General features: G+C 37.2%; 7 protein-coding genes and 3 long non-coding RNA genes across 14 annotated transcripts in view; 3 read left to right on the forward strand and 7 right to left on the reverse strand.

The window, feature by feature from the left end:
• Positions 1–6,599: 6,599 nt before the first annotated feature.
• LOC132304162 (calcium-binding protein CML38-like) lies at positions 6,600–7,399 on the reverse strand. The gene has a single exon (XM_059801726.1). The coding sequence runs from the start codon at positions 7,190–7,192 to the stop codon at positions 6,758–6,760; it is 435 nt and encodes a 144-aa protein (XP_059657709.1). The 5' UTR covers positions 7,193–7,399; the 3' UTR covers positions 6,600–6,757.
• Positions 7,400–9,537: 2,138 nt separating this feature from the next.
• Positions 9,538–27,934, reverse strand: LOC132304159 (pre-mRNA-splicing factor ATP-dependent RNA helicase DEAH7-like). Of its 2 annotated transcripts, none has more exons than XM_059801722.1 (18): positions 27,649–27,934; positions 26,888–26,934; positions 26,637–26,772; positions 25,558–25,767; positions 24,287–24,357; positions 20,484–20,736; positions 19,377–19,550; positions 19,083–19,234; positions 18,789–18,886; positions 18,176–18,284; positions 14,038–14,218; positions 13,689–13,918; positions 13,406–13,582; positions 12,628–12,699; positions 12,363–12,539; positions 11,649–11,710; positions 11,404–11,556; positions 9,538–11,318 (listed from the first exon to the last, which is right to left on the reverse strand). In XM_059801722.1, exons 2-18 carry the CDS (start codon positions 26,891–26,893, stop codon positions 9,719–9,721), a joined length of 3,861 nt encoding a protein of 1,286 aa, XP_059657705.1. In that variant the 5' UTR covers positions 26,894–26,934; positions 27,649–27,934; the 3' UTR covers positions 9,538–9,718. The 2 variants fall into 2 exon arrangements, with proteins under 2 accessions (XP_059657705.1, XP_059657706.1); XM_059801723.1 differs by having other exon boundaries at positions 26,637–26,777.
• Positions 27,935–29,841: 1,907 nt separating this feature from the next.
• On the forward strand, positions 29,842–31,596 carry LOC132304161 (probable mannitol dehydrogenase). The gene is made up of 3 exons (XM_059801725.1): positions 29,842–29,868; positions 29,977–30,047; positions 30,238–31,596. The coding sequence occupies exon 3, from the start codon at positions 30,243–30,245 to the stop codon at positions 31,443–31,445; it is 1,203 nt and encodes a 400-aa protein (XP_059657708.1). The 5' UTR covers positions 29,842–29,868; positions 29,977–30,047; positions 30,238–30,242; the 3' UTR covers positions 31,446–31,596.
• A 132-nt stretch (positions 31,597–31,728) lies between these two features.
• Positions 31,729–36,659, reverse strand: LOC132304160 (receptor protein kinase-like protein ZAR1). The gene is made up of 2 exons (XM_059801724.1): positions 34,869–36,659; positions 31,729–32,714 (listed from the first exon to the last, which is right to left on the reverse strand). Exons 1-2 carry the CDS (start codon positions 36,394–36,396, stop codon positions 32,071–32,073), a joined length of 2,172 nt encoding a protein of 723 aa, XP_059657707.1. The 5' UTR covers positions 36,397–36,659; the 3' UTR covers positions 31,729–32,070.
• A 4,429-nt stretch (positions 36,660–41,088) lies between these two features.
• Positions 41,089–47,717, reverse strand: LOC132304163 (proteasome subunit beta type-5-B). Its single transcript, XM_059801727.1, has 8 exons — positions 47,569–47,717; positions 46,927–47,049; positions 46,693–46,822; positions 42,435–42,541; positions 41,844–41,978; positions 41,660–41,763; positions 41,464–41,564; positions 41,089–41,385 (listed from the first exon to the last, which is right to left on the reverse strand). Exons 2-8 carry the CDS (start codon positions 47,038–47,040, stop codon positions 41,258–41,260), a joined length of 819 nt encoding a protein of 272 aa, XP_059657710.1. The 5' UTR covers positions 47,041–47,049; positions 47,569–47,717; the 3' UTR covers positions 41,089–41,257.
• Positions 47,718–73,571: 25,854 nt separating this feature from the next.
• On the forward strand, positions 73,572–78,403 carry LOC132304165 (uncharacterized). The gene is made up of 3 exons (XR_009481512.1): positions 73,572–73,804; positions 74,087–74,198; positions 77,218–78,403. It is a non-coding gene; the product is annotated as an uncharacterized LOC132304165 (long non-coding RNA).
• A 5,422-nt stretch (positions 78,404–83,825) lies between these two features.
• LOC132305462 (uncharacterized) lies at positions 83,826–84,995 on the forward strand. The gene has a single exon (XM_059803102.1). It carries the CDS (start codon positions 83,826–83,828, stop codon positions 84,993–84,995), a length of 1,170 nt encoding a protein of 389 aa, XP_059659085.1.
• Positions 84,996–89,784: 4,789 nt separating this feature from the next.
• On the reverse strand, positions 89,785–92,047 carry LOC132305464 (uncharacterized). The gene is made up of 3 exons (XM_059803103.1): positions 90,730–92,047; positions 90,237–90,365; positions 89,785–90,149 (listed from the first exon to the last, which is right to left on the reverse strand). Exons 1-3 carry the CDS (start codon positions 91,373–91,375, stop codon positions 89,785–89,787), a joined length of 1,140 nt encoding a protein of 379 aa, XP_059659086.1. The 5' UTR covers positions 91,376–92,047.
• Positions 92,048–120,703: 28,656 nt separating this feature from the next.
• LOC132304167 (uncharacterized) lies at positions 120,704–128,848 on the reverse strand. The gene is made up of 3 exons (XR_009481517.1): positions 128,794–128,848; positions 128,630–128,687; positions 120,704–120,762 (listed from the first exon to the last, which is right to left on the reverse strand). It is a non-coding gene; the product is annotated as an uncharacterized LOC132304167 (long non-coding RNA).
• A 10,035-nt stretch (positions 128,849–138,883) lies between these two features.
• The window catches only part of LOC132304166 (uncharacterized), a 14,226-nt gene continuing 8,930 nt past the window's right edge, over positions 138,884–144,179 (reverse strand). For all 4 annotated transcript variants that reach the window (XR_009481513.1, XR_009481515.1, XR_009481514.1 and 1 more), the window contains exon 5: positions 138,884–139,210. This is a non-coding gene — a long non-coding RNA (uncharacterized LOC132304166). The remainder of the gene's footprint in view (positions 139,211–144,179) is intronic.

Here is a 144,179-nt window from a genome sequence, read left to right on the forward strand (position 1 = left end):
GTTAAAGTGCTACCTTCAACTTTGAAAAAGGTGTATGAATTTAAGTTTCAATAAAAGAATACTACGAGATTATATAAGAATTGTACAAGATTTGATTAAGAGTTTACGAGAAAGATAATGTTTTAATAATTAAAATTTGACAAATTTTGGTTTAAAATTTTAATTATTCGTTCAGTGTTTTCAAACATTGCTTAAGTGAGAATCTGTTTTATTTATTTATTATTATTATTAAAATGGACAATTCTGCTTTTAAAAGGAAAAAAAATTGCAAACTCAAACTTTAATATTTGCACTTGAAACTCGGTAATTACACTTTCGACACGGTTACATAACTTGATGAACTGTTGATTAACAAAAACTGTCAGCCCATAAACCAATGAAGGACTTGCCCCCCATGCATTTTCCAACTACGCTATCAAATCATGATCATGATCGGCAGGAATTAAATTATTGTGAAGCGTCGTTCTAGCCGATCTGCCTATTATCTCTATGACATTTTGCCAAAAAGGAATTTTCTTAGCTGATTTTCTTTATCCCGATTTTGCATTCAGCTCTATTGGCAAGACTAAATCATGCCCAAAATTCCATTGATCGGCAAGTATGACCTCACTATAATCGGCATGAGTCGAGATATGTCGTAAAATAACCTTTACCGATTTTACATTCGGTTCAATTGGCAGGACTGCATCATGCCCAAAAGTCCATTGATCGACAACCATGACCTCACTATAATTGGCATGATGAAATGGAGCGTATGGATCAACTAACTTTTGTTTGAGGTTTGCAATCACATGCCCCCCGGCAGCTGCTGATTTTTTTGCCAATTTTCTTTCAGTCGATTTTGCCTCAGTTGATTTTCTCAACCGATTTCTAAATACCCTTGTGAAATTAACATCGGCTAGTCTTTTTCTTCTTTTCTTGAAATTGGGCTGAGGACAGTGAGTTAAAACAATTCTTTCAGTCGATGATTATTTTTGCCGATTATTAGATGTCACAATCGGCAAAGAATTTTAGTACATAGGCCACTTTGCTTTCAGCCGATTTGTATCCTTCCATTCATCTGTTGGGATTTATATGCCCTGGCATAACAAATTCGTATTTGGATTATAGTGACATATGTTCCTGATGTTTCTGAAATATTTATGCTTGATACAATTGGTGAAGTCAATGTATTATGTTTTGATTCATTATAGAATTGATAGTATTCACTTGATTACAAGATATATTTATATATGTATGTGATAGCGATCAATACATGAATATAATTAGTAATCATAAATTGTTCATAGTCGGTAATTATGGATAGACTCATAATTAATTAAGACTTGAACTGGATCGGCGTTAGGTTGAGATATATTGCGAGAGCCGTCGTATGCAATTGCTCCCTATCACTGTCATGGCATTTGACTCTTAAGCAAGAGAAAAGTATAAATTCTTTTATTAATTAATAATTACTTTGATTTGTTCAACGGATACTTCGGGATCCTTAGATCGACACTTTGGGTAGTTATATAATTAATAGTTAGAGGGTTATATTTTCAATATTTGCATCATTACTACTTGTATTTATTTTGTATTGATTATGGTTGATCACAAAATAAATTCGAAGGCCTTCGTGTGTTTTTAGACAAAATGATTTATTATATATTTATTTATTTAAATTATTATGTTTGTCAAACAAATTTTTTATTGTAATCGAGTCAGAAATAATCAAAGGTACCAAAATAAATATATTAATTAAGTAGTCGGATTGTTGGCTTTATTTATCCGATAACTAATTATGCATAGAGGGGTCAATGTGCAACATTGACTTAGAGGTTATTTATTATTTAATTGGAGTTCAATTAATTTCTTTTAGTAGAGTAGAAATTAATTAATGAATTAATTGAATTGGGTCCATAGACCGGACCGATTATTAATTCGTTGTAACCAAGAAAATAATAAGTCTAATGGGATTCTCACTCATAGCCCAACTTGATATTGGAATCCTATTAAATTGAAGACATATGAATTAGAGATTGAGAATGATTTATTATTTCCTTTTCTTTATCTTTATGTTGCCTATATATATACCTGGTCTATATATATTTTAGGGGTGATTTTTGGAAGAAGGAAAAAGGAATATATTTTCTCTCTCTAGAAAATTAGGATTAATATTCTCATCTAATGGAGGCTCCCACAAGCCTAATTTTCTAACGTCATTCATGGAGGCTTATTAGTGATTCCTAAAGGTAAAATAATTACCAAGAAGATGGAGATCCGAGGAAAAGGCATCTTGGTAAGGGATCTACAATAAGTGAGAGCATTCACTTTAGAGAAAAGATTTAAAGGTTTACTCAAACCTTTGATGTAAGTATTCAATCTGTTAATTGAATGATACACCATATTTTATTTTTGCATAAAACTTGTCTCTATGTGATGAATCAAGATCTATGAATCAAAATCCCTTAAAAAGTTTTTTAAACATGCACATTTCCCAACATCATCAATAACATGCTAATAGTTTTTCCAACTTTGTTGTTGATAAGTCATCTGTTATGACTGATTTAGCGCCTGCCAATAATCAGCTGCTGGAACTTGCCGATAATCTGCAGTCGGTAACTGATAATATTCTGCAAACCTTGCTACCGATTTTCTGATAAAATTTCCTGCCGAGGTCGACAGGACTGGTCAATTTCGGTACTGGTTATCGACAGCCCCTCATGTAATAGATGTTGTGATACAGGGGTGACATGCTAATTTACCATCTGGTCAGGATAAGGTTTCCTGTACACAAACTAAGCACGTTTACGCCCTTGAGCTACCTCGGCCTGGATAAGCTGAGCCATAAATTCTTTAATCTCCTGATCAATCTCCCCTATTTCTTGTTATTCTCTTTGAGGGGGAATTGGCATAACCGGTGGGCGTTGTAGAATAACCTTTGCTGATTTTACATTCGGCTCAATCGGCATCAATGGTATTTCTGTTATTATCGGCAGATTGCCGATGGGTAAACTAATAGTTACACTTGGCTGGCTATGCCTTGCCGTTGTAGTCTATTGTACCTGAGGGATGTGTGTCAATGGCAAAGAAATATGTTGAAGAATTGATTCATGAGATGCCGAGCTTTCGGCTTGATTATGGCGACTCTGGGTAGCCGATATCTGAGCCATCATTGCTTTAATCTCCTTCCTCATTTGGGCAAATATCTTATTAAACTCTCCTATTTGTTAATTATAATTGGCTGCTGGTGACTGGTAATATTCTGGCAAACTTTGCTGCCGATTTTCTAGTAAAATTTCCTACCGAGATCGGCAAGGCTGGCCGATTTCAGTATCAGGCTGATAGTTTATCCAACTTTGTTGTTGATAAGTCATCAGTTGTGACTGATTTACCACTTGCCGATAATTGGCTGCTGAAACTTGCCGATAATCAGTAACTGGTTGCTGATAATTGACTGTTGGAACATGCCGATAATCAGCGACTGTTGGCGTCTACCAATAATCAACTGCTGGAACATGTCGATAATCGTTTGGCCAATCATATGGCTGATTAGAATACTGGTACATCGGCTGATTTGACCGATCGGAATATTTGTACATCGGTTGAGAAGCCGACTGCATATTTTTAATATAAATCACTCACCTAATAGGGTCCCACCGGGCGTGCCAAGAATATTGACGCTAAAATCGGCTCCTTAGATCTGATTCGGAATTGATATGATACGAGCATGCCAAAATCAATTGTATGGTTCGAGTGTGAGTTGTCAACTTGTAGTCTCTTTGAGAATACTGACTATCAGACGATGCAAGGATAAGGAGAATAGTAAAACTCCTCTTTGAGTTCAAGAATTGCCTTAATTAAAAGGACTCTACAATGAATAATTTATAGTAACGTTTTGAGAATATAAAGGGGAAAGAAATAGATATAGAAAAAAAATATAGAGAGAAAGATTAAGAGAGAGAGATAGAACGAGATAGAGAAAATAAAAGAGATACGGATGGAGAGAAATAGCAAGGATGCTATTTTGGAAAAGAGCTTGAGAAAACAAAACACAATAATAAAATGATTCTGAGGGTACTGGACCTCTATCTCAGCATGCCTCTTTGATTATTTATAGAATAAAACATAGAAACAAACTTATATATGCAAATATTTTACTTGCATTACAACTCTATCACTTAATCAATTATTAATTTAAATTAAACTAAACCTATAGATAAACATAAATATTTAATTAAAACCAAGTAACTGATAAATACTAGCACTTGATCCCTATCCATTAGTTAATTCAAAGTTTCTCCAATCTTCCACCTTTTCATGCAGCTTCTGTTACCTTTTTCACGTGTCAATTTATACCCAAATTGGTTGTCATGTTATTAATACAAAATTTACCAAAAAGGGTGTCAACAGAAGGTAGGGTCAGGATAGATTTTGGGTTAAACTTTTTATATGTCGGGTTGGGCTCAACTTAGACCTCTAGCCCATCCAAGTTGCAACCTAAATTTATTACTTTTGACTTTATATTAAATTTTATGCGTTTGCTCCACGACATCCCTAAGTACTTTCTTTTCCCCCATGTGTGACATAATTTTATTAAATGACAAATTTATTTTTTCTTTATGTAAAATACATATATTATATTATTATGATGTAAAATACATACATTATTGACATTTCATACTAAAAGTTACTTTTTGCCAATAAATTTAGGAGAAATGAAACTTAAAAGTAATAAATATTGAACTTTCACACTTCAATTTTTTTTTTTTTTGCTTATTTTGTTTTTCGGAATTTGACATATGAGACTTTAAGCAGCTTGGTTTCACAAACAAATAAAAGTTTGAAACTTATATTTAGAATGCACAAAGAACCGATGGAACCATTAGGATTTGGAACCGGAATCGGAACTGCAATTGGTGCTTTGGTTCCAGTTTTGGTTTCTAACGGTTCCGGTGCATATATTAATTATATAAACTATTATTTTTAATTATATAATTACTAATATATATGCCTATATTTACCATATATATATGTGTGTGTGTGTGTGTATTCATACTTGTTTGGATGTAAATATGACCTAAGTAATTGTCTTAGTCAAGGTATTGCTTTAAAAAAAGAAGAGAGAATTAGAACCATGAAATTAGTTCGGTTCGGTTCCATGCCTCAATAGTTTCGATTCTAATTTTTAGAAATCGTTAGAAATGATTTCAATTTTAATTACGCAAAAAATGGTATCGAATTAAATCGTGGAGTAACTTTAATTATTTAATTAATTAAGGTTAACTATATACGGTATATTTGTAAATGAATTTGAGAAACTAAAGCTATAGGGGTGTAAACGATTAATAAGACTCAAGATTGAAAATTTCGGGGGAGCCATTTTTGGACACCTTTAAATACTTCAGGGCCCCCTGGCCCCCCTGGCTGCCTGAGCCATATCCAGCTCCTCCGTTGGTCCCATTATAATTATAGTTGACCATGGCGTAGACATGTCTGCATCAATCCCCTTATCCATATCAAATATTAATTCCTCTTGGCACAATATAGTTGATAACCCAATTACAGTTCAAATTAGGTGCACACGATTCCGATTCCTATGGTTATGGCATAATTGGAATTAGAATCATTGTTAATGATTTTTAGAAATTGGAATCAGTTTTACGATTTCGGTTCAATTTTGATTTTTTTTCCTTTAAAATAATAATTTAATAACTCTAAATTCATTCTTAGTGCATTTTGATATATAATATTGTATATATATATATATATATATATATATATATATATATATATATATCTTTGTAGGCATCAATAGGCATATATATTAGTAATTTTATAATGTATGTAATTATTATACACCGGTTCCGGTTCTGAAGTTTGGAACCAAAATCAAAACCGTTCTTATTGGTTTTTAACAATTGAAATCGAAACCGAAACCGGTAGGAACTTTGACATATAATATTGTACATGAAAAAATACATTTATTATATATATATCTTTGTAGGCATCAACAGGCATATATATTAGTAATTTTATAATGTATGTAATTATTATACACCGGTTCCGGTTCTGAAGTTTGGAACCAAAATCAAAACCGTTCTTATTGGTTTTTAACAATTGAAATCGAAACCGAAACCGGTAGGAACCGAAACCAATTTCTAACAATTTTATCGATACTTTGTTCACCCCTACTTCAAAATTTCTTTGTACAAGTAATTTACCCTATCTTCAACAAAACATAAATGAAGTTTGGAAATAAAACCTTTCACTAATTTTTTACTTTTCTTCCTTCTGGTTCAACATTACATGCTTTAGGCCAATTCACAACACGACAAGTATGTAAAATAAAAATAAAATTGACAAATATATTTGCATATGGTGTTATAATTAACCGGGTCATATAATTTTAGATCATATAAAAATTTATTTGTCTTGACACACGCAGTATTCAAGTTCGGAATGTGGTTCGAAAGCGAGACGTCGATCACTTATCTTCTGAATCCCTGTCAACGCCACAATGTCCGTAAAAACATATAAAATTTATCCTAAAATACATGAGTAGAGGGAATCTCATTTATTATATATTTCACTATACAAAACAGATTAATTAACCCAATTAGTATTATTGAATTTCAGAGACTTACATGGATTACAAACCAATATGTGTTGTATTTCAAATACAACCACATTACATTCATCGATCTATAAACCAGCTAAGAAAGCCGCACACATCGATTCTAACAAATTAACACACACACACAAATACATACAAAACTCATGTTAGCATCATAACCTTGAACTCATCAAAGCTAAGCACACCATCACCATTAAGATCAAAATGATTAATCATGGTGACACATTCATCAACCGTCCTTGACTCACCCAATCTACTAAGCATCCTCTTTAGGCTCTTAGGTGTGATGCAATCACAATCGTCCATTTCATACATTCCAAAAGCCTCCCTCAAGTCCTTCACTTTCTCTTCTTCATCCTCAGTACTGCTCTCCATCAAACCAACAAACTCATCCAACCCCAGCAACCCATCTCCGTCCGAGTCCAGAGATTCAACCACCAGCTGCAACTCCTCCACCTGCAACCCTTCGTCTATCACCCCGACGCGACGTTGCAGCTCCAAAGGTGACAATTTTCCATCACCATTTTCATCAAAATAATTGAACATACGCTCATATTCACTAATGCTTTTGTTCATGGTAAAAAATAATAATTGAACGAATTTACTTACAAAAAAAAAAAATGCAAGAAAAAAAGAAGTAGGTTTTAGTGAAAATTGAGACACAATATATTGGTGTCTGCTTGGTTGGCTCAGTAGTTAGTTTGTACGAGGATTGTGTGCATGTGTGTGTGATATATATGTGTAATTAGGACGCGTTTCGGCGGGTTTGCATTGTAAAGTTCGTCTTAGCCACGGTTTTGTGTTTTTTTTCGTGGGCAGACTATAAATACACTGAAAGGAAGAAATAGATGAGAAATTGCTAGGTCGATGACAGTTGAAAATGTGGACTTTTGCAAGTTGCTAGGAAGCCACAAGTCATGGGCCTGGTTTTGGGTTTTTGTCTAGATTCTAAGAATTGGAAACATAGTTTTGGCCCAGGTAATAAAATATTTGTTTTATTTTATTTTTATTATATTTTTGACTGTTTTAACTTTTAATATGCTGTTGTTGGTGTTATCTATCCCCACGTATATTCCAAAAAATTGTGAGAATTAACATAATTGTCATAGTTAAAGTGCTACCTTTTTCACCTTTGAAAAGGGTGTATGAATTTAAGTTTCAATAAAAGAATAGTACGAGATTATATAAGAATTGTACAAGATTTGATTAAGAGTTTACGAGAAAAATAATGTTTTTATAATTAAAATTTGAAAACTTTTGGTTTAAAATTTTAATTAATCGTTCAGTACTTTCAAACATTGCTTAAGTGAGAATCTGTTTTATTTATTTATTATTATTATTAAAATGGACAATTCTGCTTTTAAAAGAAATAAAAATTGCAAACTCAAACTTTAATATTTGCACTTGAAACTCGGTAATAACACTTTCGACACTATTACATAACTTGATGAGCGGTTGATCAACAAAAACATGAAAAATATATTGTGCACGCATCTAACATTAACACACACACACACACACACACATATATATATACTCAATTTTGCCAATGAAAAGAGACTCCTTATATCGAGGTTCATCAAGTTTAAATTGAATTCAGATGGCAATGTCTTATGGTTACTATATTGAAATCTCAACTTCTAGTCTTAATTTAAGCATTCATTGGAGGCTTGTGAATCATTATTAATATTTGACTTTTAAATTGTAGCTCCGATTCAAAAGAATAGTCTAATGTGTATATATATCATTTATTTTTCTCAAAGGACATTTAGTTCAATGATATTATATCTCCATCTCAAAAGAGGAGAAGAGAGATTCGAAATAAAAAATTACGTTGTCGAACTTGAAAATCATACGAAAATTCATGAGACCTAATTTGCTACATCTTCTCTCAGATGAAATTGGTTGGAATTTTCATTTTTATTTATTTATTTATTTATTTTTTATTTTTAAATCTACATCTTTTCATATTTCCTTAAAATGGTCCTACACTTGGGACCCGGACGAAACTACCTAATGGTAAGTGAGGACACTTTTTTACATAAACTTTTAGCTTAAATATTTCATAACTATATGATAAAGTTTCCACGTAATTATGTAACGCTGGGAACTTGACTAAATAATTTCAAAGTAGACGCCATGTTCAAGCACCCAAAACTACTTTTCACATGTTCGAAGTAGAGAGCACTTTTTCATTCCATCTTATCCTTTTTCTCTCTCGTCTACTTCTTTGACTCAACTTTATCGTCTCTTTTGAATGCCAAATATCACTTTCCACAATGTTACAGAACTTTCAATGAAAATCAGAGCATATGGATTGGCCTTAAAACTTCATTGCAAGTTCCATCAATATTCACCCCAAAAAGAGGAGGACATTTCTTGAAGATTGTCCTTAATTTCATTGCAAGTTCCTGCGATATACACCCCAAAAAGAGGGGCATTTCATGAAGACAGGTCCTTAACTTGCACCCAAAAAGAGGGCATTTCTTGAATATGGCCCTTAACTTCATAGAAAGTTCCTGCAACATACACCCCGGCAAGAGGAGGGCATTTCTTAAAGATGGTCTAACTCAAACCCTAAAAGAGGAGGCTATAGGACCCCTGACCTCCTCAAGCAAAACTTTGTTCTTCACCATTGCGACAGAAACAAAGAAATAGTCAGAAGAAACCTGCATTGGCTTTAGTAATACGTGTTATAAAGTTTCACTTTAACACTTCCATCTAAAGATTAATTAACGTAGAGAATTTTTCCGGTAACCATATACACACAAAAATTCACAAATCAGATTAGTCAGAAGAAACCTGCATATTGGCTTTTAGTAAGTATATTCTCATGGAATGGTTTCACCCACAGAGAACTCTCTGGTTAACTAGGTTCTAACAGGAAAATGGATTTTTTAACAACTAGAATACCCCCAACAGACACAAAATACAAGATCTAAAATGTCATACTGTATATTATCTCATCTTTTAACCTGTATTCTGTACACTCTTGTCAAAATAGACAGATTCTTTCTGAAGTAAAGGTATCAACAAAAAATTGTTATTTACTAAAGAAAATATCTTGCTAATCTGTTTGATACAACATAACATAGATTACAATTACAAGCCAAACCTTTTAGGTCTGAGGTAAGTGGTAGAACCTTGACGCAAGCCGGGCATTGAGACTAGTTGCTGCTGCTTAGCCCTCTTATCCTTCTCCTTCTCCTTGTCCTCTTTCTCTAGCTCTGCTTGGACCTTCCTCAAATTTTCCATCTCCTCTTCCATGGCCGTTTTCTCTTGCTTCTGCTTCTTTTTGTGCTCCAACATTGATGTATCTGAGTCCTTCACTGCAAAGTACATGGGACCCAGCTCCGCCAACCACTGGGGCTCTACAGATGTTGCGCACTGCATGTACTCCTTTGTCGTCAAGATCAACTCATGATAAATCACATAATCTGGGGTGTAACCTAAACCATACAGAGCACTGCTTGGGTGCAAGTGGCATGGCATCCCATTCCGGCAATTAGCATACTCCCCAATACCTTTAAGCCTTGCTGAATTGTGAAAGTATGCAGAACAAATAGCCTGCCTCACAATATCCCAATCAGGACCACAGGATGTGAGTGGGATTTTCAGTGTTTTCAGAATATCGAGTAGCTGGGATCTCACCTCTCTTGCTTTCCGTAACCCTTTTACATGCAAAAAATGATCATTGCACCAATCACCCCGGTATTGATTAGATTTCCATTGCTGGTAAACATTTAATAGCGTGAGGTGGTCAGATTCTGGAACAAAGAATTTTTCCCTGGCAGCATCACTCTCCTCCGCCCTGTCCTTAGGCCTAAAGAACACTGATGGCACTGAAAGCATTGATACAATTGTCAAAACCTCATCTATGCATCCTAGTTGCTCTCCCGCCAAGAGCATCTTAGCAAGTGGTGGATCCAATGGGAACTCCACCATTTTCCAACCAACATCAGTTAGGTTTCCCACATTGTTAAGAGCACCCAAGACCCACAATTGGTACATGGAATTAATGATGTTATCCTGTGGAGGAGGGTCCATGAAGTCGAAATCTAACAAGTTCTCAATTTTGAGAGACTTCAGCAACAAAACCACATTGCCCAGATTTGTCCTCTGGATTTCTGGCACTGGACTTTGCAACATTTCATTCGCGTATGCACTCTCAGTATAAAGTCTATAACAAGTGCCGGGTCCAGTTCTACCAGCACGTCCAGCACGCTGGTCAGCAGCAGCACGGCTAATGGGGAAAACCTGGAGAGCATCCATTCCCATTTTTGAGTTGTACACCTTCATTTTACCATAACCAGTGTCAATGACATAGTATATTCCATCAACGGTCAAGGATGTCTCAGCAATGTTGGTAGCCACAATGCACTTGCGGGCCCCTTCTTCAGCTTTCTGGAATATTTTTGCCTGCAAATCAGCTGGCAGCTGGGAGTATATGGGAAGAATCAAAAGTTTAGAGACTGCTTGCTTTGTGGAGGATACGAGCTGCTCCATGCGCTCTGAAAGGGCATAACAGGTTGCCTCAATCTCATCTTGGCCGGTCATGAAGATGAGTATGTCACCTGGAGCACTTGTAATGTGGATAGTCATGGCCTGCTTCACTGCACCTTCAACATAATCTTCACATGGTGTTTTACTATACAAGATCTGCACCGGGAATGTTCTTCCAGGGATGGGAAAAATTGGTACACTGCAACAAAATCAATATTTACTCGTTAAGTGCATGGATGCAGTGGATAATAGCATAGTTCAAAATTTCAAATAATAATGTTTACCTTCCAAAAAAGTCTGAGAATTTCTGAGCATTTAGAGTTGCAGAAGTCACAATAAGCTTAAAATCACGACGCGTAGCAACAACTTTCTTGAGTATCCCAAAAAGCACATCGGTGTTTAGTGATCTCTCATGTGCTTCATCCATCACAATGACACTGCATCATTGGTAAACAATGCCTGTTTAGGCAGAACATATATATATAACCTTAATATTCCAATTTTAAAAACTAAAATGAAAATGTCATACCGATACTTGTCAAGATCAGAATCTTTCAGTGTTTCACGCAATAGTACACCATCAGTCATGTACTGTAAAATAAAATTGCAAATACTCATTGTAACAAATGTCCGTATCGGAAAAAGTAATAAACAAAATGAAGTCTCATATATTAGTCAAATAGCATCTGAACAAACAAATTTTTTTTCTTTTCCTAGTTATCTGAACAAAAAATTTCTCACTATTGGAATTACGAAAAGGAAATACTTTACAAAAAACAGGACCAGGACAAATAGTTTGGTATCAGTCCAAGAAAATCTCTAATTCTATGGCAACAAAGCTCCAAATTGATTTTCCATTTCATCCATCTTACTCTAATTCTACGGCAACATCCTTCATAAACTCTCAATACCCGTAGACGACAGGTACAAGAAATCTGAAAAGCCACTCTTATTTGACTATCAAGTTTCACTACCTTCACTTCCACTTTTAATTTTTCAAAGTTAGACTCCATATATTTTGGTCATAGTCTGTCTTAATATAAAGTTCTAGAATAAAACTATTTTTACGTATCCCCAACTTAATTTAACCTTCTCTAGTTTCATAAATTACAATGACACCGTCAACAAACAACATATACCAGAAAACAACTTATTAGAAATGCCGAACAAGCTAATCCATGGCTAATTAAGTATGAAAACAATAAGGTGGTTTCAACCAACAAAACCACTAGTTAATAGTTACCTTGATTACGGTTTTCGGTCCAGTCACATCCTCAAAACGAATGGCATAACCAACTTTATCACCGAGCTCAGTTTCCATCTCTTCACTAACTCTTTTGGCAACACTCATAGCTGCCACACGTCTTGGTTGGGTGCAGCCCACAATACCATTTATCGTGTAGCCATCTTCATGTAAATACTGCCAACAATTTCAAAAAATGAGACTAAAGATCATATCATACTTACTACCTCATTACTTGGCCATAAATATTACAAGTATAGCAAACCTGAGTTAATTGTGTTGTCTTTCCAGAGCCAGTTTCTCCAACTACCACCACCACCTGATTTTCACGAACTACCTATTCCATGGAAAGTTGGAATTGAATTAGAATATAACAGCAAAGACAAGGTTTGAACTGTCCAAATAGCATAGCCAATGAACAAAAAAGGAAAAGTCAAGGAACAGTCAGTGATGTCATCACTTCTTAAACCAACACATCGAGTAAGGACTAAGGACTAAGGACTAAGGACTGAAGGAGGACAATATAAAGCTATGAATATAATCAAGGATCACAATCATATTGCTTTGGACAAAAGAAAAAAAGACTTTAGACTACAGAAACAGCTGCAAAGCAAAGACAGTAAAATTTATGATTCAATAGTCTACATCTTGTGGTTTAGTTTAAGACTCCTAGTCTTTGGCCTCCCACCCACAAGATCAAAGAACTGACCAGACAAACCATTTGATACCAACAATCCAATCTTCAAAATTAAAACACCCCCTTCCCCAAAACCTCCCATAATAAAAGAAGTAAAAAATATATATATTACTAAGCAATCGATAGAATTAGATAACCAGAACTTGACAATCAGTCTTGTGAAGGCTAACCAATTTTTTTAGTATTCAAACAATGAGACTAGAAAAACTGAATATGATCCACAAATTCCTCAATATTACAAAGAGGAAGTCCTAGATGGAATTACTCGAGCAAAGTTATAAACAAGCAAATTGGTAGGCTTTCATATAAAAAAGAAGGAAAGCACACAAACGAACAAGTGTCAGACCTGCAACAACTCATCCCGTACGGAATATATGGGCAAATACTGCCGTTGCTGTGCTAATGTCTTTGACTTTGCAAAATCACTCACTGCTTCCCCCTTCTTCATGTGCTGTGCAAACTTAGCATCTTCCTTGAAATCAACTTCGCCATCTTCACCCACTACAGCAGTGTCTGCATCAATCTAAAACCAATATTTACAAGAAAAGCTTCAGATCCACACATTTGTAATTAAATATAGACCAAGTAAATAAGTATATAAATTCTATAAAATGTTGAAGGTATTGTACCTGTTCTGCTGTCTTCTCAACCCCAAGGATATCACCAAGTTTTGAGCCAGCAAGCTCCCAAAAACGTTGACGAGATTTGTTCTGACTTTGTTTTTCATGAATTTCCCGAACCAGGGCAGATCCTTTGCGTGATATTATAGCCATATCGGATGTGGGATCTTTTAATGGCATTATTGGCTCCGCTTGCGTTGTGAAAACAACCCTCCCATCAAGAAAAGGAGGTTTTAAATCTATGGAAAGAAAACATAGTGGAAACGTTAGGTAAAGAAAATCGCAAAAATCTTTGCAGGGGGGATAGATCGCATCATTTTCTGTCAATTGTTTGAAAGATTCTCATTAGTATACTAACCGTGAACAAGAAGCATTACTTTCCGTTCTTCCTCGTCATCAAATTCAGTCTGCACCTCCTCGGTACCTCGAACAGCTCCAGATCTCATAAGTTGCCGATTCTCCCACTGAGCATTATCAGCTGTGAGCTGTGACAACTTTTTGCTCTGAGCAAGTGTCATCTTGGTTCCATCCCTTCGGACCTGTAGTTCAGAAACCACAATTAGTTGAAGAGTTGCCATGTAAAAATGTCGGTGTAATTTTATCTAAAAATCACAATAATACAATATTAATCCAAAACATACAAAGATACTCATAAAGATCAATGTACTTATAAAACAAAACAGGCAATCAAATGTACAAATCTATGCATTTTTATTGCATGTGATATTTTGAATAACTGCTCACATTTTTATTCTGCTCACATTTAGATGAGATAAAAATTCAGTGGTCCATAGAGCACATCTACTTTATTTTCCAAAATTTAAGAGTTATACAGGTTTGAGGCTATGACATAACTGTTTTGACTTATCAAAACCAAATACAACGCTACTAGTTCAACACTCAATAAAACATAAATCATAAATGCGGTGTAACAAAATAGTGAATCCCCTACAGGCCATACTGGCTTCCTTAGCCTATTTGCTAAATTAACTACAAGGATTGAGAAAGCTTTACACACTCCAAAAAATATTTCTTTGTTAATGAATTTCAAGATGCGAGTCTATATTCTGTTCCACATTGAAAACGTGATAAGCACCTGCTGCATAAACATAATAAAATCTGGTGAACGGATGGAAAATTAGTTTACTACAAGGTAATAATACATGCTCAATATCTACCACTATTTGCCACTTGTACCTTCAAAATTAGCTAAGAGTAACTATTCTAAATTCTGATTTGAAAAGAAAGACCGTTTGTATTTTCAACTCAATTAATGCTTATATAAAAACTCTCTAATATTTTAGCAGAAAGTAGAAAATTTCAATTAAGCCCCATGGCAATGGTAGAACTAGGAAGAAACACTTCCATCCCACAAGGGCGGGGCTTGGGATGCAGTACTGTGTCCTTTTCCCCTTCCTGAACAAAGTAGCTAACCTCAAAACTGGCTTCTTCTTCTTTTTATAAAAAAAAATTATATTACAAAACTGAATTAATTTTCTTTTGAGGATAAGATGAAGGTGTCATATCCTTAATTTTGTTTTCTGATTTTACTTTCTAATATCAAAAAGAAAAATATTGAATTAATTTTGCTTAACCAAAAAAAAGAATTGAGTTATCCTAGTTTTTATGTATTAGGGTCAGAGTTACTTTTAGAAAGAGAACAACCGAATTTATCTAGTTTTATATTTCCCAAAAAAAATAGAATGTATGCCATTAATCACCCAAAATATCGGCATCATATTTTAACTTCTGTTATTATGAGAAGTAAATATTTTAAAAATGCATTTAATCCTTAGATTGTAAAAAGTTTTAAGTTTGAAGAGGTATAAAATTGTTGGATGCAGTGTAAATGTAATTCCTATATAAGATATATCTTTTAGGGGGATAAGGATCATTACATACTTCTAGCGAATATAAAAATTTAACAATAGCTATCTACCATTATATATTATAAAAGGTTCCATTAGTTAGGCCTATAGCTTGGTGCACTAGTGAAATGTTTGTACAGCCAAGCATGAGAATGAGGATGCAAATCTTAAAGCAGCCATTTTGCGCAAATAATGCCAAAGGTTACGTTTATGTTTAGGCCACCTCTTATAAGACCCTCTAATAGGAATACTGGGTAATGACACGCCGAGCATACTTTAATGCACATGGGGAACATTACAATTTTAAGGAGTTCGACATTGGGCAGACTGAAATTACAACATCCCCCACCCTGGAGAAAAAAAAAATTAAAGAAAAACAATTATTCCTCTTTGCTATGGTTGCAAGTAATTATTTAATCCTTGAATATTTTACCTAGTAACTAGGCTAGCGTTTGGGGGGACTTCGTGAGAGCTCAAGATGGGCTCTAAGCTCAATAAGTCCTTCCCCAATAATAGCAAGTGTTTGGTTTGAAAAAAAAAAAAAAAAAACATCTAGAAAAATCCAATGGTTCAAAAATCCGTTCAGTAAAAGCTATTGCAACTTGCTTCTTGAACAACTTTGGGTGGAGCAAGACTCATTTACGAAATAAAGACAAGTTACAATTTTGTCCGTGCATTTTTTTTTCTTTTCCCATATTAACCTTATTTCTTATCTACAGGTTTTATATTTCTCTATACACTCTCATTGACGTTCTCTCCTTGTAAGGAGCGGTGGAACGTTAGCTCTGCTGCAACAGACTCCACCGGTTTGAACACAATCTCCAGCCTCTACCAACTCTCCTCCTCCTCCTATGGATCAAAGTATAAATTCGGTCAGTAAAAGCTGCTAAAATTTGCTTGAACGGCTTCAGGTGGAGCAAGACTCATTTAAGTAAAAAATGCAAAAGTTGCAAATTTTCCTGTGTATTTTTGTACATTTGCCATATTAACCTTATTTCTTTACTTGCAAGTCTTATATTTCTCTGCACTTTCTTCCAATGTTCTCTTTCTATAAGCAATTGTGAAATCTCACATCTACCGAGACAAAGACCACCACTTTGAACACTATCTCCAGCCACTACCAACCCTTCTCCTCCTCCTGTGGCTCAAAGTATAAACTTGTTGAAGTTCATACAGTTCTTGGTGAAGTTCGGATTACACAGTTGCAGGGATGTCGCTGTTTACCATGCTGCTCGCGATTCCCATACTGTTATCTGCTAGAGCTTTGATTATCTTAGTCAGCATCATAAATAACATTTTCAATAGATATTCGTAAAAGTTTTATCCTCGCTATTGGTTAAAATCATCAACAATCATGAGGATTTTCAATTTTCTGGTCTACATGTAAAGGACCTCATGCTATAAACAGAGATCCGAACATACAATGAGAGCAAAAAATGTCCATTTGTTGTTCTTATTTGGTGTCTGGACTAATAGGGTAGGTAGCTGCAATTTACTTTTTCTCGATTAATATTTTTGATACATGAACACACGCGTATACATACATACATAACCCATTTATGTATAGCTGTCTCAAGACCTCCCTCCCCGTAACCCTGCCATGGCGGGACTAGAACTAGGTAATGCCCATTTTATGTTTGGGTAACCCATTGTGCCGCCATCTGCTAGTAGTGTTACCCCTCTTTTGTCACTATGTATGTAAAGATACAAGTTAAAAGGATAAGAATTTTACATAGGAGATCATAAGTCCAGTGTTATTAGCGTCATTTGTGTTTACAAGCTTATTTCATTTTTCATGGTTATAAGTGAGTTTTAGTGACATTTTCATATAGTAGGGTCAGGTTAGGTACAAAGAACATAAAAAGAAATTGGTTGTATTGAAACTGCGTTTCTTTTGTAGTGAGCCATATAATATTAATGGGTAATATTGTCAGGTGACAATTACTCTAAAAACATCTTTTCCCTATTAAATTCCCTTTAGATGGAATTTCTTATAAAAATTGCCTTTTGAAAGGACTTCGATACTAGGACGCGCTGCCAAACTTCCAAGTTTACTTCTCCAGGTCAAACAGCAATGTAGGTTACAAGGACAAAGCACAAGTAGACACTGCACATTATGGGTGGTCAAATAGTCAATTTGTTCATGACCATAAATTCCCAGGAACAGTTTGTAATCATTTAAAGTCTCAATCATCCACAAAACAAAATTGTTTTGATTAAGGAATGAATTTTCTGAACTTCATTTCCTTTACAAACTTTGGCCTCCCCATATGATCGGTCATGGAAGTTCATAGAGATTCAAGATCATCAGTTACTTTTATTAAAACATCATTAGTACAAGTATTACTTAACAGGACCGGAACAGCAAGAATTTCTCTGCTAAAATAGACACATTAACAAAACTCATGGATGCTCTAATAAACAGCCTTAATACCCAAATCAATAAATGAAAAATGTGTAGTTTGAATCAATGGTGACAATTTAACAAAACAGAAAACACAATACTCAAGTATTAACAGAACATGTGCACCCACCAGGATTATCCTCAAAATAAATAGTTACATATAGTGCTTATGGGGTAAAAATGTTGCCACAGTAAAACAATATTATAAACATTTCTACACATACCAGTCTTTTGGCCAATTCTGCCTCTTTCTTTTGGAAGGGAGCCCCGTCACCAAGATAAAATGATGAGCTATCCGCATCAAACATTGTATTGCCTTCTTCTCTATCATACCTATACAATGACAGTCATATTGGTTAAAGAATAATGAAAAAGCACCTAATTCTGTGACAGAAATTTTCTCATGCAATTATACACCAGTATGGGGATACTGATCCCCAACACAACAATGCCTCGGGAGCTGATAATCAAAAGAGTATGGAGAGATGAGTTCAAAAATTGATGTCGGTTAACATTTACCAAACTCAAAAAGGAGTTTGGAAAAATTACCCAAAAACAGAGGAGCAAAAACTGCATATTGAGCACAATCAATGTAATTAAAATGTCTTATGGAATTAATACTATCTAGGCTTTTCTATCTACGAAAAATTTTAAACATAGTCATCCCTTGAATAGGTACATCATAAATAATTGACATCATGTAAATTGCAAACAGTTATAGCCTGTCATTATTTTTTTATTAGTTATTGCCTGTCAACTAAGAACAATTTGCACTGATATTAACAAATTGGATATATATATTAACAATATTGGATGACAATTTTTTTAAAAAATTACCACGCACGATCGGAATTGTATTCCATCTCTAAGCGCATACTTTCAGTGATCTCTTGATTGTCATCTTTAGATGAATAGCTCTTATCAGCATCTCCATCCTATATATGAAAAAAGAAAAAGGGAAAATAAAGACATTGACTTGGTCGATAGCTAATAAATAAAATAGAGATACATAAACACAAGCATGATAGTCCACATTCAACCTTGGCCCTAAATCTAAAAAAGATGTGTACCTTCTTTTTTTCATAAAATTTTAAGGAAAACATAATTTGAACGAAGTGAGAAATAAAGTACCTCCAACGGTTGCGAACTTTCTGCAGAAAAATGAAGGTTGTGAGAACGAGATCTTCCTCCATATCGAGAACTTGAAGATAGAACTGAGGACCCAGAAGCCCGTATCGGAACTGGAGAAGGAGAGATGCTATCCCAGGGAGAAGCAGCAGGAGCTGATATACAGTGTGTAGAATATTATGTCCACAAATTAGCATTTAAAAGGCAAAAAAAAAAAAAAAAACAAAGGAACAAACAGTAACCAGTCAATTTTAAAAACATGAAACTTGAAAAAATATCACATATTCATTGACATACCATCAGAATTTGGTGTATGGCCACCCAACCATGGAGATACCAATCGTGCGTCAGGAGAGGCACCAAGAAACATTGGAGATGGTGAAGGTTGATGGCGCCTGCTGGCATTAGAGTGACTATCCCGACATGGTGTATCTTCCCATTCCCATCTCCCATCATCCCAGTCAGATCTGCCTGCAAGTTTTGCATATTTTAGTATGTGCAATAAATAAAAATTATGGACAATGAATGAAAACATATTCTTTCAAGTACAAGTTCAATGATTTAAGTGAACAAAATGTGAAAATAAGGGGCTTGTTTGGGTATATTAGAAAGTTTCAGAAATCGTGAGCTCTAAAATCAATAGAAAATGATCTGAGAACCAGTTATTCTTGATTCTGAATTTTGCAAAGGGAGGGAAGGGGGGAATATGGGAATTTTTTTTTTTTTTTTTTTTTTTTTTTTTTTCTTAGTTGGTCACACACACATGCCTCCACTGAAACTTGAACCCCTGACCTCCCTTTGGGAAGAAGGGGTCTGGTACCGCTAGGCCACTAGCTCGTTGGTAATATGGGAAAATTAATTTAAAGCATTTCTTAAGGTCATGTTTGTTCAGACCATTCGTGCTGCTTTTTATAATTACAACAAATGATTACTAAAATTAGTTAAGATTAGAATAATTTGGTACAAAGAATGTTGTATGCTTACAACACATCACCATCTCACATCCCCCCAACCCCCACCCCCAAAATAAATAAATAAATAAAAGGGAAAAGAACGAGGGGGGAGAGAAAAAGGTTCTCAATTCCATTAAAAATGAAAGAAAGAAAAAAAATTATCTCGACTCCAAGCGCACCTTTCAAAATATAACCAAACTGTGCCTCATCATGTTTTAGTTGTTTCTTTGCTAATGCATTTTAACTCAATCAGATTAAAACAGCCAAAACAATCCTCTAGACCAGAAGCACTTTAAAGAGTTTTTCTTATAAAAATTTCTAACAACAATTTCTGAGCCTATTTCCACCACGTCATCCATGCCATTTATCTTTAAGAAAAAACATCTTGGAAAAGAAGATCAAATAGAAAACAAGATCAAATATGTCAAAAAAGACAAAAAGAAACACATACCAGGTGTCCTCCTGGAACCTTCATATCTACTTTGTCTTCTTCCATATTCTCCATTATACTCTTTTTCATATCGACCACGTGATACTCTTCCATGGTTCTGTTCTTTGCTGTCACTACGTCTCTTCCTTGACTCCCTGCTTTCACTTCTTGAGTCACCCCTGGAATCGCTTCTCACCCTACCATGATCATCCATGTCATACATAGGACTCCTAGACCGAGCATACCGGGAGCTTCCAGTAGATGTGGCAGCAATCTTTAATTGAGGAGCAAAAAAGTACTGTATTATTGACTATTTATAACGGTAGCAACTAATCAGATACATTCACACTACTAAAGCGTCATGTTCTCAAGACAACAAATCTGGTGGAATTGTGGAAAACCAGCACAACAGCTGAAGCATCAATGACTAACTAACTAGATTTACCCTAAGACGATCCCTTTCCATCCCCAAGTCGCTCATATTTTCGAGTCAGTAAACTCAAATGAAAAATGATCAGATTGGTTCAATTCAGTGACCTTTCAATCAAAAAAAAAAAAAACCAACCCTTGGAAAAAGATATGAAGAAAGAAACATTTTCTTAATTTCAGACAAACCATCGAGATGCAGGCAATTTACTTCTGACAGCATCAAAACCCATAGAAAGCCCCATAAATTCAAATCAATTATAGATTGAACAACCAATCAACCAGATTAAGGTTGTTTTAATTAAAGTTCCAAAGTTAGTAAGTCTAGCACTTGATAGATTTCTAATTTGTCTGAATACTTCAATACCTATACCCGTTCAAGTACTATGAAAAAGTCTGATTTGGTGGAATCAGTACATACCTAACCTCCACCGCCAACATCCTTGACATGGAGTGGCTATGTTCAGACTCAAAAACCACACTGTCACACATAACAACTGAGTTTCACTTTTCCAATTCCCAACAGAGTTCATATTTTATATTTTCTTTCTTTTTGAAGATTTAAAAATTCAGATAAAAAAATAAAAAAGGCTTTATAACTATATAATACACCCTTTCTTAATTATATATGTCATTCCTACAGATCATGATTTCTTCAATATATTTTTGAGGAAATAGTATTCAGCAGACCAAGTGTTATGAAGGTTTACATGACTAAGAGAAAGGGATTATTAAGCTTTAGTAGCAGCATAAAATATGAGATGCTTAAATGCACATCCAGTTGCCTCAGTTGCTTTTTGGTTTCTTTATTTTCTTAAGGACTGATAATTTTTCTAAGGATGCAGGTGTTATCAAGAGCATGCTGGCATAGTGGCATGTTGGCAAAGGTTTTCTATCAAGGAGCTAGTTAACAGAAAAAAAGATCCTCAAGAATTGGGAGGGGATCTGGCGTCCAGGAGAAGGTGTTGCACAAAATATTACTAATCCTTACAAGTATCTATGTTACATGGGCTTTTAAACAATACATGAAAAACCCATAACAGACACAAGACACCTGAACGTGGGTATAAGATATGCGTCCCACACAATTGGTTGGAGATGCACTAAAAAACGCATGTATCCAACAATTTAAGTTCACTAACTTTTGCTTCAATACAGCCCTATTTAGCGATGTCCTTGTGTCCTTTTGGAGGATCTGATACATCCAACAAATTTTTCCATATACATGCCCCCAAGACACATACCTGATTCCATTTAACATATCAAATCAATGAAGATGGCTATTATAAGTGTAAATAACCATCTACTCCAAAAGCTTAAGCTGTTAGAAAGGGTGTAACTTAAACATATAAATCCTTCAACACGCCCCCACACGTGTGGCCTTTTTTGGTCCAACGAGTGTGTTTCAATTTTTAATTAGGGTGACGGTGAGGTTTGAACTTGAGACCTTTGGCTCTGATACCTACCATCTACTCCAAAAGCTTAAGCTGTTAGAGAGGGTGTAACATAAATATATAAATCCTTCAACAATAAGTATTTATGATCTTTTCTTCATATGATGAGCAAAAGTGGGGAAGATATAATTAGTGTTGGGAACAAAGTGACCCAATGCATCAGCAGCTGTCTTAGCCATTCCTTTGGCTATGTTCTCCAGTACCTCATCCAAGAATAGTTTTTGATACAATTTGTAGGAATTGATAGAAAAGGCAATTCCCTGTGATAAACCAAATTCTGCTCGCAGATACAAGGAAGAAATGATTATCATCCTTTACCATTAAATCAATACCTAAGTAATTACACATGTCAAATTCATATTTTTGCAATCAAGCTCGGGCACAAGCGTCTTCTGCCCATGAAAGTTTTGGTGCTTTGCCACAATGCCATCCACGCAGCCTGAGGCATTCATAGCAAACCAGAATGAGACCTATGGATGCCTACTTGGCTCACATGTGGATTTATTAGAATATTCCATGTAGCTAGTAGATGGAGAGCCAACCCTTCACAAATCACAATGAGTCATCAAATTTTTTGTTCTTTCATAGGCTCCTCACCCCGTCAACAAAATTTAACTTCCAAAATACTACAACAACAACAACAACAGCAAGCCTTTTCCAAACTACTTGGAGTTGGCTACATGAATCCTATGTTTCCATTCTGCTCTATCTAAGGCCATAGCCTCAGTCAAACCACATAAAATCATATCATTCTTTACCAACTTTATCCACTTTAACTTTGGCCTTCCTCTCCCCTAGTATTTCACTCAATGTGGACTATGACACTCTTTCTAACTGGTGCATTTAAAGGTTTTCTTTGCACGTGTCCAAACCATCTTAACCGATTCTCTTATTTTCTCTCCAATTTGTGCTACTCCAACCATCTCCCAAATGTGGCCATTTCTAATTCTATCATTTCTATCTTACGGCAAATCCATCTCAACATTCGCATTTTCACCGCACTCACTTTATGCATATGTTATTTCTTAGTTGCCCAACATTTTGTGCCATAAAGTATCTCTGGTCTAATAGTTGTTCGATGTTACTTCCCTTTCAATCTAAATGGGATAGTGGATACGCGTATCACACAATATACTAGATGCATTCCCCATTTAACCCATCCTGCTTTTAATTCTTTGATTAATGTCATCTCCAATATCTCTCCTTCATTATTAATAATTGAACCTAAATAACGAAAATGTTCACTTTTTTTGTACCTCTTGATTCTCAATCCTCACTACATACCGATCTGTTTTTTTAGATTTACTAAAATACAAATACTTAATAATTATTTATTTATATATAAATATATATAGAGAGAGAGAGAGAGATAAATTCACATTTATAGCAATCTCAATTCATTTCTTCATATAAATGACCAAATTATATTGATATTTTCTATCTTTCAACATCTATAATCATCCCTCATTACATAATATCTGGCACTATCAGTTCTTTACTTTTGACTTTAGATGTTCCTTACGATATGATATCAAACAAGCACATCCACTAAATAAAGCTTTTCTGTGTGCTAATTGCAATTTCACTAAAAGAATGGCCTCGTTTTACAAACTTTTTCCAACTCAAATTTTTTAATTTTTTTCAGATCACTCACTACAAATACCAGAAAATCACAGGTTAGAGACTTAGATTAGATATTTATTACCTCTACCAGATAGACAGCTAATGATACTCAAAAAACAGTAAGAGTAACATAACTAATTTAAATTACCCAAGGCTAAACTGAGACAAGATCGACATTTTTATTCAATGAAAAAAAAAAAGGTTCAACATTTTCGCAAACCGGAAACAATATATAAATGCATACATTCACTTGAGTGATGAACCAAAAACAACTGTTTCACTTGCTATAGCAATAACAATAACTGAAAAGGTTAAACTCACCTCAGAACGTATACGTAAGTGATGCCTCCCAGGTGTGTCAGCAACTTGACTCTCTTCAGTCACTTGGCTTTCTGCAACATCGGGATTATATTATTCACTAAAGGAAAATTCAAAAAGCAGAATTCAAAGTTGCAGAATCAAAATAGTGGAAAGGTCAAACTAATTGGACACACGGTGAATTTCCGAACTGCGATTTTTATTGCCTGATGTGTGTGTTTGTATATTGATCCCTACTGTGAAGGGATGACTTAGAATCAAGGAATAGACCTTTACTTGCATGCAATTTATCCAAGATGAAGTAAAAGAATTAAGAAAAAAATTTGAAGAAGAAAGCGTGTGTAAATGCTAGCTCGCATGAAATAATAAAAACTTTACTTAAAGCCTTACTTATACTACATCTTAGGAACTTAATGATTTGTCCTCAAAAACAGGAAAAAGAAACAATAGTTAGATACAGCACAACAAATGTCACCTTTTGTTCACAAGTGCCTGGAGAGGGATTGCTGCAAATTTTTACCTCTGAACCGTCAAAGGATTAAAACATTATCCTCCAAGGATCAGTCACTCAACCCAATAAAGTCTTGTTCAATTTATTTTTCCTTTCCCATCTCAATCCGAATTAATATTGGTCTTCATCATGCTTTCACTAACACCCCCCCCCCCCCCCCCCGCCCCCCCCCCTCTCTCTCTTTCTCATGTAAATTATGTTACTTAACCTTGTAAATTCAGTTATTGATATTCATTGTACAAACCATTTCCATTTTTTCCTCTCATTAATCTCCTATTGACACTATTTCCACCATCTCACAACAGTATTCATTTCTCTGAAGCATGGGCATGGCCCGAGAAAAGTCATAGTAGTATCCGCAAGGGCATGCAACAATGCAAATATCTAATGAAATTGGAAAAATTACAAAGAAGTCCTACTTTTAAAAATATAAAACCATCAAGTCATGTCAATGGGGAAAAAAAAAATCAAGGAAAACAAAAAACAATTATATCAATGAACAAACCTACTAGAATTTTATTAATTGATAGCACTTGATGGTCATATTTTTCTTAAGGTAAGACTTCTTTGTAATTCTCCCAATAAATAGAAGAATTAGTTTCATAAAATTTCTTTGAGGGATGAGAGGGTTGACCAAGATCAGGTTACAGTTGTTGCATTGCAAAGAAAGAACATTGCAACATGTTTATACAACTTAAAATTTGTCAAATTAATATAACTAGTAGCAACCACTAACTATCAAGAAGTAAAATTAAAAGCATACCTAAAGATGTCTCGCTTGAAAATGTTTCACGATACTGCCGCTTGGCATAGCCATGTGTGCTACTGGAAGCACCACCTCCTTCTTCATCAATTACTGAGGATGTAGATTCCTCTTCATCGACAGATGCCATAACGGAGGCGACTCTTGGAACCTTAAAGCCTGCGTCTACCTTAGGTCCACCCCGTTTCACATTTGCAAGGACATCTAACCCTGTTTTGGTAGTCATATATTAACTATTAAGTAACATAATAGAGAGAGAATCACAATATTATGCATACAAGACTGTTTTATATAAGAAATCAGCTATCATTGGTGGTTAGAGATCCAAAATATATATATATTGGCAAGGAGATTTTTTTTTTTTTTTTGATAAGTATATTAACAAGGAGATGATGATGCAATTCATAACAAGTTTAATGAAAAACAATTTAAAGAATAGGAAAAAAAATTAAAGAATAGAAAAAAGTTAGCAATTGGTTCAATTCTAGGGTCAGACCACCTGAAAATTTGAGAAGTCAAGCTTTAGTTTTAGAATAGTCCTATTTTAAATTTATTATTAGGTTCATATGCAATTGGTATATGATTATTTGTATTTTATTCAGTCTCACAAATCAAGGGTATTTTGGTCATCTACCAGACTACCATGTATGCACTGGTCTATTAACTTGAATTGCCTATTACACCATTGTCAGAGACACATTTGCTAACACTAGACTCGTCATTCAAAGCCATTTGAAGTAAGGCCTAGGAATAAGGGCTCCATACTACCCCCAGCCCCAGACACTAAAGTCAAGCCAGAAACTCACCCGAACATACTATGCACCCAACATGTTTGGAGAATTAATCCACCCCTAACAACTATCTTTCCAAAAGGCCACTGACCAGACTCCCTAACTCCCAATAAAGCCCACCCACTTGCCTTCCCGTGTTTGCCTCCCACTAACCAAAATTCATGTCTTCTGCAAGCCTCCACAACCACTTTCCCAATTTAGACAACACATCCACAATAATTTACTAGCTCTAAGGATTTAGATTGTAGCATGTTAAGATATATGTCAATGGCTTGATGCATATCGTACCTAAAAGAGACTTCCTGTCAGGAGGTCTAAACACTACTCTATCTTTCCCAGGTAGAAATAACCCTCCGGCACTAGTCTCATCGGCTTCCATGGTAACTGTTGTCTTGTCAAGGTCAATTGCTCCGCCTCCTTGTTTCTGAACTTGACAAGGAAAATTAATAACATTTATTCCTGAGAATACTACAAGAAAGAACCTGAATAAAATCAAACATATAATACACGCAATAGAAAACCAAAGATTTGTAACTGACCTCCATTTCAATATAAGAAAGTTAACTGCAACCTACAATACTGGAACCTGCATTCAACATAGTGAGTCAGTCAAATCTATTTCCTGAATTCTCATAATATATGATTCCTAAAAATTCTTCAGACAAAGGTTAAGCATTCAACATATAAATATGTGTTTTTGTGTGTATATTTGCATGTGTGTGTATACCAAGGTTGTTAAAATCGGGATTCTACATAGAATCGTTTTGGGTTCCGTACAATCGGAATCGTAGAATCGTAAATAGTAAGATTCTACCAATTTGTAAAAAAAAAAAAAATTCAAAATACTTTTTTAAACAATATTGTTTGAAAAGAACACAAAACAGAAATCCTCAAAATTGAACAAATTCCTCACAATCATCATCACCAAGTAGTCACAGACTCACGAATGGACTATGGAGTATGGACCAAGTAGTTATTAATATGTTTATGATTCGAAACAAATCACAACACAACAATATAATACTGCTTCTGAAATTTCAATTGATATGAAATTGAAAACGCCAAACATAAATTATTGCAAATCACATTATTTAACCTCCTCAGCCAAATCAGATTCAAAACTTTGTCAACATAATTCTCAAAACAATACACCCTAGACTATGAGCCACTTGATTAGTTTCTCTGTAAATAAATTTGCACAACAACAAAAAAAAAAACCATTTGAGTTTGTAACTTTGTTGAGTAATCTGAGAAGTGAAAACTTAGAAGGTTAGAGGAGTAAGGATTGAGGACTTCGAACCCGTTGAATTTGAGAAGGTTGTGTTCGCAATTGACCTCTGTTCGTTACTGTCGAAGAGCAAGTTGAGCAACCAATCTTCGATCAACCGTGGCGTGAGAAGGCTTGGTGTGTTCGCTGAATGTCGAAGAAGCGGTTAGAAGGCTCAAAGCTGCTCGTCAAAGAGAATCAGCTGTCTGAAATCTGAAATCGATTGATTTAGGGCTTTTTTTTGTTCTGTTTTTTTCTTTTTCTTTTTTAAACAGAAAATACAATAAGGTAAGGACGGACTTACTCACGTAAAGTAAGGGCGACTTGGAATTTAAAAAGACAGTGTGAGAGCTATAAAATTAAATTATAAATATTAAAAAATAAAGCGAGAGTTAGTTTTAAATAATACCTGTGAAAAAAAAAATTATGTGACTTAAGGACGGGCTTCAATTTAAGTTCGGAGCGCTATTCGGGCGAGACCTAAATGGTTTTCCGGTAAGAATTCCAGGATGGTTAAAAACAAAAAAACATAGGCGGTTGCCGCTAGAAGTGTAAATTTGGTGTGAGGGTTCATGACTTTACCAGCTTGGGTTTCAGCCAGGCCCATGATCTGTCTTGACCCAAGGTAGGCCTGGCCCAATAATAGCGTAACCCACCTGGGTTGCATAGGCCATTGAGGCATCCTCTTGCCCAAGCCTCTACTTACACCTTAACTCCTAAATCACATAATCCGTTGAAAGGGTAATCGCTGTCACGCTCTGTGTGTGACGGGTTAAAAAGCAGGTCCAACACAATAACAGTTAAACTATTGTTTACTTGTAATATAATTGACGGAGTTAAATTATATAACTACTTCATATAATTAATTGACAAAGAAAATTATAAATAAATGTTTACTAATTTTCAATATTCATATGTTAAAAAAATTCATAAAAAAATAATAATAATAATAAATTTAAATGATAAATTTTTAAGTAAATATAGGGACGCTCTTGCTGTGCTCCTGCTCTCAAAATTTTTAGACTTTGACGTTTTCACTTTTCCACTCCCGCTCTATGTGAACATTATAGTCGCTACCAAAGGCATTACTGTTTAATTTTTACCCTTTTAGAATTAGATTAAGAGTTTCCTAACCTCCTTTTTCTAATTTAAACAAGTGAGAATGATAGTTTTACCACAAATTATATATTTTTATTTTTTTATAAATAAATATAAGAGATTCAAGAAAAACCTTCCTTTTAACAAATTTAATTGTATGATTTTTCATTTTACCAAATAGGGTAACATTCACATCATTTATTATACTTTTTAAATATGATGTTTCTTGAACGTATTTGGTCACTCATAAAGGAGTGATTTTGAAAGTGTATACGTGCGAACAGTTTTATTCTCCCATACTAGAAAGGTTATTTTTGTGAAATGAATTCCTCACAATGAAGTAATCTTATCGTTGCACCGTATGTTAAAAGTAAACTTTCATTTAATCTATCTTGCTTTACTCTCACGAGTAATTTAGTCCAATATAACATTTACATACAAGAGAAGCATCTTCTTGCTTCATATTGTTGGTTTATATTGTAGGTTTAGATAACTTGGTCACCTGATGTTCCACATTCGTCCTGTGTTGTGCTGTGGCCAAGGCAGGCATCTTTTTATGTTGTTGGTGTGTGTGTGTAATAGATTAAATATACTTTGAATTTTCTTTTTCGTGCATAAAAGGCATCCTACTTTGGATTGTTTATGTGCTTTGTGAAGGAGGAGCGCGTGGGCGCATGTAGCGTGAGTGAGATATACTTGCAGCAGCGTGCTTCACATGGGCACGTGAAACGCAAGTAATATCTACTTCGCAGGAGCGTCGGCTACAATCAATAAAGGAAAGAAAAAAAAAAACACAAACTATCTAGGATCGTTGCTCTAATACCATGTTAAATTTAGGAATGCGAAAGTATAAGGTGTAAAATAGGGAGAAGGAAACAGAATATAATACATATATATAATATATATTTCAATAGAAAATATAATTATATTTTCTTAAATAGTTTTCATAATGAACATTTTTTTTTTCCATCCATACAGAAGCATCTTCTTTTGTGTGTGTATGTCTATTAATTTCTGTGCGTTTGTCACTGTGTGTGTGTGCAAGGAAAGAATCTCCCAGTTTCTTCCATGAGGGTTCAATTCACTTATATATCTGTTGGCCGGGGTACACTGGGATCATTATGTAAGCAACTCAATGTCATGTTCTATGTTTAGGTTCTTGGCTTCTCATTAATATCATTTTTTGATTAATTTCTTGTAATTTATTTTCTTTGCTTTTTCCTCTTAGATTAATCAAGTTTATCTATTTCAAATTTTCAACAGATGAAATTTGTTTGATTAATCAGCCACTGAAATCTTCCACTCTTCCGTGACGTGCTTTAAATCGAAACAAGGTATGTATTAAAGCTATACAACTACAAAATTCTTTTTTTTTTGTGTTACAATTTGCTTGCTCTGCAACATATACATTTTCCTTCAGTATCACCACATGCACAGTGATGCACTGGCTTGTGAACCACCCAAATGCTGTCTACAATGTCTTAATTTCATGTAGTACTGTTGTCTGATCTTGAATATGTGCAGTGAAAATGGACATCATTCAGTCTCTGTTCGAATTTGTGAAATGCATATGGGAATACACTAGGAGATTCATTTGCTATGCCATAATACTGTCAAAGAGTTTCAAAGAGCGCAGTGCAGAAGTAACAGAATCATGTGACCGGAGGGGTGAACATCCGGTGGAGGCCTTTGGATGGGCAGCCAGAGACGAATCCGGTGTCCTCTCACCATTCAAGTTCTCCAGGAGGAAAACTGGCCGCCAAGATGTGAAATTCAGGGTGTTGTACTGTGGGATCTGTCACTCCGACCTTCACAGCATCAAGAATGAATGGGGCGTGACTAAGTATCCCGTTGTCCCCGGGCACGAGATTGTGGGGATTGTGATGGAGGTGGGGAGAAAGGTAAAGAATTTCAAAGTTGGAGACAAAGTCGGTGTGGGGTGCATGGTTGGAGCTTGTCACTCGTGCGACAACTGCAACAACAATCTCGAGAATTACTGTCCTAAAATGATACTCACCTACAATTCCACCTACTACGATGGAACACCCACGTATGGAGGCTACTCGGATGTCATGGTCACGAAAGAGCATTTCGTGGTTCGTATTCCTGACAACATGCCTCTTGATGCTGGTGCTCCTCTCCTATGTGCAGGGATCACAGTTTACAGCCCCCTGAAGTACTATGGACTTGACAAGGCTGGTATGCATTTGGGTGTGGTTGGTCTTGGTGGGCTGGGACATGTAGCTGTTAAGTTTGCCAAGGCTTTTGGGGCTAAAGTGACAGTTATCAGCACCTCCCCTGGCAAGAGGAATGAAGCCATTGAACGTCTCGGTGCTGATTCATTCCTGGTTAGCCGCGAAGAAGATCAGATGCAGGCTGCTATGGGCACAATGGATGGTATCATTGATACTGTCTCCGCTGTTCACCCTCTCCCACCGTTGCTCGGCCTGTTGAAGAGTCATGCGAAGCTTGTCCTAGTTGGGGCACCAGACAAGCCTCTAGAGCTACCAGTCTTTCCTTTGCTTGTCGGGAGGAAGTTAGTAGCTGGGAGTGGCATTGGGGGCATGAAGGAGACACAGGAAATGCTTGATTTTGCTGCAAAGCACAACATAACCGCGGACGTTGAGGTTATATCAATGGACTACGTCAACACTGCGATGGAGCGCCTTCAGAAAGCTGATGTTAGATACCGATTCGTCATTGATGTTGGAAACACATTGAAAGCTACCTAGTCTGAGCCTTGTGTCTACTGGGCTTGAAAAGTTGTCATGGGTAAATAAGCATGGATATTAAGTGGTTCTAGCGTCTTTACCTTATGTGTCGCTGTTCATCTTCTGTATTTGATGTTGAATATTATTTAATCTATGCATTTCATGAACTCTATTTATTCTGATTTCTGCTTGAACTCTGATTTGTAGCCTGTATTTTCAATTATCAAAGTGTTTTATCATTAAAGCAGATACATGTATCTGTGACCATGAAGTAAAACAGTAACAATTAAACACAGAAAAGATATGAGAAGTGAAAAAGTGGTATGCTAACATTTTATCAATCTCTGAAGGGGATTGAACAAGAAAAATAATAGATTACAAATGTAGCTAATTTCCCAATTACTACTAAAAAAGGGAAACAAATGTAAAACTAGATAATGCCTGAAAAAAGTGTTGAAAAACATCCAGAAATCGGTAACTTGGATTCTGAGAATTTCAGAAATTATGGGAGGCCAAAAAAGCTTTAAGAATTAATTGCACCAACTTACAAAATTTGCCAGGAACAGAATGGCACTGTCGCCTACTGATAAATCAAGAAAACCGGAATTTCCTTGATTATTATGTTGATGGAAAACCATATATATTCTTATGCTCCAATTCTTTCGAGATTTTCAGAGACAGTTTTCATCCTAGGCCGAACCTCGGGGTCCCCCTCAGTGCAGGCGAGGGCTATATGAAAAGCTGCTAGTACTTCCTTCTTGGCATGCACTTCTTGAAGCAACAACGGGTCTACCATATCTGATAGTGGAGTTTCCTCTTCAAATCCCTTCCTCACCCACTTTACTAGATCCTGCACTTCTGTGGAAGTTGATGTCGTTGGAGATGAAAGCTCCGGAGACTTTCCAGTTAGTAATTCAAGCAATACAACTCCAAATGAATACACATCCCATTTTTGGGTAGGTCGATTGCCAGAGACCCGAGCCTCTGGTGCTTGGTACTTGTTGGATTTCTCCGGTTGGGTGGATTTTAAATATGGAAGAGCTCCACCAATAAAGCCACCAGAGGAAGAGGGATTGCTGCCAGTTATGTTAACCAGCCGGTTGAGGCCAAAATCGGAAATGTAAGGTTGGAATTCATTGTCAAGGAGAATGTTGGATGGTTTGATGTCTCCATGGACAAACTTCCTGGGACTACATTCATGGAGGTAGGCCAAGCCCCGGGCTGATCCCTTTGCAATTCTTAGCCTAACTGACCACGAAAGACTTGATGATGATGGCTGACCAGTTCTCCCTGTAAAAAATGTATCATCAGTTGCAAAAATTATAGCATTGCAGAAAAATATATTTCAGAATATCATTTCATCATTAGTTGAGCTTCAGAAGATACTTTTATACATCTCTGACAACAGATCAATGCTGGAACACACAGAAAACAGAGTGGGCTTAAGCTACTATTAGATATTACCCCCTTGTAACATAGAATTCAATACAGTGAAGTTAACCCTACAATTGTAGATGTTCCTTCCCATCATTCTATACAATCTCGATAACATTAAGTTTATTCTTACAAAGTTGGCTCCACTAGGAATGCGAATGTAAATGCAAATGTAGGGGCCTCCGGTTAAGAAAGGGCCTCGCGGAATGGTTTCATTGTAACTTCTAAAACTCAAGTAACCAATGGGTAGGTCCAGATGGTATGACCTCTCTTAGGCAAAGGGTTACTTACAAAAAAATGATCTCAACAAGTTGATATGGTGAATGTCTGGCATTGAGAAATTATTACATGGTCCCATCCAATCACCATGTGACACATCAGCAAAAAACTTAATAAAGCTTAGACATCCTGACGTATTTGTTGATGTGTCACGTGTTGATTGGCCTGGGACCATGTAATAATTTCTCGCATTTTCATAGGGTGCAATACCAATGACATTGTATGCTAGTGCACCCAATATCTCTGGGTGTGTGAGCGTTTGCTAAAAATATTCGGAAAAAAAAATAATAATAAATAAATTTGAAGTCCTAAGGGAGACGTGAAAGGAAAATGCTGTTGTCATTGACCTACTAGGGTCCAACCATAAGTGAGATATGAGTGCACCACCTAAAGTAATCACCATCTAAAGTGCACCACCTCAAGGGAGACGTGAAAGGAACATAAAGTCCTAGCAGTAAAGGGTGATGCTCTCATTTAATCTTGAAGGACACTGTCTGAAAAGTAAAAGTCCACCTTTTCAATGCTCTCAAATAAAAAATAAGAAATAAAAATAAAAAAGAGATAAAAGGTAGTACAATCTCATAAGTTTTGCTTCAAAGGAATCTTCACAAAGTAAAAATCATGAATACTAGAATCCAAATTAACTTTCATAACCATAAAAAATAATCAAAGCACACTATTTGAAGTCTCAGATAAACATTAAAAACAACCAAAGACGAGACAATGAAAAATTGGGCATCTTAAAATGCTTAAGTCCTCACTTTGGTGCCTAGCCTAGTGAATTAGTGATTGTTCAGGTGGTTCTGGCCCACAATTTCTTAGCAAGGTACCAACCAGTTGGTGCATTCTACAAATATGAACAGCTGTGCCTATGCCTACATGATGTAATGACTTTAATACCACCAAGAAGAAAATAATAGTAATTTTGGTGGTATCTTCTTTTATTTCTTTTTTCCCACAATTTTGGTGATATCTGACATGATATAAATACAAGCATGGCAATGTCTTAATTAAGTGCCTCAGGAGTGTATCCCAAAACTTTTGTTTTTTGAATTGGTCTCCTTTTGAAATTAAAAATGTTTTCTCTATTTAATTTCTTTTGAAAAGCCTATCAGTATAAACGTACATTATTAATTAAAGAAACTCCTTCAAAGTGGGCTCCTGATGTACCCTCTTGTTCACCTCCACTCAGAAAATAATCAGTTTCCCACTTGTCTCATAAGTTCTCATAACAATTGAATTGATTTTAATTTCAGGGATTGCTTCAACTGGACAATCATGAACCTATCTTGTATTCTCAAAATCATCAATTGGGTAGGTCACTGGAGTGAGTAGTGTCCCAAATAAATGGTCATTAATGCCCCTTGTAGTATTAAATAAAGAAAAAATCTATCCACCCCTAATTGCCCTCCATTTTTTCCTATTCCTACTCTAACAAGTACTCCTGACAAGCATCAAATGGGAGGTCGAGATTTCGAATTCTAGGGCCATATATCTTGAGGAATCATGATATTCATTACTCAGACCGATTATTCACTTTGACAAATAAGTCAAACTAATTAACCTTCAAATCCATTTTCCTATCGCGAGAGTGTGTGTTTACTTAAACTTTTGGAAAAAATTTATCAGTTGCTTAGTTTCGAAGTGTATGCACTTAAAGCAACTACAATTTACAAATTGGAAATATAATTAATAAAGCAAACACTAAACAGGAAGAAGTAAGGACCTTACCACGGACAGCAGAAGCCAAATTGCCATTAGAGATGAAATCACTAATGAGAAGTTTTTCATCCGGAGCCCAATAATAAGCTCTCAACTTCACAACATTGGGGTGCTTTACCTTTCCGATTGCCTGAATCTCCGCCGTGAATTCCTTGTACCTCTGCTCACCACCTTCACCCAACCTCCTCACCGCCACCGGAATCCCATTTCCGAGCACAACTTTGTACACAATCCCCAACCCACTCTTCCCCAACACATAAGCTGATGCCCTCAGGAGCTCATCCAGCTCAAAACTGAACCCTTTATCAATTGCCACCAGCTCGCCTTCACCGGCACCACCACTGCCACTTCCACCGCCAACGCCGCTGCCGCCGCCACCACCTCCTCCTTTATCTGACTCCGCTTCCGAGTCATTACTCGGAAACCCATTAATACAAGGACATGAACACAATAATCCTTTCTCATTTCCACCCAATTTTCCTCTCCTAGTGCAGCTACAACCGTGTGAGTCTTTTCTCCTCCAATACAAATAAACAACCACTAGACCTATAAATGCGACTCCAATTGCATCGGCCACAGAGATCAATATGATCAGCCCTGGCTTCAGCCCTTCTCCCCTATCACTGTCGTCAGATTCCGGCGACGGATTCTGATTTACAGGCGAAGTTCGGGTACCATTTTGACATGATTTTTTCAACGGAAATCCGCACAACAACGGATTATTGAGAAACGCCGTCGGACCTTGATTCGCAAACGAACCGGTCTGAGGAATTTCGCCGCTCAAACTGTTGTTTCGGAGATCAAAACTCACTGTCATCGGCAAATGCCCCATAGATTTGGGAATTTTTCCGGAGAAATGATTGAAAGAGAGATTGAGAGTCTCCGACAGCGATTTCAGCTCGCCAATATCTTCCGGCAACGATCCGTTGAGAGCATTCGATGACAGATCGATCTGAACCAAATTCGCCAGCTCCGGGAAGATCCCCGCTGGAATCTCGCCGGAAAACTTGTTTCCAGTGAGAATGAGCCGCTGCAGTTGCCGGCAGTTGCGTAGATCTCTCGGAATCGAACCGGAGAGAGAGTTCTTTGAGAGATCGAGGTTCTGTAGGCGAGGGATGTGGCAGATAGACGGAGGCAGAGGGCCGGAGAGATTGTTGGAGTAGAGGAATATACTGTGGAGTGAGGTGGCGTTGAAGAGCTGCTCAGGTATGGCGCCGTAGAAGTTGTTCCCGTGGAGGTTGAGTCGCCGGAGGTATACCAGAGCTCCAAGCTCCGACGGGATGTATCCCCGGAGACTCTTGCCTGCGATTGCGATGCCGACGACGCGGGGGTCCGGGAATCCGGTGACGTTCATACAGGAGATTCCGGTCCAGTGGCACGGAGTGGTGTCGTTCTCGTTCCAGTCGGGGAAGGCGCCGCCGTCGTCCACCGCGGATTTTAGCGAGAGGAGAGAGAGGCCGTCGGAGGAGAGAGAAAATGTGAAGTTAAGGTTTTGAAGAGAGAGAAAAATAATTAGAAGCAGAGAAAGTTCCCTCATTTTGAATTGTGTTGGTTTAGTCTTTTTTGGAGTAACGTGTGTTTAGTTTTTAGAAGTGAGTGAGTGTTTTGTTTCGTGTATAAAGAACAAATCGGGAGAGATGTGGAGGATCCCTCCACATGGAGGTGGTGGTTGGCGGAGGAGTGAGGTGATGGTGGTGGTGGGTTTGGAAGAGTGGGGAAGTTGGGAGGTATTTATGAGAAAGAGACTTGAGGAAGAGGAGATTTTGATTGGTGGGTCCCACCTCCCGCCAAAAGGAAGACTACCTTCCTAACAGAAGGGGAGTAGAAGAAAAGCAATGGATATGGCTTGGTACTGTTTGTGAACCATTAGATAGAAAGTACTCGGGACAAGTTGGTCACTAACAATGATGATGAAGATGTTTTTGGGGTTGATAATTTTGTTGGGTTTTTATTTTTGACTTTTTACATTGACTTTGAACAGTATTTTATTTTATTTTATTGGTTTTTTATTAATATTATTATTTTATTTTATTTGGATTAATTCCTTTGAATATTTTGTTAGTTTTCAATGAAAATCCTCTATTTTTCTTGATAATTAATAAATAAAGATTTTGAAGAAAAAATTATTAGATTGTTCGGCCAATCACAAAACGTTGCAGCAAAATAATGTGTCATTTTGACACCAATGGACCATTCAATAATTTTTTCAAATATCGCAAGATTTTTTTTTTATGCTACGCTTTCTCAGTATCTTTTATAGATCACAAAGTGAGAGATTCATTTATCAAAATTTTGAAAAACCATAATTAATGGAACCCCATGAGCTAAAATTTTTTTACTTACCAAAAAAAAATATTTAAAAATTTTAATCGTGTTACACATAAAAGTTCATAAATAATCTCAATTTGAAATCCTCCATCCTTCACTTTTTGAAATTCACATTTATAGAAAAATTCAGAAAACAACCCATATTTTTATCTTCTTCTCTTTATTTAATTATTTTTATTTTTAATTTTTGTTCTTGGTCCATATTAATTTTTATATGCCAAATTTAGAGTTATGTTTGCATGAATTGTCCTTATTAAAATACTTTTTTGTTATAAATGATCTTAGCTTTTGTAAATGGTCAATTCATGAACACATGCCACATTAAGAAAATGCGTGGATAAAATTCACATGTTGGGATAAGTTGCATCTTATTTATGATATTAAAAGAGGGTTAAAAGATATTTCCTTTGTTGAAGTTCTCATGTTAGGGGAAGTGGGTGATAGAGTAGTTCATGTTCTTGCATCTTTTTCTCGGGTTCTAATGGATTTCGATTGCATTCTTTCATCCGTGCCACTTACAATTCTAACTCTGGCTACTCGGGATATGTTAGAGATTTCTAGTTAGTTCTTTGTTTTGGTGGTGTTGTGTAAAAATACATGATCTGATAAGTTTAAATTAAATCAATCAATTTTTTTATTTGTATCATGATTTTTCTTCCGTAATGTCTAATACTCCTATATTATATTTGAGAATACTGAATCGGTATCTTATATTTAGAATTGAAGCAATGTTATTTCAAATTTTGTATTAAATTTTTTTCAATTTCAAATCTAAGATGCCAATTGAATGCAGCCAAACAAAGTACTCCATCTGTTTTTAAAAAAATGACCCTTTTGTGAGTCAAGGTTTACCGAAAGGATAATTTTTTTATTATTTTTGAAGCAAGGGGAGTATTAAACGATATTTTTCACATAATTTTTAAATATCAAATACAAGCATGGAACTATATAGGGGATAATAGAATTACACCTTAAAACCCTTAAATCAAAACAAAATGATTTGTTATCATTAGTTTTCTTTTTTTCTTTTTTACTTTTATTTTATTTTTGAACGGATGGCATGGTTGGGTAATCAATGGAGAGGGGATTACTTCTAATTATTTATTACACCCATCACTTTCACGTAACCAACACCACCATGTATCCTATTATACTAATGATATCATATTTATTCATTCTCACACCCATGTTTAATTTGTATGATTTATGAATGCACTACTTTCCCAAAAAAGGTTAGCATTCTACAATTAGTCTATGTAATATTTAATTATTATTTTTAGTTGTTTAGTGGAGGCATACAAATGATTATATCTCTCAATCATGAATATATGCTTAGAAGCTAATGAAATCAACAGATGGAGAGAGAGAGACGATGCATGTCCTTTCCAGCTTGTATTATCTTTTGGGTTATTAATAAATCCGACTTCTAAGAGCGTTAGAAAATGTATATCTAAGGTTTTATTTTTCATTTTTTTATTATTGTATGGGAATTGAATAATGATATAGACCAAAAAACAGACACATCCAACTAAATTTATGTTAATAAAAGATGATGTCACGACGACATAATCATAATTAATAACATTATGATTATATTATCCCAACTCTCATATAAAAAAAGTGGGATGCATCTGACTCTCGAACTTTTTATCATTTTTTATTGAAATTTTTTTTTTTTTTTTTTTTATATTTTCGAAATACCTCATTTCCCTTGATGATAGGAAATAAAAATCCATGAGTGAGATACTATATTTTTTCCACAATGAGAGACTTGTCCCACATCTAATTCGAATAAAAAGTGAAATCGGTATATATAAATTAGGTGTATTATTAGCACCACTTAATAACTTAAATTTTCATATCGCAAAACATTCCCACAATCTTCTTTCTATATTCTTATTTAATAATCAACCCTATGTGTGACATGTAGAATGTTTTGTAGTGCAAGTCAAGATTACCATGGATGTGGCTACTGAGAATTACCAATTATAGTTTTTTTATTTTTTTATTTTTTTATTTCAATTAATATAAGATCCTCAACCACTCGGATGGTGAGTTACTGAATATTATACTATAATTACATAACTTCTTATCTTTCTTTTAAAGGGAAACAAAATATACTAATAATGTAAAATCACTTTAAGAATGAGACAAGTGCAAGAACCAATATTCCCAGACAGAAGAGTAGGAAAAAAAAGGATATATGGATAAAAGACTCCTTTGCTTTGCTTTGTAGTTAAGGGAATTATACTCAGCCTTTGGTTGGCTCAACTCTCTCTAATTGAGGGTCCCATTTACCACATAAAAAAAGGGAATTGGTTATAAACACCCCACTAGTTCAAACAGTGTGTTTCACTGATTTAAGCCAGTGGTCTCACTTTCAAACTAATTGCACATCTCTCATTTGTCCACACAGATAATGAGCAAATTGTTCCATCTTGACAACTGAGGAAAGAAAGTTGATGATGAGAGTGTCTTGTTCATTAAAAATCATCTTCTTCTTCTTTTTTTCTTCTTATGATTGATGATTAGCAAATAAGCAAAGTTTGATGTTGCTTGTAGCATGATAACTTGATGGGAAACAAGCTTTGGTTGCCATTAAAACAACTTATCAATTAATCAAACAATGCAATTGACAAAACTAAGTTAGCTTAGGTTTGTCTCCAAAATCACCCCGTGAGATTGGCTATCTTAACGGATGAGAACTTGACTCTGATGCCTCATGAAACATTAGGTCTCGAATTCCAGTCTCTGGATAAATAAAAATTAGGTTAGGCTTGGTTTGTCTCCAATCTTTTCCTTCTACCCCTACATAGGCAGTGATACAAATAATGTGTTTTGGATTGAAAAAGGTCAGAAGGAAAGGAGGATGAGAGGGAAAGAGAAAAAGGTCAGAGATAGCTTAGCCTTTTCTCTATTATTCCAGATATGGAAAGAACGGAGGAAAATGACAAGACTGTAATTACCTATTTTGGCCTATTTTTATAACAGCTGATTTTCTATTTTGTTCTTACCTTTGCACAATAAAATAATCCTTTCCACCCTTTTCTTTTTCCACTATCTTTTCAAGCTTCCTTCTTTATTTATCCAAAAATATCATATTTCATCCCAACTACTATTCTCTGAATTATTTTCTGTTCTACTTATCTAAACAAACTCCCAAGGCTATTAAATAAGCATGTTAGACTCCTCAAATAGTTGTGGAGAAGAAGATAAACAACATAGTATAGATAACTAGGGGAAAAAAAAAACAAAAACAAAAACAAACAAACAAACAACAGAGTAGATCATATTAAAACAAATGCATCAAAGCTTTATTCTATATCCAAATTCCAGACTGGGCATTCAATATCTCATTTAACATGCTGCTTCTTGCATCAGGACCTCCATCCACATACACACACATAAAAGGGAAAACCTGACGCACGAGGAAGGGTCTGAAGATGTACGCAGCCCTTACTTTCACATGTAAAGAGGCTATTTCCTTGCTTCAAATCCGTGACCTCCGTGTCACAATGGAGCAACCACGTGTAAAGAGGCTGTTTCCTTGCTTCAAACCCATGACTTCCATGTCACAATGGAGCAACCTAATTATTGCGCCAAGGCTCACCCACACACACACACACACAAGAATGCAAAAAAGCGATGCTCAAATTCAGTCCTTACCGGATGTTGTCCATTCTTTTGCTATTGAAATACATCTCACGATCTCCGTTGAGTTTCAACATGCTGATTAGATTATGGTTCATAGTAAGGGTAATTTAAGGAAAAACTTCTCCATTGAGCTACATTACCCCTAAGGTCACTACCAACATAATGAGAGAGCTAAATTGAGAGGATAGCACATAAAACAAGGCTAGGTTCATTGCCCCCACTGCAAAAACCCACGCACGCACACAGATTTTCAAGCACAAATAGAGATCATAAATTTCAAAACCAGCAACAAGAATTATCCAGCACATGAAATAGTGTAAACTTCAAGAACATCAAAGGAAACTGAAATAAACTTATCCAGGCCTGTCTATGAACTGTTGGCAACTAACAGGAGAATATCCCAGCAACCCTCTACCTCACACCCCTGATGCTTCACCCATCTCATGTTCCACTGTTGTTGGTTCAACTGGATAGTACATATAATGGAGTTCCCCGACATCATCACCAGATAGCTTCGTCCATCCTTTTTGTCCCACGTGATAAACTGATAATAAACCCGAGTGAATGACCTAACAATTGCATGAACACACACGAGATATATAGAAAGAGAGAGAGAGCATACCACTAGCAACACCACCACTAGCTCCATCTCGAAAAGTTGCATGATAAATGGAACGTCTAGCCAACTCTGCAGCTTCTTCAACTGACATATCATAACGGTACCTAAAAATTCACAAACGCAACAGAACATGTATGAAAATTTAAAGACGACAGCAGTGTGTGTGAATATTCCAGAGAGAGAGGGAGAGATAGAGCACCCGTTATCCAATACACCATAAGCATATGGTGAACCAGATCCAACAGAGAATCTGGTTCCTTTCAATCGCCCTCCTTCACTGTCCACATAATATAGCCCAGGACCCTAAGAGCCAAAAAATGTGAGGTTAATACGACTTAAACTGATGCAGGACAGGCTGATGCTATATGGTCAATTGCCATTACCGTTTCGTCCCATCCAGCAATCATGGTACCAACAGACAAGCCCATTCCACGGTAAGAATAAAGAATGTTTGCAAGCAGCTTTGAAGCCCCAGCAACTGAAATTCTTCGCTTATTTGCCAGCTCATGCAACCGGCACTAAAACATGAACATCAGGTAAATTCATCAGAAAACAAAACCAAGTGCAAGAATGTAGTGGATGAGATGGACTTATAAAAAATGTATAATTATAACACCAACAAGGAAGAATGGGTTGGAGTGTATCCTTGTTGTTTTCAGTTTCTTGCATGACCCATGGTTCCACATACCAAGAGGCATCACAACTATGCTAGTCAATGAAAGTAAAAGTTTGATTCTTTGCAAAAATGACAGAAAGATTAAATCTGCAACTTCTCAGTGAAACAAGTTTCTTAAACAAATAACTTCTGAATTGTCTACATTATATGCAAATATACACCACTAAAGCATCGCATCTTCCAGTTTTTTTATTTTTTTATTTTTTTTTTATTCTTATATATATGTGCGTGTGTGTGTGTGTATGACAGTTCTGAAGGCATTAGATTCGGAACAGAGAAAATAACATAAGTAAATCACCTTAATGCCCAGGTTTCTGTGCCAGAACTGGCAGTCAGCAGCTCCCCCAGCCATTGTTCCTAGCATGTATGGGTTGATCTCGATTATTTTCTTCACAGACTGTGATGCTGTAAAAATTACACTGGTAAATGCACATGATTTTAAGATGAAATCATATACAATGAAAACAAACAATATGACAATAAAGCGGATATTAAAATACCATACAACGCATCAAACTAACTCAAACCACCTCAAAATGTCAGGAGTGGGGTTAGTAGCACCAAACTAGCTCAAACCACCACAACCAGGGAGTGTAAAGGATAAGTTTACCAAATTGAAGCCTAGGAAGATACATAAATTCCAAAAGGGAGAAAGAATTGAAGCATGTAAAAGAAAGGGAGTTTTACTTTCAAGAGGCTCTCCATTGATGGCACTCAATGACCCATTTTGAGCTGATATATGGCCTTGCAAGAGATACTGACTAGGTTTTCTCCTCCCTATGCATGTACTGAAGGATGAAATTTAAAGCTCCTCCGTCTTTCTTTTTTTTTTTTGGTAAGTAAAGCTCCTCCGTCTTTACCTCTTACTTAGTCCACAAACCTAAAATTTTAAAATCAAACACACACTCAACGCTCCAATTCTCTTTCAAGTGGTTTAGTTTATTTACATTAAGTTTTTGGAGTTGAGGAAATTCAGCATTTTCAAGATTTTGCTGGACATAGGACTATAGTCGATTTGTGGGCATGCTTCACGCCATGCATGCTATAGGACCATATTATATGACAATATTTAGTTCAAACGAGTTTTATTAATAATAGTTAAAACTCAACCCCCATTCCCACCCCCCCCCCCCCCCCCCCCTCTTCCTTTCTCCCAAATCATAACCCTAATTGGCAACATAGCCTCTATATTTTTTTATTGATAAGTACAAAGTAGCCTCTATATTATCTTTCAAACCCAAAGCACATCTGTTAATTTCCAACTCTTCGAAACATTAATGGAATCTAGGTGTGAGACCCAATTTCTTCTTTAAACTTCTCTCTGTTTCTTTAACTTGATGCACTTTGAAACCTTCTGAATAGCCTTGTTCTGCCCTTGAAAGATCCAATTTTAGAAATCTTTGTTTTTCCATCTTTAAATTATCCAAATTTGAACTTATCAAAAAAAAATTTATCCAAATTTGACAGAATAAATCACAAGTCAAAAATCTTTACTATATAGTATATTCATATCCACAGCTTTATTATATCCAAAAACCGTACTCTGCCAACCCAAATCAAAACTAACTTTTATTTATATATATACTTACCTTTTGACCTTCAATTGCAAAACTCAAATCCCCAACAAGCCCTTGCACAATTTTTCAGCAACAAACTCTAAAAATCCTATGAACTGCCTACTTTAAAGGAAACAAATTCCAACTCTTTCATATTGAAAAAGCCTACATCATTTCTTCTACCTTTTAAAACCCCTTCTTCCTTACCTGAAGCCCACCAGTTTGCCAATGATAAGTGACACTATCCCAAATTTCCTAAATTCCTAGAGATGTAAAACCCATGACCAGATTTAGTCACCCTTTTTTGTTTTGTCAATAAAACCTTATTGGACGAGCCAAATTTATCCATTCATCAATTATTTAACCTCGGAATACAAAAAATATCAATTCAGTAAAAGTTACTGTTCAAGGATACCATTCACAAATTTCTCGCCCGGCCGAAGCCTCAAACACTTACTGTTTACTTACACTGTTACAAAACCTAAAAGGCTAAAACTTAGTACCTCCACCTATTTTACATGGACTCTTCAAAAGTAGGTAAAATACCATGTTAGACACAATACTTGGACATGAGAATGGGTTATATGTCCGAAATTTTTGGTTGGACATGCACCTAAAAACATATATCAAATAAATGAATTTTATTATGTTATTGTTTCAAATGAATCAAATACCTTTATTGACCACTATGTTATATAAAGACATTATTTTACACTAGAAAATAAATTTAAAATATTAAATAGATTTAGCAGTATTCTTGTGTCCTTTTATTTGGAGATTTGACACGTTCAATGTATAGATACATATCGGCACCCGACACACGTATGCAAACCCACGTAATATAGATCTCCACCAACCATTAAGGACAAAAACCAAATATAAATAGCACACCATTCTTTTAACTGCTACTCCATGTCATGGTATGTTTGGTTGGCAGGAAGGATTGAGGAGGGATGGATGAGGGGGGGATAAAAAGTTTTTTTGGGTTTGGTTGGAGGGAAGGGAAGAGAGGAAAGGAGGAAGCAAGGAGTGATGAACATCTCTCCTTCCTTTATGTTTTTCTATCAGCCCAAAATTGGGGGGAAGAGGAGAGAAAAAGAAGGTTAACTACCAACAACTATGTAACTTCCACTTTTAACCTTCCAAAAAAAAAAATTTGTTGTTAAACCCATCTGTGTTTAATTTTTTATAATGGGGGTATATTGATAAAAGGAACATAAAAACTCTCTATCCCTTCTTTCCAACCAAACAGAATAAAGGTGTCACCCCATTCATCTTTCCTAATATCCATTCAATCCAACCAAACAAAAAGGTGAGGGAGACACTTTCCCTTCCCTAGGGATGCCTCATCCATCCCTCCCCCTCTCCATTCCATCCATTTTTCCATCCCTCGAACCAAACGGAGTATCAAAGTAGGTTAATGGCATTGATGAGATAGACTAATCCAAAAAAAAAAATGGCATTGATGTGATAGAAAAATAGATAGTATTCAAAGAAACTAAATTGAGATCAATATGAGAAATTTTAATTTTCATACTCAAACCGGACAACGTATTTCATAAGGGGAAAAATTGATGTCAAATAGATTTCAAACAACTGGCTTTTTTCTTATTTTCTTTAACGAGTGAGACACACAAAAGTATCCCAACCACATGTTAAACCCTTAAAGATATTAATATTGGTACTCATAAAAAAAGTTAATGACATTGATGGGATGGAAAAACATATGACTCAAATAAACTAAATCATTCCATGTCTCAATCGAGACAAACACCACAAAGTTCGATATCCATACTCTAGCCAAAAAATGCAATTTGTAAGAGGAAACATTGTTGTCAAGTAAATTTCAAACAAGCAACTTCTTCCTTTATTTATTTTTTATTTCTTGAATGAGTCACACAAAAGAATCCTAGATGTGACTAACACCTGTCCTTGGCAGTGGAAGGAGATGCCACTCAAACTAACTACTTGTGATTCATAAATGGGCTTTTTGGACACCAAAATTTTGATCACTGGTCAAATGTGGTCAATTTGATAGAAATAGTATTTTCTTGTTTTTTGAACAATACGATATATAGACCGACCAGAATAACAATAACAACAACAAAAACAACATGAGTATGCATTATATTCTTTTTACTTTTTGGTAAATAAGAATTTTATTAGAAGAAACAGCAAGGCCTAACAAGGCCAACAAAATACAAAGGAAAGAAAACAAGCAACACTACATCCACAGCCTAAAAACCATAAAAACAACTAAACAACAAACAAAGAAGGAAACGAAAGCAAACAACTGTTAAACTGAGAAATCCAGCAGCAACAATGAAGCTTAGCATAGAACAAGTATGATAATTATTTTGTAGGTCAACTTAAAACTCATTGTCTAGTGGAAGAAACGATAGAAAAGGCACAAAGGGTACACTTTACATTCATGTACAGAAACATAGTGCAAAACGCCGAGAAGGTATTGAATTCCTAAAAATCACTTAAGGTTGGTAGCAAAAGAAAACTTGCACCAAAAGAGAAGAGGCCTATGGGAATCCGTTAGTTTGTTTAACATAACAAATAATCCTACATATCTCGTATTTTAAGTACATAATATCAGGTACAAATCTCAACAGAATAACACTTACGAACATTAAATAGGATCTAGACCATTTAGTTCCTATTCTGAAAAACCATACATACATGTTGCAAATAAACCTACAAAGGCTACAATATAGAGATGGATATAAAATATCTTTAGATTTATTAAAACAAGAAATTCAAGGCAATATACCCAAATACCATTTTAATGCAACGTGACTTAATGTGTTTGTGTGTGTGTGACCATTTTACAACGTAACTGATGGCTCTACAAACTCAATTTTCCACATAATGAATTTCTTTCTTCATTAATTCACTGTGTACCAGTTCATTGAACAATTAACCCATAATATATATAATGGTCTATTTCACAAATCAAGACAAAAACTAAAATAGAGGACATGAATTGCATACAGATATAGCCTCCCATGCTTGCACGAGAATCAGCTGCCACCATGACTCCCTCCTTGAAAATGAAAGCAAGGGTTGTTGTCCCCTTTGCTGGCTTCACCATTTGTATAGCTTCCTTCTGAAAGCCATCAAACTGAAATGACAGAACAAAAAAAACAGCTCAATCAAACACAAATCACAAATTTTATCCACAGAGAACAAGCTTACTTAATTCCAAACCAAACATATCAAACTTACATCAGTAGTATTAGGAATCTCAAATGATGGTCCAGCTGAAAATCCATCACAAAGGCCACTGCTCATTGCAGAGAAGGGGACAGTAGATTCAAGTCCACTAAAGTCAAGCTTCATGCTTAGTATCTACAACAAGTGAATATTAAAAGCCACAATTAATCATGTTTACATAGTTATATATAGCAAACAGATATCCAAACATAAATAAAAAAATTGTGCTTTTCTAGGTCTCCTATGCTTTCTTTGCCCACAACACCACCACCCAAAATGTAAGATCCTAGGTCTCTTATGCTAATGATTATTTAATAAAATAAGGTTCACGGTTTTCTGTAATCAGAATGTAATCAGAAATAATGTAAGCCAGAATTTTCAAAATCTATTTTGCTTTATATTTCACGATTTTCTCAGCAACCAAACAGAGGAATAACCAAATTTCCAGCTACCGAGTCAATCGAACCATGCTCAATCTCTCATGACTTCAATAAAAAAGTTAGAATTAAAAAACCCTAACTTTCAACAAATAAAGGTGACTAGCGATAACAAACTGGTAGATCCAAAAGATACTCTCTGATTGAACAATTGATCGAAATCAACAATAGCTTATAGAGCCACTGAATTTATCGACAAGATTTGTATAGATCATACCTCTTTGCAGCGGAGAAATACAGAGGAATGCGATGAATATAGAAAGGAATGCGATGAAGCCCGAGGAAGAAAACGAGTGAAGTATTCTTCGGCTACACTCTTGCAAGGGTTATAGTCGGTTCAGGTTCAACCGGGTCGGCAAGGTTGGGCGGGTTAACTTGAAAATTGGAATTGAAAAGAAAATACTAGCATGGGCCAGAGTTGTGCTCGGGCGAGCTTGACGGCTCGAGCTTGGCTCGTCAATTTTTTCATGAGCTCGGGGTTCGGCTTGTGTGTCCATATATATATATATATATATATATATATATATAGAGTGATTCGGGTTAAAAATTGCTATATCAAATGAATCAACTAAAGACACAAAACAATAGTCACAAATCTCGTGGTTGCAGAAGTATGTGTTGAGGCTGTGTTTTAGGTTTTCAATCTGATTTGGTTGGGTAAAAAAAAATAATAAATAAAAAAATTTAAGAAATATAGCACCCAAACCTAAAGTAGGAAACACTTATTAGGCAAGTTAATTAAATATAAGTCAAGTCGAACCCAATTTTTAATGGTCTTGTATAATAATTTTTACCATTAGGTTTGGACTTGGACTAAAAAAAACCTCAACTACAACTGTTGGCTGGGGACGGGACCTACCGGATTGTTTTATTTCCTCTAAAGTTTGTTCTGGCAAGGCCTATTGACAGGAACTAAAGCCAAATTTATGCTTCCTTTGTATAAAGAAGTAGATGAAAATAAGATCGAATGAACAAATTTAAAATTTCAAAATGAAGCAAACTTGGGGGCGGTGAAAAAAGACTTAAAACCCATCATATTTGTATTAACGAGAATTTTGTGAAAAATATTTAATTGGAAATTTTGACGCGAATTTGGAAGCTAGATTTTTGCTGATTTGTTTTTCGGCATTTTTTTTTTAGTTAGATGGAATCAACTAGAAAATAAATGAAAAATAAATTTTTTTTGGAGTTTAGATAAATGAATAATATTTTCGCCTGAAAAAAAAATGTCTTTTTATTTTATTATCCGTTTCTTCATCTCTGTTTTTTTTATTCCCTTTTTAAAAAAACAAAAAAAATCTTTTCTCGTAAACTAATAATTAGTTCTAGTTCTACCTATTAAAATTTTATGAAGTCTTACTTTAAATATAAATAATTATATTATTATATTTAGTAACTTATAATTTTACTATTTCTTTGCTAAAATTAGACAACATCAATTATAAATTTATTTTATTTTTTAGTATTTGAAATCGTAATTTTAGTATGTTCAATCACTATCCAAAATAACAAATTAATATTTTCCTACAATTTTTTGAAATAAATTTTAATGCAAACCAAATACTCTAGAAAATAACTTTTCTTTTTATTTACTTAACTTTTCATTCATTTTTCATTTGTTTTATTTTCTTGCCCAATTTCTTCTAGCCAAAGAAGCTTCAGAGGAAGCTCTACGTTAGTGTGTAAGACTTGGACAAGTTGGGCGAGCTAAGGGATTAGCCCACACCAAGCTCAAATCGAGATAAACCCATCACGTCTCAATCCGAGCTATATATCACGGTTTTCTAAGTTTCGTGATTCTCGGATCATCCTAAATTTTATTAACATACTAATAAATAAGCATTAAAATAAATAAAATATCATGTTCTAACAAATAAACATTAAAATAAATAAAATGTTATGTTCATTGGCCCAACTCATCCAAAGATGTAAAAACAAAATCAATCAACCTATTTGTAACATGTCTTATAATAATAAATATAGTCTCATGTGATGAATCCATAATTGATGAAACAAAAAATAGTCCAATTTTAAATATAAAAGTTATAAACTATTATTATATTTCAAATTTTTTGAGTTTTTCGGGTTCATTGGGTACTAAAACCTTTGCCCAAATCCATCTAAAATAAATTCAAACTCTAAAATGTAAACAATTTTATCCCAAAATTTTAAATACCTTATCCACTTTCGTAAATTTTTTAGGCGGGAATTGAGTTAGTCCCACGCATACTCTACATCATCTCTATATAGACAAAGCACTCAAGCATATTTTACACACCTTATTATTATTATTATTTATTTTTTGTATGATTTATTAAACATGTTTGCTAAGGCTAAGAGTGAAGTCACAACATTAATATGATATTTGTTTAACGATTATATATGTTTTTAATATAAGTTGTCATAATTTTGAATTGATTATAATATTTTGAAAATTTATTTATTATATATAATTATTTGATTTATCATTGACTCGAGGGCACCGTGAATGATTAGGATTTTCTACTAATCAAATTAATAGTTTTGTCATGTTATTAATCAATGGAATTAATAAATTAATCTTTTGAGAAATATTAATTTGGATAAAATAATTTTGAATATCTCACGATTACTGGTTAGGAATGTCATTTGTATGATGTATTGGGTTCGTAGAATGATTTTACCGTATCTAGACTAATACTAACCCAACTCATTTCATGAATAAAATGTAATCATGAACTGTAATCAATTCGATGGAGGGGAATTTGTTTTACCATAAAAATAAAAAAATTTAAAAAATCTATGATGTTGGCTAACAATTTATTTTGTCACCCGCTGCGGCCATTTGGCACTTTGCTAATATCATGGATTTGTTGTTTTTCCTTTTCCCATAATTAGACTTCGAACTCACTAGTACATATCACAATAAGGATCTTGAGTTCATTAAAGCATAATCTCTCATTTAATATCGTATCAACCACTTTCATTTTAAACTTTTTATTTTCTTACCTTATTTACTAAATTTTTCAAGCAAAAATTAGTCACAATTATTAAAATAAAATAAAAATCCATTAAACTAAATTTATGAATTCAATTGCAGAATATTTCACTAAACATTGTAAATCTTTTACTAACTAAAATATAAATTCAATGACAAAATATTTACTAAACAATACAAATCTTTCTCTTCCGATTATCACTTTTCCACGCTTATTACCTTTCTTCCCTGCATTGTCTGCAGAGAGTTTGGGGATTATTGGATAGCTTGTTTGCTGCCCAGTAAGTGCAATAACACTTTTTCTTCTTTCTATTTTTTTATTTTTTGTTTTTCTTGTCAAACTCTAAGTCATACAATTATTCTCAATAGATATCCTCTCACGTTTTGAGCGCACTTCTGCTCTTCACATGCGTTTTAGGTCAAATTTTCACTATTTATGACATAATTTTGTCGCTCCCGCTCTCAAATTCGCTCTCACTCCTACTCTAATTTTATGTAACTTAAGTCAAATCTTCATATTCCTATTCATCATGTTTTAGTGGTATAAAACATATCTTTTTTTATTTTATTTTATTTTTCTTTCACAAAATCTCGTCTTATAATTTTATTGTAAAAAAAAAGTTAACTTTTTTTACAAAAAAGGTAAACTTAATGATTCAAAGAAATTCTAAATTAATTCATAAAAAAAAAAACTAAACTAAAAGCATAAAATAGGAAGAAAAAAAAAATACCATTCCCATTACCTTCCAAATTAGTTCTTAAAAATCACACTAGAAAAAAAAAAAAAATCCAAACTTAAAGTCAAATCATTAAAAAAAAAAAAAATTAAATAAAAGAAACAAATTACCATTTCCATCACCATTAAAATAAAAGGGATTTAATGGTTTATGAAGTTTTAATAGTTTTTCAATTTTTTTTAATGTTAAAAATGTGTTTAGTAAAGAAAACATTTTTTGTTTTCTGTTGCCAGCCTTTAAAAAAGCAAAACAAAAACAAAAATAATGTTTAGTAATATGTTTCTGTTTTTTTATAACATAAAATATTTTTCATTCTTTTGAAGAAAGGATAAAACATAAAGAAAGGTGTTTCCTCTGTTTTCGACACTACAGAGCAAAAAGGTTTTCACTATTATTATTACACATGCTGTGACACCCCCACATTTTCCACGCATAAGTTGATCAGGTTTATACACGAAAAACGAGGGATATCAAAAACAATTGGCAATATACAAGCATGGAATACAAAATGATGATAATAAAAGAATTTAGACAGGAAAGGAATACTAAATAATACAACATCCATCCATCCCTTATTTAATACAGTACTCCATTACAACTTGGAAATCCTATGTCAAGGATCCCTAAATAACCCTGAGAGTTCAACGTCAAAAGTAAATAAAAACTGAAACTGAAGTAGTACATAAAACTTCTACCCTGAACTGGATCGTAAGAGTAGATGAGTTCGGATGATGGTCCCTCACTGCTAACCTCAACCTTGGAATGGGTACTGACCGTATCCTGAAATAGCAACAATGGTGGGTCAACCCCATGAGCAAGTCCTCTCTACTATGACCCAAATCAGAGAATCAAATAAATTAATCATTTATATCCGGATGAGTACTATATCTGTATACATCCTAAGGGAACTATCCCATGTATAACATGACCTCAACCAGAATAGACGGTGATCACTTAGACTCACACTAGGTGGTTAAGTGTCGCCTTTCCCTACCCGGGAAATCAGCTATTATACATGGTGCACGGTACTGACAACACAGACTATAACGAACTACACAGTGATAACACCTCTCAAAGTACTGATGAATATACTGAGCATATAAATTAGGCAACACATGCCAATAATATTACTAAACATATTGAGCATGTCAATTAGGCAACACATGCCAATAATATTAAACCACATACCCCGACAGCCACACATCTGTCTATTGCAACGAATGCATAAGGTATAAATGAGTCTAAACTTATTAGCCAGCTCACATGGTTCTACATGGCAACACATCCATATAATATAAATGTGACATAATTAAGCAGTCCATTTATTTCCTGAAATGCACACAGCATAATAATTATGGTTTATATATCATTTAACAGTATAAACATCCCATAAGATATCATGGATAATTTATATGACTAAAACCATGGCATTATTTAATTTAACAGTAATGTTTGATATCATTTACTAAGATAATAACACTATTTATATTTAACAATGTCATTAAATAAATCACATTAATATCCGTACTGTAAACGAGCCAATAAATGCTTAGAAAAGATTAATCGGTCATAAGAATAATTACCGGGTATTAAAATAATAATTTCGTGGCCCGTTAAACCCGTAAATCCCAACAAAGTACCTAAAAATCCAAGTTTAAGGTTCTGGAATTTACAAAACAGGCCCTAGGGGTATTCTGGTAATTTCCAGCAGTTGACAGGGCCCTTCACGCGCTCCCACGCGCCGCCCTAAGCTTCCCCACGCGCAGCCCAACCTTCCCCACTCTCCCACGCGCTTCCACGCGCGTCTGGAGAGTTCCACGCGCGCGCACGCGCTCCCACGAGCGCGTTGAAGGCTCCTGCAGACGTGGCGGATCCTGATTCGTTGGTTGCATGGGCTTTGCTGCAGGCGCGCTACACCGGATCACTTTATCTCATCTCGCCTAATCCAAGGGTCAATGATCCGGGTGTACCGCGGTAACATGGACCGCGATGCACCGGATCAATCAGCTTTATCTAAGGCCCAGGATGCGCGCGTACGCTAACCTAAAGTACGCTGCATCACACCGGATTACTCCGGTCATCTCCCCCACTGCCGGCGACCGGAAAACTCGCCGGAAGGTCGCCGGAAATTGCAGAAAAGCCCCAGAAAATTCTAGAAAAATCCCTAAAGCCTTATATAATTATTTTCAGCCATTATTAATTTCATAGGATAATAAATAAATATATACCATCCTATAATTAAAATTTCATTAATTTAATAAGATAAAAATTAATAATTTATTAACCTCCTAACCTTGGCTCTATGCATAAAAATAAACTAAACAACTAATTTATTAATTCAAAGGGGAAAAATAGATAATAACTTGCCTTATGGATTTAAAATAAATCCGCCGGTTGTGCGTAATCGGGTAAAATCGTCTACACCGGTCCAAGCTTCTTTCTCTCTCTCTTTTCCTTTCACTCTTATAAAATAGCTCTCTGAAATTTTTAAGCTTTCTAACTCAAGTGAGTTGCCTTAAGGGTAAGATGGCTAACTAATATATATATACAACTTATATAGTATATATAATACAAATATCTAAATTTTCATTAACTTTCAACATTCCCACCTATATGGCTTTAAGGCAATGCAAATCATAGTCAAGTTATTTGATCTACCATTCTACCATAGTAAGTGAAATTCTATCCTAATATTTAATTTCTTCATCATTACATTGATTTAATACTATTATTATTATTATAACTATTATTATTATTATTATTGATAAACTATTATAATTAATATTATTATATTATTATTATTATTACATAAGAATACATTATATCATCATAATACTTTATAACATAAATATAATACTTTAATTAACTAATATTGCTTAATTAAACATAATCAACAAATAAAATTAATTATAATAATACATGCACAATTAAATGAATAAATTTACTATTTTAACATACACAATTAATTTACATGCACCATTAAATGAACTTAATATAACAATGTAGCATGCACAATAATAGGTAAAGAAATCCACACATAATTGAATTTAAATAAACTAAACTCTTTAATAAAATACGGGGTATTACATTCTCCCCCCCTAATAACGGAATTTCGTCCCCGAAATTCACTACATACCTGTATTAAAGAGCTCTGGATACTTGGCACGGATAATATCTTCCCGTTCCCAAGTAGACTCTGTAGCACTATGATGACTCCACTGTACACGTACTAATGGAATAGTCTTCGTGCGCAGTATCTGATTCCTACGATCGAGAATACAGTAAGGTTGTTCCAAATAGGTTGCATCGGGTTGTAACTCAATCTCACCCACATCAATGTGTTGATATCGATCTTCTTCCCGTAGAAATTTTCGCAGCATAGATACATGAAAAACGTTATGTACCCTATGAAGATTATCTGGTAGAGCTAGACGATAAGCTACTGCCCCAATCCGATCTGTAATCATAAAAGGACCCACAAAACGAGGCGATAACTTACCCTTTGACCCAAACCGCATTACCCCCTTCATGGGAGAAACCTTAAGCAAAACCTGATCACCAACCTTAAACTCCAAAACACGAGTTCGACGGTCAGCATAACTTTTCTGTCTGCTTTGAGCTGTACGCATCCGATCCCTAATGATAGCGATCTTTTCTGACGTGTCCTTAATAAATTCAGGACCCAAAAAGCTGTTCTCACCAACTCCAAGCCAACAGACAGGAGACCTACATGGTCTACCGTACAAAGCCTCAAATGGTGTCATACCAATAGTTTTCTGATAACTATTGTTATAAGCAAACTCTGACAGCGGCAAATATTCCTCCCAATTGCCCTTAAAATCAAGAACACATGCCCGCAGCATGTCTTCTAAAATCTGATTAACTCGCTCAGTCTGTCCATCTGTTTGAGGATGATAAGCAGTGCTAAGATAAAGTTCTGTACCCAAAGCCTGCTGAAAGCTCCTCCAAAATCCTGATACAAACTTCGGATCTCTATCTGATACGATGGACAATGGTACGCCATGAAGTTTCACCATTTCTGCAATATAAAGCTTAGCATACTGTTCGGACGTAAAGTTTGAACGAACAGGCAGAAAATGAGCGGACTTGGTCAATCTATCAACAATGACCCAAATAGAGTTATGATTATGATGTGAAGTAGGTAATCCCTCTATGAAGTCCATGGAAATACTCTCCCATTTCCACTCTGGTATAGGAAGTGGCTGTAACGATCCTGGCAGTCTCTGATGATCAATCTTAATCATCTGACAGGTGCTACATTTAGAGACAAAGGTAGCTATGTCTCTCTTCATGCCGGCCCACCAAAACTGGCGTTTCATGTCCTGATACATCTTGTCTCCCCCTGGATGTACAGAGAACTGAGAAGTGTGTGTCTCTCTCATCACAACATTTCTCAAATTGTCAGCTGAAGGCACAATTAAACGTCCCTTGTACCTCAATCCTCCATCAGTCCCTATAGAATAAAAAGGAACATCTCCGGAGGCTAACTCCGAAACCCGATCAATACACTGTTGATCTGAGAGTTGCGCTTGAATGACCTGATGAATGATAGAAGGAGTTACTACCACACATGCCATAAAAGCGTCTGCTAACTCATCAACAGTCTTCAAAGCATCCCACTCTGTTGCAAACAAAACTGAAAGGCTGACATAGGGTCGGCGGCTGAGTGCGTCTGCTACAACATTCGCTTTCCCTGGATGATACTGAATGGAGAAGTGATAGTCTTTCACGAACTCCAACCATCTGCGCTGTCTCATATTCAGTTCCCTCTGTGTGAACAAATACTGTAGACTTTTATGATCGCTAAACAATCGAAAAGTCTCCCCCAAAAGATAATGCCTCCAAATACGCAAGGCAAAAACCACTGCTGCGAGCTCTAGATCGTGAGTCGGGTAATTAAGCTCATGAGGCTTAAGCTTCCTAGACCCATAAGAAACTGGTCGCTCTTCTTGCATCAATACACAACCCAAACCCTTCAGAGAAGCGTCGGTAAATACTAAATACTCGATTCCACTCTGAGGTGTGGCTAAGACAGGTGCAGAAGTTAACTTACTCTTCAATTCAGCAAAAGCAGTCTGACAAGAATCATCCCATACAAATGGTACATTCTTCTTAGTCAGATGAGTAAGTGGACCCGCAATTTTGGAAAATCCCTGGATGAACCTGCGATAATACCCCGCTAATCCCAGAAAACTGCGAATCTCTGTCGGTGAGGTAGGCTGTCCCCACTCCATAATGGCCGCAACCTTGGCTGGATCTACTACTAACCCTTCTTCTGACACTACATGACCCAGAAATTTGACCTCTTTCTGCCAAAATTCACACTTCTCAAACTTCGCAAACAACTGATGTTCTCGAAGTGTCTGCAATACTGTGCGTAAATGTCTGGCATGGTCCTTCTCCGACTTAGAGTAAACCAGAATATCATCAATGAAAACAATGACAAACTGATCTAAGTATTCTCTGAATACTCTATTCATCAAGTCCATAAAGACAGCTGGAGCGTTCGTTAAATCGAAAGGCATAACACGAAACTCATAAGATCCGTACCTTGTGAGAAATGCTGTCTTTGGAACATCTTGTTCTCTGACTCGTAACTGGTGATAACCAGACCTCAAATCGATCTTTGAGAAGTAAATAGCTCCCTTCAACTGATCAAACAGGTCATCAATTCTGGGCAACGGGTACTTGTTGCGAATAGTGACCTTGTTCAGTTCTCTGTAATCAATACAAAGACGAAGAGATCCATCCTTTTTCTTAACAAACAGTATTGGTGCTCCCCATGGTGAAGTACTCCTGCGAATAAATCCCTGGCTGAGCAGCTGCTGAATTTGATCTTTCAACTCTCGCATCTCCACTGGTGCCATTCTGTACGGCGCCTTAGCAATAGGCGTAGTGCCTGGAGCTAAATCAATGACGAAGTCTATCTCTTGACTCGGTGGCAAGCCTGGAATTTCCTGGAATACATCCTGGAATTCCTGTACTACCGGAATACTGTCAAGAGATACCGCAGTCGCTTCCTGTGAGTCCTCCTCAAGAACGAATAAATAAGTGCTAGGTCCTCTATCAGGTTGTGGTGCAACAAGAAGATACATCTCCTGTCCTGGTATAGCAAATACAATAGACTTTTCGTAATAGTTAACCTGAGCATGGTACTGAGATAACCAGTCCATCCCAAGTATAACATCATACGAATGCATATCTAACACTAACAAATTTGCAAGAAATCAAAGCCGGCCTATATGTATAAGGATATCACCGCTACACTCTCGTAAAGTTGCGCCAACTCCCAATGGTGTATAAATATTAAGAGGTTGGTCACATAACTGAGTCGTCATACCAGATAAGATAATAAAAGATCTAGACACAAAAGAATGTGATGCACCAGTGTCAAACAGTATACGAGCAGTTCTACCATGTATAGAAAACATACCCTCAATAGCCTGAGGAGCCTACGCATTATGTGGCATGAAGTTATAAACTCTGCCATGATGCAACTGCTGTGGGGGTTGTCCCGGAGGAAATGGTGGTGTTGGAAGTGCCGGAAAATTCTGAACTTGCCTACGTGGCATCGGTGGGGCCGGTAGAGGTAACGGCTGATTAGGTCTCGGCTGCCCATACTGTCCCTGCTTAGCTTTGGGACACATCTTGGCCGGATGTCCAATCTCTCTACAGTGATAACAACGTCCCGTAAAAGGACCTGCCTGCCTTCTCTGTTGATTTCCCGACCACTGTTCCTGTCCGGTCTGAGTTACCCCATCTTGTCTACCCTGATTAGGAACTCCATCCCTCTGCACATCTGGGTTTCCTTTGTTTTTCTTCCAAGGTTGATGTCCTTGAAATCTGCCCCGATCATTGGACTTGGTACCACTGCTGTTTCCTTTCTCCACTGTCTGGTAGTCTCGGTTAGTCCGCTTATCTCCCTTGGACTTTCGGTAATCACTCCTCATCTGGCAGTGCTGTAAAGCGGCATTAACCACCTGGATATAAGTAGTATATGCACGACTACCTATGATCACCACTTTAATCGGCCATATCAACCCTTTCACAAAGCGGTCTCTCTTCTTTTCTTCCGTATTGACCTCCTCTGGTGCAAATAATGACAAATTAATGAACTTCTGTTCATACTCAGCCACAGTCATATCCTCCTGTTGCAGATCCAGAAATTCAGTCTTCATCGCTGATCTTACTGACATAGGAAAATACTTGTAACACCCCCACATTTTCCACGCATAAGTTGATCAGGCTTATACACGAAAAACGAGGGATATCAAAAACAATTGGCAATATACAAGCATGGAATACAAAATGATGGAAATAAAAGAATTTAGACAGGAAAGAAACATTAAATAATACAACATCCATTCATCCTTTATTTAATACAGTACTTCATTACAACTTGGAAATCCTACGTCAGGGATCCCTAAATATAACCCTGAGAGTTCAACGTCAAAAGTAAATAAAAACTGAAACTGAAATACTACATAAAACTTCTACCCTGCACTGGATCGTAGGAGTAGATGAGTTCGGATGATGGTCCCACACTGCTAACCTCAGCCTTGAAACGGATACTGACCGTATCCTGAAATAACAACAATGGTGGGTCAACCCCACGAGCAAGTCCTCTCTACTATGACCCAAATCAGAGAATCAAATAAATTAATCATTATGAATCGGATGAGTACTATATCTGTATACATCCTATGGGAACTATCCGATGTATAACATGACCTCAACCAGAATAGACGGTGATCACTTAGACTCACACTAGGTGGTCAAGTGTCGCCTTTCCCTACCCGGGAAATCAGCTATTATACATGGTGCACGGTACTGACAACACAGATTATAACGAACTACACAGTGATAACACCTCGCAAAGTACTGATGAATATACTGAGCATATAAATTAGGCAACACATGCCAACAATATTAATAAAGATACCGAGAATGTCAATTTAGGCAACACATGCCAATAATATTAATAAATATACCAAGTATGTCAGTTAGGCAACACATGCCAATAATATTAAACCACATACCCCGACAGCCACACATCTGTCTATCGCAACGAATGCATAAGGTATAAATGAGTCTAAACTTATTAGTCAGCTCACATGGTTCTATATGGCAACACATCCATATAATATAAATGCGACATAATAAACAGTCCATTTATTCCCTGAAATGCACACAGCATAATAATCATGATTTATATACGATTAACAGTATAAACATCCCGTAAGATATCATGGATAATTTATCTGACTAAAACCATGGCCTTATGTAATTTAACAGTAATGTTTGATACCATTTAATACGATAATAACACTATTTATATTTAACAATGTCGTTAAATAAACCACATTAGTATCCGTACTGAGAATGAGCCAATAAATGCTTAGAAAAGATTAATCGGTCATAAGAATAAGTAACGGGTGTTAAAATAATAATTTCGTGGCCCGTTAAACCCGTAATTACCAACACAGTACCTAAAAATCCAAGTTTAAGGTTCTGGAATTTACAAAACAGGCCCTAGGGGTATTCTGGTAATTTCCAGCAGCTGTAGGGACCCCACACGCGCCCTCACGCGCCTCCCAGAGCCTCCCCACGCGCAGCCAAGCTTTCCCCACTCTCCCACGCGCCTCCACGCGCGTCTGGCGTCAGCCACGCGCGCACACGCGCTCCCACGCGCGTTTGGAGAGTCCCACGCGCGCGTTGATGGCTTCCTGCTGACGTGGCGTTCTCCGGTTGGTTGGCTGCATCATCCTTCCTACATGCGCGCCACACCGGATCATCTCACCCTATCTTCCCTCCATCCAACGCCCACAGATCCGGGTGTACCGCGGTATCATGGACCGCGATGCACCGGATCAATCAGACTCCACTAATGGCCAGGATGCGCGCGTACACCCTCCTATGGTGCGCCGCGTTGCACCGGATCACTCCGGTCGTCTCCCCCACTGCCGGCGACCGGAAAACTCGCCGGAAGGTCGCCGGAAATTGCAGAAAATGCCCGAAAAAATCTAGAAAATTCTAGAAAAATCCCTAAAGTCTTATTTAATTATTTTTAGCCATTATTAATTTCATAGGACATTAAATAAATATATACCATCCTATATAATTAAAATTCCATTAATTTAATAAAATAAAATTAATAATTTATTAACCTCCTAACCTTGGCTCTATGCATAAAAATAAGCTAAACAATTAATTTATTAATTCAAAGGGGAAAAGTAGATAATAACTTGCCTTTTTGGATTTAAAATAAATCCGCCGGTCTGCGCGTAGTTGGGTAAAATTGCCTACACCGGTCCAAGCTTCTTTCTCTTTCTCTTTTCCTTTCACTCTTATAAAATAGCTCTCTAGAATTTATACTTTGCTTCTAACTCCCTTTATTTTTTTTTTTTTCTAAGGCAAGCTAGTTAATTTATACACAAAATATATAATATAAATATTACAAATATCTAATTTATAATAACTTCTCACCCATTTCTCATATTCCTACCTATATGGCTTTAAGACAATGCTATCTTTAATCAAGATATTTGATCCACCATTCTACCATACTAAATGAAATTCTATCCTAGTATTTAATTTTCCATCATTACATTGATTTATTATAACTATTATTATTATTATTACTAATATTATTATTAATAAACTTTTATTATTATTATTATTATAATATTATTATTATTATTATTAAACTAATATAATTATTATTATTGTTATTACAAAATAATATATTATATCATCATAATACTTTATAACACAAATATAATATTCTAATTAACTAATATTGCTTAATTAAACAAAATAAACAAATAATAATACATGCACAATTAAATACATAAATTTACTATTTTAACATACACAATTAATTTACATGCACCATTAAATGAACTTAATATAACAATGAAGCATGCACAATAATAGGTACAGGAATCCCCACATAATTGAATTTAAATACACTAAACTCTTTAATTAATTACGGGGTATTACATTCTCCCCCCCTAATAACGGAATTTCGTCCCCGAAATTCACTACATACCTGTATTAAAGAGCTCTGGATACTTGGCACGGATAATATCTTCCCGTTCCCAAGTAGACTCTGTAGCATTATGATGACTCCACTGTACACGTACTAATGGAATAGTCTTCGTGCGCAGTATCTGATTCCTACGATCGAGAATACAGTAAGGTTGTTCCAAATAGGTTGCATCAGGTTGCAACTCAATCTCACCCACATCAATGTGTTGATATCGGTCTTCGTCCCGTAGAAATTTTCGCAGCATAGATACATGAAAAACATTATGTACCCTATGAAGATTATCTGGTAGAGCCAGACGATAAGCTACTGCCCCAATCCGATCTGTAATCATAAAAGGACCCACAAAACGAGGCGATAACTTACCCTTTGACCCAAACCGCATTACTCCCTTCATAGGAGAAACCTTAAGCAAAACCTGATCACCAACCTTAAACTCCAAAACACGAGTTCGACGGTCAGCATAACTTTTTTGTCTGCTTTGAGCTGTACGCATCCGATCCCTAATGATAGCGATCTTTTCAGACGTGTCCTTAATAAATGCAGGACCCAAAAAGCTGTTCTCACCAACTCCAAGCCAACAGACAGGAGACCTACACGGTCTACCGTACAAAGCCTCAAATGGTGCCATACCAATAGTTTTCTGATAACTATTGTTATACGCAAACTCTGAAAGCGGTAAATATTCCTCCCAATTGCCCTTAAAATCAAGAACACATGCCCGCAACATGTCTTCTAAAATCTGATTAACTCGCTCAGTCTGTCCATCTGTTTGAGGATGATAAGCAGTGCTAAGATATAGTTCTGTACCCAAAGCCTGCTGAAAGCTCCTCCAAAATCCCGATATAAACTTCGGATCTCTATCTGATACGATGGACAATGGTACTCCATGAAGTTTCACCATTTCTGCAATATACAGCTTAGCATACTGTTCTGACGTAAAGTTTGAACGAACAGGCAGAAAGTGAGCGGACTTGGTCAATCTATCAACAATGACCCAAATAGAGTTGTGATTATGCTGTGAAGTAGGTAATCCCTCTATAAAGTCCATGGAAATACTTTCCCATTTCCATTCTGGTATGGGAAGTGGCTGTAACGATCCTGGCGGTCTCTGATGATCAATCTTAATCATCTGACAGGTGCTACATTTAGAGACAAAGATAGCTATATCTCTTTTCATGCCGGCCCACCAAAACTGGCGTTTCATGTCCTGATACATCTTATCTCCCCCTGGATGTACCGAGAACTGAGAAGTGTGTGTCTCTCTCATCACAACATTTCTCAAATTGTCAGCTGAAGGCATAATTAAACGTCCCTTATACCTCAATCCTCCATCAGTCCCTATAGAATAAAAAGGAACATCTCCGGAGGCTAACTCCGAAACCCGATCAATACACTGTTGATCTGAGAGTTGCGCTTGAATGACCTGATGAATGATAGAAGGAGTTACTACCACACATGCCATAAAAGCGTCTGCTAACTCATCAACCGTCTTCAAAGCATCCCACTCTGTTGTAAACAAAGCTGAAAGGCTGACATAGGGTCGGCGGCTGAGTGCGTCTGCTACAACATTCGCTTTCCCTGGATGATACTGAATAGAGAAGTGATAGTCTTTCACGAATTCCAACCATCTGCGCTGTCTCATATTCAGTTCCCTCTGTGTGAACAAATACTGTAGACTCTTATGATCGCTAAACAATCGAAAAGTCTCCCCCAAAAGATAATGTCTCCAAATACGCAAGGCAAAAACCACTGCGGCGAGCTCTAGGTCGTGAGTCGGGTAATTAAGCTCATGAGGCTTAAGCTTCCTAGACCCATAAGAAACTGGTCGCTCTTCTTGCATCAACACACAACCCAAACCCTTCAGAGAAGCGTCGGTAAATACGAAATACTCGATTCCACTCTGAGGTGTGGCTAAGACAGGTGCAGAAGTTAACTTGCTCTTCAATTCAGCAAAAGCAGCCTGACAAGAATCATCCCATACAAATGGTACATTCTTCTTAGTCAGATGAGTAAGTGGACCCGCAATTTTGGAAAATCCCTGGATGAACCGGCGATAATACCCTGCCAATCCCAGAAAACTGCGAATCTCTGTCGGTGAGGTAGGCTGTCCCCACTCCATAACGGCCGCAACCTTGGCTGGATCTACTGCTAACCCTTCTTCTGACACTACATGACCTAGAAATTTGACCTCTTTCTGCCAAAATTCACACTTCTCAAACTTCGCAAACAACTGATGTTCTCGAAGTGTCTGCAATACTGTGCGTAAATGTCTAGCATGGTCCTTCTCCGACTTAGAGTAAACCAGAATATCATCAATGAAAACAATGACAAACTGATCTAAGTATTCTCTGAATACTCTATTCATCAAGTCCATAAAGACAGCTGGAGCGTTCGTCAAACCGAAAGGCATAACACGAAACTCATAAGATCCGTACCTTGTGAGGAATGCTGTCTTCGGAACATCTTGTTCTCTGACTCGTAGCTGATGATAACCAGACCTCAAATCGATCTTTGAAAAGTAAGTAGCTCCCTTCAACTGATCAAACAGGTCATCAATTCTGGGCAACGGGTACTTGTTGCGAACAGTGACCTTGTTTAGTTCTCTGTAATCAATACAAAGACGAAGAGATCCATCCTTCTTCTTGACAAACAGTACTGGTGCTCCCCATGGTGAAGTACTTCTGCGAATAAATCCCTGGCTGAGCAACTGTTGAATTTGATCTTTCAACTCTCGCATCTCCACTGGTGCCATTCTGTACGGCACCTTAGCAATAGGCGTAGTGCCTGGAGCTAAATCAATAACGAAGTCTATCTCTCGACTCGGTGGCAAGCCTGGAATTTCCTGGAATACATCCTGGAATTCCTGTACTACCGGGATGCTGTCAAGAGATACCGCAGTCGCTTCCTGTGAGTCCTCCTCAAGAACGAATAAATAAGTGCTAGGCCCTCTATCAGGTTGTGGTACAACAAGAAGATACATCTCCTGTCCTGGTATAGAAAATACAATAGACTTTTCGTAACAGTTAACCTGAGCATGGTACTGAGATAACCAGTCCATCCCAAGTATAACATCATACGAATGCATATCTAACACTAACAAATTTGTAAGAAATCGAAGCCGGCCCATATCTATAAGGATATCACCGCTATACTCTCGTAAAATTGCGCCAACTCCCAATGGTGTATAAATATTAAGAGGTTGGTCACATAACTGAGTCGTCATACCAGATAAGATAACAAAAGATCTAGACACAAAAGAATGTGATGCACCAGTGTCAAACAGTATACGAGCAGTTCTACCATGTATAGAAAACATACCCTCAATAGCCTGAGGAGCCTGCGCATTATGTGACATGAAGTTATAAACTCTGCCATTATGCAACTGCTGTGGAGGTTGTCCCGGAGGAAATGGTGGTGCTGGAAGTGCCGGAAAATTCTGAACTTGCCCACGTGGCATCGGTGGGGCCGGTAGAGGTAACGGCTGATTAGGTCTCGGCTGCCCATACTGTCCCTGCTTAGCTTTGGGACACATCTTGGCCGGATGCCCAATCTCTCTACAGTGATAACAACGTCCCGTAAAAGGACCTGCCTGCCTTCTCTGTTGATTTCCCGACCACTGTTCCTGTCCGGTCTGAGGTATCCCACCTTGTCTACCCTGATTAGGGACTCCATCCCTCTGCACATCTAGGTTTCCTTTGTTTTTCTTCCAAGGTTGATGTCCTTGAAATCTGCCCCGATCATTGGACTTGGCACCACTGCTGCTTCCTTTCTCCCCTGTCTGGTAGTCTCGGTTAGTCCGCTTATCTCCCTTGGACTTCCGGTAATCACTCCTCATCTGGCAGTGCTGTAAGGCGGCATTAACCACCTGGATATAAGTAGTATATGCAGGACTACCTAAGATCACCACTTTAATCGGCCATATTAACCCCTTCACAAAGCGGTCTCTCTTCTTTTCTTCCGTATTGACCTCCTCTGGTGCAAATAATGACAAATTTATGAACTTCTGTTCATACTCAGCCACAGTCATATCTTCCTGTTGCAGATCCAGAAATTCGGTCTTCATCGCTGATCTTACTGACATAGGAAAATACTTGCCGTCAAAGCGAGTCTGAAATTCAGCATACGTCAATCTGGTCCTCTCATCGACAGTAGTAATAGACTCCCACCACTGCAATGCATTGCCTATCAGCATAAACGTAGCCAGCATCTGTTTCTGCACTTCGGTACAGATTACCATCCGAAGATGACGCTCGCTCTCCTGTTTCCACTGATATGCTAACAAGACATCTGTGGACCCCGCAAATGTCGGTGGATTTCCCCGGATGAACGAGTGACGAACTTTGTCCCATGACATTGGCTGTGCCACTGGTTCAGGAACAGGTACTATCGGAGGAGGTTGCTGGTTTCGTAGAGCAGATGCTACTCCTGCTGCCACCGCTCGTGCAATGATATCAGCAACTTGAGGAGAAAATTCCTGATTCTCATTTTGAGTTGGGGAAATACTGCGATGACGGTTCGCATTCCTTGTCCCACGCCGAGACATCCTTCTATTAAATTTAGAAAAATCTAACGTCAGTACATTATAATGGACCGACTAAAAGAATACAAAGAACCCTAATACTTAGGCTCTAATTATCAGAATACACAACGCGGAAGTATAGTAATCACAGATCCCTAAGACACTCGAACCTGGAATGCTCTGATACCAACTGTAACACCCCCACATTTTCCACGCATAAGTTGATCAGGCTTATACACGAAAAACGAGGGATATCAAAAACAATTGGCAATATACAAGCATGGAATACAAAATGATGGAAATAAAAGAATTTAGACAGGAAAGAAACATTAAATAATACAACATCCATTCATCCTTTATTTAATACAGTACTTCATTACAACTTGGAAATCCTACGTCAGGGATCCCTAAATATAACCCTGAGAGTTCAACGTCAAAAGTAAATAAAAACTGAAACTGAAATACTACATAAAACTTCTACCCTGCACTGGATCGTAGGAGTAGATGAGTTCGGATGATGGTCCCACACTGCTAACCTCAGCCTTGAAACGGATACTGACCGTATCCTGAAATAACAACAATGGTGGGTCAACCCCACGAGCAAGTCCTCTCTACTATGACCCAAATCAGAGAATCAAATAAATTAATCATTATGAATCGGATGAGTACTATATCTGTATACATCCTATGGGAACTATCCGATGTATAACATGACCTCAACCAGAATAGACGGTGATCACTTAGACTCACACTAGGTGGTCAAGTGTCGCCTTTCCCTACCCGGGAAATCAGCTATTATACATGGTGCACGGTACTGACAACACAGATTATAACGAACTACACAGTGATAACACCTCGCAAAGTACTGATGAATATACTGAGCATATAAATTAGGCAACACATGCCAACAATATTAATAAAGATACCGAGAATGTCAATTTAGGCAACACATGCCAATAATATTAATAAATATACCAAGTATGTCAGTTAGGCAACACATGCCAATAATATTAAACCACATACCCCGACAGCCACACATCTGTCTATCGCAACGAATGCATAAGGTATAAATGAGTCTAAACTTATTAGTCAGCTCACATGGTTCTATATGGCAACACATCCATATAATATAAATGCGACATAATAAACAGTCCATTTATTCCCTGAAATGCACACAGCATAATAATCATGATTTATATACGATTAACAGTATAAACATCCCGTAAGATATCATGGATAATTTATCTGACTAAAACCATGGCCTTATGTAATTTAACAGTAATGTTTGATACCATTTAATACGATAATAACACTATTTATATTTAACAATGTCGTTAAATAAACCACATTAGTATCCGTACTGAGAATGAGCCAATAAATGCTTAGAAAAGATTAATCGGTCATAAGAATAAGTAACGGGTGTTAAAATAATAATTTCGTGGCCCGTTAAACCCGTAATTACCAACACAGTACCTAAAAATCCAAGTTTAAGGTTCTGGAATTTACAAAACAGGCCCTAGGGGTATTCTGGTAATTTCCAGCAGCTGTAGGGACCCCACACGCGCCCTCACGCGCCTCCCAGAGCCTCCCCACGCGCAGCCAAGCTTTCCCCACTCTCCCACGCGCCTCCACGCGCGTCTGGCGTCAGCCACGCGCGCACACGCGCTCCCACGCGCGTTTGGAGAGTCCCACGCGCGCGTTGATGGCTTCCTGCTGACGTGGCGTTCTCCGGTTGGTTGGCTGCATCATCCTTCCTACATGCGCGCCACACCGGATCATCTCACCCTATCTTCCCTCCATCCAACGCCCACAGATCCGGGTGTACCGCGGTATCATGGACCGCGATGCACCGGATCAATCAGACTCCACTAATGGCCAGGATGCGCGCGTACACCCTCCTATGGTGCGCCGCGTTGCACCGGATCACTCCGGTCGTCTCCCCCACTGCCGGCGACCGGAAAACTCGCCGGAAGGTCGCCGGAAATTGCAGAAAATGCCCGAAAAAATCTAGAAAATTCTAGAAAAATCCCTAAAGTCTTATTTAATTATTTTTAGCCATTATTAATTTCATAGGACATTAAATAAATATATACCATCCTATATAATTAAAATTCCATTAATTTAATAAAATAAAATTAATAATTTATTAACCTCCTAACCTTGGCTCTATGCATAAAAATAAGCTAAACAATTAATTTATTAATTCAAAGGGGAAAAGTAGATAATAACTTGCCTTTTTGGATTTAAAATAAATCCGCCGGTCTGCGCGTAGTTGGGTAAAATTGCCTACACCGGTCCAAGCTTCTTTCTCTTTCTCTTTTCCTTTCACTCTTATAAAATAGCTCTCTAGAATTTATACTTTGCTTCTAACTCCCTTTATTTTTTTTTTTTTCTAAGGCAAGCTAGTTAATTTATACACAAAATATATAATATAAATATTACAAATATCTAATTTATAATAACTTCTCACCCATTTCTCATATTCCTACCTATATGGCTTTAAGACAATGCTATCTTTAATCAAGATATTTGATCCACCATTCTACCATACTAAATGAAATTCTATCCTAGTATTTAATTTTCCATCATTACATTGATTTATTATAACTATTATTATTATTATTACTAATATTATTATTAATAAACTTTTATTATTATTATTATTATAATATTATTATTATTATTATTAAACTAATATAATTATTATTATTGTTATTACAAAATAATATATTATATCATCATAATACTTTATAACACAAATATAATATTCTAATTAACTAATATTGCTTAATTAAACAAAATAAACAAATAATAATACATGCACAATTAAATACATAAATTTACTATTTTAACATACACAATTAATTTACATGCACCATTAAATGAACTTAATATAACAATGAAGCATGCACAATAATAGGTACAGGAATCCCCACATAATTGAATTTAAATACACTAAACTCTTTAATTAATTACGGGGTATTACAATACTTGTCATCAAAGCGAGTATGAAATTCAGCATAAGTCAATCTGGTCCTCTCTTCGACAGTAGTAATAGACTCCCACCACTGCAATGCATTGCCTATAAGCATAAACGTAGCTAGCATCTGTTTCTGCACTTCGGTACAGATTACCATCCGAAGATGACGCTCGCTCTCCTGTTTCCACTGATATGCTAACAAGACATCTGTGGACCCTGCAAATGTTGGTGGATTTCCTCTGATAAACGAGTGAGGAGTTTTGTCCCATGACATTGGTTGCGCCACTGGTTCAGGAACACGTACTATCGGAGGAGGTTGCTGGTTTCGTAGAGCAGATGCTACTCCTGCTGCTACAGCTCGTGCAATGATATCAGCAACTTAAGGGGAAAATTCCTGATTCTCATTTTGAGTTGGGGAAATACTGCGATGCTGGTTCACATTCCTTGTCCCACGCCGAGACATCCTTTTTTTAAATTCAGAAAAATCTAACGTCAGTACATTATAATGGACCGACTAAAATAATACAAAGAACCCTAATACTTAGGCTCTAATTATCATAATACACAACGCGGAAGTATAGTAATCACAGATCCCTAAGACACTCGAACCTGGAATGCTCTGATACCAACTGTGACACCCCCACATTTTCCACGCATAAGTTGATCAGGCTTATACATGAAAAACGAGGGATATAAAAAACAATTGGCAATATACAAGCATGGAATACAAAATGATGATAATAAAAGAATTTAGACAGGAAAGGAACACTAAATAATACAACATCCATCCATCCCTTATTTAATACAGTACTCCATTACAACTTGGAAATCCTATGTCAAGGATCCCTAAATAACCCTGAGAGTTCGACGTCAAAAGTAAATAAAAACTGAAACTGAAGTAGTACATAAAACTTCTACCCTGAACTGGATCGTAAGAGTAGATGAGTTCGGATGATGGTCCCTCACTGCTAACCTCAACCTTGGAACGGGTTTTGACCGTATCCTGAAATAACAACAATGGTGGGTCAACCCCACGAGCAAGTCCTCTCTACTATGACCCAAATCAGAGAATCAAATAAATTAATCATTTATATCCGGATGAGTACTATATTTGTATACATCCTAAGGGAACTATCCCATGTATAACATGACCTCAACCAGAATAAACGGTGATCACTTAGACTCACACTAGGTGGTTAAGTGTCGCCTTTCCCTACCCGGGAAATCAGCTATTATACATGGTGCACGGTACTGACAACACAGACTATAACGAACTACACAGTGATAACACCTCTCAAAGTACTGATGAATATACTGAGCATATAAATTAGGCAACAGATGCCAATAATATTACTAAACATACTGAGCATGTCAATTAGGCAACACATGCCAATAATATTAAACCACATACCCCGACAGCCACACATCTGTCTATTGCAACGAATGCATAAGGTATAAATGAGTCTAAACTTATTAGCCAGCTCACATGGTTTTATATGGCAACACATCCATATAATATAAATGTGACATAATTAAGCAGTCCATTTATTTCCTGAAATGCACACAGCATAATAATTATGGTTTATATATCATTTAGCAGTATAAACATCCCATAAGATATCATGGATAATTTATATGACTAAAACCATGGCATTATTTAATTTAACAGTAATGTTTGATATCATTTACTAAGATAATAACACTATTTATATTTAACAATGTCATTAAATAAATCACATTAATATCCGTACTGTAAACGAGCCAATAAATGCTTAGAAAAGATTAATCGGTCATAAGAATAATTACCGGGTATTAAAATAATAATTTCGTGACCCGTTAAACCCGTAAATCCCAACAAAGTACCTAAAAATCCAAGTTTAAGGTTCTGGAATTTACAAAACAGGCCCTAGGGGTATTCTGGTAATTTCCAGCAGTTGACAGGGCCCTTCACGCGCTCCCACGCGCCACCCTAAGCTTCCCCACGCGCAGCCCAACCTTCCCTACTCTCCCACGCGCTTGCACGCGCTTCCACGCGCGTCTGGAGAGTTCCACGCGCGCTCACGCGCTCCCACGCGCGCGTTGAAGGCTCCTGCAGATGTGGCGGATCCTGATTCGTTGGTTGCATGGGCTTTGCTGCAGGCGCGCTACACCGGATCACTTCATCTCATTTCGCCTAATCCAAGGGTCAATGATCCGGGTGTACCGCGGTAACATGGACCGCGATGCACCGGATCAATCAGCTTTATCTAAGGCCCAGGATACGCGCGTACGCTAACCTAAAGTACGCCGCATCACACCGGATTACTCCGGTCATCTCCCCCACTGCCGGCGACCGGAAAACTCGCCGGAAGATCGCCGGAAATTGCAGAAAAGCCCCGAAAAATTCTAGAAAATTCTAGAAAAATCCCTAAAGCCATATATAATTATTTTCAGCCATTATTAATTTCATAGGATAATAAATAAATATATACCATCCTATAATTAAAATTTCATTAATTTAATAAGATAAAAATTAATAATTTATTAACCTCCTAACCTTGGCTCTATGCATAAAAATAAACTAAACAATTAATTTATTAATTCAAAGGGGAAAAATAGATAATAACTTGCCTTATGGATTTAAAATAAATCCGCCGGTTGTGCGTAGTCGGGTAAAATCGCCTACACCAGTTCAAGCTTCTTTCTCTCTCTCTTTTCCTTTCACTCTTATAAAATAGCTCTCTGAAATTTTTAAGCTTTCTAACTTAAGTGAGTTGCCTTAAGGGTAAGATGGCTAACTAATATATATATACAACTTATATAGTATATATAATACAAATATCTAAATTTTCATTAACTTTCAACATTCCCACCTATATGGCTTTAAGGCAATGCAAATCATAGTCAAGTTATTTGATCTACCATTCTACCATAGTAAATGAAATTCTATTCTAATATTTAATTTCTTCATCATTACATTGATTTAATACTATTATTATTATTATAACTATTATTATTATTATTATTATTATTAAACTATTATAATTAATATTATTATATTATTATTATTATTAATAAACTATTATAATAATAATTATTATTATTACATAAGAATATATTATATCATCATAATACTTTATAACATAAATATAATACTATAATTAACTAATATTGCTTAATTAAACATAATCAACAAATAAAATTAATTATAATAATACATGCACAATTAAATGAATAAATTTACTATTTTAACATACACAATTAATTTACATGCACCATTAAATGAACTTAATATAATAATGTAGCATGCACAATAATAGGTAAAGAAATCCACACATAATTAAATTTAAATAAACTAAACTCTTTAATAAAATACGGGGTATTACACATGCAATGTTCATTTCAAATAAAATCATGTTATACACTAATGCTACATATTAAATGCTAATAAAAATTAAATTTTAATATATAATTATATTATACATTAGTGTCCGTTATTTTTTTTTAGTAAAAATATATTTTTAATATAACATTTTTTTGGGCATAAAAAATTTATAATTGATTTTATAATTTATATTTATTTTATATACTCTTATTAAATTATTATGCAATATATTTTTTATATTATAATATACCATATCTTTATTATATTATATGTAGATACTAAATTATAAGATATATAATTTAATATTTTTTATTTATTATAATTTCATATATGTTAAATATATTTTATATTATATATATATTTTATAGAGTTTATGTCCTTATATATCTTATTTTGTATTATGCATTGGGTATTATTATAATTTATTATTTTAAATTAGATATTGTATTTTATTATCATATATTGAATATTTTTAATATTTGTGAAATAATTGAATTGCATATATATTTTAAGATTTTTTGGTACTACTAAATTTTTTAAAATAAAATAAAAATAAAAATTTGAAATATTGTGTGCAACTTATCTTGTGACAAATATATATTATTAAACACTGTTATTGTTTGCAGTTTTCAAAATTATGGTAACAACAAATGTTAATAAATTTCCACTTTTTATTTTTAATCAAAAAAACAAAATCATGTTTTTGCTTTCTTGTGAATGCAAAAACATGAACAAAAGTTAGAGAGGTAGCAAGCAAGAGAAAAAATGGATTTAACAAAAAGCCATAAAATATAATTAAGAAAAAGAGACAGAAAGAATTTACAATAATTAAAAAAGAATAATTGTGGTATTTGAAAAAAGTAATTATTAATTTTTAAAATTAGAATTAGATGTGTCATTTTTAAAAAAATTGGATGGTCCACGCATATTTTAACAAAAACACTCTGAGATTTCAAATGTCTTAAATGCCCTAAATTTTTTATTCAAATTTATTCAGAAAATATCGCAATGTTAAATGTTGGACAACCACATGCAACGACACTGGGGTGTAAAAAAAAACCATGAAACCAGATAATTGAACCGAACAAGGATTTCGGTTTCGGTTCCGGTTCTCGCGATTCTGATTCTAAAATTAAAGAATTGTTTTATTCTGGTTTGGTTTCGATTCTAAGTCTTTTAGAGTCGGACCAAACCGAACCGTTACTCATTTTATATTTAATATACTTATATTAACTAATTTATGTTTGATAGCGTAAAATAATACAATCACATCTCATTCCCAAATTTTGATAGGTAAAAGGACTTCTAAGGCCTCCAAGTGTCTAACTCACAGCCTCCCTTAGAGAAGTGAATGAAGGGGTAGATTTTAGTGAGCTTGAGTTCATAATAAAAGAAAAAATTATAGATGAATTTTAGACCAACTAAAAAAAAATTTATTAATGATATTGGTTCCAAGTCAACTCAGCTATCATATTAAAATAAAGAGCCAAGCCGAATGAGTCGAGAGCCGACCCTGACCCAAGAAGACCAAGGCAGTGGCCCAGGGCCTCAAAGTTGATGGGCCCTCAAAAACAAAATATTTTTAGGGCAAATCATTTCAGCCTCCCCAACCTCCATCTGTCTGCAAGAATCAAAAGTTCAAAACCTATTACCCATATCAAAACCCATATCGGCATATCATTTCAGATTGTTCAGAAAATCAAAACCCATATCTTTCAGTTTCCATCGCCCGCTGTTCCTGTTCGGGTTCGCCGTTCGCAAGCTTCAGCCGATCTGGAACAGCCGAACTATTCATCAGATCTGAGTTAGTATAGATCTTTCTCTCTGTCTCTATCTTTTCTCTCTTTGTTTAGATTGTTATGTTAATTTATTTTTTGGTTACTATTTTTGTTGTTGATGTTATTAGCACGTGTTATTTTAATTTTTTTCCTTTTCTTATTTTTTAATCTGAAATTATAGAGGTTGTGTGTCTTTGACTCTTCCTTGCTATATTCTAATTTTTTCTTTGTATTTTTTTAAGGTTTCATAGTTATATATTTTGTTCAGTAATCCAAAATTTTCGTGGCGATATTTTTATAATGTATAGATCAGAGAGAGAGAAGAGAAAGTTGAGTGAAACCCATTACACTTCTACAATCTGCTATTAGGTTTGCTGTTGCGGCATTTTTAAGGGACAGACATGTCCCATCAATAATCAGGTAGCAGCTAATTCCTCTGATTCTTCTTCTTTTAAATCTTTGCTGATATTTTATGTTACTCATACTTATTTAAAAAAAAAAAAATGTTTTATGTTACTCATGTTTTGTATGCTTTCTTCAGCAATCATTAGTTGATTTAAATCTTGTAGCTTCAAATTCTTCTACTTTTTGTTATTATATTGTTATAGTGAATTCAAATAATTTTAATTTAAATTTTTTTTTTTTTGTAAGACGTGAATAAAATGCTTGTATATATTTAAGTCAACTTTTCAAAATTTCCAGAAGTTTCTTGACACGCTTAAATTTTGTGCTTCTAATATAGGTTGCTTCTTGCAAAGTGGGAAACTATTTGGCATGAGTAGGATCGGAAAAGAGTAATTTGTCTGTGTTTCATTTTTTATTTAGACAATGGTAAGCTCATCTTGCTTTTACTCCATTTTGAGAGAGAGAAAATGAGTTTGAAGGGAGGGTTCTCGAAGATATGAATTTTGGATTTGAAGAGAGTTGTTGATGGGTCTCATGTTGATGATGCCAATGGTAGGTGGGTATAATGGAAGATGAGCTTTTGGGATCTAAAGAGAAGCTAGAGAGAAGAAAGATAAGATGGTTTGGAGGAGAGAAGTATTGATTGGTTTTGTCAGATCTTTAGCTCTGGAATTTGTTTTGATCTACTTACTGTGCTGAGTAATTTCCCTCAATCTGTATTGAGGTACTGACAGCCTAGCTAGAAGTTATCTTTACTATTAATGATCTAGTGAAGATCAGGCATGTTGTGGTTGATAGACTTATTCTCTGCAGAAATACACACACAGCCCTTTGGTTTCCTTCTTTGGCATTAGTCCAAATGACATGGGTAGGTATAATGAGTCATCTTTGTTATCGGAGATTTGGGAGGTGGTAGAGTAGCGCGGAGGAAACTAGAAGGCTTGGAATGCTGCCATAGAGTAAAGAGTAGGTGGGCTGGGAGCAAATAGTTCTAGTATTGCAGCGACTCAAGTAAGAATAATTTTTTTTTTTAAAAATAATTTATGGTTGATTTTGTGTTTTTTTTTTTGGTTGAATTGCTTGGTCTCTTGTTTAGTCTTTGACCATTTATTTCGGTGAGCTAATTGTTCATTCAAATTTTCTTTTATATTTGTATATGAGGGGAAATATAAAGAAACCCAAACTGGAAATTGGTCATTGGACTTTTTTTCATAATGAATTCATATTGTGTTAATCTATTTGTTTTTTGATCTATTGTATTACTCATAATGAATGATTAAATAATTTGAAGCTTTTTATTGTCATTTTTGTCAAATGGCAGGAACTTGGTTGTTCATTCAGTTTCATGATTATTGATTTGCCTTTTTTTATCTTTGTTTATCTTGTAGTTCAATAATATCAATTTTTTTTTCCTTGTCAATTAATTTTGTTGGTTGGCTGTTACATATATTTTCCGTGGATTATTTATTTTCTAAAATGCTTTTGATTTGTGTTTCTTACTATGAACTCATTGAAATGGACTTGCTAAGTGCCCTGTTCATATGTATGGAAGGCTATTTAGTTTTTGCTGCTAGTAATAACTTGTATTTCCTTGAAAAATTTCAAGTGTTTTTAGATTAGGGAATAATATGATTTTTTGCAATCCATGCTGTCTTATAATTTTGCTTTTTAACACCTTGTAGTAGTGCCCAAATGACCTCAACGTGCTTATTAAGTAATTAATTTGTTGGCCGTAACAATCATAATCTGAGTTCTTATAAACAAGTTCAGAATTAGATTCGTAGTTTTATGAACAAGTTTTTTGCATTTTTGGCCCCGAACTCGTAAAGATAAGGAGCTCTCTCTCCACCCTACTAACCTTTCGATTCAGTAATTCTCTGTATTCAAGTCAGTTTTATAGCTCTTAAACTCTTTTCTCTGAGCACCTTAATCTTACAGCAGTGAACCATCTAAATGCTGGGTCAATTGTACCTACTACGACCCCAGAAGACTGAATCACTAGAACCACAAAGGTTGGCTATTTAGAATCCGCAATTCTTTATATTAAATACCTTCCTAGTCCCTAAAGAAGATGGTAAAAGGAGCTAATAGCAGAAGCAAACCTAGAAGGCAGTCGCTGCTCTCTATTCCTATATAACATAGCTTCCAAAGAGCCGAAACTATTGCCTTGTAGAGCTTCCCCCCTCCCTATGTTAAATTAAAGGAGCTACTACAACAGCTAAGGTAGTAGTCAAGAAGCTGTTTAATGTTCTCTGTTGTGTCCCGTCTCTTCCCTGCTGTTTAATGTCTCTGTTGTGTCCTGTCTCTTCCCTGCTGTTTGATGTCTCTGTTGTGTCCTTTCTCTCTCTCCGTCAAACTCACCAAAACCTCAAAAATTTCAAAACCTGTCTCGTATTTCATCTCAACCCATTTAAATGGTGGGTGTGGTATGGTAAATGACATTTTGGCGGGGAATTACACAGCAGAAAGAAGAAAAAGGGTATGGGTTTCGGATCTAGGCGTACCTTAAGAAAATCATAAAGTCTTCCCTATTGGGTTTTCTTCCATTAGTCTTACCTAGACTTCTGATTTCTAGGGTTCATGGGTTTTAAGCCTTTTGAGAAAATCATAAAGTCTTCCCTATTAGACAAATGGTTTATCTGAGATTAGTAGTCTTAAAAATTTGTGTTTGATCTTGTAATCTTTACCGGTGTATCTACTGTGTTTCTTGTTCTTAATTGGCTGTGTTATCTTCTATTTATGAATTGCAGAGGTATTTTAATCAACACAAGGAAGTCAATTATTTTGACTTGGTCTTTCTAAATTCTTCTATTTTAGATGTGAATACTAATATGATGTAAAATACCAAGATCCCCGAGAGTTAGTTTAAATTTGATGTAAAATATTAATTAGAAAGGGCCATTGCTTGATTTAATGTCAAATGCTTGAGCTAATTATGGGGCTTGAAATTTTGTACCAGTCTACAGGTTAATTTTCAGTATACCATCTAATTTTCAGTATACCATCCCTGACTCTATTATTTTTGTCAATTCAGGTTGTATAGATTTGTTTTTGAGACAAGTGGATTCCAAGGTTCTGCAATCCACCCGAATGAGGAGATTAGTGCTAGACTGCTAGTATATCCTCAACCCAAGCTGTATCAGGGGATGACATGTCTCTGGCTGGAGGTCATGGGGATCTTGATCCCATAAGCAGTTTTAAAAGTTTCAGGTGAGGCTTGTATTAATTTGCATTCTATTTTAATATTTTACGTGTGGAATGATTATCTGAAACTTTGATCTCATCTGGGGAAGAGCTGGTATATACGTGGCATCTACTTGCTCACAAGCAGTTAGTGTATTGAGCATTCCTTCTTATATTTTGCCCACTCCGGCAATTATGGCCGAATTCCTATTTATTTTGTTTCACACACCATTGTTACCCATTCCGGCGACAATGGCTGGTTACTCCTCCTTAGTGGTCCTAGGGCAGTGTTATACAATGGATTTAGATACATCGGTATTGTGTTGGTTAAACACCTGCTCTTTCTTTGCGCAAAGAAAGCTGCTCTGATCTCAGGATCAGAAACCGCTTCCACAAACATTTGAGCCTTGGCCATGTACCTTGCAAACCTGTACCAAATGAAATATACGAGGATAATCTGTTGGGGTTCTCTTCATATATTTCATTTGATACAGGTTTGCAAGGCACGTGGCCAAGGGTTGCGCAGCTTTCTTTGCGTAAAGAAAGAGCAGGTGTTTAACCAGCACAACCCCAATGGATTAGTATAACACTGCCCTGGGACCACTAAGGAGGAGTGGGCAAAATATAAGAAGCAAGCAAGTTTTTCCATCAGAAGCAGATGAGATCAAAGTTTCAGATAACCACATTTAAAATCTTAAAATAGAATGCAAATTAATAAAAGCATCACCTGAAAATTAACCACATTTACGAGAATGCATTTGTATGTGGTTGGGAGAAGAGCAAGTAATACTAGTGTGGGTTGAATTTTGAAATAAGGTTTTATTAGGATTTACGGGAAATTTGGATTCCTGATTGCTATTCAATGTATATTATAAAAAAAATCATCTAGATTGTATTGACCATGAGCTATGTTTCGGCCACGTCACTATGCGATTTTGGGAGGTTATGGAATATCTATTTTGTGTAATTAAATTGGAATTCCGAGATGTTATTAATTATCTTATTTTTTGTTATGTGTAATTAAGTCATACGCTATATTTCTCATTGACAATAACAATAGTAGAGGTCTAATTGTATTTCAACCATTTAGGTAAAGTTCAAGACCTGTATTTTATTTGGCTAATAAATAATATTTATCAATTAAAAAAAAAAAACAATAGTGTCATTTAAAATTTCAAAATCTTAGCTCAAATGAAGTTCTCGGTTTCAAAATCTATTTTGCTTTAAATTCCACTATTTTCTCTACAACTAATCACATGAATAAACAAATTTTCAACTAAAGAGTCGATCAAAAATAAACTCTGATCGAACCATTGATAAAAATCGACAGTAGTTTATACTGAGATTGAATTAATTGACATAATTTATATAAGTCATACCTCTTTGCAGCAAAGATATACAGAGGAATGCAATGAATATGGGAAGAAATGCTCTGAAGCCCTGAGGAAGAAAAAGGAGTGAAGGTTTCTTCGGCTACACTCTTGCAAGGATTATAGTTGGTTTTAGCAGGTTCAACCGGGTCGGCAAGGTTGGGCGGGTTAACTTAATATATTTTTTTATACGTGGGTTAACTTGAAAAATGGAAGTGAAAAGAAAAATCAATTAAATGTATTTTTCTTTGCTTCTTTTTATTTTATTCCTTCTTATTGTTGGTGGATTTGACAATCTGAATTAGTTAGTTATTAAATAAAAATAAAATAAACTGATTTCAGACTATAAATTATAATTGATGTCTAATAATTTGGGATCTTTGTGGTTCCATTTCGGTTATGAAATTAACACCTTTCATGTGGGTAGGCTTTCAGTTTCGTGTGAATTGTAACCAATTCCTCTTTTTTATGGTAGGTTTTGCTTCCGCTAAAAATATACTCCGTATGATATATATATATATATATATATATATATATATATATATAAAATTATTTTTAAAGGAAAAACAAATTTATTTATAAAATAGAGAGAATTTGCAAAGGAAGAGGCCCAATAAGGAATTTGCCCAAACAAACATAGAAGAAGGCAGAGACCTATTCAACCGTCCATCCAAGGGCGGATGTAGACCCAAAGAATGGAGAAGACTCCAGCCCAATAGCTGCTGTAAAATTCCTTAAACTGATACGGATCCGCGTCATACCTAAACAAGCCTTTACAACCGTTGATTACTTTCTAATCCAAAAGCTATCATTCAAACTTTTCGAATGTGGATCGTTCCCCGTCATACATAAACAAGCCTCTACAACCACTGATAAAATTTTAATCCAAAGGCCCGTGGATGATAGGCCACCAGAAAAAAAAATATTTTTAGGGCAAATCATTTCAGCCTCCCCAATCGCCTCCATCACTATTCTCGTTCTCAACTCTGAACTTGCCCTCTCTCTCTCTCTCTCTCTCTCTCTCTGTGCAAATGCAAACTACAAAATCTACAAGAATCAGAAGTTCAAAATCCATATATTGCAGTTCATCTATCTGTCTGCAAGAATCAAAAGTTCAAAACCCATACCGACATATCATTTCAGATTGTTCCAAAAATCAAAACCCATATCTTTCAATTTCCATCGCCCGCTGTTCCAGTTCGGTTCGCCGTTCGCAAGCTTCAGCCGTTCTCTCTCAACTCTCAAGCTTGCCCTTCCTCTCTCTGCAACTGCTAACTTGTATATATGGGTTTTATTTTAATTTTTATTTCTAGATCTACTAATCAAGGTCTGTAATTCTTGTTTTGCAAATTAAATCCTAGTTTGTGAAATTTTTTATGATCTTTTAAAATAAATATATACTAGTATTTTTTTACAATATAAAGTAACAAAATTTGCATTGCATTTTGAGGTAATCACCATAATCTACATTCTATTTCAGCAAAACAAATATATTTTATATTTCTATAACTACTATTTTTTTTTTTCGTGTGTCAATTATGTCTTACAAGAAAATTTGAATCTGGGCATGAAAAAAGTAAAAAAAAAAAAAAGAAAATCTGAAGTGGATTAAAAATTTGCAGAGATTGAATCTGAAACAATTTTTAACAACATGCCAAGCTTTTTGAAGATGGAAATCTTTTCAGAACTAAAAAAAAAAAAAAAAAAATAAAAAAAAAAATAAAAAAAATCATAACAAGAACTTTGACAAGCAAGAATAGTTAATATAAGGTAAAGCTCTAAAGTTACTTCTTGAAAATTAAAATACTTACAAGGGTAAAGTGCAATAAACCCCCCTCAATTATACTCTAATGAGCAAAAAACCCCCTTAAATTTCTAAAGTAGCATAAAACTCCCTTGAAGTATGTTGTTTGGTTGCACTTTACTTAATCCGGTAACCGGTTGATAGATTTCTAACATATGGTTGGCACGTGATAGCCCATATTTCTCTAAATGACCATAGAGCCCTTATGGAATGTAAAAGACCATAATACCCTTTAAATACATTTGGACCCAACTAGTATCCAAACAAGCCCTAACATTTTGTCCTCCTTCCTCATCGATCTGTGGAGTATATCTCTATCTACCTAAATATGTATATATATTGTATGTTTTACAGAGAATGAGTTCCTCTGTAGTTGTCTATATAAGTATACATCATTTAATTTTGTTTAATGGAACCTCTTTCTCTCTCTCTCTCTCTCTCTCTCTATATATATATATATATATATATATATATATATAGATCGTGTGCACATGCCCGTCCATATTCATGGCAAGTTTTCATCTGGAAGATGAGAAATTCGATTTCAACAATAACAGAACTGATTCTCAACCCCAATCACAAGCAAACCCAATCGCAAATTTTAACCCCAATCACAAGCAAACCCAATCGTAAAGAATTGATTTGCAAAACCTAACCACCGCCGCATTTCTTCCTCAAGGCTGAGCCCTCGCCGGTCCATCACCACCACTGCACCACCCGCCATCCACACAGCCGACATCATCTAAAGCCGAAACCGCCGAGGCTGTCTTCATCCTCTCCACCGTCCAAAGCCTTCTCGCTCGCCGTGAGTTCGGCCGTCGTTCAATCCTGCCAAGCTCGCCACCGCGAGTCGTTTATGGCTGAGTCAGCCGAGCCCTTCACCTGCCTCGCCATCACAGCCAGGCCGTCTCCACCTCACCGTCACAGTAAGCCCATCTCCACCTCGCTGTCATAGCCAGCCTGTCTCCATTAAGCCGCCACAGCCAAGCTCGTCATCGCCTTGCCCGCCGTTCTGTCAATTGCTGGTTTCGTCGTCGCCTTTTCAATTTGGGGGTTTTTAAATTGGCGGCTTGGACAGGGACAAGTTAGAGAGAGAGAGGATATTAAGAAGTGACCCAGTTGAGGATAAAGAAAAGAAAAGAAAAAATAATAATAAAGTCATCAGCCAATAGGCTGCTGACACGTGTCCTCCATGTATTCTATTTTCCTCACTGTGATGTGGCACTGTTTTATGGGGGGTAAATTAGACTTTTCAAATTTTCGATAGCTAGAAATGACCTGAAGAACACTCTCTGTCCTAAGACTACACCAAGACCATAGTTGAGGGGGGTTATTTGTTGTTGAGGGGGGTTAGTTGCACTTAGGGTATAGTTGAAGGGGGTTTATTGCACTTTACCCTACTTACAAAAAGCATGCTTTTGAGTGAATTCCATAGTATTGGAAGGGGCTTGCCGTGAACTACCTCACACTCTGCTTCCACTAGTAGATTCTCAAATAGGATTAGTAAATTGGTCAAAAGAAGAGATGGGGTACCGAGTGGTGAATTGTTCAGAAATAAATTGGTAATTTTTTTTTTATTAATTACCCAAGGATTTTTTATGCCTTAATCAGTCAATTGTCTAAAGAAACATAGTTAGTTAACTAAAATTGAATTAAACAACAGTAGACTTTGGTTGATATATTTTGTTCTAGCCCACCCTGTTGAGAAATCCTAGATGTTTTGTTTCACATAGAAATATAATATGTGTAATGCACGAAGGATATATTCAATCTTTTTGCCATATTTTTATTTTCAAATTTTGGTTTTTGATTTTGTTTTGTTACTAGAATGTAGAATATCAGGATATTGATTTGTTAATTTTGAAGATTATTCCTAAACTGATGCATTGTACTTTGTTATTGGATTAATTTAACATAAGAGCTGAGTATAATATGTGCTAATCACACCTATCCGTAATCACACCTTTTTTTATGGATAGGTGTCCAACATTTTGACTGAAAGTATAGTTGGGTTGGGTTGATACATGATACAGATAATACTTAGATGGTGGTGTTTTAATTGTTATGAGTGAGATTGTGAAACCTCTTCTTCACAATTTTGGTGTTATCTTATTTATAGGGTTAGTATCAGGCCTTAACATTTAGCAAGAAAAAGTTTTAAGAAACATGTCTCCTCAGTCATCAGGTAACAAACTCTTTTTTATTCTAAAATTTTAATTGGCATTTTTAGCTATTGGTTATGTTTATTTATTCATGTTTTACATACTGATTTTTTGTTTTTGTTTTTGTTTCTACATACATATTGATAGGGAAAAATAACCCTAGCCTATCTTGACTTAACAAAAAAGGGAATTAAATATTGACCTGCCACCAGATTTCTCCAACTCTCAGACGATAATATCTCGTTATTAAGGATAACCATTCTATTAGATAAGAATGATGACAAATCGTATCTAGGATAGGATTTGTCATGGGATAAGTTCAAATCTTATCAAGGATAAGATTTCCACGAGGTAGGCTCCATGGGCTAAGGACGATGGAACTCCCTTATCAAGAATAAGGGAAGTAACTATAAAGACAAAGACGACTCGGGGATAAGGTACACACAAAAAAACCTCCTACTAAGCAAATTACGATTAAAATTCTCTATCGAGAATCCTTGCTGACTTGATCGTCAGAGGGTCAACGGCCGGCACCACACCGGTGTTTGACTTTGCCATCCTTATTTTGCAGGAAACGGTGTCGTACTAGACCGCGGCGAAATTCAACCTCAACAGTTGGCGCCGTCTGTGGGAACAGCGATTCCCTTGAATCGATTTATTACTCGTTGGGTATAGACGTTTGCGGTCCGGTATGGTTACCGAAGGAACACCGTCGCAGGGATCTGGTCAAAGGGAAGAGTCGGGTGAAAATCTAGACGTCCCAAATGACCAGACACGATTTGCAGCGTTGGAACTGCAGGTCCAAACTCTGAATCAGGGTATGGACCAGTTGATCCAACAAAATGCAGCACTCTTGCAACACCTTGTTCCACCGGTTCAACAGGGCTTGCCACGCCAAGACCTCTCGAATCCAAACAGGGGTAATAGGAATCTGGAAGAGCAGGATACTCATCCTCCCCCACATGAGACCGAAGTTGAACAAAGCCAGGTGGGAAACTGACATAGAGAGGTGATCCACCCCTTTCTTCCACGGAGTTCCCGACCCCATGAAGACACGACTGTCATTGAAAAGACCGAGGAAATTTCCCACGTTGACCTAGAGATACAGGATCTCAAGGCAAAGATGGAGGGTGTGATGCAGGCCATGAAGGGAAAAGGCATTGCAGCCATAGATGGTTTGGTGCAGAAAACGAATTTGCCATTCAGCCCCTCGGTTATGAAATGCCCTTTGCCAAGCAAATTTAGAATGCCCACAATTGAGAGTTTCGACGGAACTAAAGATCCCCTCGACCACTTGGAGACTTTTCAGGAGCTTATGCACCTACACGCGATGCCGGATGAGATCATATGCAGGGCTTTCCCAACGACTCTTAAAGGATCAGCACGGGTATGGTTCAACAAACTAAAGCCAGGAACTATCGAAACCTTTGAAGAATTGAGTAAGGGCTTCGTGGGCCATTTCATTGCTGGCCAGAGGCATAGAAGGCCGGCTACCCACCTCCTTACTGTGAAGCAACAGAAGGGAGAGTCACTGCGAGATTACATTAGTCGTTTTAACACGGAGATGTTACAGGTGGAGGAAGCGGATGACAAGGTGGCCCTAGCCGCCTTCATGGGAGGACTTCAAACCTCAAGATTTCTCTTCTCTTTATCAGAGGAACCTCCTACCAACATGGCCGAGTTATTGGTTCGAGCTAAAAGACATATGAATGCTGAAGATGCAATGATTGCGAGAAAGGGAAAAGAAGGGGAGGATAAGAAGTCAGACAAGAAAAGGCCGGCCCTGACGATCAGAGATGAAAAGGAAACCAAGTATAAGAAACCCATGGTCAACCAGAATGAAAGGGCATCTCGCTATAAGAACACGGAGAGGTATACAAATTACACTCCTTTAAATATGCCGATAGATCAAGTTTTCTTACAGATCCAGGATGAACCATATCTGAAGTGGCCACCGAAGTTGAAGTCAGATCCGGCAAGGAGACCTCGTGATAAGTACTGCAGGTTCTATAAAGACCATGGGCACGCTACAGAGGATTGCTTCGACCTTAAGGATCAAATTGAGACTCTGATCCGAAGGGGGCACATGCGAAAATTTATTGTGGGGAATGACAGAACCGACATTAACCCACTAAGAGCAGGCCGAGATAACCACCCTCCTGATCAACAACCAATAGGAGAGATCAGGGTCATAGCCGGGGGGTGTGCAGGAGGTGGAGAAACGAGCTCAACCCGTAAGGCCTATGCAAGGAGAATGCGAAGCTCATCTGAGGTGTGCGAAGTGGGAGTATAGATTCAACATCGAAAGATGCCTCGTTTAGGTGATCCAGTTATTACATTCTCAGATGAAGACATGAAAGATGTGCAGCAACCTCATGACGACCCTCTTGTCGTCACCATGATGATCGCTAACTATAATACTCGGCGAATCATGGTAGATAATGGAAGTTCAGCTGATATCATTTTTCTTGATGCATTCAGCAAGATGAAGATTGGTAAGGAGAAACTCAGACCTACCAGATCACCATTGGTGGGATTCACGGGAGACAAAGTCTATCCTCTAGGAGCAGTCATCCTTCCTGTCACTGCAGGAACCAGCCCAAAACAAGTCACTGTCATGGTCGACTTCCTGGTGGTGGATTGTCCATCTGCTTACAATGTCATCCTAGGAAGAGCGACCTTAAATTCGATGAGGGCTATCACTTCGACTTATCACCTATTAATGCGCTTCCCTACCGAGCATGGCGTGGGCGAACTAAGAGGAGATCAGTCCATTGCCAGAGAATGCTACGTTGCCTCTCTCAAAGAAAAGAGACAGCAGGAGGCTTTGATTGTCGATGAAGTTGAAGAGAAAAGCAAGACCGGGCTAAGCCAATCGAGGACTTGGTGGAGATATGCTTGAATGACACTGACATAACAAAAAAGGTGAAGATAGGGTCTCTGCTCCCCTCAGATTTCACAAATATTCTTATACAGTTCCTCAGACAGAATCAAGATGTATTCGCTTGGTCACATGAAGACATGCCCGGTATTAATCCAACTACGATTGAGCATCGATTAAATACAGATCCTACATTCAAACCTATCAGGCAAAAACGAAGAACATTTGCCGCGGAAAGGAACATGGCTATATCAGAAAAGGTGAATAAGCTTATGAAAGCTGATTTCATCCAGGAGGTTCATTATCCCGACTGGTTGGCCAATGTTGTTTTGGTAAAAAAGGCCAATGGAAAATGGAGGTTGTGTGTAGACTTTACGGATTTAAATAAGGCGTGCCCCAAAGACAGTTTCCCTCTACCAAGAATTGATATGTTGGTAGAAGGGACAGCTGGCCATGAGCTGCTCAGTTTTATGGATGCATACTCAGGGTATAACCAAATCTCAATGCACACGCCAGACAGAGATAAAACCTCTTTCATCACGGACAGAGGTTTATATTGCTATAAGGTGATGCCTTTTGGGCTAAAAAATGCTGGTGCAACATATTAGCGGCTAGTAAACCTGATGTTTAAGGACCAAATCGGAAGGAATATGGAAGTGTATGTGGATGACATGCTTGTAAAAAGCTTGAAAGCTCAAGACCATCTGGTTGATCTACAGGAAACGTTCCAAGTCCTCAGGAAACACCAGATGAAGCTCAACCCAAGTAAATGTGCCTTCGGAGTCTCCTCTGGGAAATTCCTCGGTTACATGGTAAGTAGAAGAGGGATAGAAGCTAACCCTGAGAAGGTCCAGGCGATTCTCAACATGCAGTCTCCAGCATCGACCAAGGAACTTCAAAGATTGACAGGAAGGATCGCAGCTCTGAACAGGTTGATTTCCAGGGCGACCGATAGGTGTTTGCCTTTTTTCCGTGTGCTCAGGAAAGCTTTTTCATGGACCCCTGAGTGCGAGCAAGCTTTTACAGAGCTAAAGGAGTATCTCACTTCACCACCATTATTGTCGCGGGCGATGCAAGGAGAACAGTTGTATTTGTACTTGGCAGTTTCTCCGTCGGCAGTAAGCTCAGCCTTGGTCCGCGAAGAGGATGGAAACCAGAAACCGGTATATTATATTAGTCGTGCATTCAGGGGGGCGGAAGAAAGATACCCAAGGATAGAAAAGTTGGCATTTGCTCTAGTTATCTCCGCGAGGAAACTCAGGCCTTACTTCCAAGCTCATACAATAATAGTATTGACGGACCAACCACTTAGGTAGGTTCTCCACAAACCTGATACTTCAGGGCGACTCATGAAGTGGTCGGTAGAACTTGGAGAGTTCGACATCCAATACAAACCCCGAACGACCTTAAAAGCCCAGGTACTGGCAGATGTTATAGCGGAATTCACACCAGAAGATGGGCCCGAGCATGCTGCAGATAAGCAGGAAGAAGCCGAATCTATTTGGACGTTATATGTGGATGGGTCTGTCAACGCCCGTGCAAGTGGGGCAGGGCTAGTAATTATCTCCCCAAATGGGGAATGCATCAAATATGCTCTCAGGTTTGGTTTTAAAGCAACCAACAATGAGGTAGAGTATGAAGCCCTCCTAGCAGGCCTCAGGATGGCGAAAGCTTTAGAAGTTGAACGACTAGTAGCATATACTGACTCTCAACTAATAACTGGACAAGTCCAGGGGGAATATGAAGCCAAGGATGAGAAGATGAAGACCTATTAACATAAGATAGAGGATATTAAGGGCTTTTTTAAGAAGTTTTCTATTCACCGGATTCCCCGAGAAGAGAATGCGCAGGCAGACGCCCTGGCTCGATTGGCAACCACAGAGGAAGATAAAGCCATACCCGTGGGATATTTGGATGAGCCTAGCACGGTCTGGGATTGGCCACAGAAAATACACCAGGTGGCCCATGGCATGGAGTGGGCAGAACCCATTATCAGGTACATTGAGAACGAAGAGCTACCCCAGGACCGCATGGAAGCACGAAAGATTAGGATGCGTGCGGCAAAATATTCCCTCGTTGATGGGGTTCTCTACAAGAAGGGATTTTCTCTACCCTACTTGCGTTGTGTCTCCATTGATGAGGCAAATTACATTCTAAAGGACATACATGAAGGCCTTTATGGAAATCATGTTGGGGGCAGATCACTAGCGCATAAAGCTATCCGACAAGGATACTTTTGGCCTACTATGAGGACAGATGCACTTGAGTTTGTGAAGAAATGTGACAAGTGTCAGAGATTTGCCAATGTCCCAAAACAACCAGCAGAAAAGTTAACCCCTCTTACAGGGCCGTGGCCTTTTGCCCAATGGGGGACAGACCTCATCGGCCCCTTACCCCAAGGGAAGGGACAAACTAAATACGTAATTGTGGCTATCGATTATTTCACCAAATGGGTAGAAGCTGAGCCATTAGCTCATATTAGAGCGAATGAAGTAAAAAAGTTTTTCTGGAAGACAATAATCTACAGGTTTGGAGCACCAAGGGTAATTGTGACCGATAATGGGAAGCAGTTTGAAAGTGAGCAGTTCCTCGATTTTTGTAATGAACTTGGGATCAAAGTTCATTTCTCCTCTCCTGCCCATCCCCAAGCCAATGGGCAGGTTCAAGTCACGAATAGGACAATATTGAAGATGATCAAGACACGCCTAGAAAAGGCCAAGGGCTTGTGGCCTGAACAACTACCCGGAGTTTTATGGGCCTATCGCACTACCGTAAGAACCCCTACTGGGGAGACCCCTTTTGGGTTAGCTTTTGGAAGTGAAGCTGTGATCCCGGTAGAAACAAAGGTTGCTACCTTCAGAACCAAGTATTTTGAACCTCAACAGAACGGAGTGGAACTACGATTAAACCTAGACCTGGTAGAAGAGAAAAGGGAGCAGGCCCAGGTCAAGGTTGCGGCTTACCAGCGGATGATATCCAAGTACTACAATGCCCGAGTCAAGCCAAGGAGGTTCGAGCTAGGAGACCTGGTGCTTCGTGAGGTTACCCCGGCTACTAAGGAAAAGGGGAAAGGAAAGTTAGCTCCTAATTGGGAGGGCCCTTATCGAGTAACCAAAAGCAACAGACCGGGGGCATACTGGTTAGAGTCACTTGGTGGGAGCCAGCTTCCCCACCCGTGGAATGCAGAACATTTGAGGAAATATTACCAGTAGGTACTCATGCCAGGCTGTGTTTTATTTTATTATCTCACTTTTAAAAGTGATAGAATGTTTTCAGCTACAATAAAGCAGACCAGTGTGTAACGGATGCTAATATTCAACTATCGATTATTATTTTCGATAGGTCTTTAATAAAATGGTTATTCGTATTTATTGCACGTGTTTCTACTGAATTTTATAAGTCACATAAGGACTAGTGACACATTAAGTCCCCTTCTTTATTAAAAGAAATAAGTGACTTTTCCTTACTAAAGGGACGAGCTGGGTGAAGCTCGTAAAAATATGTTCCTTCGAAAGAAGGACGGGCTGAGTGAAGCCTGGGAAAGTAAAATGAGTTCTGTATAAGGAAACAACAAGTATGGAACAATACCATGAAAGACAAAAGTAGAGCAACTATTCTCTGGATTCAAAGATATTCTGAAAAGTTTTAAAGGAACAACATACTGAGAAATCAAAAAACCTAATATATATATATATATATATATATATATATATATATATATATATATATGTAACTAATACTATGGAATTCAATCTTCCTCTTCGCTCTCACTTAGAACGTCATACCTAGAGAAGTCTATGTCTGGACGATCTTTGCCGACAAGAGCTTTGAACCGGTCAAAACCATCACAGCAAGCCTTGCCTATGAGCACCTTGAATTCATTAGAATTTTTAAAATTCTCCACGGTAGCTAGCTTCTCGAATTCCAGCTTATCAGAGTATTCTTTGGTAAGTTTCACTTTCTCATCTTGAAAGTTTAATTTTGCATTAGTCAAGTCATCTTCTTTAATTTAAGTGTAGAAGTAACATCTTCATATTTAGCCTTGAGGGAAGCCATCTCTAAGGAAAGCTTCTCGTATTCTTTGGCGATAACAACAGAGTATGTAGTGCCCTATAAATAAATAAATAGTGGCGAACAGTTAAAAATAAATAAATAAATAAACGAAAAAAAAGAGATGAGCATAATAAGGGTAAAATCTCACCTAGCCGATTAGATGAAGAAATTTCTTTGAAAGCTCAGATGCTGGCAAACTCTGCAATCTGGCAGTATCGTTTTTTACTACCATTTTATGTAACTTGTCATTCGCGACATTAGCGTCATCGAGAATCGATTCCCCGTGGGAAAAGGCTTGGTTGGTTGATACTGAACAAAAACTTTCGAAACTAGTAGGAACCCCACCAAATCCGCTGAAACCTAGAGGTACAAGAGTAGGACCTGATAACACTCCAGGGCTTGCGGATGTACCATGATTCCCTTCTCCTACCCTTCGTAATTTTTTGGAAGCAGGAGTAGAAGGGAGATTACTTGACCGGACTTGGGCTAGGAGTCTTTTACTGAGCTTCTTGCCTACATGAAAAGTAATAAGGGAAATACTTAATGAGATATTAACTAAAAATCAATAAGTTCACATATAAGTATGTTTGTTTTTCTTACCTTTCTCTAAGTGGGTGGAGGTTTCCTTTGAGCTATGAGCTCGTACATACAAATCTAAAGCCTCGTCAGTTATGAGATCGCTAAAGGTCTTTACTGGGTAAGAAGAGGCATTACCAACATGCTCGGCTTCTGGAATGGAGAGGGTTGGTTTGTCCTTAAATTCTGGGAAAAAGAATAATAAGTTGCACCTAAAAAAAAAAAAAAAAAAAAAAAAAAAAAAAAAACCAAAATTTCCTATTCATGAACAGTACCCGAGGGTACTATTCCCTTGGGTACAAAAAAAAAAAAAAAAAAAAAAAAAAAAAAAAAAAAATCCTATTCATGAACAGTACCCGAGGGTACTGTTCCCTCGGGTGCAAACAAACAAACAAAAAAAACAAAAAAAAAAAAAAAAATCCTATTCATGAACAGTACCCGAGGGTATTGTTCCCTCGGGTACCAAAAAAAAAAAAAATTATTATTAATTTGGAAACTATATACATATAAATCTTACCTGTTGGATCTGAATTATTCCAAATAGTTGGAAATTTCCCGTATGCACCGGAAATAAAGAAGAAACGACTCTTCCAACCTTTATTATTTTCAGGGGTTGCGACAAGGAGGAATGTCTTCTTTGATCTACACTGGAAGTACCAAAAATTGTCTTTTTTCTTCTTGGGATAATAAAAATGCAGGAATTGATTTACTGTTAGACGGCCATTGCCACACTTTCCCCAAACAATCAAACAGCCTATAATAATTCTCCATGAATTAGGAGAAATTTGAGAAGGAGCTATCTTCAGATGAGAAAGAATTTCTTCTACAAATGGGTGAATCGGAAAACGCAAGCCCGCAGCAAAAGTCGACTCGAAAAAACATACCTCACCCAAACGAATAGAAGAACATCTATCTTCTGGTTTGGGTTTGTGAAGACGAATAGATGAAGGAATGGAATATTTAACTCTACAACTCTGTAAATTCTCATCCTTCATTAAGGATTCTCCTTCACGAGGAGGTTGCTTGGAAAAAGCAGTCCTTGGTCTTGAGGAGTAATCAACACCAGATTCATCAGCATAGTCAGGATCGAGTTCTTCAACACTTTCAGAGGTTGAGTCCTCGGATTGAGATTCAGTATTCAAGTTATTTTTCTGCACGAACATGATGAGGTATCGGATATCGCGAAAATAGCGAAACCACTTTGGAATTACACCAATAACCTGGTAGAGACAACTTGATCTAATTACGTATCTACAACGATCCACAATAAACTCACAGTTAGGATCCAGTTTGGAGGATTTCAGACCAAAAAGAAAAGGAAGGTAAATAAATAAATATATATATTTATCTATTTATAGGAAAGAAAATTCTTTTTCAAGTAACAGTGAAGTTCTTGTAAAGGAGTCCTACTACAATATGGAAGGGGCCTGTAGTAAAAAGGAAACAAATGGAATATAGAAAGTATTTCCTTGGTCCACCACGTACCCAGAAATAGGGGGCAACTGATAGGGAAAAATAACCCTAGCCTATCTTGACTTAACAAAAAAGGGAATTAAATATTGACCTGCCACCAGATTTCTCCAACTCTCAGACGATAATATCTCGTTATTAAGGATAACCATTCTATTAGATAAGAATGATGACAAATCGTATCTAGGATAGGATTTGTCATGGGATAAGTTCAAATCTTATCAAGGATAGGATTTCCACGAGGTAGGCTCCATGGGCTAAGGACGATGGAACTCCCTTATCAAGAATAAGGGAAGTGACTATAAAGACAAAGACGACTCGGGGATAAGGTACACACAAAAAAAACTCCTACTAAGCAAATTACGATTAAAATTCTCTATCGAGAATCCTTGTTGACTTGATCGTCGGAGGGTCAACGGCCGGCACCACGCCGGTGTTTGACTTTGCCATCCTTATTTTGCAGGAAACGGTGTCGTACTAGACCGCGGCGAAATTCAACCTCAACACATATATATAATATTGTTATGATGTGATGCTCGAACAAGGGAATTAAAGACTTGAAAGTTTAGTTTTTAATTTCAGAATATATGTTTTACAAGTTTATTAACGCTTTTAAAACTTTTCCTCTTTTGTCCTTATAATATATATCAATCTCCTTACTGTTGTAGCAGTGATGTTGGTTTTAAAATTATCAATTATGATGGGAAGTCTTTTTAGTTTATTTTAATCAAATTACGTGATTCTAGATGAGGATGTTGATGTCAATGTTGACTCTAGTGATGACGACTGATGATGTTGATAATATGTTGATGCACTCAAATTAAGTTAAAGCACTTAGAATTGAAGGAAATTTAGAGTTGAAGACATACTATTGAGCACAGTGTCTAATTCTTTTAGTTATAAGAATCTTTGGTCACTTCACACATGACTTTTCAGTTCTTGAAATTCATTTAGATACATGAAAAGGTTGTTGGTATTTTGACGAAGGTTTGAGACGATAGGTTTACATTTAGCTTCTGTTTTATCACCATGTAGTAGTGTACCGAAATGACATCAACTTGCTTATTAAGAAAATAGTGATGATCAAAATTATAATCTGAATTCGTATAAACAATTTCAAAATTAGATTCTTAGTTTTATGAACAAGTTTTCTACATTTTTGGCCCTAAACTCGTAAAGCTAAGGGGCTCTCTCTCCACCCTACTAACATTTCGATGCAGTAATTCTATTTTTTCAACTCAGTTTTATGGCTCTTTAACCCTTTTTCTCTAAATGCTGGGGCAATTGTACCTACTACCACCCCAAAAGACAGAATAATCCCCCAACAGATTATCATCCTCATATATTTCATTTGGTACAGGTTTGCAAACTACAAAGCCAAGCTTCAAATGTTTGCTAGATCAACTTATCAAAAAAAAAAAGATGTTTGTTAAAGCTGCTTCTGATCTTGAGTTCAGAGAAGCTTTCTTCGGTAGGGTGTTTAATGAATACAATAGCAATGTTGTGGTCATCTTAGGAGGCATAGAAGCACTTTCCGGAGTTCTTTTCAAGCCTGATATAGCAAAGGAGGTGAAGCGGATTGTGGCTGAGAAGATGAAGCCCATCAAGGAAAAGATTGATGCCAACACAAAAGCTGTGGAGTGTACCACCACAGCTGTGGGGGAGAGCACCACTGCTGTTGAAAGTGTTGGAAAGTTGGTGCAATCCATCGGCAAAACCAATGATGAATTGTTGGCCGAGTTGAAGAAGCTCAACAGAAGAAGATGGTATTGGTAGTTTTAGTTTTTTGTTTACTGTTTTATGATGATGTTTTGGTTTCCAATTCTGAGTATTTTTGTTATAATCGTTGCCTTGGTTTATATTTGTTGCAAATGTGATGAGTAGTAGGTTGCAATAGCCATTCACATGGGTTCAGGTAAGGACAATACTTGGGGTAGGAGCTCCTGATGAGTTACTTAACGCAATCGATTTTAGACGTGTCTAGTGAAAAATTTCAAGCTGGTTATTGACTCTCCCTCTGCTTGAGCAATGCTGTTAGTGGATCACCAACTTATTTTTATTCTTCCCTTTGTTTGGTATATTACAACAATATGAGGTTTGGTTGTGGCCACAAGAAAGGTAAAGAAAAGAAAATACTGATTCCAACACCTACCATAATATTTGCAGCAATAAACCTACTTGAACATTAGCATTTAATAAATACATTTGATATCTATGTCTATCATAGACCATAATTAATTTAGAAAACAATTTATATAACCCATTTTGCCAAACACCTTCAAAATATTATTTAAGCATTTGAGCTTATATATGTATATAAATCAGTACCAGGATTAAATAAATTGGGATGGGGAATTAGGTGGCATACTCTAAACTCTCTTTAGAGGACAGTTGACGTTTGTTGGATGAAATTCATTTTTAGCATTTTTTCAATTTCTAGATTTCATATAACCAAACGAACCCTAATGAAATTCATTTTTAGCGTTTGGATGAACCCTAATGACTTTGCATGTAACCGCTCTTCCTAGGCTGCCATATGTCCCATGACTTTGCATGTAACTACTTGTAACCGCTTACTTCCTTGACTACCATGTGTCCCAAGACTTTCCACTAGAACATCGTAGTACCTTTCCATTTAAATCGACCAGCTTCCTAGGCTGCCATGTGTCCCATGACTTTGCATGTAACCGCTTACTTCTTAGGATGTGTCCCATGACTTTGCATATAACCACTTGTAACCACTCACTTCCTAGGCTGCCATATGTCCCATGACGTTGCATGTAACCACTTGTAACCGCTTGCTTCCTTGGTTGCCATGTGTCCCAAGACTTTCTATTGGAATGTCATAGTACCTTTCCATTGAAATCGACTAGGGTAATCTTTTACTGGAAAGTGAAAAATAAGGGTTTAAACAGATATATTGAATTTTATTCCCATTTTGTTTTCTAATCAAACCATCTAGTGTAATACTCTCTCTTTCTCTGACTAAAAAAAAAAAATGCATCTATAACAAATACAAAATGAATTGGGTGCAAATAAAACCAAATGGCTCAGACCACTTGACCATGATAGAGCCAAGGGGCATCCCAAGGAGACCAACCAAGAAGTCCACAAAGTCCTTTCCGCCCTTTGCAAATAGCACCTTCCTCGCCTTGTTAGCGAGTAGCTTCAACTCTATTTTTGTATTCTTTTCAGTGAATAGCTTCAACTTTATTTTTGTATTCTTTTCGATGAATAACTTCAAGTTTATTTGTGGTGGTGTGGCCATTTGAGATTGACTTTAGCATATATTGTAGGGGAAAAGAGTGAGCTTGGAGAGAACACTTGACAATGTCCAAAATAGGGCCAAAAGGCTATCTTTTATATAGTTCTGCAACATTTGCTCTTTAATTATTGTGCATTTTGTAACTTTTGTGTTTCTCCAAGCAAGAAAGTTTGGAGTGCTTGCCACAACTTTATTACCTTCTCCTTTGTTATCTTTTACTTTTGTTAAAGTTAAAATGATGATTCAATTTCAGCCAAAAAAAATCTATGATAAAAGTTAAACCTAGGTTTGTTCACAAGGAATGACGAATAAATATTTTGGGACAACCCAAAAATGAAATATAGCAACTAAATTGGGACGGGGAATTAGGCGGCATATTCTAACTCTCTTTGGAGGACAGTTGACGGTTGTTTGGATGAAATTCATTTTTAGCATTTTTTCAGTTTCTAGATTTCATATAACCAAACGAACCCTAATGAAAATCCAAGCGAGTCCTGCCTCATCTGTTGATCCACGGTAGTTGAGTTACCTAAATCGTTTGGCTGGAATACATATTTTTAATTATCCTTATCAGTAACCTTATTAAATTTTTTCATCATAAAATTGTATATTATTTTGTGACTTATGACCATTTTTATTTATATAATTGAATATGCCTATTGTTGGAAAACATATGCTTCAAATGACATTTAAGATATGACTAACTATGGCTAGTATTGAAAATATATGCTTCAAATGACATTTAAAATAAAATATATTATTTTTGTGTTTTTTTACTAGTATTTAATAAACATGTAAAATTATAAAGAAAAAAAATAAAGAATCTGAATCGAGACTAGTATTGGATATTATGTCTTTATGACAATTTAGACTCCACAGGGTATTAAAGGAAAAAGTGTTATTGACTTGAACATCATGCCATGGCTATTTCATTACATATTTACTTCTTAAATATTGAAAATGATGATTTTAAGCCATGCACCCAGATCCAAACTACAAAAGTTGGTACGAGGTCGAGAACAATAATATCAGAGTTCACAAGAATATCAATTTTACAAATCAATTACCCATTAATATGACCAAGGGACCAAACCATGTCAAGCAAAAAACCACCATGTCAATTGGTAGATAATTGGAACTTTCTTTAAGATATCAGTAAGTTTGTCCAACGAAAGAAAGGATCTTTTCAGCCCCAAAGATATCAACTTATCTCTCCCACAATGCAACAAGAATGAGAGAGCCTCATCCTGTCATATTCAGAAGATATACCATATACTCTTTAGGAATTCCCTCAATATAATTGTTACTAGTTCTAATTTAATACAAATTTATATTTTTTGGGAATTGGTTGGGGCATGACTTTTTGACGTCATCCTCACCTTCCTCTGGCTTATCACCGGTTCTTACCACTCACTTTGCATGGAACCTTTTGACCAGATTTTTCGAATGGTAACCCATTGACCAGATGCTCACAAAGATATAAGGGCACGGCCACTAAGGGACTTGAAGAAGTCACAACGGGGAAATATCAATTATGCTCTTTTAATACGGAGGAGAAGTAGATGGAAAATAAAGTAAGGGGCAGAATTATGTAACCGAGGAAGGGAAGGGAAGGAAAGGAAAGGGGTGGAATTATATAACCTGTGGGGTCGCTTTGTTGAGTGAAAAGGAAATGAGAAAGGGAGGAAAGTGTATTGAGCGACCCAACTGCTATACCTTCAGGAGTAAAATATACTTTCTTTGTGCACTATGTTCTTTTTCATTTTTTTTTCAAAACCTATCAAGGAGGGGAGGATCGGTTGAGTCGAACCTGTGCTCCCACGCAACTCAGGGTGAAGTGTTTCTTCCAATTGGACTAACCAGCTCACCCCTATGCATTATGTACAAATGTGTGTGTGTGTGTGTGTATATATATATATATATATATATAAGAGCACCCAAAAGAAGGACGAGGCCCAGAACAAAAGCACAAAAAATATAGCTTCAGACTATCCACAAAAGAAAAAATAATCCCCATAGATTAACAACTATATCCCTGTACCCAAACGAATAGAGAAATTAGAAGTCATTATCTAACCACCCCATCAAGGAATCTCATGTTCCTCTCCTCCCAAAGAACCCAACACAAGCAAATGAAGGTATGCCCTCCACACATCTCTAACTTGGGGACACACATGGCATCCACACAAAAAGGTAATCAGGCCCACCGCAGACTCAGGCATGGCCCACTGGATCCCAAAAAAGGACAAAAGCAAATCCTAGCCCCCCCGAGACCCTTGGCAATAAAGAAGAAGATAGACAAACTCCTCGGCTCGCTTGCACATACAACACCAATTGTAAATTATATGTCCTCTCCTTCTCACTAGCCAAGATCCTACCCAAAGCCATTATCTAAGAATAAAAAGGTCTCGGGCCCCTTATGGCTCCGTCAGTCGACAACAGTGTCATCAAAGGCCCAAGGCGCACTAAGGTGCAAGAGGTCTTTTGGAGCCTAGGTGTAAGGTAAGGGGCGCGCTTAAGTGAAGTGAGGCACATAATTGAAAAAATGAATTACTATTAAAGCATATTCATATTGCATACTAAAGGCTCGAATGTTGTCAATGGCGCACCTAGGCACACAACATGCGCAAGTGTTGTACCTGTATGAGCCTGGAGCCTAGGTGCGCGCCTTTAACAACACTGGATGACAATAGAACGAAACAGACCTCAAACTTACCATGACTTGTACCCATCCAGGCCCACAAATCCATTTCATCTCCAGAAATAACCCGACTATAAAGTAAACCAAAAACTTGACCATCTCATCCACTTCCCAATCATGCAAAAACCTCTAAAACTACAAGACCCAAGACAGTGTCCTCACATAAAAAAAGATAGCACTGAGCCACTATCGCCTACCTATCAATCGAAATCCCATCTAGTCTTGGAAAGACTCACAAGCACCCATCATCGCACTATGGGTCATGCCAAAAGCTGACAAGGTGCGCATTCCTCACATTAAAGCGAATATGCTTGGAGAATTCATCCCAACACTCCCAGATGCTCTTCTACAAGCCAACTCCCACCACGGACCTCTATAGCAAAGAGCACCATCCACATCTATCCTTACCACATATGTGGAAAATGACCTCCTTCCATAGTTAGTGCCTCTTCCTCAAACCTCCCCAGCCACTTGCCCAACAAAGCTTTGTTGAACAAGTCAAATCTCCTCACCCCCAACCTACCCATAAGAATGAGTCTACAAAACTGCTCCCATCCCACCATATGGTATTTGATCTCTTCCCATGTTTCCCCACAAAATATTCCCCTAAAACCTCCCATTCCTCCTCACAAAATAAGCTATGATCGGAAAGAAGGACAAAAAATAAGTAGGGATACTTGAAAGGGTGTTTTTCAGCAAAGTCAGAGTCCCCTTTCGATAGGTACCAGTTCTTCCATGTAGCCAACCGCCTCTTGAATTGCTTCACAACTAGATCCATTAATGAAACATTCCTCCTTTGGACTCCCAACGGCCGGCTAGAAATATCCCTCCCCTATAGTTGTTAAAGGCTCAAGGTGCACAAAAGCACAAATGCCTCCTGGAGCCTGAGGTGCAAGGCGAGGCGCGTGCCCGACTGAAGCAAGGCGCACATTTAAAAAAAAAAAAAAAAAAAAAAAAAAAACCCTGTATATAAAGATGCAAAAGCCAACTAAATCAATTACTTAAATTCAATATTTAACATAAAGATGCCAAGCCAACTAAATCAAGTACTTGAGTTCAACAGTAAATAATTAAACATATTAATATAAAGATGCAAAAGTCAACTAATGAAAATTATGAGATAAAACTAAAATAAACATAGACAACAAAATACTAGGCATCTTTTAAAGTACAAACTACATTCAAATTCAAGATAACAAAATAAATTCATGTCAATTATTGGTGTTGTAACAAAATAAACCAGATTTCAATTAGCAAAATAAACCAGATTTCAATTAGCAAAACCAGATTTCAATTTCAAAGCAATATTAACATTTCAATTTAAAAAAAAAAAAATATACAGAGCTGCAGTCCAGTTCCAAACTTCCTGTTCAGTTCATAAAAAAAAAAAAAAAAAAAAAAAGAAAAAGAAGAAGAAGAAGAAGAAGACACAGAGCTGCAGTTCAGTTCCAAACTTCCAGTTCAGTTCATAAAAAAAAAGAAAAGAAGACACAGAGCTGCGGTCCAGTTCCAAACTTCCAGTTCAGTTCATAAAAAATTAAAAAAAAAAAAAAAAAATGTCTGCAGTCCAGTTCCAAACTTCCAGTTCAGTTCTTAAAAAAAAAAAAAAAAAAAAAGAAGACACAGAGCTGCAGTCCAGTTCCAAACTTCCAGTTCAGTTCAAAAAAGAAAAGAAAAGACTGTGCACAGAGAAAGTTTGCTATAAAGAAGAGAGAAAAGAAGAAGAAGAATCTACAGAAGAAGAGAGAAGAATCTACCAAAGAAGAGAGAAAAAACAGAGAGGAAAAAAAAGAGAGAAGAATTTGCTGAAGAAGAGAGAAAAAAAAAAGAGAAGAAAAAGAGAGAAAAAGAAGAAGAAGAAGAAAAATAGAAGAATTTGCCGAAGAGAGAGAAAAGAAGAGAGAATGAGAGGAGAAAAAAAAAAAAGAGAGAAAAAGAAGAGAACAGTGACTTACCTGGATTCGGATCGTGATTCGTGAGAAAAAGTCGACAGATTCAGATCGTGTCTTTGCTTCAAGCCTTCAAATCGCAACCCTTTGTCTTTCTCTTTGCTTCAAAGTTTCTCAACCCTAGCCGATTCACTTCACCTTTACACTTTCCTTTTGTTTTTATTTTATTCTTTTCTCTTAGTAAATTTGTCTAAAAAGTATAATAAACAAATAATAAATAATAAACAAACAGCAAATAATAAACTAATAACAAAATACTAACAAATAAAAGGAGGCGCACTTTTTTTTACGCCCGAGGCCTCTCGCCTCTTATGTAAAGGCGCACGCCTGTTCAAAGGGCATCGCCTTATGCATACAAAGGCGCATGACTTGCACCTAGAGGCGCCTTGTGCCTCTGGCACGCGCCTTCGGCACTTTTGACAACTATGCCCTCCCCACCTTGAAACCTTTTAAATAGCCCAAATCACCCTGTTCGTCTTATCAGCCTACTAAAAGCCTCCATCACAATGATGAAAAGGAAGGGAAATGAAGGATTTATTGCCTCGGTCCCTCGAATTGCCAAAGGAACAAGTGGGAACGCCACTAAACCAACACAGAGAATCTCGCCGTGGAAATGCAAAAGAGGGTCCATGCCCTCCACCTCTCACCAAACCCCATCACCTCTATGACATAAATAAGGACGTCTCAATTCACGTGGTTGAAAACTTTCTAAAAATCAAGTCGTACACCCCATCCCAGGCACCCCGCTGTTAATCTAAAATCTACACACTCACTAGCTACCAAGAAGGAATCGAGAAACTGGCACCCTCCCCAAAGCATTCGGGGCCTCTGAAATCAACCCCGTCTAGAACAACATATAGCCTTGCTGCTAGGATTTTGTCTATAAGCTTGTACAACCCACCAAGCTAGTATGACTGAAATCCCTAATATCAATAGCTCCACCTTCTTATGAATAAAGGCCAATTAAATAAGCAATCATAGACTACTCAAACCTCCCACGCAAGAGGAAGAAGTGTATTATTGCCATAATCTCCCTCTTCACCCTCTCTTAAATATGCTGAAAGAAGGCCAGAGAGAAACCATCCAACCACAGGGCTTTGTCTCCACTACAACTTTGCAAAGCCAAGATTACCTCCATCTCAAAAGGCCTCTCCAACCGATCCTCATCTTCCAAGGATATCAAATCAAGCTCCCAACCCCCTAAAGAGGTCTCCATGTCGAAGTCTCCTTACAAAGATGATGGTGGAAAGAGGTCACAACTCTTTCCACCTCCCCTTCCTTACCAAGCATAGAGTCATTATGACCCTTCGAGGAGAATTGGCCACCCTATGGAAGAATTTCCTGTTTGCCATAAAGGTGAGATTAGTCTCCACGAAATCTCCTCCATTGATGCTATCTTTCTAATCTCCGCCTTACTTTTCCCCCTCCTCCCTATCGCCTCCTCACCCAATCACACTACCCCTTCTTTTTGGTCAAGATCCGAGATTTCCTCCAAGAATCTGTTCTTCCTCCACTCTAGATTGCCAAACACCTCTATAGTCCACTTCTACAGATTTTTCTTCAACGGGCAAAGCTTGCTTACAAGCACAAAACTTGAATTCCCTGAAACCTCATAACTTGTCCATCACCTTTGAACCAACTCCTTTGATCCTTCTGCTTGAAGCCACATATTCTCAAACTTGAACGAACTCTTCTTACTCCTCAGCCATCAACAATCAAGCAACAAAGGAACATAATCCGACACCAGCCTAGCCTAGCCAACCCCACTTGGGCAACCTCCGGAAAGCTCTCCTCCCAGTCCATTGAGATCGGAACCCAATCTAATCAGGACAAGCTTGGAACTTGTCTACCACTAGACCAAGTATATTGACCCCTTCATTAGAAAATCAATGAAACACTCCGATCAATGAAATTCGGGAAGAACCTCATCGTTGACAACCACCTGCCGCCAGAGATCTAACAACATTAAAGTCCCCCTATACAAACCAAGGCACACCCCACCGTCTAGGCACATGAGATAACTCCCACCATCATAGTGCACATATGAGATAAGATTACAGAGCCCCTTGTCCCCTCTCCCAGCTAAAATTTTCTTCCTTAGCCTGTCAGGGGCGAAATAATGTCTAATGGTTAAAAAAATTAATTAATCTAATTGGTTAGCAATTTTTTATTTTAAATATCTTGAGATAAGACATTTACAACATCATGGGAGACAAGTTTGTTTGACCATGTTTGACTTTTCTCTCTTCTCTCTCTTCTTTTTTTGATATCGGAGTCTTTCACTCTAGCGTCTGCCGTATACATTTATGGTCTTTGCTTTCGAATCTTGGCTTCTCGGCAAGGAATTTGTCATGCTTCGTTCCTATCTCAATGTAGCGACCTTATCTTGTCTTAACTTCCATGATGAGATCAAAAGTTGTTCCATAGGCGGTGACTCGGTCATTAAGGTTGATCATCAAAGCATCAAGGAACTTAAATCTGCTCTGCGGTCATGTCTAGTAAGTCATTTTGACAAAGACGTGGGGTGTATTGAAGGGATTGAGGCGTGGGCTACGAAAGCTTGGAAGGTTTCAAGTGGCGTAAAAGTTTCTTCCCTTCCCGACGATCTTTTTCTGTTCAGGTTCCCGTCGAGCAAGAGGCTTTAAGGGTTTTAGATAAAAGAAGAAAGAGATGGGGTGAAGCATTGTTATCCATTGACATATGGTATTTCGCGGTTGGATGTTCTGCAGTGAAAGATCGCATTATACGGAGGGTGATATTATTTGGCTTGCCCCTTCACTTGTGGTGCCGTAAGTTATTTTAAGCAATTGGAAATCTATGTGGTGGATTTAGAGGTGTTGAGGCGGACGTTTCAGTGAGTGGAGAGAGAATCCTTCTCTACGTCTCTGCCGAAAAAAAGATGTAGGAGTACGTCTTTGTTGAGGATCAAAAAGTGGCCTTTAAGGTCAATTTGATCGAGGAAGTCACACCTCGTATCCTCCCGAAGTCTCACTATAAAGGTGGGGAGAGTTCCTACTTCCCGCGTGTTGCAACGATTATCAAAGGAGGTCGCCGGAATTTACAGTTCCGTCAGGGCCTCAAAGGATACAGCCGATTACATGCCCACGCGCCTGAAGCGCATAGAAAAAGCAGATACAAGAGCCGTGTTAATTATGTCCTTGATTAGTGCCCACCGTCTCGGTTTTCTCTTTTTAAAAATCACCAAACACGTGGCAAAGATCGTGGCATTAATAGAGCCACTCATGCATTAGCCACTGATGGGCCTAAGTATGGGCCTGTTGCACGTTCTAGGCCTTTTTTGTTTAATGGGCTAACTAACAACTTTCAAAAAATTAAAAGGGTCATTAATTGGGGACCAGTAACCAGCTATCAATTTCAGTCCTGAATGAGAAGCCCAGCTCTCTTATTTTGACAAAGCCCAAGCGTAATGGGCAACAAACCAAGGTTACGCGGGGGCCCATCTCTTTTATTAAATCAAAGCCCAGCCTACATCACTCTCATATTAGAAGTCTTTCGCACAGTCCATTCCCCGAAACTGTATGGAACTCGCCGAAAAAGAGGAGATGGATGAATCTCTCTGCTGCTGAGGCTAGTGTAAAACCTATTGACAAGGGGTCGTCATTCTCAATGTTGCGCTGACTTTTCTTCTACATCATGTTCTGCTAATCCACAGCCGAAGAGAAATACAAGACCTTCGTCTCAGGGCCATTTTCTTGGAGTTCGGTGGTCAAGAAAAGAAAAGCAGAAGTAGGTAACTAACGGTTCAGGTATGTCTTCAGATCTTCGGAGCCCCTTTATTGATCCACCCTCTTCTTCTACCCTTTCCTGTGAGGTGATAAGGGGTGATGCAGATGTTACGGAAAAGATGGATGGGCTGCCACTTTTGAACTCTGAACATAATGATGGGATAAATGGTAAGGAAGATTGCAAGATTAATCCTCCTGGACAGTTGGTTACCGTTGGCAGTGCAGATGATCTATTTGAAGGAGTAACAGTCTGTATGGGAAAAGATTTGCAGTTTAAGCTGTCCAATGATGAGGCTGTGGCTCTGTTTAAAGAGTTACGATTGAATGTCGCGTTGAAAGGTCTTAAATGTATGCCTTCTGCAATGGATGAGGAGAATGAGGTTGGTAGCATTTTTGGATTGGGTGATTATGTTACATATTCAGATTTTGTTTATGAGTATGACAGAAAGACTGAAGAGGAGGTGGCTGATGGCTTGGGATCTATCCAACAAGTTTGCTTTACTGAGCTTCAACCTTGGCTAAAGGATGACTCTAACATATTAGTGGTGGAACCTCTGGCAGTGGTGAGACCTGATGATGAGGTTCTGATTTGGGGAGGGATTGGGTGGTTGATAACATTGGAACTACTAGTGAGTTGTTGGGAGTTTCCTCATAAGGTAATAATGTTCAGACTTTATTTCTTCTTCAAGTAATTGTGACTGGAACTGAGATAGTAATCACTAATGAAGTTATAAACACGAAGCCTATATCATCTTGGAAAGGGATTCACGAGATTATAATTCTCATCTCTGATGTCAATTACAACAAGAAGAAAGACGTGGTGATGGAAAGGGGCAGGACTAGAAGCAGGAGTTTGAAGAAGGGTTGAGGGGAGTTAATCTCAACTGGTTTTTAATAAAGCTATGAATCATTACATGGAATGTTCGTGGTCTCAATGACCCAAATAAAAGGAGGCTGGTGAAGGTAGCTTTAAGGAAATGGGGGGCCCAGGTTGTTTGTTTGCAAGAAACCAAGTTGGCATCCATTACTGACAGGTTGGTTAGAAGTTTGTGGGGAGGAAGGTTTGTGAAATGGGAGTAGGGATAGCAATAGGGCGAGGCGGGGCGGGGCGGGCATCTCATTCCCCATCCCCATCCCCGCTGAATTTTTCAATCCCCATCCCCGCTTAAAATTTCACCACCACCCCCATACCCGCCCCCGCCCCCGACCCCTTATCCCCATTAACATATATTATTTATAAAAAAAAAACATAATTTTTCTTATTTTCATATATATACTAAATCTAATTTAGTAATAAATTATTAAATATAAGGGTATATTAGTAATTTAACCCTTAATCGGGGCGGGTTTACCCCCATCCCCGGCCCCGTCCCCAACCCTGGCGGGTTTTCAAAACTTACCCCTATCCCTATCCCCGTTTACATAAAAGGGTCCCCATCCCTGCTATAAACGGGGCGGGGCGGGGTGGGGACCCGACGGGGATGGGGAATTTGTCATCCTTAAATGGGAGGCCTTAGATGCTACAGGTTCTTCGGGTGGTATTTTAGTTATGTGGGACAGCAGGTGGTTATCCAGAATGAATGTGTTGAATGAGAGTTTTTCTATTTCTGTGAGTTTAAGATGGAAGAGGATAATTTCAGATGGGTTTTTTCCGGGGTTTATGGACCGGTCGTTGATGCTGAGAGACTTATTTTATGGGAGGAACTAAGCCACGTTCAAGGTCTGTGCTATTTACCTTGGTGTTTGGGTGGGGACTTTAATTCAGTCAGGTTCTTGTCAGAGAGGTCTACTGGGAAAAGAAGGCCCATAGACATGGATCAGTTTTTCGACTTCATTGATGAGCACCTTCTCATTGATCTACTAATGGAAAGTGCAACCTATACCTGGTCTAATGGTAGAGACCCAGTTACTCTCTCAAGATTGGATAGATTTTTGATTTCTGGGGAGTGGGAAGAAAAATTCCCAGATGTTGTTCAGGCGGTATTAGAAAGGGCTACCTCCGATAATGTTCCTTTAGTTTTGGATTGTGGGTGTTTGTGTACTAGAAAAACCCTATTCCGTTTCAAGAATATGTGGTTGAGAGTGGAGGACTTCCAAGGGATAGTTCGTTCTTGGTGGGATGGAGCGATCGTTACAAATGTGCCCAACTTCATTTTAACACAGAAATTAAGAACTCTCAAACTCGCTCTTAAGCAGTGGAATAAGGATGTCTTTGGGAATCTTGAATGGAGGAAAAATAGAGTCTTTGCTGATTTTTCTGAGATTAATCGGCTTAAAGAGGCGGGTGGGAATGTGGAGTCTTTTTATACTAGGAGAGTTTCATGTCAGGTAGTTCTTGCTGAGATTGCTTATATAGAGGAGATTTCGTGGCGACAAAAATCCAGGGCTCTTTGGTTGAAAGAGGGAGATCGTAATACAAATTTTTTCCATAGACTTGCTAATGCTCACAGAAGGAACAATCATATAAGACGTCTACGGGTTGAAGGCGTGGAGTTGTGGAGGGAGGAAGAGGTGCGCAGTGGGATCGTTTCTTTTTATCAAAAGCTTTACACAGCACCTTTAGGTTGGAGACCCAAGCTTGATGGTCTTCCTTTTGAGGCTATTTTTGTGCTGGAGAGAGATGGGTTAGAGCTTCCTTTTACTGAAGAAGAAGTTCTTCAGGCCTTATCCAGTTGTAATGGAGATAAAGCCACGGGGTCAGGTTCACTATGCGCTTTTTGATAGAAAGTTAGGTGGTTGTGAGAAATGAAGTAGCTTCCTTTTACTGAAGAAGAAGAAGTTCTTAAGGCCTTATCCAGTTATAATGGGGATAAAGCCTCGGGGCCAGACGGGTTCACTATGTGCTTTTTGATGGAAAGTTAGGCGGTTGTGAGAAATGAAGTGATAAGTACCTTTCACAAGTTTCATTCTACTGGCCTTTTTGAAAAATCACTCAATGCATCATTTATTGCCCTTATCCCTAAGAAGGGCAATGATTAAGCTATTAAGGACTTTCGTCCTATTAGCTTAGTGGGTTGTATTTACAAACTCATAGCTAAGGTGCTTGCTCATAGAATGAGAGAAGTTATGGATAGGATTATTTCAAATTCCCAGAATGCCTTTATTGGAGAACGGTAAATTCTTAATTCAATTCTTATTATTGGTGAATGTGTGGATTCAAGGTTGCGTAGTGGTGTTCCTGGAGTTCTATGCAAAATTGATATTGAGAAAGCTTATGATCATGTTAACTAGAATTTCTTTCTTTACTTGCTTAAAAGAGTAGGGTTTGGAAGTAGATGGAAGACATGGATTGAGACATGTCTTTAGTCTGTTAAGTTCTCAATTCTTGTGAATGGTTCTCCAGCTGGTTTCTTCGGGTGCTCTCGGGGTATAGGACAAAGTGACCCATTGTCATCTTTTCTTTTCCTTACTATTATGGAAGGCTTAAGCATGCTCATGCGCAGGGCAGAGAATCTTAGTCTCATTAAGGGATTCCGGGTGGGAAGGGATGTTGACAATCAGGTGGAGATTTCATATCTACTATTTGCAGATGACACTCTGGTTTTCTGTGATGCAGATGTGTCTCAACTTAGATATTTGAGATGCATTTTGGCTTTGCTTTCAGGCAGTTTTTGGGTTAAAGGTGAATGTGGCCAAGAGTGTGCTTGTCCCGGTCGAAAATGTATAGGACATCTCTTCTTCAGCTGCAGTTCTTGGGTGCAGGGTAAGCTCCTTTTCTATCCCTTATTTGGGATTACCCTTAGGGGTTTCTTCGAGGTTAGTGGGGAGTTGGGATTTTGTGCTTGATAGGTATGCAAAGAGGTTGGCTGGTTAGAAGAAGCAATATTTATCCAAGGGGGTAAAGTAACTCTTATCAAGAACACTTTATTAAGCCTTCCCACTTATTTTCTTTCTTTGTTCCAAATTCCATGCTCCGTTGCTGATAGAATTGAACAAATTCAAAGGAATTTCCTTTGGGGAGGAAGGGGAGATGAGTTCAAGTATCATCTTGTTAGATGGGAGCAAGTTTGCATGCCTATAAAATTGGGGGGTCTCGGTATTAGACGAGTGATTCCTTTTAATCAAGCTCTTCTGGGCAAGTGGTTGTGGAGATACGGGAAGGAAAGACATCGTCCTTTGCACAGATTAGTATCTTGCAGGTATGTGGAAGATGTTGGTGGATAGATTACACATCCGGTTTCTATTGAAGGAGGAGTTGGGGCTTGGAAATCCATTTGGAAAGGATGGGATACCTTTTCCTCTCATATCAGATTCAGAGTTCGCGATGGTAGTTGCGTTCGTTTTTGGGAAGATCTTTAGTGTGGGAACCAGCCTTTATGTCGTACATTTCCCAAATTATATGGTACTGCAGTTGATAAACATGCCATAGTAGCTAATTGTTATCAGCTTGATAATAATGGGATTACGTGGAATGTTCATTTTCAGCGTTCATTTCAGGATTGGGAGTTGGAAGATGTGAGCATTTTCTTGGATCAATTGCATCGGCAAGAAGGAATTGGAAGACAATTTGATTTGGATTCCCTCTCTCACAGGCGTTTTGCAGTAAGGTCTTTGTTCTTATGTCTGTCTAATTTTGCATCCTATGATTTTCCATGGAAGACTATTTGGTGTTCTATGGCTCCTACTAGGGTGGCATTTTTTGTATGGACTGCTATTTGGGGTAAGATTTTGACGATCGATAATCTGAGGAAAAGGGGAAATCTTCTTATTAATTGGTGTTGCATATGTAAGCAGGATGGGGAGTTAGTCGATCATCTCTTAATGCATTGCTCTGTAGCGCACGATTGCTGGAATCTCATTCTTGGCCTATTTGGCATGTGTTGGGTAATGCCACGCTCCACTAAGGAGCTGATTCATGCTTGGAGAGGTTGTCGTGAGAGGAGTGTTCGTGCTTATTGGAGATCTGTACCACATTGTATTTGGTAGTGCTTCTGGAATGAGCGAAATAGTAGAATGTTTGAAAGGAAGGAGTCGTCTACAGCAGCTCTGAAACTTTTTATTATTCGTTCTCTTTTTAGTTATGTGAACAGAATTTTGTATTCCTCTTCTATTGGTTTTATTTCTTTTTTGGATTCTTTGGGGCCTTAGACCCCGGTTTCTCTTATGTCTACGGGACACGTTCCCTATTGAACGCCTTTTTAAAGTTATTATTACTTATCAAAAAAAAAAAAAAAAAAAGACATTTACAACTTCAGTGATCTAATGGCTAAAAATAATTAGGGGAGGCGCTTTCAGTAATTTTCAAGGGACATTGTAAAATTTAAGATATAGGTGTACGTGCCCCACCTGGTCTTTAGCTCCCTCTGTCCATGCAGCCCGTCCCCCCTCCCCTTCATGAGTCACACCTAGGTCCTCACTCATCGTCTCAATGTTGTTCATCAACCGACTCTCTTCTCTAGCAACATTACCAACCTCTTCATCCAAAGGAATCAATGCTGCCAGAGGATGAGAAATACCCCACACGTCTCTCCATTCTAATCTCGTCTATCCACCATGGCATGATTCAACCTCAATGGATCACTCGGCAGCCCCCCTCCACCTCATCACTGCACTCTTCACCCTTATCCCAAACGAATGATGAACCGAATCCATTTTACGAATCTGCTGACACAGAAGACGCAATATCCTTCCCTAGAAATTCAATGCCACTGTAATTTCAATTCTGCCGATAAAACCGCAGCTGGTTCGTCCCGTAACTTCAGCTTAATAACTCTGCCGATACAGAGAATTAGCTCACCATTTTCTTGTTTCTTTAAACCTCAAATTCCTCCGACGACCTCCAGCAGCTCCGTATTATCCTCATTCTTTGCAAAATCTAGCTCTTTTTAAGCCAAAAGGTGTGTTTCAAAACATCACTTCTGCACACCCCTTTTCTCTTAACTCAAATTAGCGGTCTCGATTGATTTAGAAATCCCACCCCAAAGAGGCAAACAGATTGCTGAGAGTGGTTTGATCGATATTTCTATGATTACCCTCTTTATATATTGGCAGCTGCTTTAATAAGTGGGTAGGGTCTGTTATAACTAATATGTAAATCAATCATATTTTGACCAGCAAAGGAAAATAAAACAAAAAATAATAATAAATAAAGTAGGAAAATAATAATAAATAAATAAAACTTCTTCAATCAAGCTCTACCACTTAAGCTACATTGTATTACATATTTGTACCATTAGAAATACATTTTATTTTTATATGTTTTCACGTGCTTTTGATTTATTTTCAATTTATTTTTAGAGATATTTTTATGTTTGAGATGTTTTTATACTAGTTTTACAGGATCTTACAACCTCGATCCAATCCTACAATCCCGATTCTACAGAACCGCCCCTCTATGCTGGACTCGCCGGTGCTGGCAAAAGAGTATGTGTCGACAAGATGAAGATTCTTCATCTTGTCTACCGGACACGGCTGATGACGAAAACAGACAAAAGAAATGTGAAGGTTGATGCTTGTGAAGGATTAAGAAATATTATTCATGTTTTATTTGTTAAATCGGCTGCCATTCACTGTGTTAGGAAACTTCCTGGTTCAAAAATGGCGCTCTGGTTTGAAATCACTGTCTTTGAATGTTGAAGACTTTGTGTTTTGTAAATGCAAAGTCTTTGTGCAGTTCTATTTGCCCAGCTGAGCGTGCTTTCACGCGTTTGCTTGACTTTTGACCATGGTTTTCATACTCTGCTTTTAATGGTCAAGATGATGCCACTAGTCTGTTCTGATGTGGAGCATTTGGCCTCTTAACAGAAGTGAAAAGTCAATGGATTACAACTGCTAACCATTATCTACAACTGTATTATGATGTACAATTGTACTGTACTTTAATTTTAGTAATATATATCGTGTATATATAAAATATTGAGTCATTTGTTGTTTGTTCTTCCTTTCTAATGATGCATTGACTCTGCAAATAAGGCAAACAAATACAGTAATAAAATAAATTTTCCTATCATAAAGTACAACAGCTCATACGTCCATTTTTTGTTTTTATCATAAAACTGATGTCTCAAACATATACAAACTTGCAATTTTTTATTTCTTTAAAGTGTCCAAGCACCCGTGTTTAAATATTGGATACTTTTTAACTGAGTCCGATATATTGTAAATTGATAGATTGATGAATCTTACATCTAGACATGCACCCAACACGGGTGCCCGAGACCGGATTACATAAGGCCTAGCTACTGGAATTCATATTAGTTGAAAGACTTTTATGGTTAGTCGACTGACTTAAAAAAATTAAAAAAAATAAAAATAAAAAATTGGGAGTACTTGATGCTTAAACATGCATGATCAATCTCAATGTGAACTAAAGGTTTATACAATGAGTCAATTTAGTTCAAAGCCTAAGTCAATAGGTTTAGGGCCCTTTGAATGATATGTTTCGTTTCAAATGTTGGTCTAAGAGTTCGCTAAGTTGTTAATTGAGCATTCACACTAGTTACTCCAAAAATAACTTTACAAGTTAAACTAGTACTCACCAAAGCTTAATCTACCCAAGTTTTCATCTCGAATCTTTGGGTCCATCAGATTCTTGTGGCTAGGATCCATTTAACTTTGCCATTCATCCTTGATTTTCTTGAATTTAATTTAAAACCTCATTAACAAATACTCAATCAGAATGATTAGCTTCACACTACAATAGGTTGTTGCAATTAAATTATCGAAATACCCTTGAGTTGAAATCTTTGGGTTAACATCGGTAACTTATATGTGCACCAAAAACAATTGAACCATTAAAGTTAAAAACAAAAAAAAAAAAAATAATATTAGTTCCAATCAGGAGCGCCTTCACCACGCATTGTGCCTGTTAAGCCTGTCCAATAGGCACAGACGTAAGGCTTTTCACCTCGCCTGACACTAGCCCAGGCACCATGGCACACCTTTAACAACTATCGTCATTGCTAGTAAGTGTGTAACAACTATCCTCATTGCTAGTAAGTGTGTAGACTCCAGACTGGGTAATGGTGTACCGGGAGTTGTGTGCAAACCGGACATCGACAATGCGTAGAATTATGTTAGTCAGAGCATTATGTTGTACATCTTGGAGGGAAAAATTTTGGGGATGGTTGGAGGAAGATGGATTTAGTGTTGCATTTGCTAGGTGAGATTCTCAATTTTGGTTGATGGGCCCTGACAAGTTTCTTTGCGAGGACTTTGCTCGGTGAGATTCACAATTTTGTCATTGGACATACACTTCTCTTCACGTTTACAGGATTAGGAGGTTGATGATTATCGAGATTTTTTGGCTTTGCTCAATTGTTAGACTATGGCCGTCGAGGAGATGGATGAGTGGATATGGTAAATTTTCGGTCGCAGGAGATTTGAAGTGCTAACCTTCTTTTGAAGGATGGTAGTCCCTCCTAGGAAGTCCTTTCCTTGGATCACCACAGATCCGAGTCACAGTGAACGGTAGTGCGGGAGAAGATTATAACGATTGACAACTTTTGAGGTGGAGGTGGTAAAAGTCTGTGATTAGAGAGTGAATAATCAAACTGCTTAACGAGATTGGGCAAGCAGAGCTGAAGAATTTGCTGTGAGGATTGCCAAGCTAATAAGCATGAGTCATGGTGAACGGCAGTGCTAGAGAAGATTATAACGATTGACAACTTTTGAGGTGGAGGTGGCAAAAGTCTGTGTTTAGACAGGGAATAATCAAACTGCATAATTTTTTTGAGGGAGAGGAGTCTCCTATTTGGGCTATTAAATACAGTATTCCTACTTCTTTATTTTGTTGGGTTAATGGGTAGGATTATAATTCAATGGATTCTCTTTTGGATTTTGGGGATAGCATAAAGCTATAGTGTCGTCTTGGATGGTGGTTGTCGTTTTTTGGGAGCGCTCCCCTTTTGAGCGCCTTTTATAAAATCAATCTTGTTAAAAAAAAGAATAATCAAACTGCATAATGAGATTGGGCAAGCAGAGCCGAAGAATTTGCTGTGAGGACTGCCAAGCTAATAAGCATGACTCGTGGTGACAGCAGTGCTGGAGAAGATTATAAATTTGACAACTTTTGAGGTGGAGGTGGAGGTGGAGGTGGCAAGAGTCTGTGATTAGAGAGTCAATAATCAAACTGCATAACAAGATTGAAGAATTTGTTGTGAGGATTGTCAAGCTAATAAGTATGAGTCATGTTGAACGGCAGTGCAGGAGAAGATTATAATGATTGACAACTTTTGAGGTGGAGGTGGCAAAAGTCAATATGATTAGATAGTGACTTATCAAACTGCATAACGAGATTGGGCAAGCAGAGCTGAAGAATTTGCTGTGAGGATTGCCAAGCTAATAAGCATGGAGAATAAATGAAAATGCAAAAAAATTCACTATTTTAATTCACAGAGCGCTACGTGATTGGAGAGTGCATCGTCAACCCGAATAAAGAGATAAAGCTCTCATCTCAGAAGATTGTGCAATGAGAACTGTGGAACGAATAACAATGTAGCACCACGGAGAAGCAACATGTGTCACGGTTTTGTTTCATGAAGATGCATCCAAGTTCCAAATGAAAATCATATCGAGGAGATACATATATTTTATATATCATGTCATGAAGAGGTCGTTTCTGGATGTTGCGAGTCTGCCAAGACTAGAGTTGAAGGGAGATGTGGTGAGAACGTCCACCCACATAGGGATTGTTCTTCGGGTAGATGATCAGAGCACGCTCCTTCATGAGACAACACTTCAATCTTGCCTCGTTGGGATATTCTATAGGGATGTGGGCAGTTTGGAAGGAATTGGGGAATGGGCTGCAAAGATTTGGAAGATTTCTTATGGGGTTATCTAATTTACCGGATGGGTTATTGCTTTTTCAATTCCCATTGGAGAAGGAAGCCCAGAGGGTGCTAAGATGGGGGAAGAAATTTTGGGGTGATGCACAACAGTTTATTGATCTGTTGTGCTACAAAGTTGGGTGCCTTGGACTGAGGAAGATGACGAGGCAGAAAAGGATCCAGAAGCTGTTCGAATCTATCGGGGATTTCTGTGGTGGTTTTAGGGAGGTCATAGTCTCTGAGAGCGAGACGGAAGGATAGACATTACGGTAGACGACGGCAGAGTCATTCCGGAGTTCGTGATCGTCGAAGACAGGTCATGGGCTTTCAAGCTCTCAGTGACGGAGAAGATCACTCCTTCTGTGGTGGCGAAATCCATGGTATCCCTGAATATAGAGAGGAAAGGACGAGAGCTTCGCAGATCCGAGGTTGGTTCAGTCCGCTCAGGTAGTATGTCCAGATCGGAAGAAGCACGGCCAGGGATGAGGTGACTTGTAGGCGCAGAAGGCGAGTGGGGAAGGGGTGGTAGGTAGGCGCCCAGGTGTAGGAGACAGTTCTTCGAAGACTGGGGATAAGATTTTGGATGGGGTTAGGCCGGTGGGTCGTGGGCCGCTTCATGGGTCAAGCATTAGGCCTGTCAGGTCCTATACATAGAAGGTACGAATTAGACCCAAGCCCATTGATGTGTATGGGCCAACTTTCTTGGTCCAGCAGAAGAGAGTTAGGGATGTTTATTGGGCCAAATAAGAGTTTGTCCATTAGAGTGTCGGGCCTTTGCTCGAAGGAGGAGGAGATGATGGATTCTTCATCGGTCCTTGGTGTTAACAGACACTAGTCATGATCTAAGAAAGAGAATTGGGTTAGAGCCAATTCATATAGCAGTCGCAGGGGAAAAAGGTTTCGGCATGGTAATTGTTGTGTGCAGATGGCTTCGGTGAATCGATTTCGGTCTCTGCAATCTGGTTCTTCTGAGGATGGTGATCCCACAGTCAGAGATGATAGGCGATGGTCAAGAAAGGAGAAACAAAAATGGGTTTGTCCAAATGAAAGTCAACCTGGTATGTCTCTCTTACTTACTCTTGGAGCCTTCATACTGCTCCTTCTTCTACTCCTTGTGGGGTGTTGAGGAGGGAATTGGGGGAGGAGTTGACCGAAATTCGGAGAGAATTGGGGTGTTATCTCTTGTGGTGGAAGTGGATTCGGAGGGAATTGGGTTGGATGCAGAGCCAGAGGATGAGGTGGGACACTCGAGGAGTCCCACGCTTAGTATTCTGATGAGGTCTTCTTCCACATTAAGGGAGAATGCAATAGAGATGGCAGTGGTTGGAGGTGTGGATGGGATTACGGTTTGTGTGGGATAAGATTCAACTTTTCAGTTAAGCCAAGAGGCTGCGGCAATACTAGAGAAGGGATTGAGAATATATAAAGGGCTGAAGGGTCTGAACCATTTACAGGACTTTGGCTCATAAACAGTAGGAAGACTCTGAAGGGGAGGATGGTACACCTTCGGCTTGTAACGGGATCGAGGTTTTGACTGATGACGGTAGTGATAGGGTGGGGGGAGGGGGCAATGACAAGAATGGTATGGAGATGGTCACATGGGAGGATATTAATAGTCTGGCGATGCAGCCGCTATGTGTATTAGGGCTGGGTGGGAGGGGGGATGTTTCTACATTAGGTTGTGACGACAGAGGGGGAGAGTGGGTGAAGGATAATATTGATATTGTGAGTAGTATGTTGGGACTTTCTTTTTAGCCAGATGAGGAGCAGGCTCGTTTGGTGATGCATTCAATTACGGAAGGAAAGAATGTGGAGGATGTTAGGAGTTTAAACAAGACAGTTAGAAAGAAGAAGAGGTTATCTCCGTGGAGAAGGGGAAAGGAGACTCGAGGCCTTATCTCTGATATTAATTATGAGGGGAAGAATGGGACGGGGAGGGAGAGGAGCAGTGAGAGGGGAAGAGGGAGAAGGGGGGGCCATCTACTGGTTTTTAATGAAGTGCGGCATTATTTCGTGGAATGTCCGAGGGCTTAACGATTCGGACAAAAAAAAGGTTGTCAGATTGGCAGTGAGTAAGTGGGGTGTTCATGTGGAAGACGAAGATGGCGTCCATATCCGATAGGGTGGTTAGGAGTTTGTGAGGTGGGAGATTTATTGAATGGGAGGCGTTGAATGGCATTGGGACTTCTGGGGCCATTTTGGTGATGTGGGATAAAAGATGGATGTCAAAGGCAAATATATGTAGACAGAGTATTTCCATTTCCTACAAATTTACTATGGAAGAGGATGGGTTCCGTTAGGTTTTCTCGGGTGTTTATGGTCTAGTGGATGATGGGGAGAGGCATCTTCTCTGGGAGGAGTTGGGATCTGTAAAGGAATAGTGGTGTCTTCCATGATGTGTGGGGGGTGATTTTAATGTGGTTAGATCCCCTTTGGAGAGATCAACAGGATGAAGATGGACTTCGGCTATGGTACAGTTTTCAGAATCCATTGATGGCCATCATTTTCATGATTTGCCTTTGGAGGGAGTTACTTTCACATGGGTTAATGGCAGAGACTCTCCTACCCTTTCATATCTGGATAGATTTCTCATTTCAAAAGATTGGGAGGAGAAGTTTTCGGATGCGACTCAGGTAGCCTTGGCTAGACCGACACTGGATCATATTCCCTTGGTGTTGGATTATGGTGGGTTAAGGTCGAGAATTACTCCTTTTCGTTTCGAAAACATATGGCTTAGGACGGACCATTTTCAGGGGTGTGTGAGGTCCTGGTGGGAAAGAAGTATGGTGTCAGGGAACCCGAGTTTTATTCTAGCTCGAAAGCTTGGGGTGTTGAAGGAGGAGATGAAAAGATGGAGTAAGGAGGTTTTCGGGAATCTCGAATGGAGTAAGAGTAAGGCTTTGGCGGAGATTGTAGAGATTAATTGCCAGGAAGGCATGAGTGGCATTGATGATAAGCAGAGAAGTAAGAGAACGGCATGCAAGGCTGGATTGCTGTGTCAGATGAGATATCGTGGAGACAGAAATCCCGAGCATTATGGCTTAAGGAGGGGGACAGGAACACTAAGTTCTTCCATCGGTTGGCTAATGCACGTAGGAGGGGCAATCACACAGGGAGACTTACTGTTGATGGGGTGGTCATGAGTAGGGAAGACGATGTTTGTAAGGGGATTACCAAATTTTACCAGAGACTGTTTACGGAGCCGATTTCTATGAGACCCCGGCTGCATCGTCTTAATTTTGATAGGATCTCTGAGGCAAATAGGGAGGGTCTGGAGATTCCGTTCTCTGAGGAGGAAATGTGGAAGGCGTCAAGACATTGTAACGGGGACAAAGCTCCGGGACTAGAAGCATTATGGCTTAAGGAGGGGGAGAGGGACAGGAATATTAAGTTCTTACATTGGTTGGCTAATGCACACAGGAGGGGCAATCACATAGGGAGACTTACTGTTGATGGGGTGGTCATGAGTAGGGAGGACGATGTTTATAGGGGGATTGCCAGATTCTACCAGAGACTGTATACGGAGCCAGTTTCTACGAGACCCCGGCTGGATCGTCTTAATTTTGATAGGATCTCTGAGGCAAATAAGGAGGGCCTGGAGATTCTGTTCTCTGAGGAGGAAGTGCTGAAGGCGTTGAGATATTGTAATGGGAACAAAGCTCCGAACCCGGATGGTTTTACTATTAGGTTTCTCTTGGAGAGCTGGGTTATGGTCAGGGGGGATGTGATGGGTACTTTTCATGCTTTTCATACTCGAGCGCTTTGAGAAATCCCTGAATGCATCGTTTATTGCCCTCATTCCGAAGAAGGGTGGACCTGCAGATGTAAAGAATTTTAGACCTATTAGTTTGTTGGGATGCATTTATAAATTAATAGCAAAAGTTCTTTCCTTAAGGTTGAGGGTGGTATTGAATGAGGTTATTTCGGAATCTCATAACGCTTTTATAGGTGGGCTCCAGATTTTGGATTCTGCCCTTATTGCCAGGGAAAGTATGGATGACAGGTTGAGGAGTGGGTTCCAGGGTGTTGTGTAAGTTGGATGTGGAGAAAGCTTATGATCATGTTAATCGGAGCTTCTTGCTATGTATGATGGTAAGGATGGGTTTCGGGAAGAAATGGAGGAAATGGATTGAGTTGGTTTTGGTGAATGGGGCTCCGATTGGTTTTTTTGGTAGTTCTCGAGGTTTGCATCAGGGAGACCCATTGTCCCCACTTTTATTCATCATTGTTATGGAGGGGCTTAGTAGATTGATGGGGAAGGCTGTGGAGGTGGGTTTTATCAGGGGGTTTTAGGGTAGGAAGGGATGATATGCATCAGTTGGAGATTTCCCATCGTTTATTTGTGGATGATACCTTGGTTTTTTGCGAGGATGAGGTGTCTCAGATGAGATATTTGAGATCGGTGTTGATCTGTTTTCAAGAAGTTTCGGGCTTGAAAGTGAATATGGGGAAGAGTCCTTTGATTCCATTGGGGGAGGTTCAGGATATTGAGGAGTTAGCTTCTATCCTTGGTTGTGGAGTCAATTCTTTTCCGATTTCTTACTTGGGTTTACCTCTGGGCGTTTCTTTGAGGATTGTAGGTGCTTGGGATCCGGTGGTGGAGAGGGTAGAGAGGAGGCTTGCAGGGTGGAAGAAGCAATATTTATCAAAAGATGGGAGGGTTACCTTGTTGAAAAGCACTTTGTCGAGCATTCATACTTATTTTTTATCCCCTTTCCAGATTCCGTCCTCGGTTGCTGCTTCCATTGAAAAACTTCAGAAGAACTTCTTGTGGGGAGGTTTGAGGGATGCGTTTAAGTATCATCTGGTTCGTTGGGAGCAGGTGTGTAAGCCTGTTAAGCTCGGAGGTATTAGGATTAGGAGACTGTTGCCTTTTAACAGGGCCCTTTTAGGTAAGTGGTTGTGGAGTTTGTTATTTAGCGGGATAGGTTGTAGAGGAGGGTTATCTTGTGTTGCTTTGGGGAGAGAGGGGGTGTTCGGCTGTGGTGTCTATTCCTGGAGGTGTTGGTGTTTGGAAAGCCATTTGGAAGGGATGGAATGAGTTTTCTAAGCATATCAGATTCAAAGTTCACGATGGTATGGAGATTCTGTTTTGGAAGGATTTGTGGTGTGGTGATCGCATTTTAGCATGTTCTTTCCCCGAACTTTTTAGGATTGCGGCTAATAGGCAGGTCTCAGTTGCTAACTGTTATCGCCTTGATAGCGGGAGACTGGTTAAGGACGTGCTTTTTCAGCGATCTTTTCAGGATTGGGAGATGGATAATGTCTTTAGTTTCTTAGGCTATGTTTGGTACGATGGTAAAGAAAATAAAGGATAACATTAGTTATGAGAGAAAGGGAAGGGAAGGATAATTTTAACCCCCTATGGTATTTGGTTAATTAATGAAAGAAAGGAAAGGATAATAATCATGTTTGGGAAAAGAAAGGAAAGGAAAATATTTTAATAAATTTACTATTATACCCTTTCATATTTTAAAATATAAATTTATAGATTTATGTTAAATCATTAGGGCAAATCTATAGGCCCATGGATGATGGGCCACCAGAAAACAAAAAAGAATATTTTTAGGGCAAATCATTTAAGCCTCCGCCTCCATCTCTATTCTCGTTCTCAACTCTGAACTTGCCCTCTCTCTCTCTCTCTCTCTGTGCAATTGCAAACTACAAGAATCAAAAGTTCAAAACCCATATATTTCAGTTTATCTATCTGTCTGCAAGAATCAAAAGTTCAAAACCCATATCAGCATATCATTCCAGATTGTTCAAAAAATCAAAACCTATATCTTTCAGTTTCCATCGCTGTTATTCTAGTTCGGGTTCGCCGTTCGCAAGCTTCAGCCGCTGGCCCGCTGTCTCTCGCTCTTTCTGTAACTGCTAACTTGTATGTATGGGTCTGTAATTCTTGTTTTGCAAACTTGTAATCTTGATTTTGTGTAAAAAAAAGTGTAATCTTCAGGATAAATTTGGCATCACAAAAAATACAGCAATATCTCCTTCCCTTTCCTCCCATTTTTGGGAGAATAAGGAAGTTACTATTTAAGCCTTATGCTAACGTTCCAAAACCATCCCTTCCCTTTACTTTCCTTTCCTTTCCTTCCAACCATTTATGTCAAACACAAGTTTTGAATCAGCCTCCATCACCTTTCCTTTCCTTTCCTCCCTTTTCCATTGCACCAAATTGACCCTTAAAGTTGTTGTACAGCCAAGTGATTCACAGTGAAGGTAGGGATTCTCTTGTTTAGATTCCTTCTTCTAGGGGGATGTTAGTGTGAGGTCTTTCTTTGGATGTCTTTTGGACCCAGCTGAGGTGGTATTTCCTTGGAAGGCAGTGTGGCGAACCAAGGCGCCGTTGAAAGTGGCTTTCTTTGCTTGGACAGTCGTGTGGGGTAAAATATTGATGGTGGATAAATTGAGAAGGAGAAAGCATATCACGATTAATTGGGGTTGCATGTGTAAGTGTAATGGCGAATCGGTTAACTATCTTCTTTTGCATTGTCCAGTAGCGATCGAATGTTAGAATCTCTGTTAGGATTATTTGGTATTCACTGGGTGCCTAGATCTATGAGAGGTCTAATTGACAACTGGAGAGGGGGATGGGTGGGAGCACAAGCTCGAGGGTTTTGGAGGATGGAGCCCTGTGTCTTTAGTGGTGTCTGTGGAGGGAGCGGAATAGAAGATCATTTGAATAAGATGAATCTTAGGTTATTGTTGATGATGGATTCTGCGCAACCCGGATTTGATCTGACTTCCTGAATAAAGAGAAGAAAAAATGATCCTACAAACACCGGTGTGTTACCGGTGGAGTAGACTCCGACGAACAAGTCAGTGTGAGAAGTAATCTCTCTGGAGAAATCAAGAAATTGAATTAGGATTTATTGCATACCTCTAAACGTCGATTAGCCCCCTCTATTTATAGGGCTTAGGTCAGAATGTTACGTAGAATTCCCGTTGTCTTAATCCTTATCGTAATCTGTAGGCCTAATCCTTATCGTATTTTGTAATCTTTATTCGTAATCTGTAATCCTTTTCTTAGCCTGTAATCCTTATCTTAGTTTGTAATCCTTATCTTAGTCTGTAGAGCCTATCTCAATCTTATGAGATAGCGCGTTACTTTAACAATCTTCCCCTATTCACGGGTATTTAAATTATACATCCATCAGTTATTGTTCTCAAATCTTCTATTATTAACTCTTTATTTTTTTGGGGTTCGGGTAAACTGTGTTCCTCTGTTGAGGAGACTATTGAGTTTTTAGCTTCCTTGGGGCCTTAGGGTACCCAGGTTTTTGTGGTCTTGTAGGGATGCGTTCCCCTTATGAACGCTTTTAATAAATTGCTTATTTATAAAAATAATAATAATACTTCTAAAGAATGCCAATAAGCTAACTGGGTAGTGACATGTGGGTCATTGTGTTGATTTCATGCAAGGGGGAACACATGACACAAAATAGTTGAGTAGGAACACGTGTGATAGTGTCAAAACATTAAAATGATGAACAAATGCCAAACTATCATGCAAAAAAGTAGTGTATAAGGCTTAAATTATATACTTGTATCATCAAGGACCAAAATAGAAGGAAAAACAAAGAGTAGTGTAACTCAAGTTTCAAAACAACACAAACCTCTTTTTGATCCTATGCAGTAGTCGAGACGCCCTGTTATGAAAACAATTTAAGGACATAAGACACATTCTACCAAATATTATATTGTTCAAAATCAATGCTTAGATATGTCAATATAGAAATTAATTGTGTACCTAATAACTGAAAGTCTTAATAATATAGGAAAAAAATTTGCATGCAAATCCAAAATGCATAAACATCTCATCAGAATACCAAATGTCCCAAGCCTGTACTTGTAGATGTACTGAAATATTTGAACATCAAGGCATTAAATGGACCCAAAGGTGGTTCACTAAGAATTTTTCAACGAAAGTAATAACATAAATAAAATTTATGCACCAGTCATAAGTGTGCTTTTTCTTAAACGTATTTTAACTAAAACAAACAATATTAAAAACAAAAATAGATCGGTTGTTAAACAAAATTTCTGAACAATGAAATCACGATTGTACTCGTTCTTCATCATCATCATCCTTGCAGGCAAACTTCAAAAAGTACCCATGCCTTTAAATAGAAGAGGTCGGTAAGACGACGAACCATAGGATGTCAAATCTTTTTTCTAATCAGTTGAAGGGCTTTGAGTTTCATCGCATATACCTTCATCAGATTTTTCATCCAATTTTCCAAGATTAGCAGAGTTAAGACAGTCAAAGCCAAGAGGGACCTTGATGGTCTTGGAGGGGTTCGATTCCACCACTTTGTGTCTCAGTAACACCAAAATTTATGAACCAATTTGGTTGAGTTTGGGAGTTTCTGCGTTTGGCGAGGAGTGGTATGGCACAGTTGAGTAAGGGGAGGAATTGGAGGGTGGATCTATTATGGTCTGGTGAGGGATCGGAGGGTGGATCGATGGTCTTGGGTGATGGGATTGGAGGGTTTCTTGTGTCTGGGCCAACAATTTGGTGAAGGGATGGAAGTAATCACTATAATTTAGCACATGTTTATTGATTTTGTATTTAATTTTTAATAATTTTTTACTTACATAAGAGGTAATTAAAATATAAATTATTAAAAATGAGGGTGAGGGTATTTTTGTACTTTTTATAATGAACTTTGACGGTGTTAAGAAATCCAACTCTGATAGGGAGTGTCCGGGTAATTTTTAAAAAAGTTTCATCAACGGGCAATAAGACCAAACCTCAGGGGAGGTCAGGGTAATTCACCCTTAATAAAATTAAGAACTTCATTTAACAAGATTATGATTATGCTCCATATAATAAAAAGAATAGTGGTAGGGGCAGTCGCCTATGCGACTGTCCATTCACACTCGCTCTTCTCATTAGTCACTTTTTAATTTATTAATTAGTTGTTTCCTATTTTTATTGAACATTAAAAACACAACCATTTAGAGGTAAAACTACCCTTTTAAGCATTGCCTTTCTTATCTAGCATCTCTCAATCCACATACATTTGTGTAAGTGTACATATATAACAACTAACATAATGGATTTTTTCCATTATTTTTCACGCAAATCATATGCATTGTGAATGTATTCTTTATATATATATTTTTCATAATGCGAGTTTTTATAATTATAAATTTTAATTGAAGTAAAATTATGAAATTGAGTTTTAGTTGAAGTAAAATTGTGAAGATCTAAGATAATCAGCGTTTAGAGATAAGTAATGTTTGATAAGATTAATTTATACACACACACACATACATACACACACGCATAAAGAAAACAAAGAATTGGGTATTTTTGTCCTAAAATTACTATGTTTTTAATGCTGCATGAGAATAGGAATTAATTAATTAATAACTTTAGGAGTAGCCAATGAGGAGACGAATGCAAATTGATAGTCGCATAAGCGATTGCTCCTAGCACTCCTCTATAAAAAATTGTCACCAGACCGATCGTCTAGTGGACTCTTTGGCATAGAAGTTGGTTTGTGTGGTCAACCTCTAGGTCTAGAGTTCAAGGATTGGTGTTCAAAGAACTGAGCGAAAAAATAAAATATATATATATATATTTGCCACCAGACGTGGTTAAGGGATGGAACAGGATTATATAATGAGTAGGCCGTCACAACAGTTAATTTTTTTCAACAGTAAAAAACATTATCAAGACCAAAAGCAACTTTCAACTCTGAAATTCAATAGACCACCTCTTTATATGAGTAATGGCCGATAATTTAAATCTCAAGACGCTATCAGTTGTATCATTGTAATTATTTTTACTTTTCACAAAATTTACAACCACAAATGCAAATTGAATTTTTTATTTTAATATGCATTTTCCCAAAAATCACACACTAATGACTTAAACGTCGGTAATTAGTATACCCACAAAGTAGCATATGTAAACTTGCTAAACTAAGGGAAAGGAGAACTTGAGATTGATTTTAGCTAAGGTAAAAAATTAAAAGTTTCAAGAAAAGATGATGAAATTAAAGAAATATGAAAATTTTCCTTGATAAATTATTGAATGAAAGTCATCTCAAAAGTCTAGGTTTAAAAGAATATACTACCTCAGTCCCATTATAGATGTCCACTTTCAAAATTCACACATTTTAAGACACTAGCTTTTATTACATTGGCAGAGGATATATATCCAAATTTATCCCTTTTAAATGTTATTCTTTGATGGGGTCCATCATTTTGAGACATTAATGTGTTTTATCTTTTAGGGGTAAATTAAGAATGTTATAAAAAAATTAGTGCATTGGTTTTTGAAATGGGGCAACTATTATGGGACAGCCAAAAATAGAAAGATGGCCTACTAATATGGGACAGAGGGCGTATTAATCTCAGGGATAACATACTTTTGAAGGGTTAAGGAGGGCAAGATTAAAAGGGTAGAGGAGATTATGAAAGGCTTTAGGACTAGATGGCATCCCTATTAAGGTTTGGAAGTATTCAGGGGATGATGGCATGTCATAGACTCTTAGCTAACAAAGAAGTTTAAGAACATAATAACAAATAGAGAGCCTGAGAAGTAACACAACAATACTTTAATATTAGGTAGTAGCATATTTTATCGGCAGGATGTAACTTTTATGACGGAATGACGAGACTTGTGAACCAAGGAGGGAAGGTAACCAGATAGTATCTGGAAGCAGCAAGACCCCGGCAACTTCCGACAGTCTGACCATGAAATTGACAGCATTGAGAGGAACAAGCTTCAGAGCGGATGTAAAGGAGTGACGAAGCGAAAGGAGTTTCTCCAAAGCATCCTAATTGGGAACTTTGAAAGGGTGGTGGGGAGCCCGGAAATCATTGCAAAATGAGTTGAGGGCTTGGAAGGTGGCTGGAGGAGTGGGGGTTCCACCACTGTTTTGACTCTTTGCAGTTATTCCGATGGTGGTCACGACGCCAGGCTGGTACAGTTTCGTCAGAGGGGAAGGAGAGAATGGAGGGATGCCATTCTGGAATTGGATGTGTGGGCTTTCAAAGTGAGATGTTCTGGAACCTGGAGGACGAGAAAAGAAAGGAGGATTGGTCTCGATGAGAAGAAGTTGGTGATATAAGAGGGATGGTGGTGTGATAACGGAGAGCATGTGAGTTGAAGAAGAGGGGCCTATTCAACCGGATAGCTTTGACAAGGGTGAGGTCACGAGAGTTGTTACCAACCAAGCTTCACTCACCGGTAGAGAATAGAAGCTTCTTATTCTGGAGAATGAAAAATCAAGGAAAGGTGGGGGTGGGGGGCACATGGAGAGGGGAAGAAAAAATGTGTTGCAGAGGAAGGGGTGGGTGGGTGGGTGGGAGGAGACAAAGTATCTCACACAAGTCCAAGGCTCTTGGACGGGAGAAAAAGGAAAGGGGAACAAGTGGCAAGATACTCTCGAACGGTTTAGTGGGCAGGGGTATAGCTATGTTATAATGTTCCTACATGTCAAGAGGGGTTGAAGGGCATAAGAGGAGGGTCACATGCCAGAGATAAGGAGACTCCAAAAAGGATGTTGGCTAAAAACCAAGTAAAGTAGATGGACCTCGCTTCTATATGGTGGGAATGATTGGCCAATTGATTATAAGAGGTGAAGAAAATAGGCAGGCCAATATTGGGACTATATCTCAAAAAATAGGGGCCACTTTGCAAGTTCAAACAACAAAGGAGAGAGAGGCTCTCTGATAGAGGCCCAAATCCAAAGATTCAGGTAGTGGGAAGAGCGAATAAGGTCGTGGTTCATGAGCTAGCTAAAATGGATCAAGCCCAACGTGCAACAAACAGATCTAGATGATGGATGTGGGCCAAAAAAAGTATTGACCTGCTGCACTCCCCACTAAACCCAAACCAACTGGTAGCTAAACAAGTTTCAAACCCAATTCTCTTTCTTCACTCTGTGACCGAAAGTGCCGATAGAGACATGAGGCTGCAACTTAGAAATTGCCAAAAAAGGGCAGTAGAACAGTGCAATCACACATCGGAGAGAGGTGTGCCAAAAGCCATGGTAGGCGAAGTACAAAATACTGATCTGAGACCAAACGGATAAGAAAGAAGAGTGACCCAACGCGTCAACCAAGGGATTCATTTGCAGCTTGGAAGGAAATCAATTGAGGCCTTGCTAGTGGAATTAAAGAGCCACACTGTGTTGGGAAATTCAAATAACCCAATCAATGAAGTCAGTTGTTCGGGGTCTAAGGATTTTATAAAGATGATGAAGTTGGCAAAGTCGAGGATGAGATTCTCAATCCATACTTTGCATAGAAAAGTTGCGATATGGATCGGAATGCAAGTCTCTTTCTGCGATAGTGTCATAAATGAAGGAAAGTGATTTGGTGGGTCTGCACACTCCATTGGCAATTATGAGGCTGTTCAGAGAGGAAACTCAAATACCAAGACCGATTATAGAATATTAAACTGAAGATTGGTTAAGGAAAATATTGGAGAGATGAGTCTAGCTTTGGGGCATACCTACGGAAGGAAGAGAAAGCCGATGAATTGTTCCATTCTATTGAGATCGAGTGGAAAGTGGTAAGAACTTAAAAGAGAGAAATATATATATATATATATATATATATATATATATATATTGATAAGACTTAAAAGTGAGAAAAAATAAATATAAAAATAAAAATCCAACTTAAGGAGGGGAGAAATTATTGGTGAAGACATTCCTTCGTAAGTGAGATGCCCAATTGGCATGCTTGCAAGAATCTAAACTGGTGTGCTCTTCGAACGGGATAGTTGTTGGGAAATGGGGATTTTCAAAAAAGGGAACCATGAATTTAAACCTAGACCTTGTTCATGTGTACAATTTTCAATTAAATGAAAATAGATGATGCTCTTACTTAGATACAAATAGAGACATGGATTCTTGCCAAGAGATTTGAGAAGATCTCTACACAACTCTTCTACTATGGTAGTTCTTTAATCCTTGCCTCTTCCTTTGATCCAAGCTTGTTCGTGGAATCCCCTTGCCTTCAAGATTCGGCCCTATGACCTCCTTTATGGAATTCCCACAAAGCCATTATTTGAGCGAACATGAGATGCACAAATGAACCCTAGACAATAGTTAGTTACGAAGAGTTGATTATGAGTTATTAAATGGTAAAATGAACAAAAAAATCGAAATTGGAAGAACTGTTCCTAAAGGACCCAACGAATTTCTAATTCGAATTAGAGGACCTTTTTTAATTGATTCTTTATTTGTGATATTTGATATATGTTGGGCTACTACACTTTCTCTATAATTTATTCCATTCCACCGTATGATATCTCTACAACACCTCCTTTATATATTGGCTTCTTGAGGTGTAAATAACACTTCCTACAACGAATTAAAGGGGGTTATATCAATCAACCTTTAGCACTTGGATTGCCCCTATCATCAACTACATATCATTTGTCTTTTCCTCGTCTCAATCCCGATGAGCTTGAATCCATAGATTGGGTTAGGGGTGGGGATTGTTTGGGCTTACTTTCTTCGCGGGTCCAATAGACTAATAATTGACTTGTTCAATCACTTTTGACCCTATTCAATTAACCCATTAATTAATACCACTATATAGAATTAATTGTTTTAAAAGTGATTTCCACGAAATCAATTTGCATAATAATCACTCTATACTTAAGCTATTTGATAATTATAGCCATCAAGCTGACCGCTTAATTAATCCATTTATTACGACCATGTACCATAACACAATTTTCGCAATTTAGATATCCCAGATATGAACGCCCCCATAAACATATAATTACTTGTGTATTCAAGTGGACACCTCGATTCAAATACCGAACAAACCAATACACTTCATTCACCAATTATGTATAAAGCATCTCATAAACCAACATTGGACAAACATGTCTTACACAATCCATTAAAGCTGCGATGGTAGGGCATACAAAACGATCTCTCTTTGGAAGGTAAGTTTGTTAAGTAGGTGGCATAGGAGGTCAGTAGCAAAGGTTGACATGTGAAAAGGAAGATTCTCTCTCCCTCTCTCTCTTTTGCTCTCACTTGAGGAGGATGGATCTCAATGGGTTTCTTGGGGTTCGATGCCTAGGTAGAGGATGCGGAGAGGTGATTGTCATGGGAGGAATTGGCGTATGTTCAACAAAGGTGGAATGCCCCCTGGTGTGTGGGTAGTGATTTCAATGTGGTTAAATTTCCATTTGAGAGGTCTTTCCATTTGAGAGGTCTTCGAGGTGGGGGCCTCATTTTCTCTCTACTTTTGTCTAAGGAAATGGAAAAAAAAAAGGAGATGTAGAAGCTAAAGATGGGGTTTAAAAACATCCACAAATCACCTCTGTCTCGACCAAGTGACGGCCAAGTAGCAATGATTTTTGCTCCGTTCAAGATCACAACTTATCTTGGTCTCGCCCTCAACCAGTCAAGTTTTAAAACTTGGCTATTGCAGTTGTGCAGGCACTAATATGCCGGCCTGTAATAAATTAGCATAATAATAGTACACAATAATTTTAAATCACAATGTGAGTTAAAATTAAAGCACCAAAGTGAAAAAAAAATAAATAAATAAATAAATAAATAAATAAATAGTCATGAAAATCTACCATATGGCAAAGCCATGTAATCCGTAAGGGCACTAATTTAGCTTAATAGACAAGTCTAAGCAATATATAGACTACTTGAGCCCATATCTTCATTCCTTTGACACCCACCCTCGACATAAGAACAAAATATGCTTCAACTCCGCACAAAAATTAAACAGTGAATATTTTCAAATAGCATTTTAGATCTCAAGTCAAGCTGCCCATTTTTCTTACTATACTTCCCAACCTCCATTTCGTTTTGCTTGCTTTAACTTCCAAAAGAGTAAGATGAATTCCAAAAATTTCATGAATTTTTTTTTTTAGTTGAGTATAAAAATTGGAAGTAGAAAATAAATAATAAAATTGACAACCGCCTTCCTGGATAAGTGGGGAATGTTTTATTGATGATGGTTACTCACATTGGTATTTTTCAGACACTAAACAAATATCCTTTTCTTTTAAAATTGTTACAAACATGATGACAATTGCAACGTTAATTTTTTAGTCTAATAAATTAACCTGTCATCAATGCAGATGATACTAAAAAACAAGCATCACAAATCTAAAGTAAAGTACCTTGGGTAAAAGATTTCAACTCGTTGACCAAAATGATGACCCCAGTCGCAAAAGCAAACGGTCTTAGACATTAATAATGAGAAACAATTTTCAATCAAAACAACCATCATGATGCTTAAACAGCAACATGAATCAGCATCATTAAAAGGCGAAAAAAATAAGATCAGCAATTTTTCAGGGCAACATGGATCTCGATCAAGGTCATAAAAGGAAGAAGAAGAATACAAATATACACAACAACCAACAATCTGTAAATCAAAGAAACATACACACAGAAAAACAAAATCTTTAGTGCATACAGCTAAAATGAGCTCTGCAGCCATAACAAACACAAACAAACTTTGAAAGCAGAAACTTTAGTGATAGAGCAACAGAGTAAAACATACCCGCCACCAACTTGCTCCGCAGCAATACATCCAGCCAGAAAGTACAACCCGGTAAAAACTGTTGAGGTACAAAAGGGCAAGCAAACTTACGAAACCAGTTTTATAATGAATGAATTTGATAAATATGAGTCACAACAAAGACACAAGCTCTCAGGGAAACTTACCGCTACCAAGGGTTTTTATAACTACACTTTCACACATCTTGTTGGAACTCCGCAAGCAATCATTCCACAAAAAAACAAATTTTCAAACCAAGAAAAAAGTATCCATATATTAAAATTAGGGTTTTATTTCTTGAAAAACATGAATTAAAAAAAATATAATATAAAATTGTAAGAAGGAAAGGAAACACAAGCGTACAAACAAATCAAAAACCCTAGGCAGAGCAGTAGGCAGAGACTGGGTTTCCGTCCCTAAAGGTGCGTTTGGATAACTATGAGAGAAAAGAAAAGAAATGGTAGTATTAGTTAGGAGAGAAAAGAAAAGAAAAGTAATAAATTTTATTCATGTTTGGATAGATAGGAAAGAAAAGGAAAGAAATGATACTTATTATTATTTGGATAAGATAGATGAGAGAAAAGAAAAGAAAGGATAATGACCAAATTACTATCCTACCCTTTCATAATATCCCTAATTCTCCCAAACCATTTTATGTCGCCTTAAAGCAAGTATCCATTGTTCATTTTTCTTTTATTTCTTAGGGACACTTTTAATCAAAATATATCAAGAATTAATTAAAGTAATATCCCTAAAAATACTTTTATTTTTTGGTCAAAAAAAGTGGTTTCTTCAGAACAAGGCGCTGAAGATATCTAACAAAAAAAAAAAAAAAAATCCCACTGAACTGGTTTTTTTTCTGTATCTCCTATTAATTGTCCTTTTCCTAATTAGTATTCTCCTCAGATTTTGCAACAGTTTTTGATTTACAAGACGTCAATTTCTTATGTAGAATTATTTTGCTGCACTTTTAGCAGATTTTGCAACTGTGTATTCATTTAAATCTGGCGCATTTCGTTAGCATCTACTACATGTTCTATCACAATTACTGAAATTAGTATAGTACTGTAGTGCATTTATTTTAAAGAGATTCTAGAAATAGACTAAATTCTCTCAATTCTGAAAAAGCAAAGGGGAAAAAAGGAAAAACAAACATATAAGTAAACTGGAGGGAAAAAATTAGTCGATCAATTTCATCATGATTCCATGGAATAACTGGATGTGAGTTCCAGTTTCAATTATCCCCTCCATGGGTCTCTCTACATTTATACTCTCAATTGAGAAACCACACCTCTTTCATGCTTCGAGTATGTTGCATTTAACACATCAATTTTCTATATCTAGTTCTAGTTTAAGAGGTAAAGATGGGTACCCTGAAAACAAAAATTTTAAGCAAAGTTCTTAAACCATTGCTCTTTCAAATTCTTGTAAGCCCAATGTTGGGACTTGAATGGAATAATTTTTATACATATTGATTTGTGGAGGTTATTTTTGGTATTATTAAAATACCACTTATGCTCACTATCATTTCTCTCCCTATCTTCTCAAAATTGGAGAGAAAGTAAATGAGGGATAGGGAGGGATAGATCCCTCCCTATCTCTCCCTATCCTCTATTTTCTCTCCATTTAACCCACCCAAACACACTCACATCTTATCCTTTCTTTTCTTTTCTCTCCCTATCCCTCCAAATCAACCCATCCAAACACACCCTAAAAGTCCTAATCAAGAACAGAGGTGGGAACATTATCTGGGTTATGAGCTAAAATGAGCTCTGCAGGTGCTTCTCTCGCGCTTTTTTCGCAATTGTTTTTTTCTTTACTAGGTTTCAATTAAACAGCTTTTAATGGTGAACCTAATTCTCATGTTTGGCTACGGGCGTAATTCTCTCCTCCTTGTGGATAAGTGGATATTCGTATGCATTTGAGTAAATCCTCTGAAGTTATTTCCCATGCGGTCCCTGCGGTGCGCGATTTAAGGCATTGTTTGGTTTGGCGCAATAAAAAAAAAAAAGCCCAACTAATGGAAGAGTCAACTTAACGCTTGGCAACTAAAAAAAAAAAAAAAGGAAAATCTGAAAAAAGTCTTCTTTTTTTTTTTTAACAAAATCTGAAAAAAGTTTAAAACGGACAAATTGGTGCCTTTTTATCTGTAATGATCCGGTCACCTTCTTTCTTTTCCATTCCCTTAAATTTGACGGATAAATATATATATATATATATATATATATATATATATATATTTTTTTTTTTTTCCGTCATTTTTTCACTATCTTTTCATTTTGCGTAACCTATCGGGTCGTGCTCGGATTTGATTCCGACCTTGCATGCATTTATTTTACTTGATTTCCATGTGATACGTATTTTTACTTTTGTAGAAAAGTATGCTAAATGTTTACTTTTATCTGTAGGGGTATAAATTCTTGAAAATTATTTTCTTTACTTGGGGTGTTTTCGTGATAATCTTTTGATGAAATTTTGTATTCAATGTTATTTTAAATGTATCTTTTGAATGAAACTTCATTTTTGGCTTTATGATAAATTCACTTTTTGAGTTATTCAGTGGGGGTCATTTGTGTAATTTTAGAAAGTTTTAGAAAAAGTTTCTCGTTTTGGGTTCAAACCTTCCTGATGGGTTTATTTTCACTTTTTATTGACTCTGGCACTTCCGGAATTTTTTTTGGATTTTTAATTCATTTATTTTGAATTTTCGAACCCCGTTAGTCGTTAATCTTGTCAGGGGCATGTCTCCTTACTCGGGACTCGATTTTCAACTCCGTTTCTTCCGTTGATCTTAGAATTCCATTTCAAAACTTTTTCATTTATGGACCATCTGCATTTGAGCTCGTCTTCACAGATTCACTTTTTGGACCCGAATGATCCGTTCAGACTATTTAGGACACCTTTTTGACCTATTTAGGGTAGGTGGATGAGAGAGAGAGTCATTTCACTTTTACTTCCATGTAAAAGTAACAGCAGCCAGCCACCATTAGAGGACCTTAGAGCTACCCTCTCTCTCTCCTCTTTTCATCTACTTCCTCTTTGACTCGGCTTTTCGCGATTTAGACTTTTTTGATGTCCTCGATTTGCAGCACTTGAACTTTTGGGTTGGGAGTTCAAGCTTGGATTTGGGTCTTATCTCTTGAGGATTTCTTGCTCTCCTTATTGTCCCCGTCAAAACCCCGAATTTCGTCGCATTTTGTGGAGCTTGATTTTGGTGGGATTTGAGATTTTTATCTCAAGTGAGGTAAGGGGTGTTTCATATTTATAATCTTAGTGTTTTACATATTTTTGAGGTTTATATAACTTATATGCATGTTTAAAGTTTAGATCTAGAAATAAGTTTTATTTTTAATAAAATGATAATTTAATTTCATGGTTGTAACATGCTTAGTTTAGATTAAAAATGTGAAACTCAAAGAGCCCATGGCTTGTAGTTCATCATATATTATTTTTGAAATTTTTGGATAACTTTTGAAATCTAAACATTTTTAATTAATTAATTAAGTGTTTTGGTGGCTTAATTAGACTTTTGATTTGATAATTGAGTTATTCATGGTATTATTCTTATTATGTGTTAATTTCATGTCATTTAGTGATGTTTTGCAATCTAGATAAATTAATTAATTTTTGTTTAATTAGTTTCTATTTAATTGATTTATGATTTATTTGCATTTTTGATGTTTTCAAGACCTATTATGTTACATGCCATGATAGTTGAGGACTTAGGGCATGTTTTATGTGTTCCCACATCTTGGTTTTATGTGGTATTTGATTATGTGCATTTACTGTATGTGTATATACTTATGGTGCATAATTTGTTGATTTTGGAAGGCTTGTAGGGACGTAAGTTTATGTGATGGCAAGGGTTCGGCTCTAGTACGGGGACACGGTCTCTCTTAGTCACAAGTGCGCACTAGGTAGCTCCTTAAGGGTCGTAATTACCCATAACAGCTTGCTCGGTCTTGTGACCGCATGTCCTAGTCCTTCCACTTGTTTGATTTCGTATTTAAAAATCCAAGTTGTTTACTTTGTGAATTTATATATTGTTATTTGGCATTTGATGTTACAATGTTATTTAATTACTTATTTATTGTGGTTTATAATGTGGATGTTCTAATGTAGCTTATGATGATCCCTTAGTCTCATATTGGACATAGACGTTAGATGGCATAAACCACATGGATTGATTTATATCAACTTATAAAGACTTGTAAAACTTTAGGTTATACGCATGTTCATTTTATACAGGTAATCGGTTTACTCACCCTCGTTGTTGGGACATTTTTCAAGTAAGGAACCATGTTTTAGGGATGTACAACATCCTTGAACTTGCTTGTGGTTCGATGAGTTGGCGTACTCTTTTACATGCACTTACTAGCATGATTTTGCTTTATTTTGGTTTATTATGTCAAGACTTGTAATTTCTATTTAGAATATGTAATAAGTGTCTTAACACATCATTTGAGACCTATTTGACATATATGTGATGAGGTCAATGGCCAAAAACCTCATACTTTACTTTTATGCTACTTGGTTATATGTTTAAAATTGAGAAAATTGAAAAATGCGAAACTTTAGCATGTCCATTTCAATTTGGTCAGTGGAAATTATGTTTTATCACTTCCCCCAGTGCTCTTTTATTATATATGATGTGTGGCCAAGGGCCAAACAATTTTTTGAATGCATCTATGATTATTGACTTCACAAAGTGCTTAAAAAGAGTATTTTTCATGATTTTGGGGTTCAAGCATGTCATATTTTGCATTTGGAGTATTTTGAGGCCATTGGGACACATTTTATTATGTATATTACACTTGTTAGAATGTTCACATTGCATATATTATCATAGTTGCATGTTATGGTTGATGATAGGCTTCAAATTTCTCATTTTAATGCATTTTTAAGGTTTAATAGGTCAGATTTTGCATTGGGCATAATTTGGGGTCATGAACCATTCCCACACACTCCAAAACACTTATTACGCTTATGTATACAATTGTTTAGTCCACAACTTCATATTCGGTCATTTGAAATCTTGAAGCAAAGTTGCATTTTGACATTTTTCTTAAAAACTGAACTCAATGGTATTTTGGGCATTTCAGTTCAAAAATAAAATTTTCTTTCGACGTAGTCAACTTGGAAAAATTATTTTAAGGGAAATTTCTTTTTCGTGTTTTTCCAAAAAAGGTCATTTCGAGGTCCAAAACCCCATTTGAAGTCTGAATTTTCTGGGCACATAGCAGGTGCCAGCAACTGGTGACGCCGCGTGCAGGGGCGCGCGCATTGGGGTGCTGAGCCGCCGTGACACCGTTTTTCGTTAGCCTTTTCTCCCTCATCTAGACTCTGTTTTGGGTGAAAATTTTTTTGAACTTTGTTAATTTTTCACCGTCTATTGAATGGTATGCTCGGTAGTACCCATAACTTTCTAAAAATTACCGTTTTTCCCCTCAGGCTAAAATTGTCCGTTTTTAAAATATCATTTTCACATTTTGTTTTCTTTTAAGTTCCGTGGCATCATGAGAAGTCATATTGTATCTTAGGGATGACGTGCATCTCTTGAGATTTTGTTTGCATGTGAAATGACCATTTTGCCCTCGGGGGCATATTTGGCCTATTTTCACCGTTTTGCTTCCGCATTTGTTTTCTTTTCACCGACTTTCTATTTTATTTTCGCTTTCGCATTCCGGATCCGTTATTGGGTCAACTTTCGGGTCACATTGACTATCCGGGTTTGTGAAAATTCGGAACGTCACAGGTGGTATTAGAGCATCTCATGTTTGGATCGTCACATTTTCTTTGGATACGGAACCTCTCCTTGGGACATCTCTCTTCTGCTGTCTCCAAAATTAGAGTAAATTACACTCAAATACCCTGAGTGATTTTAACTTTCACTTACACCCCCAATTTACTTTTGACTTCTAATATATGTGAATTGACCATTTTTTCCTCAATTTTTTAATACAAAATATATATAATTTTAAATGACAAACAGACCCCTTTATATATATTCAACGCCAGGGCTCCCACCCTTAACAGTAGTATTTTCGAAGTTCATGAAACTATGACGCTCTCTGGCATTTTTGAACATGATTCCAATGGAATATGTGTCAGCAATTCATCAGCCATCTGATATCATCGCCACTCTCGAATTTGTACAGACACACCGCCTCATCGACCCTAATTCACTAACCGTCTAATCTTATCGCCGCTCTCAAATTCGTACAGATACGCCACCTCATCCATCTTGTTAATTTTGTACAGACACACCGCGTTAAAGCCTTCCCTCACATCCGTCGTGGCTTCACGACGTGGTCGGGAAATGTCTAGGGTGTTGGTATCGTCACTTGGGGTTTCATGGTGACGATGAGTTGGATTGACTCAAGTCCTTCCTTGGGGATTAGGAGTTTTGTCTTCATGAGCCTCAATGGCGAGGTTCTAATGTCTCTTCTTCTTAGAGTGATAGTTAGGGATTTGATAGGTGCGTTGACTTAGGATTCTTTTTGTCTTGCCTTGGACAGCTCTTACGAGCTAAGGTTGAGGTATGAGTATTTCCATGTAATTAATTACATTGATGAAATTAATTACTCTCCCTCATCCTCAGAGACTTGGGGTTGCGTTTAGGGTTTCGATAGGATCCGGTAGAGTTCTCATTGAACTCATCGGTGTCTTAAGTTGTGTCCTCTTATTGGTGTCTGATAATGGTTAGTATTGGGACTATCTATTACATCGTTGGTTGTTTTGTGTGGCGTTAGGACTCCACCTTGGGTTTGAGTCAGTCTTGGGAAAGACTTGTAAACTCTTTGTTTCGGGAACCTTAGTGTTCATTCTAGGAGATGATTCATTTCCTCACGGGGAGAGATTGGAACCATCCGGGGCTTTGGGCTTCACTTTCAGTGAGTTCGTCCTTTTGAGAGGCATTTCATCCCTTCTTGCTTTTGATTTTGTGGGATCGTTATTTGCATAATCACTCTTGCGTGTTTATGTGCCTTGTTGTTTTGAACATGTTTTAGAAACGCGTTTAGAGGATGTGACTATTTGGTAGTTGTGTGATGATATAGATGAGGTGTTTTCAGTTTACTATATTTGTTTATCGTGCTAGCTTCATAAGTGATGTATAACGTATCTCTGATGCTTGACCCATATGTGATAGGTAGCATATTTGATTGCCCTTGTACACTATGTGTTTAGTGGTATGGTGCGTGGATTTTCATTTACGTTTAGTATACTTATACCTAGTATGCTTGTGCGTTGTATATTTCATTTCATTTTGATATAGTATACTGAGCCCGTATACTTGTATACCATGGATTTAGTACTGCTTAGTATACTTGTGAATGTATACTAGTACATATATATATTGCGTTCTATTTCGATATTACTTAGTATACTTGTGTATACTTGTATGTATGTGTGTGTGTGTGTGTGTGTGTGTGTGTGTGTGTGTTTTATGACTAATTGCCTTAATTAGTTCATTTCGTTATCATTTCCGTACTGCATTTGAGATTGTCAGTTTTTTCTAGTATTGATGATTTAGGGCCTTAAGCATAGCAGTGCCAATGACATTGTTGTTAGAGTTTTGGATTGGCCAGAGTGCTCTGGCCGGACATCTTTGGACCATATCACAACTCTCACAGAATGCCTAGTTTTCGTGGTGCTTTTCGTAATGATCATTTGACATTGATGTCAATTGTATCAATAGGTTTCACAGGTGAGCTTATTAGGGGTAGCTGACGAATTAAGGTTTTATATTGTCATGCTACCGTACAAGTTGTGTGTGGGCGAGTGCTAGTTGTCATCGATACTACCTTGCATTACCTAGCTAGTAATGTGAGTGTGGGTGGGCACTTGATGCTGTCTTAATTTTTTTATTTTTTTTTCTCTCTCCTCCTTATTTAACTCTAACCAATAAAGAAATATTAGCCCAAAGATTTATATCCTTAAATATATATATTTTTTTCTATATATCTCTTCTCCTCCTCATGCAAAATCTTAATATTAGTCCCAAAAATTTATATTCTTAAATAACTTTTTTTTTTTCCTTTCTAGTTTGCATTTTTTACAACAACATTATTTTTTTTCTTTTTTTGGTAAGTTATATCGCAGTAAATATTAAATATGTATTTAATCGGGTTTGAGATAGTGGTGAAACTTTCCGTATTATTTTTCTAACTTTTATCTTTTATTTTATTTTGGTAAAGTACAGCAATACTCTTTGAGGTTTGCCAAAAGGACACTCAGATGAAAGTTACCTGTTTTTAAGACAATGACACCCCCTTGAAGAAATTCCATCCAAACAAGGCCTTAAATCATATGAAAAAACAAAATTGCCTCTTAATATTAAATTCATATTTATTGCAAAATATTAGACCTGTCAAAATGACAGAATTGCCCCTGAAAATGTAGGGCCACAAATTAACGCCACTTGGTGCCAGATTAAGAACCCGTGAATTGCAAAATATTAGACTTATTTTTTTTATTACCAAAATGTTGTTCCTGTTTTATTTGCTATATTATCTATTAATTTAGAAAATATATATATATGGGTTTTTTTTTAACAAAAATTTCATTCCTGTTTTCTTTACTAAAATGTGGTTTTTTTTACAAAAAAATATTGTATACAAAACATGGGGTTTTCTTTATACAGTTTTCTAAATATGGGGTATTCTTTATTGTCTTTACAAGAAAATTTTGTTCTTGTTTTCTTTACTAATATGTGGTTTTCTTTGTTCTTGTTTTTTTTTAACAAAAATTTTGTTATTTTGAGAAATTGTGGCGGAATGAAATTAATTTTTGTTTAACAAATGGGGGTTTTCAAATTTGTTATTACCAAAAACAAAATGGAAAATAACTAAAATAGCGAATCCAGTGTGAGCTATGCAGCGAAGTAACACCCAGTAGCATCGCTAAGCTCTTGAAAGACACCATTCAGAAGATAACCCATCCATAATATCTCACAATTTTTTTAAGGCAAAGTTGAACAACATTGACATAAATAAGTAACACCCATAGATACCCTTTTAGATTGGTCAAACTTTCTTCTTTTTGTAAGAAATTAAAAATTTATTACAGTAAAAGAATTATGCGATTTTGTTATCAATTTTGTTATTTTGAGAAAACTGTGGGTTATCAATTTTGTTATTTTGAGAAATTGTGGCAGAATGAAAACAAATGGTTTTTTTTTTTACCAAAAATTTTGTTATTAATTCACATGGGTACTTTTGTCCAATTTATTAATCTGTTTCGGGGATGTATATATATATATATATATATATAGTCTATATTCTTCATCTGGGATGTATATATATATGGTCTATATTCCTAGCATTGTGACTGTTTGTTCATAAGGGATAGTTTCGTCCAATTTTTTAACTTGTAGAGTTAAAAAGGTCAACTAAATGGTCAAAGGGCAATTTTGTCAATTTTTCATGCTAGTTGGCTTCAAGGGGTGCCTTTGTCTACTTTTCAATCCTCAAGGAGTGTCACTGTCCCAAAACGAAGTAACTTTCATCTTAGTGTCTTTTTAGCAAACCTCAAGTATGTTGCTGTACTTTATTATTATTTTTCTTATTCCTCACTCACTTTTTTTTTTTTCCCTCTCTCAGCAAGTCATCGCTTTCCTCACTCATTACAAGTTTATAACTCTTTCTTCTCCACTCAATACTTATTACTCTCAACTTGAACCCATTTTTATTCTATTAAATAATTTGTAGGAGCATTAATGAATTGGGATTTTCTAAATCATGTTCAATTGTTCTTTTTCTTTAATTTTTTTTTATTTTTATAGTTTTATTAACCTTTGTTATTATAAATTTGTCTATATATATACATATTTCATTTATTTGTATATTTTAACCAAACTTAAATACAAGATTCTAATTAATAATTTTGCATTTCACAAAGTAAGAAGTATGATTTTTAAATAACTAATATTTAATATTAATATATTATTAAAAAGCCACATTATATTTTTCGCCCAAGGCTCTAAATTATTTCGGGTGGCCTTTAGTGCATATCGTCTTATTTTAATAAAAATTTCGCACTCTTATAATTTTATAATTTTTTTTTGCGAGGGTGAAATGTCTCGCATTCAATACATGGTGCATAGAGCAACAATGCAAACTTACCCCCACCAATTTATTCACCAAGAAGATATCCAGACTTAATATACAACGCCATGTTTAGAACAACCATGCTATGCAGACCGAGAAAATAAGCCGCAAAGCTCCGCCACCTCAGTCATTCAATGGATGCAAATCCTTTATAACACTTTTGGCATTTTCATAATAATTATTATTTGTATTGTTGAACATTGTTTCAAAATTTTCAATAAAAAAAAGTTTTACAAAATAATAGAACCAACATTCTCCTCCATCCAAAACTACAGGTATAGTTGTATTGGTCTCACATCAGCTAGCAAAATCCGAGTCCAATTAAAAACTCTTACCAACATAAATCCATTACAAGTCTTGACACAATTTAATAGTGTTCCGCTGATTATAAGTTATCTGTACTCCAAATGCCAGCTCATTACCATAAGCGTGTCTTTATGAACCACCATTCTCGTAACCTTTTGCTTCAGCCCTCCTAAATCAAAAGAAGAAGTCAGTGAATCCTTTCAGTACCAAAAAATTCTGCCACCCTACATCATCAGAAAAGGAATGTAGAATGCCATGTACATGCAAACTAGCCATATCCAAGATACTATTAGGACAAGTAAAAGGACTCAATCAATCAAAACAAGGGCACATTACATCTTTCTTCACATCAGATTCTACTGCAGAAGCCTAACATGATGTAAATGGAAATGGTAAATACCAAAATAAATAAATAACAAGACACATCGAAACAACACTTCTATCAACAAGAAGATAAATACATAATAATAATAACAACAACAACAACAATATCAGAGTTCACAAGAGTACCATTTTACATATCAATTAGCCATCAATATGACCAAGGAAGAAAACTAGTCATTACCAAAGCCCACCACGTCAATTGGTTGACAATTGGAACCTTCTTTAAGATATCAGTAGCTTTGTCCAGTGAAAGAAAGGTTCTCTTGACCCCAGTGATCTCAACTTATCTCTCCCACAGTGCAACAAGAATGAGAGAGCCTCATCCTGTCATGTTCAAAAGATCGACCGTGTACTCTTTAGGAATTCCCTCAATATAATTTTGGCAATTTGCTTTATCATTCTTCCTGTAATGTTCCATTGAAATATCGCAATCCATCGGGATTCTTGCAACTCACTTTGCATGGAACCTATTTGACCTGATGCTTGCAAAATATAGTAAATCCCGACTCCAAGATATAGAGGCATGGCCACTAAGGGACTTGGAAAAGGAACAACAGGAATATCCATTATGCGCTCTTTTAAGAGTGAGGAAAGGTAGACGAAAAAAAGAGAGTAAGGGGATGGAATTATGCAACCCAGGAAGGGTAGAAAAGGGGTGGAATTATATAACCTGTGGGGTCACTTTGTTGAGTGAAAAGGAAATGAGAAAGGGGGGAAAGTGTATGGAGCGAACCAATCAGTGATGAACCGAGAGAATTGTATGAGGGGGGGTGGCCTTGAACAACAATAATATATAGTGGGTATCATTAGAAATTAAGTGGGGGCATTTTTAAGATTTTCACAAAAAAGTAGGGACATTTTTAAGATTTCCAAAAAAAATATAGGTAATTTTATAAATAATAAAAATTTAGTGGGGGCGGTAGCTAGATTGCAAATGAACTGAGTCAAGCCGAGCTTTACCTTGCTTGGGCTTGACTCGCCAATTTCATAACGGTGCTCAGGCTCGGCCGAGCTTGGTCAAACCAGGCCGGAGCTCGGCTCGCCAGAAATTCAGCGAGCTGGGGCTCGGCTCGATTCGAGCTCGCCTTCCAAACTAAAAAAATAAAAGAAAAGCTCATCGCTGCATGACTGCATCTTTTTCAATGATTTGAAAAAAATTGCTACATCTCTTTCCCTGATTTGAAGAAAATCGTTGCATCTGCATTTGTGGTCAATGGTGATAATGATGCCACCAAAACTAAAATAGAATTCAGAGACATCATCAGAGGACAAGGAGGCCAAGAGAGAAAATTCAGAGAGATAGTTCTGTTGTTGGAGACCGTTGACGACCAGCAAGAGTTGGAGTGACGCTGCATTGAAAATTGAAAGGGAAGTGCCACTGCGTTGAAAGATATATGTTGGGGCTGTACAAAATTAGGGTTTCCTCACAAAATGTAACAACTTGTTTAAGTAATCCAATGTGTGCGTACTGTTTACAATATATTATTATTTTTATGTAGGGTATAGAGCTTTAATAGAGCCAAAGAGGCCCACCCACGTGAATCATGATTATCTTTTATATATACATTCAGTTTCTTGTTCATGAACGTTAACGAGCCCATGTTCATGAGCTTATACGAGCCGAGCGCAACGTTGTTCGGGCTCGGCTCGTTTACTAAATGAACTCAAAGATTGGGCTCGGGTTCGACTCGTTTGCTTAACGAACAAGCCCGAACCGAGCCGAGCCCGAGCTGTTCATTTGCAGCCTTAGCGGTAGCACCCACTAAGCCCTTAATGGGTCCATGCCTGAACCCAACTGCCATACCTTCAAGGGTAAAATATACTTCCATTATGCATTATGTACAAATGCATGAAAATATTCACACAATGTAATGCGCAAGCAAATATATATATATATATATATATATTGCTAAATAAGTATCCATTGAAAAGCACATAAAAAAAGAAAAAAGAAAAAAGAAAAGGACGCGGATTGAAACAACACCACAAAAACTATAGCCTCAAGCCACCCACAAAAGACAAAAGAATCTCCATAGATTTAGAAATAGAGCCGTGTGCCCAAACAAATAAAGAACTTAGAAGAGAATATCAAACCAACCCCCAAACGGGACTCCATCCCATCAAGGAATCTCATGTTCCTCTCCTTCCAAAGCACCCACCACAAGTAATGAGGAGCTGCCCTCCACGCATCTCTAACTTGGAGACACACACGACATCCACCCAAAGAAACAATCATACCCACCGACTCATGCATGACCCACTGGATCCAAAAAAAAATGGCACAAAGCAAAACTGACATCCCTAATGAATAAAAAGATGGTCAACAAACTCCTCGGTCCACTTGCACAACCAACACCAATTGTAAATAATATATCGTCTCCTTCTTGTAGACCAAGATCCTCCCCAAAGCCACCATACAAGCAAAAAAGGCCAACAGGCTCGTGAGAGCCAACTACCTTTCCATGGAAAGACATCCCCAGAGGCTCCATCAGCTGACAATAAAACTAACGAATGAACCACAAACATCCCACTACTTGTACACACGTCCGTCCCCTCTCCAGAAATACTATTTTCCCCTGAATTCCCCTCTCTAGAAATAGTTTGACATTAAAGGACAGCCAAAAACTCGACCATCTCCTCCAACACCCAATCATGCAAAAACCTCTCAAACTGCATGACCCATGACAGTGTCATGACATCAAGAAGATAGCACTAAGCGACTGTTGAAAAAGAGATATTTGGTTTCAATAAGACCAGATTTTAGGGGATATGATAGGCGTGTAAATATAGATAGTCAATAAGAATAAGGAAATTTTGTTAGTATACAGCCTCTGTAGTCACAACCTGTAGTTTCCTTTTTTAGCTCTTTGTATTTCCTATTTAAGTAAAGCATTGTAAACCATTCTTTGTACGGCAATATACAGATTCTTTTTAATCTTGAAATCGCCTATTTGGTATCAGAGCCTCTTACCGATTCTTCTAGAAAAAAAAAACCCTAGCCGTCTTTTTTTTCTCTTCCAAACAACCCTAATCACCATGTTGGATGACGTACCTGAGTCCAAGACCAAGACCTCTGAGTCCCAAGTCCAAAACTCTGAGACACACACGGTCCAGATTACCACAATTCGGCTGAATGGTGAAAACTTCCTTCGCTGGTCCCGGTCCATGCGTATGTACATCTGAGGCAGAGGCAAAATCGGCTACCTGACGGGAGAAAATAAGGAACCGAAACCTGAAGATCCATCTTACTCGACCTGGGATGCAGAGAATTCGATGGTGATGACCTGGTTGGTGAATTCTAAGGAGGAGGACATCAATTCTAATTATATGTATTACCACACACCAAAGGAACTCTGGGACAATGTCAACCAAATGTATTCAGACTTGGGAAATCAGTCTCAAGTCTATGAACTAACGCTGAAACTCGGAGAGACCCGTCAAGGAGATAACAGTGTTACAAAATATTTCAACTCTCTAAAACGTTTGTGGCAGGACCTTGATTTGTTCAGCGATTATGAGTGGAAATAAGATTGCAACCATTACAAAAAGAAGGTGGAAGACAACCGCATCTTCAAGTTTCTCATTGGACTCAATGTCGAGTTTGATAAAGTGAGAGACAGAATAATTGGATGACAGCCCCTGCCTTTAATTGGTGAAGTCTTCTCCGAGGTTCTAAGAGAAGAAAGTCGCAGGCTAGTCATGCTTGGAAAAAAGTTATCAAATGGTGTTGTTAAGACCTCTGCCCGGATCGCATCTGAAGCGAAAACTGGCAAGAAACATGATGAAAAGCCCCACCTTTGGTGTGACCACTGCAACAAGCCTCGCCATACCTGTGAAACCTGCTGGAAAATTCATGGTAAACTAGCGAATTGGAAAAGTAAGCAGGAAGGCAGATTCAACCGAGCCCCATCAGCTCATGAAGCCGAGGCACTTCCCTTCAGCAAAAAATAGATGGATCATCTTCTAAAATTGCTGAAATTCAATTCCTTATCTGGTACTTCTAATGCTTCTCTTGCTCAAACAGGTAACAACCCGAAGGTCTTATCTTGTCGTTCAAATTCCATTGTTACCCCATGGATCATTGATTCAGGGGCTTCTGACCATATGACAAGTTTTTCTCATTTATTTCAAACTTGTTCACCTTGTTCTGGCTCTGAAAAAATCAAAATAGCCGATGGTTCTTATTCTCCTATTGCAGGCAAAGGTTTGGTCAAACTTTCAAAAATTATTGATCTTAAGTCTATCCTTCATGTCCCTAAGCTTGCTTGTAACCTTTTATCAGTTAGTAAATTGTCCAAAGACTCTAATTGTTGTGTTATCTTTTTTGAATCCTATTGTGAATTTCAGGACCAGAGCTTGGGGAAGACGATTGACAGTGCTAAGATGATAGATGGTCTACTATTTTGAAGATGATATTTCAAGTAATAAAAGGCTCAAGGTCTGAGTAGTTTTCGTTCTATCCCTGTTAAAGAACAAATAATGCTATGGCATTTTAGACTAGGGCATCCTAGTTTCCCTTATTTTAAAAATTATTTCCTACTTTGTTTAAAGGATTGGATTGTTCATCTTTTTATTGTGAGAATTGTTTTTTATCAAAAAGTCATTGTACTACGTATTATCCCAAACCTTACCAAACATCAAAACCATTTTATTTAATCCATAGTGATGTTTGGGGCCCTTCTAGGATCACAACTCTTTCTGGAAAAAAATGGTTTGTGACTTTTATTGATGATCATACACGTTTGTGTTGGGTG

Source organism: Cornus florida, unplaced genomic scaffold (genome assembly GCF_030987335.1).
Source record: "Cornus florida cultivar Cherokee Brave unplaced genomic scaffold, ASM3098733v1 CherokeeBrave_3.0.0_Hap2_Chr04, whole genome shotgun sequence".
In the NCBI taxonomy this organism is placed as follows: domain Eukaryota; kingdom Viridiplantae; phylum Streptophyta; class Magnoliopsida; order Cornales; family Cornaceae; genus Cornus; species Cornus florida.

Bases quoted from the DNA above. Each gene is read 5' to 3' on its own strand.
- LOC132304163 (XM_059801727.1), bottom strand. From the start codon at position 47,040: ATGAAGCTTGACTTTAGTGGACTTGAATCTACTGTCCCCTTCTCTGCA. The intron at 46,823-46,926 runs GTAAGTTTGATA...CTGTCATTTCAG, and splicing joins AGATTCCTAATACTACTGAT to TTTGATGGCTTTCAGAAGGA. The intron at 41,565-41,659 runs GTGCTCTATCTC...GTGAATTTTTAG, and splicing joins TATGGTGTATTGGATAACGG to GTACCGTTATGATATGTCAG.
- LOC132304162 (XM_059801726.1), bottom strand. From the start codon at position 7,192: ATGAACAAAAGCATTAGTGAATATGAGCGTATGTTCAATTATTTTGAT.
- LOC132304160 (XM_059801724.1), bottom strand. From the start codon at position 36,396: ATGAGGGAACTTTCTCTGCTTCTAATTATTTTTCTCTCTCTTCAAAAC. The intron at 32,715-34,868 runs GTAAGGTCCTTA...CATTTTTTACAG, and splicing joins TTTGGCTTCTGCTGTCCGTG to GGAGAACTGGTCAGCCATCA.
- LOC132305464 (XM_059803103.1), bottom strand. From the start codon at position 91,375: ATGTTCGTGCAGAAAAATAACTTGAATACTGAATCTCAATCCGAGGAC. The intron at 90,366-90,729 runs GTAAGATTTATA...TCTCCATTCCAG, and splicing joins GAATAATTCAGATCCAACAG to AAGCCGAGCATGTTGGTAAT. The intron at 90,150-90,236 runs GTAAGAAAAACA...CTTTTCATGTAG, and splicing joins CTCCACCCACTTAGAGAAAG to GCAAGAAGCTCAGTAAAAGA.
- LOC132304159 (XM_059801722.1), bottom strand. The intron at 24,358-25,557 runs GTATGCTTTTAA...CCGATGTTGCAG, and splicing joins TTCAAGCGAGACATCTTTAG to AAAGCCAAGTGACTGAAGAG. The intron at 12,540-12,627 runs GTTTGCTATACT...AATTGTTGGCAG, and splicing joins AGACAACACAATTAACTCAG to TATTTACATGAAGATGGCTA.
- LOC132305462 (XM_059803102.1), top strand. From the start codon at position 83,826: ATGGAGGGTGTGATGCAGGCCATGAAGGGAAAAGGCATTGCAGCCATA.
- LOC132304161 (XM_059801725.1), top strand. From the start codon at position 30,243: ATGGACATCATTCAGTCTCTGTTCGAATTTGTGAAATGCATATGGGAA.